General features: G+C 49.6%; 16 protein-coding genes across 18 annotated transcripts; 12 read left to right on the forward strand and 4 right to left on the reverse strand.

Annotated features, from left to right (window-relative positions):
* Positions 1-16,162: 16,162 nt before the first annotated feature.
* On the reverse strand, positions 16,163-20,296 carry LOC136111879 (feather keratin 1-like). Its single transcript, XM_071818105.1, has 3 exons — positions 20,266-20,296; positions 16,871-16,968; positions 16,163-16,492 (listed from the first exon to the last, which is right to left on the reverse strand). Exons 1-3 carry the CDS (start codon positions 20,294-20,296, stop codon positions 16,163-16,165), a joined length of 459 nt encoding a protein of 152 aa, XP_071674206.1.
* A 1,770-nt stretch (positions 20,297-22,066) lies between these two features.
* LOC136111913 (feather beta keratin-like) lies at positions 22,067-22,879 on the forward strand. Its single transcript, XM_065856350.2, has 2 exons — positions 22,067-22,139; positions 22,569-22,879. The coding sequence occupies exon 2, from the start codon at positions 22,571-22,573 to the stop codon at positions 22,877-22,879; it is 309 nt and encodes a 102-aa protein (XP_065712422.2). The 5' UTR covers positions 22,067-22,139; positions 22,569-22,570.
* Positions 22,880-37,654: 14,775 nt separating this feature from the next.
* Positions 37,655-37,973, forward strand: LOC139829623 (feather keratin 1-like). Its single transcript, XM_071818093.1, has one exon. The coding sequence runs from the start codon at positions 37,665-37,667 to the stop codon at positions 37,971-37,973; it is 309 nt and encodes a 102-aa protein (XP_071674194.1). The 5' UTR covers positions 37,655-37,664.
* Positions 37,974-43,241: 5,268 nt separating this feature from the next.
* LOC139829626 (feather keratin 1-like) lies at positions 43,242-45,273 on the forward strand. Its single transcript, XM_071818106.1, has 4 exons — positions 43,242-43,331; positions 44,421-44,524; positions 44,557-44,584; positions 44,944-45,273. Exons 1-4 carry the CDS (start codon positions 43,242-43,244, stop codon positions 45,271-45,273), a joined length of 552 nt encoding a protein of 183 aa, XP_071674207.1.
* Positions 45,274-48,693: 3,420 nt separating this feature from the next.
* On the forward strand, positions 48,694-52,569 carry LOC136111718 (feather keratin 1-like). Its single transcript, XM_065856067.2, has 3 exons — positions 48,694-48,780; positions 51,315-51,467; positions 52,240-52,569. Exons 1-3 carry the CDS (start codon positions 48,694-48,696, stop codon positions 52,567-52,569), a joined length of 570 nt encoding a protein of 189 aa, XP_065712139.2.
* A 6,987-nt stretch (positions 52,570-59,556) lies between these two features.
* Positions 59,557-59,865, forward strand: LOC139829648 (feather keratin 1-like). The gene has a single exon (XM_071818123.1). The coding sequence runs from the start codon at positions 59,557-59,559 to the stop codon at positions 59,863-59,865; it is 309 nt and encodes a 102-aa protein (XP_071674224.1).
* Positions 59,866-61,767: 1,902 nt separating this feature from the next.
* LOC136111681 (feather keratin 1-like) lies at positions 61,768-62,494 on the reverse strand. The gene has a single exon (XM_065856005.2). The coding sequence runs from the start codon at positions 62,475-62,477 to the stop codon at positions 62,169-62,171; it is 309 nt and encodes a 102-aa protein (XP_065712077.2). The 5' UTR covers positions 62,478-62,494; the 3' UTR covers positions 61,768-62,168.
* A 4,321-nt stretch (positions 62,495-66,815) lies between these two features.
* On the forward strand, positions 66,816-67,134 carry LOC139829616 (feather keratin 1-like). The gene has a single exon (XM_071818026.1). The coding sequence runs from the start codon at positions 66,826-66,828 to the stop codon at positions 67,132-67,134; it is 309 nt and encodes a 102-aa protein (XP_071674127.1). The 5' UTR covers positions 66,816-66,825.
* Positions 67,135-74,121: 6,987 nt separating this feature from the next.
* On the forward strand, positions 74,122-74,430 carry LOC136111769 (feather keratin 1-like). The gene has a single exon (XM_065856150.1). The coding sequence runs from the start codon at positions 74,122-74,124 to the stop codon at positions 74,428-74,430; it is 309 nt and encodes a 102-aa protein (XP_065712222.1).
* Positions 74,431-80,715: 6,285 nt separating this feature from the next.
* LOC136111690 (feather keratin 1-like) lies at positions 80,716-81,034 on the forward strand. Its single transcript, XM_065856027.2, has one exon. It carries the CDS (start codon positions 80,726-80,728, stop codon positions 81,032-81,034), a length of 309 nt encoding a protein of 102 aa, XP_065712099.1. The 5' UTR covers positions 80,716-80,725.
* A 7,000-nt stretch (positions 81,035-88,034) lies between these two features.
* Positions 88,035-88,343, forward strand: LOC136111689 (feather keratin Cos1-2-like). Its single transcript, XM_065856026.1, has one exon. It carries the CDS (start codon positions 88,035-88,037, stop codon positions 88,341-88,343), a length of 309 nt encoding a protein of 102 aa, XP_065712098.1.
* A 6,301-nt stretch (positions 88,344-94,644) lies between these two features.
* On the forward strand, positions 94,645-104,695 carry LOC136111691 (feather keratin 1-like). 2 transcript variants are annotated; one of them, XM_065856028.2, is made up of 2 exons: positions 94,645-94,674; positions 104,366-104,695. In XM_065856028.2, the coding sequence occupies exon 2, from the start codon at positions 104,387-104,389 to the stop codon at positions 104,693-104,695; it is 309 nt and encodes a 102-aa protein (XP_065712100.1). In that variant the 5' UTR covers positions 94,645-94,674; positions 104,366-104,386. The 2 variants fall into 2 exon arrangements, with proteins under 2 accessions (XP_065712100.1, XP_071674139.1); XM_071818038.1 differs by lacking the exon at positions 94,645-94,674 and adding an exon at positions 103,283-103,300.
* On the forward strand, positions 95,379-95,687 carry LOC136111688 (feather keratin 1-like). Its single transcript, XM_065856025.2, has one exon. It carries the CDS (start codon positions 95,379-95,381, stop codon positions 95,685-95,687), a length of 309 nt encoding a protein of 102 aa, XP_065712097.1.
* A 5,130-nt stretch (positions 104,696-109,825) lies between the features above and the next one.
* On the reverse strand, positions 109,826-110,119 carry LOC136111722 (feather keratin 1-like). The gene has a single exon (XM_065856070.1). It carries the CDS (start codon positions 110,117-110,119, stop codon positions 109,826-109,828), a length of 294 nt encoding a protein of 97 aa, XP_065712142.1.
* Positions 110,120-114,283: 4,164 nt separating this feature from the next.
* LOC136111827 (feather keratin 1-like) lies at positions 114,284-114,592 on the reverse strand. The gene has a single exon (XM_065856242.1). It carries the CDS (start codon positions 114,590-114,592, stop codon positions 114,284-114,286), a length of 309 nt encoding a protein of 102 aa, XP_065712314.1.
* Positions 114,593-117,287: 2,695 nt separating this feature from the next.
* Positions 117,288-119,009, forward strand: LOC136111803 (feather keratin 1-like). Of its 2 annotated transcripts, none has more exons than XM_065856208.2 (2): positions 117,288-117,305; positions 118,680-119,009. In XM_065856208.2, exon 2 carries the CDS (start codon positions 118,701-118,703, stop codon positions 119,007-119,009), a length of 309 nt encoding a protein of 102 aa, XP_065712280.1. In that variant the 5' UTR covers positions 117,288-117,305; positions 118,680-118,700. The 2 variants fall into 2 exon arrangements, with proteins under 2 accessions (XP_065712280.1, XP_065712278.1); XM_065856206.2 differs by lacking the exon at positions 117,288-117,305 and adding an exon at positions 118,270-118,348 and having other exon boundaries at positions 118,699-119,009.
* The last annotated feature ends 19,172 nt before the right edge of the window (positions 119,010-138,181 follow it).

The following is a 138,181-nucleotide window of genomic DNA, read 5'->3' on the forward strand; positions in this document are numbered from 1 at the left end:
CGGCTGATTGAGCACGGAGCAATGGCTTGGGCCCAGTGACCTCTGGAGGTCCTTTCCAACTTGATGAAGCTCTGATCCTATTGTCCAGGACAGCATTTTTGTGCCTTGGCCCAGTGGGTACAGGGCCAGAAATGAGGAGGAGGAGCTCAGGTTCCCAGGCAAGAAGACAGGCAGTGTGCAGGAGCTGTCCTGAATGCTCTGAGTAAAGTAAAAAAAGGTTGCAGAGGGCATCTCTGCACCAACTAGAAGGTCGTACGATCTGTGCACCCCAGGTCTTGAGATAATAACCTTTGCTGTTGGTCTCCACGCTGCTTTAGAAAGATCCTGGAGAGATCTTTGAGACACTCAACCCACACTTGCTGCTTCTCTTCCTGCCTTTAGTACCTCTTTGTCTCCCGCTCTCCAGAAACTTTCCCAGGAAGCCCTGGGCACAGACAGGGAAGGACCAAGATGAGGAGGATATTCACTGCCTGTTGGTCTGTTTGGTGTGTTGAGCCCAGCCAGTACTTACCAACCACTGGTCCTTCACACTCATTCCACTGTCCGAGTGGGACAGAGCAAGACTTGGAATCCAAAGAGAGCAAAATACCCTTGGGTCAAGAAAAGGACAGTTTAAGAAAGAAAATGCGGCAAGAGAAGCAAGTCATACATAAGTAATCACCAACCACCTTGCACCAGCAGAATGATGCCCACCCATTCTCCAGAAAAACACTACTTTGGAAAGACAGGGCACAGATTTCTTGCTGAGCATGATGTTACATGGCCTAGTGCAGCTCTTCTGTCAATTAGGGTAAACCCTTCTGAGGCCATTTTCTGCTTGAGCCTCCTCCCTCAGCACAGTAGCAGCCAGGGTAAGAATTGCTGCCCTGTCCCTCCTCTCCCATCTCTTCCTCTCCACCCTGGCCATATTGTAGGAACTGGTGGAACTGCTGCTCTCACAGAACCCCCACAGCCTCCTCAAGCACAATCATCAGTGCCCACATGTCCCCTCAGACTGGCTCCATGGGACACCACACACACCCATAGTGCTGGTCTGTGGGGACAAGCAGAGAGAGAGAATTTCTTCACAATTTCAGAGCAGGAAGATGCTCTCTCTGCAGCTGGTGTATCCAAATCTGGGTAATATGTTGTTACCAAGCTCCGAGATTATGACACTAGTGCTCTTTGGAATAGCTTTTTCATACGGCCCGTATACACAGAGCATTCTCCAGACCTTAGCAGACCACGTTGTAATTAAGGTCAACACAGATGTCTTGCGGCACTGCTAATTCTCTCAGGAACTGGATGCCTTCCTAAGCAGAAGTCCACTTTCCTTGCCAAATCATAAGGACTTTCTTGAACAGATATCTTACTCTCACATTTGACAGGACACACCGCCAGAGACTACAATTCATTCTCGTTTGTTCTTCCTGTTTCTTTGCTGAAGGACTGGCTTACATATCAGACTCTTCCTGTTCCTCACACACTTACTTATCAATGACAAGGACCCGTTCACCTCCTTGTCCGTTATTTCTTTTCCACTACTGGAGTGATAACTGTAGGTAGTGTTTGGATCCAGGACAGCCTTTTTGTGCCCTGGACCAGTAGGTACAGGGCCAGCAATGAGGAGGAGGAGCTCAGGTTTCCAGGCAAGGGGACAGGCAGTGTGCAGGAGCTGTCCTGAATGTTCTGTTGAAGGAAAGAAAAGATTGTGGAAAGTATCTCTTGCACTTGTTAGAAGTCCAAAAGATCTGTGGAGCCCATCTTTTGGAACAAGTCTTGCCAAAGATGCTGTGGCAGTATTTTCCTTTCCGTTCTCAAGCCTTTTGTTTCCACATGGTCTTTTCCTGACCCCACAATTCTGCGTCTCAAGGCAGGGGTTAGGACAGGTTATCCTGGGCTTTCTTGGGTAACTACTGGGTAACTATTCATTCCTCCTTCTCCTGATTACTTGCTTCACAATGTTGAGCCTCCCAAGGAAAGAGAAAACTCATATTCAACAAAGTGGTGGTTAGTGACTGAAATACCTAATGTTGTTCTGTCCCAGTATACCACACATGGTCAGAGATGTTTAGAAACAAGAGGCTGCACCTAATTCACGTCTAAGCATAGTCGATACCAAAGTAGTTTACAATCACTGCACAACCTTCCCAAACAACCCCATCCCAGAACCAGGCCTGAGCAACATCTCTCTCCCTGGACATGTTGGGAGAGCATCAGCAGCGGAAAGGACAAGACAAAGGCACGGGCTGGGATGCAGAAGAACTTTAATGAGTCCAAAAGAAAACAAAGTAGTTCTGAGTGGAATCCCCAGCACAGGGACCACAATGGGTAGACAGGAGTGTGTGACCCAAGTCTGTGGAAAGATTCAACCAGGTGTCCATCTGCCTGTCCCAGTGAGGAAGCAGGGCCAGCAGGTCATCCCTAGGCTGGCTTTGTGAGGTTCACAACCCAGGGGATCACAAGAGAACAAGGACAGATGAGGAACAGGAGACACTGGAAGAGGTGAAAGACATCATGGGTCATACTTTCGGAAAGACCAGGCTGGCCCCGTCCTTTTGCAAAAGGTGCTGGAGTTGCTCAACCCATATGAAAGCAATAACCCAGTCATCCATCCCCAGTCCAGTACCATCTTCTGTGTCCCTGGGGGCCCTCCCCAGGGCCATCACCAACAGCTTTAGCAGGGGAAACGCCTCCTCGTGCCACAGATGCCACTGCCCAAGCCAGAGAAACCAAAGTCCCCGGAGTTGATGGGCACTCCCTGAGAGCTGAGGATGCTGCCAACAGCAGCAGAGGTGGAGGATCCCACAGCGGTGTTCTGCGGGAAGGAGCTGAGGATGGGGCCGGGCAGGGTGACCACCACAGCTGGGGCCTCAATGACAATTCTGGAGTCCTGGCACTGCTGGACACAGGGCTCATTGCAGCTGTTGGCCAGCGGGGTCGGGCCAGAGGACTGGCAGGGCAGGCACGGGTTGTAGCAGGACATGTCTTGTGGCTGGAGCTGCACCTGAAAGACAGGACAGGGGGAGGCAGAGCATGAGGGATCGCATAGTATCGGCCTTTCTCCCAAGCAAGAAAGAGCCATGGAACAAACTGGAGATGAGAGTTGGAGGCTGTGTGAGTGACCCATGGTCTGTTCCCTCAGAAGAGACCTGCCAAGAGTGATCAGGTAGATCCCCACCTAGCCCATAGCTCAGGAGACACTTCAGCCAAACCCCAGAGTCTTTCCTTGTCACAAGTTCTGCCGCTTTCCCCTCCCATGGTGAGCAGCCTCAAGACTGTGTATGGGACTTAGGGGCAGGTACGCCCTCAGAAATTGCAGAGGAGAAGGAAGAAGAGGAGGACAATGGGCGTGAGACTCACCTTGTTCCCAAGAAGATGGAGGCAAGAGGATTGTATGAGGGAGTGTGGAGAAAGACCCGCTTTTATAATACTCCTGCACCGCCCCAAGTGCACAGTCACTGCATGCTGGCTCACTTCCAAAGCAAAATATCTTAATTAATGACCTAGTTTGTGTTTTGGTTTCTGTCAATACTCCCATTTTATTTTCTCATTTCTACCATGCCCTCTGGGTTGCTGAGTCTCATTTCAAGTACCATATGAGAAGGTTTCTTCCTCAAAATGAGGGGTGGTTAGGGGCTCAGGACAATGTCTTATTCTTCCCAATCTCCTCACACCACAATCCACAATCTTGAACAGCAAGAGAAACAATGGCCTGGCCACTTTTCCAAACACTCTGACTATCCTGTGAACCCCTTGAGCTGTGGGAGTGCCGGCAAGAATGTCACACTGAGACCGAAGGCCATTAGGGCTTCCAGGAGCTGTGTACACGGGTCCAGCCCAGTGGTCAGAGTTGGTTTTCCTGGGGCTGGGATGGAGCTGCCCTGGCCTCAGGGGAATTTATCCCTATGTGAGATATACAGGACTGCAGACAGCACGCACTCCTGGTTTGGACTCACACCAAAAATCCTGACACACAGCCAATCCAAAGTTAGAGTGTGACTCACCATGGGTAGGGAGAGTCGATCCTACATAGCTTACCTGCTGAAGGCATTCCCTTGACCTCCTGGGATGTGTCTCAGCTGCCTCCATGTCTGCAGGGCAGCGAAGTGGATTGCCTCTTTGAAGTCATCTCAGAACTGTTTTTCTACCCAGGTCCCTTCTGATCCCGTCCCCTCCCTGAGCATCCCCTGGAATGTTGAACTGCAGAGTCCTGGCAGCCCTCGCTCACTGAGGGGATGAGGGAAGCTTCATGCCTCTCCAATGGTATTGAGATGTGTTCTAAGCTGAGAAGGCCTTTGAGGCATAGGAAAGGAGACATGTGGAAGCCCAGGAAAAGATATATAGCATGAGACCCAGGGATGAGTCCCAGCTGGTGGGGACATCTGTTCTGCAACCCTTTCTTTCCCTCCATGGAGCATTCAGGAAAGTCCCCTACCACAACCTGGTCTCTCCGGCCATGAAGATGAGACCTGTGTTTCCATTCCCTTTCACCATTGAGTCTCTCCTTGGTGCCCCAAGGGCACATCTAGCCAGAGGAGGTTTGAGGGCTCTAAGAGCACAGTTGAGTTCCCAGTCCATACTGATGCAAGAGATTCTTCATCTCCAAAAGCAGGACTTGCTTTTTGTCCTGCTTGACTGCCAGGAGCCTCTGGTGGCCCTGTCTCCTAGATGGTCTAGATCAGGGGTATCAACCTCATTTTCACTGGGGGTCACATCAGCCTCATGGTTGTCTTCAAAGGGTCAAATGTAATTTTAGGACTCTATAAACGTAACTATTGTTATCAAGGGCTCTTGACGCCCCTTGCAAGACTCAAAGCACGCTAAACATTGGTTTTTCTAGCAACAGCCCAACATACCTAGGAAATATTTCCACATTCCTCCTTAACAGCTTTTCCCTCCTTCCACCTCTGGAATTTTGCCATTTGATGGTGGTACACCTCCTTGACTCCCCCACTTAGCCAAAGCCAGTCTGCTGAGATGTCTGCTTGTTTTCCCGAGTAATGGGCTGGACACTTCTTGCTCTTGGACCACAAGGTCCCTAAGGTGCCAGCTTTTGTAGACAGAAGTCAATGTGCCTGAAGTTCAGGGGCTCTATTCTTCTACTTACTTTCCTCCCTTCCATCAAGTTGTGAACTCCAGTGTTTCTCAGCTCTGAAAACAAAGGCTTCCCTTGATTCCAATGTTCTGATCGCTTCTTCCCTCTTAGGGGCAGCTGTGCACCACCCATCCTTTCCCCATGACAGAATCAACATGATCCTTGAGATAGGAAATGATCTCAGGAGATCACTTAGTCCTAACAGTGCTGGTCAAAGCAGAATCAGCCTTTGGAAGATGCTCAGAGCCAAGTCCTGCCAAGCTCTGAATATCTACAAGGATACAGAAGCCATAACCTGTCTATGGCAAACCTAGATGGTGCTTGACCACCCTCACACTAACAAAGTATTTTCTGATGTTTCTGTGGAATTTGCAGTATTACAAGAGGTGACCATAACCTATTGTCCATTCACTGAATGGGACTGAGGAATGTCTGTATGTTCTTGAGTCTTGACTCTTGGCGCAGAACCATGATGATGATTAAGGGAATGGAGCATCTCCCTTACAGGGAAAGGCTAAGGAAGCTGGGTCTCTTTAGCGTGGAGGAGACTGAGGGGTGACCTCATTAATGTTTATAAATATGTAACGGGCGAGAGTCAGGATGATGAAGCCATGCTCTTGTCGGTGACAACCAATGATAGGACAAGGGACAATGGATACAAACAGGAACACAGGAGGTTCCACTTAAATACGAGAAAAAACTTCTTCACACTGAGAGTGACAGAACCTGGCCCAGGCTGCCCAGGGAGGTTGTGGAGTCTCCTTCTCTGGAGACATTCAAAATGCGCCTGGTCACATTCCTGTGTAACCTCATCTGGGTCTTTCTGCTCCAGCAGGGGGATTGGACTCGATGAGCTTTTGAGGTCCCTTGCACTCTCTGACATTCTGTGATTCTGTGACTCTGTCCCATCAGGTCTTTTACCCGTTGCTAAGAAGCGTGTCTCGAACACCTCTCCCTTCCAGGGTAAACAATCCCACCTCTCACAGCTCCTCCCGCCTTGGCGGCTCCAGTAACTGTGTGGGCTCCATCCCTGCTTGCTGGACTCTCACCAGTATGGCTGTGTGTGTCTCATACTGGGGACCCATGACCTGGAGGAAATAGGCCTTTTCTTGCAGGATCCATGATGTTCTGTAGCTGCTTTTGTTTTCATTAAGTAGATACAACAGCAGTGGGTGTGTGAAGACTCTCCTCCTTAGACTGGCTGTCTAAGGAACATTCCTTGGGGACTGAGAAACCTCACCAAACTGATAAGCAATCTGGGTGCTCTTGAGACTCTTCACTTTCTAATGGATTGGGAAGAAGCACATTGCGAGTCATCACTCTAGAGTTTTTGGATCTGACATCTTTGAGTTTTAGTCCTCTGTGTAGTAATTAATTCATAACTGGTATCTAAACCTGTGTTTTATGATATTGTGGGAGTGCTGAAAAATTTTGGATAAACCCCATTTGTTCTTGCTTTTTACAAACAGTTCTGGTTAGAATGAAGTCCGTTTGGAGCTTACTTCCTGCCTAAACTGATTTTTGGGGTACCTCTTTGACACAACCCCCCTGCCATGAGCGGGGTCATCTCTCAATACATCATGTTACACAAAGTTCCTTCAAATATAAGCTCCCAGTCTGATTAGCACTCATCAGATGGCATCTACAGAACTGCTGTCATGCAAGAAAGACCTTGACCAAATGGTACAAGTTGGAAGCCAGGATGATGTAAGGGCTGGAGCAATTCTCTGAGGAGGAGAGACTGAGGGTGCAAGGCTCACTGAGTGTAAAGCAGAGAATGCTTTGGTGGGAGATATAAAATCATTCTACAGAAGCACTGGTTATTGGTCTCTGTCATTTAATTCTATCAAGCCCAATATATTCAGCAAAGTTTAGAAAGCAGAAAGTCACCTCAAGTTTGGCTAAGCAGAATCAAAGCAAACCCATATTAAGAGTCACTGCAAAACCATCCCCAACAACCCCTTCCCAGAACCACACCTGAGGACCAGGTCTGATCCTGGGCATCGTGTGAGAGCATCTGCAGGTGAAAGAATGACATACAGGTATGAGATGGGATGCAGCAGAACTTTAATGGGACAAAAGAGGAAAATTAAGTTAATACAAGTGGAGATCCCAGTGCAAGGAGCACCAGGGGCAGAGAGGAACCTGTTCCCATAGCTGTGGTGGACACCCTGCTAGATATCTATTTCTCTGCCCCCCTGAGAGAGCAGGGCCAGCAGGTCATCCCCAGGCTAGCTTTGTGGGGCTCACAGCCCAGGGGAGCACAAGAAAACAAGGACACAAGAGGAACAGGAGACACTGGAAGAGGTGGAAGGAGGCATGGGCCGTGCTTTCTGAGAGCCCAGGCTGGCCCCATCCTTTCACAAGGGGGTACTGGAGTTGCTCAGCCCCTCTGAAAGTGACAACCCGATGGACCATCCCCAGTCCAGCACCATCTTGTGTGTCCCTGGGGGCCTTCCCCAGGGCCATCACCAGCAGCTTTAGCAGGGGAAACGCCTCCTCGTGCCGCAGATGCCGCTGCCCAAGCCAGAGAGACCAAAGCCCCCGGAGTTGATGGGCACTCCCTGAGAGCTGAGGATGCTGCCAACAGCAGCAGAGGTGGAGGATCCCACGGCGGTGTTCTGCGGGAAGGAGCTGAGGATGGGGCCGGGCAGGGTCACCACCACGGGGGAGGGCTGGATGAAGACTCTGGAGTCCTGGCACTGCTGGACACAGGGCTCATTGCAGCTGTTGGCCAGCGGGGTTGGGCCGCAGGGCTGGCAGGGCAGGCACGGGTTGTAGCAGGACATGTCTTGTGGCTGGAGCTGCACCTGGGAGAGAGGGCAGAGGAAAACAAACAGAAGAGGTGGTGAGGAGCAGCTTGTCACCCCAACTTGATGGAACCATAAGCTGGAGAAAAGAGCTGGAGGCTGTGTAGGGAGGTTTACGGACTTCATCTTCTTCTTAGCCCTGAAGAAACCTGTCAACAGGGACTAAGTCCAGGGAGATCCCTTCTTAACCCACAGCTCAGGAGACACCCATCCAAGCCCGACCTCTGTCCTTGCCTGACCTTCTCTTCTCCTCCCTCTCCCATGATGACGGTTCCTAGACACAGGGCAGGCTAAATGGGGCACATAAGCTTGAGATGGGAGGTGGAAGGATCATAGAGGTGAGGCCCACAGTCTTCACCTTGTACTCAACCCAAAAGATCTCTGCTAAGGACAGTCAATCACAGAAAGGTCACCACGTAGATGACAGGTAAGCCCGGCCAAGCCCCATTCTCTTTCTGTGTTCTGCCCCTTTCCCTCTCCTGTGATAAGTAGCCCCATGACGCAGCACAAGACAGAGAGTGTGTATTGAAATCCTGGAGGTAAGATAAGGAGCAGGAGAAAGATCTTCAGACTCACCTTGTTCCCAAGGAGATGGAGGTGAGAGGAGTGAATGAGAGAGTGAGGAGAAGGACCCACTTTTATACTGCTCCTGCACCGCCCCAGGCCTGCAGTCACTGCACATGGCAGTAATTTTCCAGCAGACTCACCTCCAAAGTAAAACATGCTACCTAATTGAACTGGTTGCGTTTGGGTTTTCAACAATTCTGTCATTTAATTTCCTCATTTCTGACATACTTATCCAACCACGCAACCTCCTTTCATGTGGTGGAATTACAGGTCCAAGTATATCCTGGGCAATGCTTTGTCAGTACAGGAGAAGATGCCTCCTAAGTTCTACAGGGGTTCATTGCTGGCAGGGGAAGTTTTCTTGGGGTGGCGAATTGTTTGCAACTCCCTTGGCAGGAAGAGACCTAGCTCTGGCCTGTACTGAACATGTCTATAGAGGAACCAACAACTCCACTTCACTAAGGACATTCCACTCACATCTCTCTCCTTCCTCTCTCTGTGCTTGATCCAATGGTCAGTGGCCATTGCATTTGGTGTGCCAATGATTTCTTCTGTCTTCCCCTTGATGCACTTTGCTCTGGGGACAACATTTTGCAGGTTGTCTGACTATGCAGGATTGGAGTTAGGAAGGGCAAAGCCCACATGGCATTGAACCAAGCAAATCATGTGGAAGGCAACTTCTTCCAGTTATTCAGCAACAAAAGGGAGGCTTGTGCAAAGGCTGAATGGAGCAGCTTCAGTGGGGACAGGGGTTATAGGAAAGGCAGAGGTACTCCAAGGGTTTCTGGAGTTGGTATTTACCTACAGGATTTGCTATCAAAAGGTCCAGCTCTTGAACAAAGAGGCAGACTCTCCTGAGTCCTGTCCAGAGAAGGAAAAAGTGGTAATAGGCACTTGTTGCAGTACAGGAAATTCCATAGAAACATCAGAAGATGCTTTGCTAGCATGAGGGTTGTTATGCACTCTCTGACATTGTCACAAACAGGTTATGGCTTTTCTGTCCTTATAGGTATTTAAAACTTGATAGGACTTGGCCCTGAACATCCTCCAAAGGCTGCCTGTGCTTTGAGCAGGGCTGTTTCGACTTGAAGATCCCCTGAAATGCCTTCCAACCTCATGGATCCCGTGGTTCCATAATGGGCAGAAGATGGATGATGCACAGCTGCCCCTAAAAGGGAAGAATTAATTGGTACACTGAAATCAAGCGAAGTCTTAGCTATCACACCAGAGAAACTGAGTGTTCGAGACCTGGTGACAAGGAGGAAAGTGAATAGCAGAGTTAGTCCCTGGACTTCAGGCATGCTGACTTCAACCTAATGAGACAGCTGGTAGGGAAGATGACATGAAGGGTAGCTCTGAAGTGCAAAAGGGCTCAGAAAACCTGGCCTAATGCCTTCTTCAGTGCATTAGGGCTTAAGTGCCCATCCATTCCCATAGCCCGAAGGCCTCATCAGACTGGAGAATAACCAGCACCATCACAGAGGCACCATCACAGAGGCAAGGAATTACAGGAGAACTGTCAGGATCCTGCAGTGCCATGTCCCTGAGGGGATGTGCTCAGAGGGGCCCAGGATACAAATCCAGCTCTCAGACCACATCAAAGAGGTGATGCACCTCCCTGTCCTGCAGACATGGAGGCAGTTGGGACACATCCCAGGAGACCAAGGGAGTGCCTTCAGCAGGCAAACTTCCTGTGATAGACTCTCCCTACCCATGGCGAGTCACACTCTAATTTTGGATTGGCCATGTGTCAGGCTTTTGGTGTGAGGTCAAGCCAGGAGTGCGTGCTATCTGTACAGCCCATGTCCCACTCAGGGCTGCAGTCCCCTGTGGCCAGGCCAGCTCCCTCCCAACCCCAGGAAAATCATCTGCAAGCACCGGGCTGTACCTCAGTCCACAGCTGCAGGCAGTGCCAATGGCCATCATTCTCAACATGATCTTCTTGCTGTCACTTCCACAGTTCAGAGGGCCCACAGGACAGTGTGCATTGGATAAATTTCTCCTGCTGGTGAGTGTCAAAAGTGTGCAGTCAAAGTGAATCATGGTGTGTAGAGAATGAGAGCAACAGGGCACTCTCCCAGATGCCAAAACACCTCTCATGTTGTGAGGAGGTACCCGACCCCACAGGGACTGTTGAGGAAATGCAATGTATGGGCAGGCAATGTTCTCATTCTATAAACCTTCTTATGACATGGTTGAGAACCCCCAGAGATTGCCATGAAAGGGGACAACTTTGCTGAACAAATTGACACAAAGAGGAGAGGAATTAATTGGTGGCAACTTATGTACACCTTCATGTAAACTAATCAGATTTTCACAGTCCCATGCCCTCTGCCTGCACAGACACTCCAGTACTTGGAGCCTATGTTCTTCCTCCCCTGATTTTTTCCTGTCAGGGAAATCTTCGTGCCTTTAACCTTGATACTTGAAAGGAGCTTCTGAGACCTAGTGGTCATGCCAGAAATGATGAAATGAAATGGCAGCATTGGCAGAAACAAAACTGAATCTGTACCATTACGTAGGATACTTCACTTTGGAGGTGACTCTGTTGTAAAATTACTGCCCACGTGCAGTGACTGTGGGCCTGGGGCAGTGCAGGAGCAGTATAAGAGTGAGTCCTTCTCCTCGCTCTTTCATCCACTCCTCTCATCTCCATCTCCTTGGGAACAAGGTGAGTGTGAAGCTCTTTCTCCTTTCCCTCATCCGCTTCTGCCTCTAGTTTCGTCAGCCCCTTCCTGCTCCTTCGTCTTTTGCTGGTCTAGGGCATTCTTCTTCGGGGTGACAAAAGGGGTCAAACAGTATTGGATTATGAGATGACGGGGGTTTGTTGAAGCTATGCAAGAATTGCCCTGAGGTCTCTTTCTCTTGGCAGGGAGTTCTGGGCTGAAGGGAAGAAGAACCTGTGGGTCTCTGTACACAGCCTCCAGCTCTTACATCCATCTTGGCTTGGCTTAGTTTTTTCCCATGTGGTAGGGTGACAGGCTTGTGCTCTGCAACCCCTCATGCTCTGCTTCCCCCTGCCCTCTCTCCCTCCCAGGTGCAGCTCCAACCAAAAGACATGTCCTGCTACAACCCGTGCCTGCCCTGCCAGCCCTGTGGCCCAACCCCACTGGCCAACAGCTGCAATGAGCCCTGTGTCCAGCAGTGCCAGGACTCCAGAGTTGTCATTGAGGCCCCAGCTGTGGTGGTGACCCTGCCTGGCCCCATCCTCAGCTCCTTCCCGCAGAACACCACCGTGGGATCCTCCACCTCTGCTGCTGTTGGCAGCATCCTCAGCTCTCAGGGAGTGCCCATCAGCTCCGGGGGCTTTGGTCTCTCTGGCTTGGGCAACGGCATCTGTGGCACAAGGAGGCGTTTCCCCTGCTAAAGCTGCTGGTGATGACCCTGGGGAAGGAATTCAGGGACAGAGCATTGGGTTGTTGTTTTTAGAGGGGTTGAGCAACCTCAGCACCCCTTGTAAGAGGATGGTGCCACCCTGGGCTCTCAGAAAGCACAGCCCATGCCAACTTTCCGCTCTTCCAGTGTCTCCTCTCCCTCTTGTGTCCTTGTTTTCTTGTTCTTCCCTGGGCTTTGAGCCCCACAAAGCCACTCCAGGGAGAACTAGGTGTGCCTGTTCCCTCCATGTGATGGGCAAATAGAACCCTGGTGGGATGTTCAACACAGCCATGAGGCACAGACTCTCATCTGACCCTGAATCTCCCTGCACTCAAAGCAACCTTGTTTCCATCTTTTAACTCATTAAAGTTCTTCATCTGAGCCCATGTCTCTGTGTCATTCTTTCCCCTCAAGATGCTCTCCCAAGGCACCTAGGAGACAATGTTGCTCAGGATATGAGAGGGTATTGTTGTGGATGGTTTTGCACTGACTGTTAACACAGGTTTCTTTGGGTATGCTTAGTCATGCTCTAGGTTGTATTCTTCTTTATAAACTTCGCTGCCGATATGAGACTAGATAGAAATATGCAATGCAGTTCAATGACCATAGTTTCTCCAGAGACTCAATGATGTCTACTACAAGAGTCTTTCACAATCCACGCTCAGAAAGCCTCATTTCCTCAGCTTATTCTCCCAAATCACATAAACTAGACCCCTCTCCTTCCTGGCCCCAATCTGTTGAGTTTACTCCCTTGGTCAAGGTCTTTCATTGAGTCACAGAATCACTAGGTTGGAAAAGGCCTTTAAAATAATTGAGTCCAACCATTAGCCTACCTCTAAGTCGCTTTAAACTGTGTCCCTAATCACCACATCTACATGTCTTTTAAATACCTCCAGGAATGGCGACTCCACCACCTCCCTGGGCAGCCTGTTCCACTGCCTGACAACCCTTTCCAGGAAGAATTTTTTCCTAATATCCAATCTAAACCTCACCTGGGGAAACTTGAGGCCATATCTTCTTGTCCTATTACTTGCTGCTTAGGAGAGGAGAGCAACCACCTCCATGCTACAATCTCCTTTCAGGCAGTTCAGAGATCAGAAGGTCTCCCCTCAGCTCCTGTTCTCCAGCTGAACCCCCCAGGTCCCTCAGCTGCTCCCATCACACTTGTGTTCCAGCTTCTTCCCCAGCTCCATTCCCTTCTCTGAACTCAGTTCAGCACCTCAATGCCTTTCTTGGCGTGAAGGCCCCAAACTGACCTGAGGATTTGAAATGTGGCCTCACCAGTGCTGAGTATAGATGAAAGGTCACTGTCATGGTCCTGCTGGCCACACTAATGCTTCTATAAGCCAGGATACTGGTTATCTTCTTGATCACCTGGACACACAGTGGCCAGCTGTTTTCCAACACCCTAAGGTCTTTTTCTGCCAGCCATCTTTCCAGTCACTGTTTCCCAGGACTGTAGCATTGCATGAGGTTGCTGCAGGACCCAGCACTAGGACTTGTTGAACCTTGTATAAATGACCTCAGTCCAGCAATCCAGATGGTCCAGATTCCTCTGTAGAACTTTTCTACCCTCAAGCAGATTAACAGTCCCACCCAACTTGGTGTCATCTGCAAACCTGCTGAGGTTGCACTCAGTCCCCTCATCCCTATAACGGATAAAGGTATTAAACAGAACTAGCCCAAATACAGAGGCCTGGGGAACAACAGTCATGACAGGCCACCAAAACTCTCTTGACCTGGTCAACCAGACAGTTTTTTACTCAGTGAAGACTGCATGTATCCAAGCCATGAGTAGCCCACTTCTCCAGGAAAATGCTGTGGCAAAGAAGTGTCATAGGCTTTACTGAAGCCCAGCTGAACAACATCCACAACCTTCTCCTCTTCTGCTAAGTGGAAGTCGGGTTGTAGAAGGAGATCAGGCTAGTCAGGCATGACCCGCCTTTCATAAACCCATGCTGACTGGGCCTGACCACTCAGTTGTCCTGTACATGCTATGTCATGGAACTCAGGATGATCTACTGCCATCCTTCCCTGCCACTGAGGTCAGACAGACAGGCCTGTTGTTCCATGGATTCTCCTTCTGCCCTTGTTGTAAATGCGTTTTTCTTGCATTAGAGCCCCAAACTCAACACAATGTTCTAGATGTCGCCAGGTGAGTGTCAGCAGAGTGTCATCATCATCCCCACCGATCTCCTGGCTATGGTTCTGCTGATATAGCCCAAGATGTTGATGAGAGTCCTTAGTGTCTGGGAACAGTGCTAGGAGTCTTACCCTCACACTTGACAGGACATACCTCCAGATGCCTGAATTGATTGTGTCTTTTCTCCTGTTAACTTCCCAGTCCCTGAGAAGGGATCTCAGCTGTTGGGTTTCCTTACCTTCCAGTTCCTAACTGTTGGCCTTACTCTTCCTGCAGGCTTCCCAGTTTCCTGATCAGACTCTTCCTCGTTCTCACTCCTTTAGGAATCAATGATAAGGAGCCGTTCACCTCCTTTTCCACTAATTCTTTTTGACTACTGGGGAGATTACTGCAGGTGGTGTTTGGGTCACTGTCTCATCAATGGTGATCTCACATGTGGTTTTGATCTTTGCCTCAACTATCATGTTCTCAGATGTAGTTCAGATGCCTGGCTCAAACATGCATTCTGTGATGACTTTACCATGGTCTTTTGACAGTACTGAATAGTGGCTCAACAGATACAGGTCAAGACCCAGCAGAGTGGAAAAGCTGTCACCCAGGGACTGGCCAACTCAGGACATGTTTCACTGTTGCAACACACAAAAGTTTTCTCCTCTGATGCCAGCATGACACCAGACTCCACAAACCTCACATTAAGCAAATAGTCTTAATTAATAGAAGTAAACATGTCACGTAACGGTGAGCAAGGACCTCGGGGGCCTGCACAACAAAACACGACACACCAGTCCCGCTGGGAAGAAGGAGGTGAATTCCCTCATCCTCTCCACTAGACAGCTCCCCCAGTACTGTAAGGGCCCCAATACCAGGACAAAGCACAGAGTACTTGGTCCTATGAACATGTTCCCAACCTTAGCGAAATGAAAAGATAAGCAGTGCAGCGAGTACACTCCCTACGCTGCACAGAGGCCTGTCAATTAGTAACTGCTACAGCTATAGCCTGCTCAATTCAAAACTGCATTGTCTCAAGCCCCATGTTAAGCACCAAAAAGACTGGGGTGAGTTGACCTTGTCTGGTCACCAGATGTCCACCGAGACGCTCAATCACACCCACCTCCTCAGCAAGACAGGGAGAAAAGAAGGTTACAGAGTTGTAGGTTGAGATATACGCAGTTCAAGCAAGAAATGCAGAGGCCATGTGCAGAGGCAAAACAAAGCAAAAAGATTTCTTCTCTGCTTTCCATCAGGAGGTGATTTTCAGCCAATTCCTGCAAAGCAGAGCCACTGTACTTGTAGTGGATGCTTTGGAAAACGAATGGGTATATATTGAATGGCCCTTCCACATCCTCCTTATTTGTCTTATATTTCTTGCCGAGTACAATGTCGTGTGGTATGGAATGTCCCTTTGGTCACTCTGAGTCAGCTGTACTGCAGATGTCCTAACTATGTCCCCTCCCAGGCTCTTGACTAACCCCACCCTACCAGCCTTTGGGAGTGTGGTTGGAGAGACAGCCTTGCTGCAAAAGCTTTGCTCAGCAAAAGTCAAAACGCAGATGTGCTGTCATCAGAACCGTTCTAGATACAAGTACAAAGCATAGCACTCTGAAGGCTGTTATGGGGAAAGATAATTCCACCCCAGTCAGACCCAACAAAATGTTTTAACAACCACTGCACAACCATCCTGAAGACAACCTTCCCAGAATAGTGTGTGAATGACATCTTTCTCCCTGGGCACCTTGGGAAAGCATCTGGAGGGGAAAGGATGCAACAGAGACATGGTCTGGGATGCAGCAGAACTTTAATGAGGCAGAAGAGGGAAACAGGTTGTTCTCAGTGGAGATCTTGGAGCAGGGAGCACCAACTCAGGAACCTATATGCTATACCTGTAGAAGAGATTCAATGAGATGCCCGTCTTCCTGTCTTACAGTTGCGAGAGGACCATCAGGTCCTCCATAGGCTTTCCTTCTGAGGCTCACAGTCCAGGGGAGCACAAGAGAACAAGGACACAAGAGGAGCAAGAGACAAAGGAGGCATAGCACTGTACTTTCTGAGACCCCAGACTGGCCTCATCCTTTTGCAAGGGGTGCTGAGGTTGCTCAAGCCCTCTGAAAGCAACAACCCGATGCTCTTTCCCCAGTCCAGTACCATCTGGTGGGTTTTTGGGGGCCTTCCCCAGGGCCATCACCAGCAGCTTTAGCAGGGGAAACGCCTCCTCGTGCCGCAGATGCCGCTGCCCAAGCCAGAGAGACCAAAACCCCCGGAGTTGATGGGCACTCCCTGAGAGCTGAGGATGCTGCCAACGGCAGCAGAGGTGGAGGATCCCACGGCGGTGTTCTGCGGGAAGGAGCTGAGGATGGGGCCGGGCAGGGTCACCACCACGGGGGAGGGCTGGATGACAACTCTGGAGTCCTGGCACTGCTGGACACAGGGCTCATTGCAGCTGTTGGCCAGTGGGGTTGGGCCGCAGGGCTGGCAGGGCAGGCACGGGTTGTAGCAGGACATGTCTTGTGGCTGGAGCTGCACCTGGGAGAGAGGGCAGGGGGAAGAGGAGCAGGGGAGATGGGTGAGGAGCAGCCTGTCTCTGCACTACAAGGGAGCCAACCGAAGCCAAGATGGAGGTGAGAACTGGAGGCTGTGTAGGGCAGCCCACAGGTTTCTCCTTCCTTTCAGCCCAGAATTCACCTTCCAGGAGAAATCAGTCCCACGCATATCCCCACATAGCTCATAGCTTAATTCAGCAAAGCCCCAGCCTCTTCATGCAACAGTGTCTGACCCCTTCCCTCTCCAAGATTAGTAGCCCCATGGCCCAGCATAAGACAAAGTGGCCAGAATGCATTGAGAGAACTTGAAGAAGAAGAAGAAGAGGGGGAGGAAGGACAGGAAAAAAGGCCTCAGACTCACCTTGTTCCAAAGGAGATGGAAGCGAGAGTAGTGGATGAGAGAGTGAGGAGACGGACCTGCTTTTATACTGCTCCTGCACTGCCCCAGGCCCACAGTCACTGCATGTGGGCAGTAATTTTCCAACAGAGTCACCTCCAAAGCAAAATATCCTACCTAATTGAACTGGTTGGGTTTTGGTTTTGTCAATGCTGTTGTTTAATTTCCTCATTTCTGGCATTACCATTAGACCTTGGAATCTCCTTTGAGGTATCAAGATGAAAGACGCACTGATTTCCCTGCTATAGACACATCAGGCGAGGCAGAAGATTGCTCCAAGTACTGGAGGGTCTATGCAGGCAGGGGGGCATGGGTCTAGGGAAATCTGATCAGGTTTGTTTCCACACCTTGTGCAGGAAGGTGCTCATATCCTCCCCGCAATGCATTCCTCTCCTGCCTGTGTCAGTGTGTTTGGGAAAGTTGTTCCCTCTCAATGTAACCTCTGGGGTTTCTCAACCAATGGCATCCATAGACTTACAGAAGGAGAATATTGCCCTGTGTTTCCTGAAGAATCCCTGTGGAGTCTGGTTGTTTTTCACTACATGAGGGTGTGTTGGGGCTTGGAAGAGTTCCTAGTTCCTCCTACTATCTTTACACTGTGATGGACTTTGACCATGTTCTTTTGACTCTGACAATCATAGACAATGTTTCAAAACACACTGACTGTCCTGTGAACCCCTGAACTGTGGCAATGCCATGTGGTCATGCTGACGGCACTGGTCATTGGAGCTGCCTGCAGCTGTGCGCTGAGGTACAGGCAAGTGCTTTGAGATTGCTTTCCTGGGACTGGGATGGAGCAGCCCTGGCCTTAGGGGAATTATCCCTGTGTGGGACACAGGCCTGCAGACAGCACGCATTCCTGGCTTGGTCTCACACCAAAAACATGACACACAGTCAAGCCAAAATTAAGAATGTGACTCACCATGGGTAGGGAGAGTCTGTCCCAGAAAGCTTGTCTGATGAAGAAACTCTCTTGGCCTCCTGGGATGTGTCCCAGCTGCCTCCATGTCTACAGGGCAGGGAAGTGCATCACCTCTTTGATGTAGTCTGAAAGGTGGTTTTGTACCCTGGGCCCTTCTGAGCACATAACAGAATCACAAGATCCTTGACGTTGGAAGGGACTTGAGGAGATTGCCTAGTCCAACCAGCCCTGCTCGAAACACAGTCAGCTTTTGAAGGATGCTCAGGGCCAAGTTCTGTCAAGGTCTAAATACCTGCAAAGCTGTAGAAGTCACAACCTCGCTGTGACAACCCCAGATGGTGTTCGACAACACTCACACTAACAAACTATTTTCTGGCTTTTCTGTAGATCTTCCCATGTTTCAGTAGTGCCTATTACTTCTTGTTCCTTCACTGGATATGAACTGGGAGTGTTTGGTTCTATGTTTTTGACTCTGTCCCATCAGCTCTTTTACCCATTGCTAGGAAGTGTGTCCTGGGGACTTACATCTTCCAGGGTGAACAACCCCAGCTCCTGCAGCCCCTCCTGCCTCTGGGGCTCCAGTCACTTCATGGACTCTCCGGCTTCTTGTTGGACTTGCACCAGTATGGCTTTGCATCTGTCGTACTGAGGAGACATGAACAGGACACTCGTCATGGCAGCCATGGTCTCAGCAGTGCTGAAGCATGAAAAACAATCATCTTCGGAAGCTCAACAAATGGGTCAATGTGAAACTCATGAGATTGAATAAGGCCCAGGGCAAGGTTCTGCAAGCAGGGTGGGCCAGCCCCTGGTATCAATGCAGGCTGGGGGACCAAGGGATTCATTGTAGCCCTGTGGAGAAGGAATTGGGGGTATGGGTAGGTGAAAACATGACCCAACAAGTGTGTGCTTGCAACCCCAAAAATCAACCATAACCAGGGCTGAAAAGAAAGAAGTGTGGCCAGAGAAAGGTGATTCTGCCCTTCTAGTCTGCTTTGCTGAGGCCCACCTGCAGTGCTGCATCCAGCTCTAGAATCCACCGTACAAGTAAGACATGGATCTGTTGGAGTAGGTCCAGAAAAGGGCAACAAAAATGATAAGACGGATGAAACATCTCTCCTATGAGGAAATGCTGAGTGTGATGGGGTTGCTCAGACTGGAGAAGAGAAGGCTCTGGAGAGAACTTACTACAACCCGTCAATACTTAAAGGGGGTGTATGGGGATATAGCAGAAGATTTGGCGAGGAGGTTAGTTAAATGTAAATACGCTCAAGTGACTTGCACCTGTCTGTAGAAAAAGCACACACATCACACTAATTGTCTTACTGACCTTGTGTGCTTGATGAGTAGAAGCTCTGTGTTAGATAACACAGGTCTGGGAGAAACTCTGGGCACCTTATCACTGTGTCTGAGATTCCTGCTTTGTTGTGAGAAAGAGCGGGAGGCTGCGCCTGCCTGAAACCTTGAAATACAGGCGAGCTCAGCAGGCCCAGCGATCTTCCAGCAGGGCTGAACTGACCAGCGCCCGCGTCCCCGTTTGTGTCACCTCTGCCTGGGAGCTTAGGTGTGGCTTCGGAGATCCCCCAGTAGAGAGGTAACTAAAATAAAACTTGCTCTTTGCAAATGCATCCGTGGCCTCTGGCTCTTCTTGCGATGTGCCTGCGTATGTGCACACAGGGGGTTTAAAAGAAAGACGGGGACAGACATTTTAGTAGGGTCTGTTGTGACAGGACAGGGGGTGATGGTGTTAAACTAAAAGAGAATAGATTCAGACTAGATATAAGGATGAAACTTTTTTAGATGAGGATGGTCATACACTGGCCCAGGTTGCCCAGAGAGGTGGTAGGTGACCCATCCCTGCAAGGGGGTGTCAGTTTGGATGGGGCTCTCAAAAACCTGATCTAGTTGAAGATGTTCCTGCTCATTGCAGGAGGGGTTGGACTAGATGAGTTTTAAATGTCTCTTCCAATCCAAACTGTTCTATGATTCTATGCTTCTAACTTTCGTGATTGGATAGCAACCTTCTTCCTGGATGCTATTGGACGTGATTTCTGTAAGGGTGCAGGCTGCCTGACAGGGTCCTCTAGGACCTACATCTCCTGCTGCAAAGCTGTTTTGAAGCACACTCACCCCAGCCTTTAGTGGAGCAGGAGGTTTTTAACTCCTCCACTGCAGGACTTTGCATAAAGGCACTAGACACTATTGGTTCCAGTCTGGACATTTGTAATGCACCAGAAGAGAGTGGCCACCAGATGGAATTCATGCCACTCATCGTAATCTTTGGAGACCAGCAGCCATGCCAGATTTCAGTCCCCTGCACTCTCCTCTTCTCCACCCTCTGTTTTGTCAGTTGGTCTGTAAGGATTGTTACAGCAGACAGTGTCAAAAGCCTTGGTTACATGAGATTAACAACATCTGCTGCACTTACCTCACTCACTGGAGCCAGGCACATCATCAAAGAAGGCCATGAGGTTGGTCAGGCCTGCTTTCCCCTCCATAAATCCCTGCTGACCACTCACAAACACCCTGTCCTTTCATCATGGGAAAGGACTTCTAGGATCAACCATCTTTGCAGAGACTGAGGTGTTACTGACCTGTCATTCCCCATCTCCTCCTTTGTGCCCTTCCTGAAGAGAGGAGGCCCATGGACCTTCTCCAGCCCCTCAGATGCATTGCCTGACTGCCAAGACTTCCAAACGGAGTTGAGAGCAGCCTTGCAGTGACATCAGCCAGTAGCCCTGTGTCATAGTTTAACCTGAGCAAGCAATTCAAAACCACGAAAGCCACTTGCTCACTCTCTTATATCTACCCCTAAACAGGGGAAATAAGTGGAAGGGGAGAAACTCATGGACTGAGATAAACACAGTTTAATAAAACAACGAAATAATTCTAATATACCACTACCAGTACTAATATGTATAAAATGGAAAATAGAATATAAAAGATAGACAATGCAATGCCTCATGAACTCTGCATGTGCTGAGCAGCCAGTCCCAGGAAGAGAGAGTGCACCCTGGTCCTGAACAACCTGTAGCTGAGAGAACAGAGAAAAAGGCAGAAAAGCCCAGAGGCCACTGCAAAAATGGCAGGATGGCAAAAGGCTGGACTAAAAGAACTTCCAGACAGAACTACAATGAAATGCAGCAGAAAACAAAACAGGTCTCCATCTCTGTCTCCATCCTCCACCAACCAGAAAAATCCTGACTCACCTTAAATGTGAAGCATGACTCTAATGGAATGGAATATTCTAATTGATCAATCTGGATGTAAGTCAAGGTCTGCCCCTTCTATGTCCCGCTTCCCAACTGCACCACACCTGTGGGCAGAGAGCTCAGAAAAGTCCTTGGCTTCTATACAACAACAACTAAAAAAATCAACTCTGTCCCAGGGTGTTGTCTTCTTGTTATCAATAGATATCCAAACAATGATTGTGCTAACTATGAAAGAAAAGTTTCTAACTGCATGAGGAAAATTAACTTGCTTTCAGTCAAACCATGACACCCTGGGTACACAGCAACAAGTCATGTGCACTCACGTCAGTCCAACCTGTTTGAATGTTCCCACACCTGATCCTCCTCTATTGTGGGGAAGTTGTTCTTGCTCCAGGCTTTCCAAGGACTCTCAGGAGCCTGATCTTTGGACAACAAATCCTACCAGTCAAGACCAAGGCCAAGAACCTTTGGACTACATCTGCCTTTCCTATAACCACTGTCCCAGGTAAAGCTGCTCTATTCAACCTTCGCACAAGCCTCTCTTTTGCCCCTGACCTACCTAGAAGAAGACCTTCTTCTTGCCCTCCACATGATTTGCCTGATTCAATGCCATGTGGGCTTTGGCTTTTCTAACCCCTCAGACAGCCTGGCAAACATTGTCCCCAGAGCAAAGGGCATCTAGAGGAAGACAACAGAAACTTCTTTTTGCAATGGGAGTTGCAAACAATTGCACTCATTGCCCCAAGCCAACATGCCCTGCCTGCATGGGATCACTCCAAGTGTTGTGGCACATCTTCTCTATGCAGAGACATGATCTTCCCAGGGGTATCATTGGGTGTCTCATCCTGGCACATGAAACAAACTTGTACACCAGATCAGGCATTTTAGAAATGAGGAAACAAAATCGGAGGGTTGATGAAAACGCAAATGCAACTGGTGCCATTAGGTAAGATATTTTGCTTTGGAGGTGAGTCTGTTGGAAAATTACTGCCCATGTGCCCTGACTGTGGGCCTCGGGTGGTGCAGGAGCCACATATATGTGGGTCCTCCTCCTCACTCTCTCATCCACTCCTCTCATCTCCAGCTCCTTGGGACTCCAGCTCCTTCAGACTTGGTGAGTCTGAAGACTTTTCTCCTCCTCCTCCTCCTCCTCCTCCTCCTCCTCCTCCTCCTATATCTCCAGAGTATCTTAGCTCATACCTGGCCGTTTGTGCTATGCTGGATTTGGGAACTGCTTGTTGCTGGAGAGGGAAAGGCGCAGACAGCGTGGCATTGACACAGATAGGCTTTGATAGGTGTCTCCTGAGATATGGGCTAGTAAGGGAACTTCCAGGGTTTGATCAGTACTAACATGGTTCTTTCGGGCTAAAAGGAAGGGGAAGCCTGTAGACCTCCCTACACAGCCTCCAGCTCTGTTCTCCAGATTCTAACTTACATCATTCTTCATGGGGTGACATATTGCTCGTTATCCACTGCTTCTGCTCCTCTTCCCCCTGTCCTCTCTCCCAGGTGCAACTCCAGCCACAAGACATGTCCTGCTACAACCCGTGCCTGCCCTGCCAGCCCTGTGGCCCAACCCCACTGGCCAACAGCTGCAATGAGCCCTGTGTCCAGCAGTGTCAGGACTCCAGAGTTGTCCTCGAGCCCCCAGCTGTGGTGGTGACCCTGCCTGGCCCCATCCTCAGCTCCTTCCCGCAGAACACCGCCGTGGGATCCTCCACCTCTGCTGCTGTTGGCAGCATCCTCAGCTCTCAGGGAGTGCCCATCAACTCCGGGGGCTTTGGTCTCTCTGGCTTGGGCAACGGCTACTGTGGCACGAGGAGGCGTTTCCCCTGCTAAAGCTGTTGTAGACGACCCTGAGGAAGGCCCACAGTGATCCACAAGATTGTACTGGACTGGAGAGGGAGCATGGGGTTGTTGCTTTCAGAGGGGCTGTGCAATCTCAGCACCACTTGCAAAAGGACGGGGCCAACCTCTCAGAAAGCATGGCCTATGCCGCCTTTCCCCATTTCCAGTGTCCCCGCTTCCTCTTGTATTCTTTTTCTCTTGTGCTCCCCTGGACTGTGAACCTCAGAAGGAAAGTCTATGGAGGACCTGATGGTTCTCTCACAACTGTAAGACAGGAAGATGGACACCTTGTTGAATCTCTTCTACAGGCATGGGGCATAGGTTCCTGTCTGAGTTGGTGCTCCCTGCTCCAAGATCTCCACTGAGAACAACCTGTTTTCCTCTTCTGCATTAAAGTTGTGCTGCATCCCAGACCATGTCTCTATTGCATCCTTTCCCCTGCAGATGCTTTCCCAAGGTGCCCAGGGAGAAAGATGTCATTCACACACTATTCTGGGAAGTTTGTCTTCAGGATGGTTGTGCAGTGGTTGTTAAAACATTTTGTTGGGTCTGACTGGGGTGGAATTATCTTTCCCCATAAGACCCTTCAGAGTACCATGCTTTGCACTTGTATCTAGAACGGTTCTGATGACAGCACATCTGCGTTTTGGCTTTTGCTGAGCAAAGCTTTTGCAGCAAGGCTGTCTCTCCAACCACACTCCCAAAGGCTGGTAGGGTGGGGTTAGTCAAGAGCCTGGGAGGGGACATAGTTAGGACATCTGCAGTACAGCTGACTCAGAGTGACCAAAGGGACATTCCATACCATATGACATTGTGCCCTGAAAGAAACGTAAGAGAAATAATGAAGAGGCGGAAAGATCATTCAATATTTATCCATTCATTCTCCAAAGCAACCACTACGTGTATTCTGGCTCTGCTTTGCAGGAATTGGCTGAAAATCATCTCCTGATGGAAAGCAGAGAAGAAGTCTTTTTGCTTTGCTTTGTCTCTGCACATGGCCTCTGCATTTCTTGCTTGAACTGCGTATATCTCAACCTACAACTCTAATCTTCTTTTCTCCCTGTCTTGCTGAGGAGGTGGATGTGATAGAGCATCTCAGTGGATATCTGGTGATCAGACAATGTCACCTCACCCCAATCATTTTGGTGCTTAACATGGGGCTTGAGACAATGGCAGTTTTGAATTGAACATGCTATATCTGTACCAGTTACGAATTTACAGGCTCCCGTGCAGCACAGGCAGTTTGCTCATTGAACTGCTTATCTCTTGATTTTGATAATGGTGGGAACATGTTAATAGAACTAAACGCTCTGTGCTTTGTCTTGGGATTGGGGCCCTTACAGTGCTGGGTATCTGTCTGGTGGAGAGGATGAGGGAATTCACCTTCCTCTTCCCAGCCGCACTGATGTGGGAGTGTTTTGTTATGCAGGCCCCTGAGGACCTTGCTCACTCTTAAGTGAGTTAATTACTACTGTTAATTAATACTATTTGTTAATGGGAGGTTTGTGGAGTCTTGGTGTCATGCTGGCGTCAGAGGAGAAAGCTTTAGTGTGAGGCAACAGCGAAACCTGCCCTGAGTTGGCTGGTCCCTGGGTGACTGCACCTTGAAAACCAGCTCCTTTTAGCACTGTACTCTGGTTTGAGCTGTGCCTGTCCAGCCACAATTCAATACTGTCAAATGACCATGGTAAACACAGGAACCCAAATTGCCTCTGAGAATTCCATGTTTGGGCCGGGCATCTAAACTACATCTGAGAACACAGAGGTTGAGGCAGCTGCCAAAACCACATATGAGGAAAGATAAGGACCCAAACACTACCTACAGTTATCACCCCAGTAGTGGAAAAGAAATAATGGACAAGGAGGTGAACGAGTCCTTATCATTGATAAGCAAAGGTGTGAGGAGCAGGGAGAGTCTGATAGGTAAGTCAGCTCCTCAGCAAAGAAATAGGAAGAACAAGTGAGAGATATCACTGAAGAGACAGAGTCTCTGACCTCAAGTGATCTTTGAGATGTGTGTAAAGGTTACAGGTAGATGGCAGGTAGGTGGATTACTGCCTGGCAACACATGTGGGGATAGCAGGGTGAACAGTCAGTAACTGGAAGGCAAAGAAGCCAAACAACCAAGACCCCTTCCTAGGGACCAGGGACTTAACAGCGGAATTGGAAAAGAAGCAATGAATTGTAGTCTCTGGACGTGTGTCCTTTCACACGTCCAGTTCCTGAGAGGCATCCAGTTCCTGAGAGAATTAGCAGTGCCGCAAGACATTTATGTTGACCTCAATTACAACGTGGTCTGCTAAGGTCTGGAGAATGCTCTGTGTATACGGACCGTATGAAAAAGCTATTCCAAAGAGCACTAGTGTCATAATCTAAGAGCTTGGCAACAACATATTGCCCAGATTTGGATACACCAGCTGCAGAGAGAGCATCTTCCTGGTCTGAAATTGTGAAGAAATTATCTCTCTCTGCTTGTCCCCACAGACCAGCACTATGGGTGTGTGTGATGTCCCATGGAGCCAGTCTGAGGGGACATGTGGGTACTGATGATTGTGCTTGAGGAGGCTGTGGAGGCTCTGTGAGAGCAGCAGTTCCACCAGTTCCTACAATATGGCCAGGGTGGAGAGGAAGAGATGGGAGAGGAGGGACAGGGCAGCAATTCTTACCCTGGCTGCTACTGTGCTGAGGGAGGAGGCTCAAGCAGAAAATGGCCTCAGAAGGGTTTACCCTAATTGACAGAAGAGCTGCACTAGGCCATGTAACATCATGCTCAGCAAGAAATCTGTGCCCTGTCTTTCCAAAGTAGTGTTTTTCTAGAGAATGGGTGGGCATCATTCTGCTGGTGCAAGGTGGTTGGTGATTACTTATGTATGACTTGCTTCTCTAGCCGCATTTTCTTTCTTAAACTGTTCTTTTCTTGATCCAAGGGTATTTTGCTCTCTTTGGATTCCAAGTCTTGCTCTGTCCCACTCGGACAGTGGAATGAGTGTGAAGGACCAGTGGTTGGTAAGTACTGGCTGGGGTCAACACACCAAACAGACCAACAGGCAGTGAATATCCTCCTCATCTTGGTCCTTCCCTGTCTGTGTCCAGGGCTTCCTGGGAAAGTTTCTGGAGAGCGGGAGACAGAGATACTAAAGGCAGGAAGAGAAGTAGCAGGCGTGGGTTGAGTGTCTCAAAGATCTCTCCAGGATCTTTCTAAAGCAGCGTGGAGACCAACAGCAAAGGCTATTATCTCAAGACCTGGGGTGCACAGATCGTACGACCTTCTAGTTGGTGCAGAGATGCCCTCTGCAACCTTTTTTTACTTTACTCAGAGCATTCAGGACAGCTCCTGCACACTGCCTGTCTTCTTGCCTGGGAACCTGAGCTCCTCCTCCTCATTGCTGGCCCTGTACCCACTGGGACAAGGCACAAAAATGCTGTCCTGGACAATAGGATCAGAGCTTCATCAAGTTGGAAAGGACCTCCAGAGGTCATTGGGCCCAAGCCATTGCTCCGTGCTCAATCAGCCGTGAGTGTCCAAGAAGGGTGACTGGACAATGTCCCCAGGAAACCTCTTTCATTGCTTGACACTCCTTGCACTCCTACCAGGTACAAACCTCTCATGTTTGAATGTAAGCCCATTGTCTCTAGTCCTCCTACCATGCACTGCCATAGTGTTGAACCTGGATCTGCAGGACCTCAACATAGCTACTACTAAGCGGCTCTCTGTTCTCCCACCAAATATTGTCTTCATGCTCAGCAAGCCTCGTGCCCTCAGCCACGGCTCCCCACACAAGTGCTTCTGTTCCTCACCATCCAGGAACATCTTCTGCTGAACACACTCCACTTGGTCAAGGTGTTTCTTGCATCGCGTCTTTCTTGCATTACATCAGTGTTGTAGGTGCTTCAAGGTGAGTACTCAGAAGAGTGGGATAGTCACTACCCTGTATCTCCCATCTGAGATCCTGGTCACCTTGGCCAGGATGCTGATGAGTGTCCTTGGTGCCCAGGAGCAGTGCTGGAGTCACACCCGTTTTGCTGGTGTTACTGCAAAAGCACCGTTCCCTGGCCCTGCTGTTGGGCTGCTGCTTCTCAGGGCATGAGGGATTCATGGGGAAACAGGGCTGGCTCTATCTGGACATGCATCATCTTGCCCACCTGTGTCCTAGAGCAGCTGAGCAGCTCCTTTCCTCATCTGCAAGCCTCTCTGCAGCCTTTGCTGCTGCTCGCCATGTGGCTTTGGTGACATTCTGGATAGCCTGTAGAGACACTCAGCTTGCACCCACTGCCTCTTCTCCTGCCAGTGCCTCTCCCTGCTCCCTCCCTCCAGAAACATTCCCAGGAAGCTCTGGGCACAGAACGGGAAGAAGCAAGATGAGGATGACATGCACTCCATGTTGGTCTGTGTGGTGTGTGGAACCTGATCAGCACTAAACACCCCCACATTGATCTCTTGATCTACTGTCCCAAAGGTATGGGAGGAGATATGGAACAGCAAGAGAGGAAAATACTCTTGGGTCAAGATCAAGAATCTCTAAAAGGGGAAGGAAAAAATGGGAAAAAATAACAGGAATAACAAGTGATGCAAATGCAACCAGCCACCACCTTGCAGCATCAGATCAATGCCCGACCACCACCTGAAGAACAGTTACTTTGAAAAGACTGATCAACAGTCTACCACGAAATCGTCATGGTTTCAACAACCATTGCTTAACGATCCCGAACAACCCCTTCCCACAATCACCCTGAGGAACACTTCTCTCAGTGGGCATCTTTGGACAGTCTCATTCGTGAAAATGATGATACAGAGACTGGGGTTGGGATGCAAAAGAACATTAATGAGACCAAAAAATTGACTTATCTCCAACATTACACCACACTCCACAAACCCCACATTAACCCAATAGTGTTAGTTAATAACAGTGAACACCTCACGTAAGGGTGAGCAAGGATCTTGGGGGTGTACACAAAAAACCACGCCACATGAGTCCCTCTGGGAAGGGGGAGGTGAATTCCCTCATCCTCTTTACAAGACAGCTCCCCCAGCACTGTAAGGGCCCCAATACCAGGAGAAAGCACAGAGCATTTGGTTCTATTAACATGTTCCCAACCTTAGCAAAATCCAGAGATACACAATGCAGCAGCAAACAGCGTGTGCTACACAGAGGCCTGTCAATTAGCATCTGTTACAGCTAATGCCTACTCAAATCAAAGCTGTTGCTGTCTTGAATGCCACGTGAAGCACCAAAAAGTCTGGGGTTAGGTGACCTTCTCTGTTCACCAGATGTCAACCGAGACGCTCCACCACTTTCACCTCCTCAGCAAGATATGGAGAAAATAAGATTACATCCTCATTTGTCTTACATTTCTTGCTGAGCACAATGTCATGTGGTATGGAATGTCCCTTTGATCACTCTGAGTCAGCTGTACTGCAGATGTCCTGCGTATGTCCCCTCCCAGGCTCTTGACTAACCCCACCCTACCAGCCTTTGGAAGTGTGGTTGGAGAGACAGCCTTGCTGCGAAAGCTTTGCTCAGCAAAAGCCAAAACGCAGATGTGCTGTCATCACAACCGTTCTAGATACAAGTGCAAATCACAGCACTCTGAAGGGTCTTATGGGGAAAGATAATTCCACCTCAGTCAGACCCAACAAAATGTTTTAACAACCATTGCACAACCATCCTGAAGACAACCCTCCCAGAATAGTGCGTGACTGACATCTTTCTCCCTGGGCACCTTGGGAAAGCATCTGCAGGGGAAAGGATGCAACAGAGACATGGGCTGTGATGCAGCGGCAAAACTTTATTGATGAAAGAGAGGGAAACAGGTCACTCTGAGTGGAGAACTTGGAGAAGGAAACAAAAGGGACAGACAGGAGTCTCTGACCCAAGTCTGTGGAAGAGATTCAACCAGGTCTCTGCCTGCTTGCCCCACAGATGGAGTAGAGCCAGAAGGTCCTCCCTAGTCTGGCTCTGTGCGGGTTAAATCTCAGGGGAGCACAAGAGAACAAAGATGTCAGAGGGACAGGAGACACTAGACAAGGGGAAAGGCAGCACGGGCCATGCTTTCTGAGAGACCAGGCTGGCCCCGTCCTTTTGCAAGGGGTGCTGGGATTGCTCAGCTCCTCTGAAACAAACAACCCAATTATCCCTCCCCAGTCCAGTATCATCTTGTGTGTCCCTGGTTTCCTTCCGCAGGGCCATCACCAGCAGCTTTAGCAGGGGAAACACCTCCTTGTGCCACAGATGCCACTGCCCAAGCCAGAGAGACCAAAGCCCCCGGAGTTGATGGGCACTCCCTGAGAGCTGAGGATGCTGCCAACAGCGGCGGAGGTGGAGGATCCCACGGCGGTGTTCTGCGGGAAGGAGCTGAGGATGGGGCCGGGCAGGGTCACCACCACGGGGGAGGGCTGGATGATGACTCTGGAGTCCTGGCACTGCTGGACACAGGGCTCATTGCAGCTGTTGGCCAGCGGGGTTGGGCCACAGGACTGGAAGGGCAGGCACTGGTTGTAGCAGGACATGTCTTGTGGCTGGAGCTGCACCTGGGAGGGAGAGAGGGCAGGGGGAAGCAGATTATGAGGGATGGTTGAACAACAGCTTGTCACTCCAGATGATGGAAATCCTCCCTCTCAGCCCAAAAGAGTCCTACAAACAGTAATCAAGTCCTGGTGATCACGTCCTTGTCCATAGCTGACGAGACAACTCAGTGAAGCCCCAACTTCTCATCAAGGTATACCTCTTACTACTTACTTCTCCCATGACAAGCAGCCCCATGAGCCAGCATAAGAAAAAAGAGCAAGTTTGTTCTGAGAAATTCTGGAGAGGATGAAAGTGCAGGAGGAAGAGCAGGAAGAGGAGAACGAGTTTCAGACTCACCTTGTTCCCAAAGAGGTGGAGGTGAGAGGAGTGGATGAGAGAGTGAGGAGAAGGACCCACTTTTATACTGCTCCTGTACTGCCCCAAGCGACCAGTCACTGCACGTGGGCAGTAATTTTCCAGTAGACTCACCCTCACAGCAAAATATCTTACCCAATTGCACTGGTTGCATTTCCTGACACCCTCTCATTTTATTTCCTCATTTCTAACATACAAGGTCTGACATACAAGCTCCTTTCATGTGCCTGGATGAGACACCCAGTGATATTCCTGGCTGGATCATGTCTGTGCGTGGTGAAGATGTGCCCTCAGGGGCTGAGGGGTCCCGTGCAGCCAAGATGTGTTGGCTTGGAGCAGTTCAATTGTTTGCAATTGCCATTGCAGGAAGAGGTTTCTGTTGTCTTTCTCTTGGTGCCCTTTGCTCTGGGGACAACATTTGTCAGGTTCTCTGAGTATGCAGGGTGGGGTTAGGAAAGGCAAAGCCCACCTGATATTGAACCAGGCAAACCATGTGGGGGGCAAAGAGAAGGTCTTCTTCCGGGTAGGTTAGCAGCAAAAGAGAGGTTTGTGCAAAGGCTGAATGGAGCAGCTTTACCTGGGACAGGGGTTATAGGAAAGGTAGAGGTACTCCAAGGGTTCTTGGCCTTGGTCTTGACTGGCAGGATTTGCTGTCTAAAGATCAGGCTCCTGAGAGTCCTTGGAAAGCCTGGAGCAGGAATAAGTTCCCCACAGTAGTGGAGGATCAGGTGTGGGAACACTTAAACAGATTGGACTGACATGAGTGCACCAGGCTGAGCTGGTTTGACTGAAAGTGATTTGATTTTCTTCATGCAGTTAGGAACCTTTCTTTTCTGTAGATATTGTTTATAGCACACAGCCTTGAAGGCACTGTTTTGTCTGAATAAATCCTTCTATTTTCAGCAAAGTGCAGAACAAGCCCTATCTTGCAGATGTCTGTAATGTCTTTGTGTTAACCTTGAAGGCATCATTTTCTCCTCAGTCAATTCCATTCCTCCAAGCAAAGTGTGAACTAGACCTTATCTGACAAATGTTCAGTGTAGTGTGTAGCTGCTTTTGGTAAACAAGAGCAGAACTTTATATACGCAGTTTACTATGTAACATGAAGCAGACAGTATGTGTACACATACGCAGGCACATCATAAGAAGAGCCAGAGGCACGAATGCATTGCAAAGAGCAAGTTTTATTTTAGTTACGTCTCTACTGGTGGATCCCTGAAGCCGCACCTAAGCTCCCAGGCAGAGGTGACACCAGCGGGGACACAGGCGCTCATCAGTTCAGCCCTGCTGGAAGATCACCGGGACCACTGAGCTCGCCTGTATTTCAAGGCTTCAGGCATGTGCAGCCTTCCACTCTTTCTCACAACAAAGCAGGAATCTCAGACACAGTGATAAGGTGGCTGGAGTTTCTCACAGGCCTATGTTGTCTAACACAGAGGTTCTACTCATCAAGCACACAAGGTCAGTAAAACAATTAGTGTGATGTATGTGCTTTTTCTACAGACAGGTGCAACTCACTTGGGCATATTTACATTTAACTAACCTCCTCGCCAAATCTTCTGCTATATCCCCATACATTCCACCCCCTCGCTCATGTGAATTGCTTCTGCTGGGACCAACAAAGCCAGAGTTGTTAATTTGGGCTTGTGAGGTGTAGCACAGAGCAATTTACAGGGGCACACAATAAACATATGCAGAAAAAGGAAAAAACACATTTCTGCAATAATCAGGTGTCCCATTCATCTTGTCAAGGAGTTAAACGAGTCATTCAGCCGGGCATTAGTTCCAAAGATGCAAGATGTCCTCTTCCATGCCGGTTAGTTCATCCTCTGTGGTGAAGCAACACATGACTTCAAAAGCAAAGCAGCATTTGCAGCTACTACCTACTCAGAGAAACAACAATAAGAAACATTAATGTTAAAACCTTTTAGCATAGCACAATTCTGTAACTCAGCTATGGGGGCTGTCACCTTCCAGTAATACACACGCTGCTGCTCCAGTTCCTTCAGTTGGTATCACTGGGTTTAACAACCTGTTGTGGGCTAATTGCCTACACAGACTGGAAAGTCGTGGCCTGCACTTTTTTAGATTGGACTTCAGTTGGATGTTGAGTCTGTGACACCAATAACGTTGTTCCAGTGCTGCCTCCTCTAGATAGAACACCAGTGTTCACTGAAGATACCTGAAATACAAGAACTCAAGAATCTGATATTAGTAAAGGATGTAACATAAGAGGAGAAGTCAGGGTACAAAACCATACAGCATTCTCTGGAGTCATATGAATTTTTACATCTAGATCAATAGGCTGCAGTCCCACTTCACAAGCCATTGGTATGAATAATTTCATTTCCCCGGTAGTTAGTGCTGACACTGTATCCACAGAAGTGTATACATATTGCCACCCCCTAGATGGGGGTACGGGGCAAATATAATCAACCTGACAGGTACTCAAGGCCCACTGACCCCATTTTACCTTTCCCCATGCTCTTAAATGTAGCTGTATACAAGCAGCACAATGATGTGAGCATGTTTTACAAGTATATAACAGCAAAGGGGTTTGATTGTGACCAATGTCCCATGTGTGTGCAGCATAAGCTGATCCATGTCCACAAGCTATATGCACATTTAGAGCTTGAGCATGCAGCTCGGCAGAGGTCATATTATCTGCTTTCTTACTGTTTTGAGACTCAAATGAATCAACTTTATTGTGCTCTGCTATTAACCCTTCACAAGGGGAATCCTCCTCCACAGAAGATGTAGGGATGGAAATTCTCCAATGCCCTAAAAATCCTGAAAAGTCATGTAATTGTTTTATTGCAGCTGGTACAGAAAACTGCTGGACTGTGTGCTGTACTTTATCTGTGTTTCTCTAAGCTGCCTATGCCAAACTATTTCTAAAAATAGTACAGTAGCACAAGGGCCCTGTGTTTTCATCAGAGTAATTGCCCAGCCTTGGTCCTGCAAATGCACCTTCGAAAATTCAGCAGCTACTTCAGTTTCTTGTTGTGACACTGCCATAATCAACAGATTATCAATATCATGGCAATCAGTAACAGTACCTGACCATAGTGCTCTATCAACTACTATGATTTGGTAGCAAACGGAGGGACTGTGTTTGTATCTCTGAGACAATACTCGGCAAGTATATTGCTTTTGTTGCCAGATAAAGGCAAACTGGTCTCGCACTGAGATGGCAGGTGGGGTGGAGGGTGGGTGCAGTGTTGGCGAGGGGGCTAGGGCTGGTTGTCTTTTCTGCATAAGCATCAGCTTTTGCAAGCAGCAAAAAATTTGTGATGATATGATCCCGCTTGTTTCTGATTGTGGGATACCCGCTTGTACGAAATCATTCCACATTAGTGTTCTCATCACCTGTGCTGTAACTCTTCTCAGTTTTGCCAGATTTCCATTATCCACCACCCAAACAGAGGGTCCTGAAATTACAGCCCCAATTCCCCTCAAGGCATTTGCTAGGGTGCCTGCATTACCTGTAGCACTTGTCACTGCTATCCTGTCCGAATCAGATCCCATAATCAATGCATACACCACCCCCATCTGCTGCACTAAATCAATACTTTCCTCCAATGTGCACCAGTTTCCACGGGACAACACAGATTCAACAGGTTCAGCATATGCTGTTAAAACTGCTGCACACAAACATTGATACAGCATAGGTGCAATAATATTTTGCCTGTCCGGACCTCTGACAGTTTGCAGCTGAGCATATTGTTGTTGTATCTGATCATCATAGGCTATAGGGCTTAAGAAATCTTTTTCATCTGCTAATAAATGAATAGACACAGCTCCACTATCCCAAGCTGGCAAAATCTGTGCCGGAATTCCTTCCCCACTCGTTTGCTGAGAGATCTCTGAAAATGTTGTTAACTCCTTCGGAGAGTGAGTATGTGCTATCTGCCCTGCCTCCTCTGCTTGTTCCTGCTGCAGCATCATTTGTGTGGGGGGTTGTGCTCCCACCACTTCCCTGCCATTTAAGTCAGGATCAAATTCAGACTTAGTATTGGAGTCTGAGGATTCACTCCAAATATTTCCATCCCATTCCTTGGGATTCCAAGAGTGTTTTGTGGAAAGAGTACAAACCTGAGAACACAAAAACTTGCTTTTGGCGTATTTTTTCTTCTGTTCCTTAGCAATACATGCTAGCAGCCAGTCTACATTATCTTGCAGCTCACAGCACCGCTCTGCTTGAACAGTAATTACTTCTTGTGCAATCACCTTTGCATCCTGTAAAATCTCAACCTCCTTTTCCAATTCTCTTATTTTACTCTTCAATGCAACAACATCATGATCAAGAGCTCTAAGACCGGTAACAAATAACCATCCCAATCTCCCCGCTAATTTGCGAGAAGAAGTTGATGCCACTCTCCATGGAAGCTTTAGCATAGCTGCTTGAATTACCTGGGGGGTAACCACCACCCCATCATCAAGCTGAGGTCATGCCTCTGACAGAGCGAATTCAGACAGGAGAGCAGGGATGGGAACCCAGCGCTCGGTACTGGATCATCCTGGAATTTGGGGAGTCACCCTCGAGGCCTCCCCTGTCCCCGTTTTTTTTGCAAAGCACAGCATGGCTGGTTCTAGCGACCGCCAACTAACATCAAATGTGTGCGCATACGCAGGCACATCGCAAGAAGAGCCAGAGGCCATGGATGCATTTGCAAAGAGCAAGTTTTATTTTAGTTACGTCTCTCCTGGAGGATCTCTGAAGCCACACCTAAGCTCCCAGGTAGAGGTGACACCAGCGGGGACACAGGCGCTCATCAGTTCAGCCCTGCTGGAAGATCACCGGGACCACTGAGCTCGCCTGTATTTCAAGGCTTCAGGCAGGCGCAGCCTCCCACTCTTTCTCACAACAAAGCAGGAATCTCAGCCTTAGTGATAAGGTGGCTGGAGTTTCTCACAGGCCTATGTTGTCTAACACAGAGGTTCTGCTCATCAAGCACACAAGGTCAGTAAAACAATTAGTGTGATGTATGTACTTTTTCTACAGAAAGGTGCAAGTCACTTCAGCGTATTTACATTTAACCAACCTCCTCGCCAAATCTTCTGCTATATCCCCATATACAGTATATTTAAAATCACACAACCTTACAATTCCAGGTGATTCATTCTAATCAGTAGGCACTTACTTAAGCTAAGTGATTGCTATGAAACTTGAACTGGGCTCATGCAGTGATCTTTGAGCAGTAAAAGATCACCACCATTCAGCCACACTTGCTGAGCAGAGAGAGCTCACGGTAGCTTACCCAGGCTGTCATATTGACAGAATGAAGTTGTTGGCTCCCAGTCAAATCACACACAGTAAGAAAAGTATGGACAAGACTCTTTGCACTCACAACTTATGGGTGTTCAGTGTGATGTTCGCTTCCTTGTAGGTTTCCTAACATGAGTTCTTGGCCTGACTGCAGCTCAGGCCTTTCCCTCCTTTGGAGTCTGTATGAAACTGTTTCTGGTTTGGCTGGGGGAGTGTGGGGGGATGGTGGAAACATCAGAAAATACTTTGTTAGTGTGGTCAAGCACCATCTGGGATTGTCACAGACGGGCTGTGTCTTCTGCATCCTTGTAGGTATTCAGAGCTTGACAAGACTTGGCCCCGAGCATCCCCTAAAGGCTGACTGTGCTTCAAACAGGGTCACATTGACTAGAAGATCTCCTGAAGTCCCTTCCAACCTCAAGGATTCCGTGATTCTGTCATGGTGAACGGATGGGTGATGCACAGCTGCCTCTAAGAGGGAAGAACTGGTTGGGAACATGGGAATCAAGGACAGCCATAGCTATCACACTGAAGAAACTGAGTGTTCAAGACCTGATGACAGGGAGGAAAGTGAGTAGCAGAGTACAGTCCCTGCATTTCAGGTTCACTACCTAGTAGAGGCAGATGGTAGGTAGAAAGACATGAGAGCAGCTGTGAAGTGCAAATCAGCTCAGAAAAGCCAGCAGTATCTTTGGCATTTCTTGGTCCAAGAGCAAGAAAGATCCAGGCAATACTCAGGAAAGGAAGCAGAAACATTAGGGGTGGAAGGGAATGGACAGACAACCCTCATCTTTCTGACCAAAAAGGATGAGTTGTGATGACGAGGTCTCTGAATTCTCAGTAGAGGGAAAGAAAGGTTTGCAGAAAACATCTCCCTTTTGGCTGGGACTCATCCCTCAGTCCCATGCAGTGCGTCTTCTCCTGGGCATTAGGGCTTAAGCACCCATTCTTTCCCATAGGCCAAAGCCTCCTCAGGCTGGAGAAAAACCCAGCACCATCAAGAATGCAAGGAAACTCCCTTAATATCCCCGGTATATAAGAACTCTCAGGATCCTGCAGTGCCGTGTCCCTGAGGATGCCCAGGGAGGGGATGTGCTGAGAAGGGCCCAGGGTACAAAACCAGGTCTCAGACCACATCAAAGAGGTGATGCACTTCTCTGCCCTGCAGACATGGAGGCGGCTAAAACGCATCCCAGGAGGCCAAGGGAGTGTCTTCAGCAGGCAAGCTTCCTGGAATAGACTCTCCCTACCCTTGGCAAGTCACACTCTTTGGATTGGCCATGCCTTAGGCTTTTGTCGTGAGGATAAGCCACAGGTGTGTGCTGTCTGCAGGTCTGTGTTGCAGGCAGGGCTGAATTCCCCTGTGGCCAGGGCAGCTCCATCCCAACCCCAGGAAAATGGTCTCTTTCTCCAAACCTGCCGATGACATTGGTTGAGAACCCCCAGAGACTGCGTGAGAGGGGACAACTTTCCCAAACAAACTAACACGGGCAGTAGAGGGTGGGAGGACATGTGCAACTTCATGCAAAGGGAGTGGGAAACAACCTCATCAGATTTCCCCAGGCCCAAGTCCCCTGCCTGCACAGGTGTCTCCAGCACTCAGGGGGACATATTCTGCCTTTACTGATGTGTTCCTACCTGGGAAATCCTTGCCCCTTTCATGTCAACACTTCAAAGGTCCTTCTGAGGCCTAATGGTCAGGTCAGAAATGAGGAAATTAAATGGCAGCATTGATGAAACAAAATTTAACCTGTGCCATTAGGTAAGGTGTTTTACTTTGGAGGTGAGTCTGTTGGAAAATTACTGCCCACATGCAGTGACTGTGGGCCTGAGGCAGTGCAGTAGCAGTATAAAAGCAGGTCCTTATCCTCACTTTCTCATTCACTTCTCTCGCCTCCCTCTCCTCAGGAACAAGGTGAGTCTGAAGTCTCCTCTCCTCTCCTCTCCTCTCCTCTCCTCTCCTCTCCTCTCCTCTCCTCTCCTCTCCTCTCCTCTCCTCTCCTCTCCTCTCCTCTCCTCTCCTCTCCTCTCCTCTCCTCTCCTCTCCTCTCCTCTCCTCTCCTCTCCTCTCCTCTCCTCTCCTCTCCTCTCCTCTCCTCTCCTCTCCTCTCCTCTCCTCTCCTCTCCTCTCCTCTCCTCTCCTCTCCTCTCCTCTCCTCTCCTCTCCTCTCCTCTCCTCTCCCCTCCCCTCCCCTCCCCTCCCCTCCCCTCCCCTCCCCTCCCCTCCCCTCCCCTCCCCTCTCCTCCCCTCCCCTCCTCTCCCCTCCCCTCTCCTCCCCTCTAGTTTTCTCACCCTATTCCTGCTCCTTTCTCCAGTAGTGGGACATGGGCTGCTAATCTTGGGAGAGGGAAGGGTTGCAGGGAGAGAGCCTGGTGCTTTGCTGAAGTAAGCAAGGGGGTAGGCAGGAGTATTGCTGAGCTCAGTCACTTTTGATGGGGAATGTTTAAGCTGAAGTGAAGGAGAAATACGTGGACCTCTCTACACAGCCTCCAGTCCTAACCTCCATCTTTCCTTGGCTAGGCTTGGCTCTTTTGTGGTGAGGTGACAGACTGCTTCTGTACAATCGCTCATCTTCTGCTTTCCCCTGCCTTTTCTTTCTCCCAGGTGCAGCTCCAGCCACAAGACATGTCCTGCTACAACCAGTGCCTGCCCTTCCAGTCCTGCGGCCCAACCCCGCTGGCCAACAGCTGCAATGAGCCCTGCGTCCAGCAGTGCCAAGACTCCCATGTTTACATCCAGCCGTCCCCCGTGGTGGTGACCCTGCCCGGCCCCATCCTCAGCTCCTTCCCACAGAACACCGCCGTGGGATCCTCCACCTCCGCTGCTGTTGGCAGCATCCTCAGCTCTCAGGGAGTGCCCATCAACTCTGGGGGCTTTGGTCTCTCTGGCTTGGGCAGTGGCATCTGTGGCATAAGGAGGCGTTTGCCCTGCTAAAGCTGCTGGTGATGGCCCTGGGGAAGTCCCCTGGTGACCCACAAGACGGTACCAGACCCTCTGTGGGGCAGGCAGATGGACTCCTGGCTATATCTGCACCACAGCCACAGGGTGCAGACTCTGGTCTGCCCCTGGTGCTCTCTGTACTGAGGCCTCTATTCAGAGCCACCTTTTTTTCTTTCTGACTCAATAAAGTTCTTTTGCATCCCAGCACATACTTTTTTCTCGTCCTTTCTCCTGCAGATGCTCTCCAAGATGTCCAAGGAGACACATGTTATTCAGGCTTGGTTCCGGGATGGGGTTGTTAACAAGAGAACCGTTACCAACCATAACCTTTAGATACAGAGTTGTGAGTTGAGGAAAAGACCAGATGGAAAATAAAAGCCTGAGAAACGTGAGGGTCCTGCCACAGGACCTTTGGGAAAACTTGTGCCAAGACATGGTGTCCACAGATCTTGTACTTGTCTCCTCAGCCACAAAGCTGAGTTGATCTTCCGTGCTGTCCCTGTAACCAGTAGGTCAGGGCACAAAAAAGCTGTTCTGGACTATAGGATCAGAACATAATCAAGGTGGAATGGACCTCCAGAACTTGTTGGGCCCAAGCCCTTTTTCCACATTGTGAGCCACGAGTGTTCAAGGAGGTTGACTGGACAATGTCTCCAGGAAATCTCTTTTACTGCTTGACGCACCTTTTGCTGAAAACCGTTTTCCTCCTACCAGGTACAAACGTCTCATGTCTGAATGTGAGCCCATTTTCTCTAGTCCTCCAGCCACACAGTACCAGTGTTGAGCCTGGATCTGTCTTCTGCGGGACCTCACCACTGCTACTCCAAAGCTGCCCTTCATTCTCATAACAAATACTGTCTTCATGCTCAACAAGCCCCGTGCCCTCAGCCACTGCTCCCCACACAAGTGCCTCTGCTCCTCACCATCCTGCAATACCTGCTGAACTGTCTTGGCCAAGGTGCTTCTTGCATCACATCTTTCTTACATTACAGCAGTTTTGTAGGTGCTTTCAAGTGAGTGCTGAGCAGAGTGGGATAGTCACAACCCTGTATCTCCTGTATCTGAGGTCCTGCTCACCTTGGCCAGGATGTTGGTGAATGTTCTTGATGCCCAGGAACAGTGCTAGAGTTGCACTTGTTTTGCTGGTGTCACTGCAAAAGCACCTTTCCCTGGCCCTGCTGTTGGGCTGCTGGTTGATTTGGCACAGAATGTGAAGGAGCAAGATGAGGACGACATGCACTGCCAGTTGATCTGTGTGGTGTGTGGAACCCGAGCACAACTAAGCACCTACAATTTCTTCTCTTGATCCAATGTCCCAGTGGTGCGGAAAGATTTGCAACAGCAAAAGAGCAAAATACCCTCGGGTCACGGTCAGGAAGCTCCAAAAGGGTAAGGAAAAAGTGGAAAAAACAGAAATAACAAGTGATGCAAATGAAATCAGCCACCACCTCACAGCAGCAGATGGATGCCTGTCCAGCCTCTGAAGAATGACTACTTTGAAAAGACTGCCCACAGTCCTTCACTTAATTAGCTGTTAACAACCATTGTCCAACCATCCACAACAACTCCTTCCCATAATCACTGTGAGGACCATTTCTCTCCATGGGCATCTTGGGATATTGTTTGCAGGGAAAAGGATTTCACAGAGGCTTGGGCTGGGATACAGCAGAACTTTAATGAGCCAAAGATGGAAACGATGTTGTTATGAGTGTAGATCCTAGTTCAAGGAGCACCAGTGGAGATGAGATTTTGAAATCCACGCCTCTGGTAAACATCCAGGCAGGTGTCCAGCTGCCTACCTTACAGGGGGAGCAGGGCCAGTAGGTCCTCCCTAGACAGGCTTTGTGGGGCTCACAGCCCAGGGGACCACAAGTGAATAAGGACAGAAGAGGGAGAGGGGACACTGAAAGATGAGAAAGGCAGCATTAGCTGTGCTTTCTGAGAGCCCAGGCTGGCCCCATCCTTTTGCAAGGCGTGTTGGGGTTGCTCAGCCCCTCTGAAACCAACAACCTGATGCTCTGTCCCCAGTCCGATACCACCTTGTGTGTCCCTGGGGGACTTCCCCACGGCCATCACCACCAGCTTTAGTAGGGGAAACACCTCCTCATTCTACAAACGCTACTACCCAAGCCAGAGAGACCAAAGACCCTGGAGCTGATGGGCACTCCCTGAGAGCTAAGGATGCTGCCAACAGCAGCAGAGGTGGAGGATCCCACGGCGGTGTTCTGCGGGAAGGAGCTGAGGATGGGGCTGGGCAGGGTCACCACCATGGGCGAGGGCTGGATGAAGACTCTGGAGTCCTAGCACCGCTGGACACAGGGCTCATTGCAGCTGTTGGACAGTGGGGTCGGGCCAGAGGGCTGGCAGGGCAGGCACGGCTTGTAGCAGGACATGTCTTGTGGCTTGAGCTGCACCTGGGAGAGAGGTCAGGGAAAGCAGAACAGGGGAGATGGGTGAGGAGCAGCCTGTCACCTCACAAGTAGGGAGATAAGGCATGTGCTGGAGACAAAATTGGAGACTGTGTAGGGATGCACACATACTTCTCCTTCCCCTCTGGCAAACCCTGCCATGAGTGACCAAGCCCAGACCCACTGCCATTGCATGTGGGCAGTAATCTTCCAACAGATTCACCCCCAAGGCAAAATATTCTACGTAATGGAAAGCTTGTATTTTGATGACCATCAGTGCTGCCATTTCTTTTCCTCATTTCTGACATGCCTGCTCTGCCATGCAGGCTCCTTTCTTCTGCTGGGATTAGAGGCGAAAGGATATCCTCATCAGAATACTGTCATTTTGGGCAGAAGATGAGCCCCAGGTTCTGGGGGGACAGACATCCTCATTGTCGGGACAATAAAGTGTGATTTTTCCAACTCCCAGTGTAAGAATCGGTCTATCTCTGCCCTACTCTGCCCATGTCCTCAGAGCACCCACAGGCTCCTCTTTTTAAAGATGTACCGCGTGCTTCAATGGCGTATAGTCTGGTTGTAGGTCTGTAGTTAGTAGTGTTCCCCAGCAGTCAGTATTAGGTCCAGTCCTGTTCATGAATGACCTGGATGAAGAGACTGAGTGCACCCCTGGCAAGTTTGCTGACGATAGCAAACTGGATGGAAGGGTTGATACACCTGGCTGTGCTGCCATTCAGCAAGACCTGGACAGGTTGGAGGACTGGAAAGAGAAGAACCTGATGAAAATCAACAAAGGCAAGTGTAGGGTCCTGCACCTGATGAGGAATAATCCCAGGCATCAGTACAGGTCAGGGGTGGACCTGCGGGAAAGCAACATTGTGAGAAATACCAGAAAGTTCTGGTCAACAACAGGCTGACTGCGAACTAGCTATGTGTCCTTGTGTCCAAGAGGGCAAATGGTGCCTGGAAGCATGCGGAAGAGTGTGAGTAGCACGTTGACGGAGGTTGTCATCCCCCTCTACTCTGCCTTAGTGAGGCCACATCGGGAGTTTCTGGGTCCAATTCCCAATTTAAGAAGGACAAAGAATTACTGGAGGGAGTGCAGTGACAGGCTACAAAGATGATGAAGGTGAAAGAACGTTTTTCTTATGAGGAAAAATGAAGACATCTGGATTTTGATTGGCTAGATCTTTGGACTGAGACCAATTGTATGAGGTTTAACAAGGCCAAACTCTGGTGATACAGGGAACTAACTAGCTAACACTTCAAAAGCTAACACTGAAAGAGCTAGCCCTTAACCCACATGACAATTGCCTGGCCTTGCTTAGCTTTGTGTAACTTATTGTATGAGAAACAGGAGTTTGCTGACGACTTTGCAGGCCTTGTGAAGATGAAAAACCCTAGCTGCATCCTTGGGTGGACTAGATAACAGAATCTTGGACACATGACAGGAGATATACCAGTTCTAACCAACTCATCAGTTTGAGTCCCAGCTAACTCAGCACACCAGGCCAGAGGTAAAAGTGTACAGCAGAGAAGGCCCTGGCTCACGATCACTGTGCAGGCGAAACCAGGAGGGGTCAGAGGTGGAGGCTGTGGAAATGATTTCCCGGAACTCATTGGAATAAGAACCACCTTCTCAGGGACAGGTTATGAATATATATAGGCGTTTGTAGAATTTTCATGAATATGTAATACTTTACAACATTTAGCCAAGCTCACAGCTACTAGAAATTTACACACGTCTTGGGTAGAGCTAGCGCCCATGTGCACAGTGCTGAATAAACATACCTTCTTTACAATCTCACAGGTTGTAAAGTAATTTCCATGCCTCAGCGAGTCCTGAAGTTGGGTCACAACAACCTCATGAATGCTCCAGGCTCGGGGAAGAGTGGCTGGAAATCTGCCTGGTGGAAAAGGACCTGGGGATGTTGATTGACAGCTGGCTGAATATGAGACAGCATGTGTCCAGGAGGCCAAAAAGGCCAACAGCATCCTGGCTTGTATCAGGAACAGTGTGGTCAGCAGGAGTAAATTGATTGTGTCATTGTACTCAGTGACGGTGAGGCCCCACCTTGAACATTGTGTTCAGCTTTACGCCCCTCATCATAAGAGAGACACCTTGAGATATCAGAGAGAGAGTGCAGAGGAGGGTGATGGAGCTGATGAGGGACCTGAAGCACAAGTGTGATGAAGAGCGGTTGAGGGAACTGGGACTGTTTAGCCTGGAGAACAGGAGGCTGAGGGGAGACCTTATTGCTGTCTACAACTACCTGAAAAGAGGTTGTAGCATGGAGGGTGTTGGTCTGTTCTACCAAGTAGCAAGTGATAGGACAAGAGGAAATACCTCAAGTTGTACCAGGAGTGGTTTAGATTGGATATTAGGAAACATTTATACGTGGAGAGGGTGAAACAGTGGAACAGCCTGTCCAGGGAAGTGGTGGAGTCGTCATTCCTGAAGGTATTCAAAAAGCATATAGACGAGGTTCTTAGGGACATGGTTTAGTGCCAGAGTTAGATTAAGACACAACTTGATGATCAAGTTTCTATTCCAACTGAAATGATTCCATGGTTCTGTGTTCACCTTTGAAAAGAGAAGGCCAAGAGGGGATCTGGGAGCCCTCAAACCTCCTCTGGGTAGATGCGCCTTTGGGGCTTAATCATCCTTGAGGAGAGACTCAGTTGTGGAAGTAAACAGAAATACAGGCTTTGTCACCCTGGCGGAAAAGACCAGGCTGTGGTAGGAGGCTCTCCTGAATACTCCATGATGGAAACGAAAGGGTTGCAAAACACGTCTGCCCATCAGCTGGAACTCATCCCTGGATCTCATGCTATATACCTTCCTATGGACTTCCCCATGTCTTCTTTCCTGCGCCTCAAAGGCCTCCTCAGCTTGGAGCACAACGCAGTACCATTGGAGAGGCACGAAGCTTTCCTCATCTCCTCAGTGAGTGAGGGCTGTCAGGACCCTGCAGTGCAACGTGCCAGGGGATGCACAGGGAGGGGATGGGTTCAGAAGGGCACTGGGTGTAAAAACAGCTCTGAGACAATTTCCAAGAGGCGATGCACTTCCCTGCCCTGCAGACATGGAGGCACCTGGAATGCGTCCAAGGAGGCCAAGGGAATGTCTTTAGTATGCAGCCTTGCTGAGATAGTCTCTGTCAAAGCATGGCGAGTCACATTTTAATTTTGGATTGGCCATGTGTCAGGCTTCTGGCATGAGGCCAAGCCAGGAGTGTGTGTTGTCTGCAGGCCTGTGTCCCATGAGGGGACAGATTCCCCTGTGGCCAGAGCTCTGAGCACTGACCTCTACCTGACTACCAATCTCCAGGCAAACCATTGTGTGTCCTGCAGGTCAGGGTCCAAAACATGTGGCCAAACTGCATGATGGTGTGAGGGCAGTGGGAGGAATAAGGTGCAGTCCTGGTCACACTCCTCATGTAGTGAGGAGGGACCTGACTCCACAGGTCTTCTTGAGGAATCAGGGGGTTTTTGGAGGACCAAGTCCTTCCTTATGACTGCATTGGCTGGAGACTTCCAGAGACTGCCACAAGAGGGGATGTTTTGGCAAAAGAAACCAGCAAATGTATCAAGCAAGAGAAGCTTTCCTTAGTCAAAGGTGTTTTAGACCAACACTGCAACCCATCTGCATGTAGAGGAAATGATCAGTGACTGCTGGAGTGCAGCAGGGAGGCAGAAGGGAGGTGTGCAACGTCCAGTCACAGGAGCCTTTGTACACTAGCGAGAGGACTGCAGTGGTGGGAAGACGTGCACCTTCATTTCCTTGGAGTTGAAAGCAACCTCAGCAGATGTCCCCAGAGCCATATTCTCTGTCTGCACTGACCCCTCCAGCACTCTGGGGCACATCTTCTGTCTGTGCTGACATGATCTTGCTCAGAAAAAGCCTTGGTCTGTCACTGTAAGACTTCAAAAGACCCTCCATGGCATGATGGTCATGTAAGAGATGAGGAAATGAAAGTGATGACGGAAACCAAAGAGCAACCTGTGCAATTATGTAGGGTGTTTTGCTTTGGAGGTGAGTCTACAGAAAAATTACTGCCTGTGTGCAGTGACTGTGAGCCTGGGGCTGTGCAGGAGCAGTATGAAAGTGGGTCCTTCTCCTCACTCACTCACTCACTCACTCACTCACTCACTCACTCACTCATCCACTACTGTTGTCTCCATCTCCTTGGGATCAAGGTGAGTTTGGAGCCATTTCTTGTCTTCACCCTTCTCCTCATCTTCCTTCTTGTCTTCCTGCTCCTTGTCATCTTCTTCTTCTGGGTTTTCTTGGCACTTACCTGCCCCGTTGTCTTCTACTGCATCTTGGAGCTGTTTGACTAGGTGGAGGTAAGGGCACAGAGAGTGTGCCATAGAGAGAGGATGGGGCTTTGTTGCGATATCTCCTGAGCTATGAGCTAGGTAGGAAGCGCCCTCAGCTTGGTGGCACTTGGCAGAGCTCATTTTTGTGGAGGGTTAGGGTCTCCCTCATGGTGGGCTGACAGGCTGTTCTTCAGCAACCCAGGGAGCTTTGTTTTACTCTGACTTCTCTCTCCCAGGTGCAGCTCCAGCCACAAGACATGTCCTGCTACAACCCGTGCCTGCCCTTCCAGTCCTGCGGCCCAACCCCACTGGCCAACAGCTGCAATGAGCCCTGTGTCCAGCAGTGTCAGGACTCCAGAGTCTTCATCCAGCCCTCCCCCGTGGTGGTGACCCTGCCTGGCCCCATCCTCAGCTCCTTCCCGCAGAACACCGCCGTGGGATCCTCCACCTCTGCTGCTGTTGGCAGCATCCTCAGCTCTCAGGGAGTGCCCATCAACTCCAGGGGCTTTGGTCTCTCTGACTTGGGCAGCGGCATCTGCGGCACGAGGAGGCGTTTCCCCTGCTAAATTTTCCCTGCACTTGCATCCACCTTATTTCTTTTTTTTTTTTTATTGACTCATTAAAGTTCTTCTGCATCGTGGACTGCACTTTCGTGTCGTCCTTTCCCCTGCACCTGATCTCCAAGATTCCCAGAGAGACACATGTTTCTCAATGGTGGCTTTTGAAAGCGGGTTGTTGGGGATGATTTTGCAGTGACTGTCTAAATTAAGCAAGTTTCCTTAGTCTTGCACAATTCAGACACATGGTGTGAATTTTGGGGTTATCCTATGCAGGGACAAGAGTTGGACTCGATGATCCTTGTGCTCCCTACCACCTCAGGACACTTGGTGTTTCTAGGATTCTGTGGTAATTTCTATATTTGTCCACCTACAGAATCACCAAACAGAGTCTAGGGGCTGCCATCTGCTTCGCTGTGTATGCCTTTTCTTTTTCCTCGGTAAATCAACTGTGATGCAAGTAGCGAGGAGGGAATGTGGTATTGACAAGACACAGGCAGTGGCTTGCCAGGAGCAGACAGGAGAACCCACTGTAACCATAACATTCTGAAAGGAAGGGACACAGTGCAGCTGGTTGCCTTGATTGTGGTACCAGCGTAGCACAGAACCACAGAAAGACTTTTATATGGACAGGTCTATAAACATCCTCTGGTCCAACCTGTGGCAGTTGCCCATCCCCCTACAAGGTCTTGCTTTCAGTGGAGCAGATGATGGCTCCTTAGCGCCTTTTATGCCCCACTGTGCTTGCCCCTGTCCATGCACCTTGGTCAGTGCCAAGGCGCCGACAGTTACACCCCTCCTTTATGCCTACTCTGGGCATGGTGAGTCCTCACATTCACCTCCCCCCAGCTGGTGGAGCAGAAAAGTTGGGACCCTTGGTCAACAGGCAGGGTCCTCTGGCAAGGAGGTTCCCAGGTCTAGAGAGGCAGAGAAGCTTCTGGACCATGATCATAAAGACCACAGCCACACTCAGCCAGGCTATAAATCACTGGATGCACCCTTTGAGTTGGTCTTCTTTGGACTAGTGGGTATGCAGTCAGAGACTCTGTTCCTTACGCTGGCCATGTAAGGAACATTCCTTGGGGACTGAGACACCTTGCCAAACTGGTAAGCAATCTGGGCACTCTTGAGAGTCATCACTTTCTAACAGAGTGGGAAGGTACACATTTTGAATCATCACTCTAGATTTTTGGGATCTCATACCCTTCAGTTTGTCCCTGCTGTGTAGTAATTAATTTTTAGATGGTATCCGAACCTGTGTTTCATGGTGTTGTCGGAGTGCTGAATAAACCTCATTTGTAGCTGTTTATTTGCAAGCAGTTCCACTTAGATTAATGTTGCTTTGGAGCTAATTTTCCTTCTAAAATGATTTTTGGGGTTCTTCCATGACTCAGCCCTCCTGCTGTGGGCAGGGATGTCTGTCACTACATCAAGTTATTCAAAGATGCTTCAAAAAACCTATGCTTCCAGTCTGCTTAGCACTCATCAGATGGCATCTACGGAACTGCTCTCATGCAAGAAGGTTCTTACCAAGTGGTACAAGCTGGGAAACTAGGATGGTGTAAGGGCTGGAGCAATCCTCTGAGAAGGAGAGGCTGAGGGTACAAGGCTCACTGAACATGGAATAGAGAATGCTTTCATAGGAGGTATAAAATCATTCTAGTGAAGCAATGGTCATTGAACTCTATCATAGAATTCTATCAAACCCCAGATAGGCAGTGAAGTTTAGAAATCAGAGGGTCATCCCAAGTATGGCTAAGCATGCTCAAAGCAAAAATATCCTCAACAATCCCTTCTTAGAACCACACCTAAGGATCAGGTCTGACCCTGAGCATCTTGTGAGAGCATCTGCAGGGGAAAGGAAGACACACAGGCATGAGCTGGGATGCAGCAGAACTTTAATGGGACAAAAGAGGAAAATCAGGTTGATCCAAGTGGAGACCCCATTGCAAGGAGCACCAGGGGTAGACAGGAGTCTGTGACCCATGGCTGTGGTGGAGACCCTGCCAGATACTTATCTGCCTGCCCCACTGAGGGAGCAGGGCCAGCAGGTCCTCCCTAGGCTGGCTTTGTGGGGCTCACAACCCAGGGGAGCACAAGAGAACAAGGACACAAGAGGGAGAGGAGACACTGGAAGAGGGGGAAGGTGGCATTAGCTGTGCTTTCTGAGAGCTCGGGTTGGTCCCATCCTTTTGCAACGGGTGCTGGGATTGCTCAGCCCCTCTGAAAACAACAATCTAATGCTCCATCCCCAGTCCTGTCCCATCCTGTGTGTCCCTGGTTTCCTTCCCCAGGGCCATCATCAGCAGCTTTAGCAGGGGAAACGCCTCCTTATGCCGCAGATGCCGCTGCCCAAGCCAGAGAAACCAAAGCCCCCGGAGTTGATGGGCACTCCCTGAGAGCTGAGGACGCTGCCAACAGCGGCGGAGGTGGAGGATCCCACGGCGGTGTTCTGTGGGAAGGAGCTGAGGATGGGGCCGGGCAGGGTCACCACCACGGGGGATGGCTGGATGTAAACATGGGAGTCCTGGCACTGCTGGACGCAGGGCTCATTGCAGCTGTTGGCCAGCGGGGTTGGGCCGCAGGACTGGAAGGGCAGGCACGGGTTGTAGCAGGACATGTCTTGTGGCTGGAGCTGCACCTGGGAGAGAGACAGGGCAGGGGGAAGCAGATTATGAGGGATGGTTGAACAGCAGCTTGTCACTCCAGATGATGGAAATCCTTCCTCTCAGCCCAAAAGAGTCCTACAAACAGCAAGCAAGTCCTGGGTGATCACTTCCTTGTCCATAACTCAGGAGACAACTCAGTGAAGTCCCAAGTTCTCTCCATGGTATACCTCTTACTTCTCCCACGACAAGCAGCCCAATGACCCAGCAAAAGAAAAAGGGGCAAGTTTGTGCTGAGAAATTCTGGAGAGGATCGAAGTGCAGGAGGAAGAGCAGCAAGAGGAGAACAAGTTTTAGACTCACCTTGTTCCTGAAGAGGTGAAGATGAGAGGAATGGATGAGAGAGTGAGGAGAAGGACACACTTTTATACTGCTCCTGTACTGCCCCAGGCGACCAGTCCCTGCACATGGGCAGTAATTTTCCAGTAGACTCACCCTCACAGCAAAACATCCTACCCAATTGCACTGGTTGCATTTGGGTTTCCTGACACCCTCCCATTTTATTTCCTCATTTCTGACATGCCTGGTCTGACATACAAGCTCCTTTCGTGTCTCTGGATGAGACACCCAGTGATATTCCTGGCTGGATCACGTCTGTGCGTGGTGAAGATGTGCCCTCAGGGGCTGAGGGGTCCTGTGCAGCCAAGATGTGTTGGCTTGGAGCAGTTCAATTGTTTGCAATTGCCATTGCAGGAAGAGGTTTCTGTTGTCCTTCTCTTGGTGCCCTTTGCTCTGGGGACAACATTTGTCAGGTTCTCTGAGTATGCAGGGTGGGGTTAGGAAAGGCAAAGCCCACCTGGTATTGAACCAGGCAAACCATGTGGGGGGCAAAGAGAAGGTCTTCTTCTGGGTAGGTCAGCAGCAAAAGAGAGGCTTGTGCAAAGGCTGAATGGAGCAGCTCTACCTGGGACAGGGGTTATAGGAAAGGTAGAGGTACTCCAAGGGTTCTTGGCCTTGGTCTTGACTGGCAGGATTTGCTGCCTAAAGATCAGGCTCCTGAGAGTCCTTGGAAAGTCTGGAGCAGGAATAAGTTCCCCACAGTAGTGGAGGATCAGGTGTGGGAACACTTAAACAGATTGGACTGACATGAGTGCACCAGGCTGAGCTGGTTTGACTGAAAGTGATTTGATTTTCTTCATGCAGTTAGGAACCTTTCTTTTCTGCAGATATTTACAGCCCACAGCCTCGAAGGCACTGTTTTGTCTGAATAAATCCTTTCATTTTCAGCAAAGTGCAGAACAAGCCCTATCTTACAGATGTCTGTAATGTCTTTGTTTTAGCCTTGAAGGCATTATTTTCTCCTCAATCAGTTGCATTCCTCCAAGCAAAGTGTGAACTAGACCTTATCAGACAAATATTCAGTGTAGTGTGTAGCTGCTTTTGGTAAACAAGAGCAGAACTTTATAGCACACAGTTTACTATGTAACATGAAGCAGACAGTATATTTAAAATCACACAACCTTACAATTCCAGGTGATTCATTCTAATCAGTAGGCACTTACTTAAGTGATTGCTATGAAACTTGAACTGGGTTCATGCAGTGATCTTTGAGCAGTAAAAGATCACCACCATTCAGCCACACTTGCTGAGCAGAGAGAGCTCACGGTAGCTTACCCAGGCTGTCATATTGATAGAATAAAGTTGCTGGCTCCCAGTGAAATCACACACGGTCGGAAAAGTATGGACAAGACTCTTTGCACTCACAACTTACGGGTGTTCAATGTGATGTTCGCTTCCTTGTAGGTTTCCTAACAGGAGTTCTTGGCCTGGCTGCAGCTCAGGCCTTTCCCTCCTTTGGAGTCTGTACGAAACTGTTTCTGGTTTGGCTGGGGGAGTGTGGGGGGATGGTGGAAACATCAGAAAATACTTTGTTAGTGTGGTCAAGCACCATCTGGGATTGTCACAGACGGGCTGTGTCTTCTGCATCCTTGTAGGTATTCAGAGCTTGACAAGACTTGGCCCTGGGAATCCTCTAAAGGCTGACTGTGCTTTGAGCAGGGCCGCTTTGACTAGAAGATCTCTTGAAGTCCTTTCCAACCTCAAGGATTCCGTGATTCTGTCATGGTGAACGGACGGGTGATGCACAGCTGCCTCTAAGAGGGAAGAACTGGTTGGGAACATGGGAATCAAGGACAGCCATAGCTATCACACTGGAGAAACTGAGTGTTCAAGACCTGATGACAGGGAGGAAAGTGAGTAGCAGAGTACAGTCCTGCATTTCAGGTTCGCTATCTAGTGAAGCAGATGGTCGGTAGAATGCCATGAGAGCAACTGCGAAGTGCAAATCAGCTCAGAAAAACCAGCAGCACCTTTGGCATTTCTTGGTCCAAGAGCAAGAATGATCCAGGCAATACTCAGGAAAGCAAGCAGAAACATTAGGGGTGGAAGGGAATGGACAGACAACCCTCATCTTTCTGACCAAAAAGGATGAGTTGTGATGACGAGGTCTCCTGAATTCTCAGTAGAGGGAAAGAAAGGTTTGCAGAAAACATCTCCCTTTTGGCTGGGACTCATCCCTCAGTCCCATGCAGTGCGTCTTCTCCTGGGCATTAGGGCTTAAGCACCCATTCTTTCCCATAGGCCAAAAGCCTCCTCAGGCTGGAGAAAAACCCAGCACCATCAAGAATGCAAGGAAACTCCCTTAATATCCCCGGTATATAAGAACTCTCAGGATCCTGCAGTGCCGTGTCCCTGAGGATGCCCAGGGAGGGGATGTGCTGAGAAGGGCCCAGGGTACAAAACCAGGTCTCAGACCACATCAAAGAGGTGATGCACTTCTCTGCCCTGCAGACATGGAGGCAGCTGGAACGCATCCCAGGAGGCCAAGGGAGTGTCTTCAGCAGGCAAGCTTCCTGGAATAGACTCTCCCTGCCCTTGGCAAGTCACACTCTTTGGACTGGCCATGCGTCAGGCTTTTGTTGTGAGGATAAGCCACAGGTGTGTGCTGTCTGCAGGTCTGTGTTGCAGGCAGGGCTGAATTCCCCTGTGGCCAGGGCAGCTCCATCCCAACCCCAGGAAAATGGTCTCTTTCTCCAAACCTGCCGATGACATTGGTTGAGAACCCCCAGAGACTGCGTGAGAGGGGACAACTTTCCCAAACAAACTAACACGGGCAGTAGAGGGTGGGAGGACATGTGCAACTTCATGCAAAGGGAGTGGGAAACAACCTCATCAGATTTCCCCAGGCCCAAGTCCCCTGCCTGCACAGATGTCTCCAGCACTCAGGGGGACATATTCTGCCTTTACTGATGTGTTCCCACCTGGGAAATCCTTGCCCCTTTCACGTCAATACTTCAAAGGTGCCTCTGAGGCCTAATGGTCAGGTCAGAAATGAGGAAATTAAATGGCAGCATTGATGAAACAAAATTTAACCTGTGCCATTAGGTAAGGTGTTTTACTTTGGAGGTGAGTCTGTTGGAAAATTACTGCCCACATGCAGTGACTGTGGGCCTGAGGCAGTGCAGTAGCAGTATAAAAGCAGGTCCTGATCCTCACTTTCTCATTCACTTCTCTCGCCTCCCTCTCCTCAGGAACAAGGTGAGTCTGAAGTCTCCTCTCCTCTCCTCTCCTCTCCTCTCCTCTCCTCTCCTCTCCTCTCCTCTCCTCTCCTCTCCTCTCCTCTCCTCTCCTCTCCTCTCCTCTCCTCTCCTCTCCTCTCCTCTCCTCTCCTCTCCTCTCCTCTCCTCTCCTCTCCTCTCCTCTCCTCTCCTCTCCTCTCCTCTCCTCTCCTCTCCTCTCCTCTCCTCTCCTCTCCTCTCCTCCCCTCCCCTCCCCTCCCCTCCCCTCCCCTCCCCTCCCCTCCCCTCCCCTCCCCTCCCCTCCCCTCCCCTCCCCGCCTCCCCTCCCCTCACCTCCCCTCCCCTCCCCTCCCCTCTCCTTCCCTCCCCTCCTCTCCCCTCCCCTCCCCTCCCCTCCCCTCCCTTCCCCTCCCCTCCCCTCCCCTCCCCTCCCCTCCTCTCCCCTCTCCTCCCCTCTAGTTTTCTCACCCTATTCCTGCTCCTTTCTCCAGTAGTGGGACATGGGCTGCTAATCTTGGGAGAGGGAAGGGTTCAAACGGTGTTGCAGGGAGAGAGCCTGGTGCTTTGCTGAAGTAAGCAAGGGGGTAGGCAGGGGTATTGCTGAGCTCAGTCACTTTTGATGGGGAATATTTAAGCTGAAGTGAAGGAGAAATACGTGGACCTCTCTACACAGCCTTCAGTCCTAACCTCCATCTTTCCTTGGCTAGGCTTGGCTCTTATGTGGTGAGGTGACAGACTGCTTCTGTACAATCGCTCATCTTCTGCTTTCCCCTGCCTTCTCTTTCTCCCAGGTGCAGCTCCAGCCACAAGACATGTCCTGCTACAACCCGTGCCTGCCCTTCCAGTCCTGCGGCCCAACCCCGCTGGCCAACAGCTGCAATGAGCCCTGCGTCCAGCAGTGCCAAGACTCCCATGTTTACATCCAGCCGTCCCCCGTGGTGGTGACCCTGCCCGGCCCCATCCTCAGCTCCTTCCCGCAGAACACCGCCGTGGGATCCTCCACCTCCGCTGCTGTTGGCAGCATCCTCAGCTCTCAGGGAGTGCCCATCAACTCTGGGGGCTTTGGTCTCTCTGGCTTGGGCAGTGGCATCTGCGGCATAAGGAGGCGTTTGCCCTGCTAAAGCTGCTGATGATGGCCCTGGGGAAGTCCCCTGGTGACCCACAAGACGGTACCAGACCCTCTGTGGGGCAGGCAGATGGACTCCTGGCTATATCTGCACCACAGCCACAGGGTGCAGACTCTGGTCTGCCCCTGGTGCTCTCTGTACTGAGGCCTCTATTCAGAGCCACCTTTTTTTCTTTCTGACTCAATAAAGTTCTTTTGCATCCCAGCACATACTTTTTTCTCGTCCTTTCTCCTGCAGATGCTCTCCAAGATGTCCAAGGAGACACATGTTATTCAGGCTTGGTTCCGGGATGGGGTTGTTAACAAGAGAACCGTTACCAACCATAACCTTTAGATACAGAGTTGTGAGTTGAGGAAAAGACCAGATGGAAAATAAAAGCTTGAGAAACGTGAGGGTCCTGCCACAGGACCTTTGGGAAAACTTGTGCCAAGACATGGTGTCCACAGATCTTGTACTTGTCTCCTCAGCCACAAAGCTGAGTTGATCTTCCGTGCTGTCCCTGTAACCAGTAGGTCAGGGCACAAAAAAGCTGTTCTGGACTATAGGATCAGAACATAATCAAGGTGGAATGGACCTCCAGAACTTGTTGGGCCCAAGCCCTTTTTCCACATTGTGAGCCACGAGTGTTCAAGGAGGTTGACTGGACAACGTCCCCAGGAAATCTCTTTTACTGCTTGACGCACCTTTTGCTGAAAACCGTTTTCCTCCTACCAGGTACAAACGTCTCATGTCTGAATGTGAGCCCATTTTCTCTAGTCCTCCAGCCACACAGTACCAGTGTTGAGCCTGGATCTGTCTTCTGCGGGACCTCACCACTGCTACTCCAAAGCTGCCCTTCATTCTCATAACAAATATTGTCTTCATGCTCAACAAGCCCCGTGCCCTCAGCCACTGCTCCCCACACAAGTGCCTCTGCTCCTCACCATCCTGCAATACCTGCTGAACTGTCTTGGCCAAGGTGCTTCTTGCATCACATCTTTCTTACATTACAGCAGTTTTGTAGGTGCTTTCAAGTGAGTGCTGAGCAGAGTAGGATAGTCACAACCCTGTATCTCCTGTATCTGAGGTCCTGCTCACCTTGGCCAGGATGTTGGTGAATGTTCTTGATGCCCAGGAACAGTGCTAGAGTTGCACTTGTTTTGCTGGTGTCACTGCAAAAGCGCCTTTCCCTGGTCCTGCTGATGGGCTGCTGGTTGATTTGGCACAGAATGGCAAGGAGCAAGATGAGGACGACATGCACTGCCAGTTGATCTGTGTGGTGTGTGGAACCCGAGCAGAACTAAGCACCTACAATTTCTTCTCTTGATCCACTGTCCCAGTGGTGCGGAGAGATTTGCAACAGCAAAAGAGCAAAATACCCTCGGGTCACGGTCAGGCAGCTCCAAAAGGGTAAGGAAAAAGTGGAAAAAACAGAAATAACAAGTGATGCAAATGAAATCAGCCACCACCTCACAGCAGCAGATGGATGCCTGCCCAGCCTCTGAAGAATGACTACTTTGAAAAGACTGCCCACAGTCCTTCACTTAATTAGCTGTTAACAACCATTGTCCAACCATCCACAACAACTCCTTCCCATAATCACTGTGAGGACCATTTCTCTCCATGGGCATCTTGGGATATTGTTTGCAGGGAAAAGGATTTCACAGAGGCTTGGGCTGGGATACAGCAGAACTTTGATGAGCCAAAGATGGAAACGATGTTGTTATGAGCGTAGATCCTAGTTCAAGGAGCACCAGTGGAGATGAGATTTTGAAATGCACACCTCTGGCAAACATCCAGGCAGGTGTCCAGCTGCCTACCTTACAGGGGGAGCAGGGCCAGTAGGTCCTCCCTAGACAGGCTTTGTGGGGCTCACAGCCCAGGGGACCACAAGTGAATAAGGACAGAAGAGGGAGAGGGGACACTGAAAGATGAGAAAGGCAGCATTAGCTGTGCTTTCTGAGAGCCCAGGCTGGCCCCACCCTTTTGCAAGGCGTGTTGGGGTTGCTCAGACCCTCTGAAACCAACAACCTGATGCTCTGTCCCCAGTCCGATACCACCTTGTGTGTCCCTCGGGGACTTCCCCACGGCCATCACCACCAGCTTTAGTAGGGGAAACACCTCCTCATTCTACAAACACTGCTACCCAAGCCAGAGAGACCAAAGACCCTGGAGCTGATGGGCACTCCCTGAGAGCTAAGGATGCTGCCAACAGCAGTGGAAGTGGAGGATCATACGGAGGTGTTCTGCGGGAAGGAGCTGAGGATGGGGCCAGGCAGGGTCACCACCATGAGCGAGGGCTGGATGAAGACTCTGGAATCCTAGCACCGCTGGACACAGGGCTCATTGCAGCTGTTGGCCAGCGGGGTCGGGTCAGAGGGCTGGCAGGGCAGGCACGGCTTGTAGCAGGACATGTCTTGTGCGTTGAGCTGCACCTGGGAGAGAGGTCAGGGAAAGCAGAACAGGGGAGATGGGTGAGGAGCAGCCTGTCACCTCACAAGTAGGGAGATAAGGCATGTGCTGGAGACAAAATTGGAGACTGTGTAGGGATGCACACACACTTCTCCTTCCCCTCTGGCAAACCCTGCCATGAGTGACCAAGCCCAGACCCACTGCCATTGCATGTGGGCAGTAATCTTCCAACAAATTCACCCCCAAGGCAAAATATTCTACGTAATGGAAAGCTTGTATTTTGATGACCATCAGTGCGGCCATTTCTTTTCCTCATTTCTGACATGCCTGCTCTGCCATGCAGGCTCCTTTCTTCTGCTGGGATTAGAGGCGAAAGGATATCCTCATCAGAATACTGTCATTTTGGGCAGAAGATGAGCCCCAGGTTCTGGTGGGACAGACATCCTCATTGTCGGGACAATAAAGTGTGATTTTTCCAACTCCCAGTGTAAGAATTGGCCTATCTCTGCCCTACTCTGCCCATGTCCTCAGAGCACCCACAGGCTCCTCTTTTTAAAGATGTACCACGTGCTTCAATGGCGTATAGTCTGGTTGTAGGTCTGTAGTTAGTAGTGTTCCCCAGCAGTCAGTATTAGGTCCAGTCCTGTTCATGAATGACCTGGATGAAGAGACTGAGTGCACCCCTGGCAAGTTTGCTGACGATAGCAAACTGGATGGAAGGGTTGATACACCTGGCTGTGCTGCCATTCAGCGAGACCTGGACAGGTTGGAGGACTGGAAAGAGAAGAACCTGATGAAAATCAACAAAGGCAAGTGTAGGGTCCTGCACCTGATGAGGAATAATCCCAGGCATCAGTACAGGTCAGGGGTGGACCTGCGGGAAAGCAACATTGTGAGAAATACCAGAAAGTTCTGGTCAACAACAGGCTGACTGCGAACTAGCTATGTGTCCTTGTGTCCAAGAGGGCAAATGGTGCCTGGAAGCATGCGGAAGAGTGTGAGTAGCACGTTGACGGAGGTTGTCATCCCCCTCTACTCTGCCTTAGTGAGGCCACATCGGGAGTTTCTGGGTCCAATTCCCAATTTAAGAAGGACAAAGAATTACTGGAGGGAGTGCAGTGACAGGCTACAAAGATGATGAAGGTGAAAGAACGTTTTTCTTATGAGGAAAAATGAAGACATCTGGATTTTGATTGGCTAGATCTTTGGACTGAGACCAATTGTATGAGGTTTAACAAGGCCAAACTCTGGTGATACAGGGAACTAACTAGCTAACACTTCAAAAGCTAACACTGAAAGAGCTAACCCTTAACCCACATGACAATTGCCTGGCCTTGCTTAGCTTTGTGTAACTTATTGTATGAGAAACAGGAGTTTGCTGACGACTTTGCAGGCCTTGTGAAGATGAAAAACCCTAGCTGCATCCTTGGGTGGACTAGATAACAGAATCTTGGACACATGACAGGAGATATACCAGTTCTAACCAACTCATCAGTTTGAGTCCCAGCTAACTCAGCACACCAGGCCAGAGGTAAAAGTGTACAGCAGAGAAGGCCCTGGCTCACGATCACTGTGCAGGCGAAACCAGGAGGGGTCAGAGGTGGAGGCTGTGGAAATGATTTCCCGGAACTCATTGGAATAAGAACCACCTTCTCAGGGACAGGTTATGAATATATATAGGCGTTTGTAGAATTTTCATGAATATGTAATACTTTACAACATTTAGCCAAGCTCACAGCTACTAGAAATTTACACACGTCTTGGGTGGAGCTAGCGCCCATGTGCACAGTGCTGAATAAACATACCTTCTTTACAATCTCACAGGTTGTAAAGTAATTTCCATGCCTCAGCGAGTCCTGAAGTTGGGTCACAACAACCTCATGAATGCTCCAGGCTCGGGGAAGAGTGGCTGGAAATCTGCCTGGTGGAAAAGGACCTGGGGATGTTGATTGACAGCTGGCTGAATATGAGACAGCATGTGTCCAGGAGGCCAAAAAGGCCAACAGCATCCTGGCTTGTATCAGGAACAGTGTGGTCAGCAGGAGTAAATTGATTGTGTCATTGTACTCAGTGACGGTGAGGCCCCACCTTGAACATTGTGTTCAGCTTTACGGCCCTCATCATAAGAGAGACACCTTGAGATATCAGAGAGAGAGTGCAGAGGAGGGTGATGGAGCTGATGAGGGACCTGAAGCACAAGTGTGATGAAGAGCGGTTGAGGGAACTGGGACTGTTTAGCCTGGAGAACAGGAGGCTGAGGGGAGACCTTATTGCTGTCTACAACTACCTGAAAAGAGGTTGTAGCATGGAGGGTGTTGGTCTGTTCTACCAAGTAGCAAGTGATAGGACAAGAGGAAATACCTCAAGTTGTACCAGGAGTGGTTTAGATTGGATATTAGGAAACATTTATACGTGGAGAGGGTGAAACAGTGGAACAGCCTGTCCAGGGAAGTGGTGGAGTCGTCATTCCTGAAGGTATTCAAAAAGCATATAGACGAGGTTCTTAGGGACATGGTTTAGTGCCAGAGTTAGATTAAGACACAACTTGATGATCAAGTTTCTATTCCAACTGAAATGATTCCATGGTTCTGTGTTCACCTTTGAAAAGAGAAGGCCAAGAGGGGATCTGGGAGCCCTCAAACCTCCTCTGGGTAGATGCGCCTTTGGGGCTTAATCATCCTTGAGGAGAGACTCAGTTGTGGAAGTAAACAGAAATACAGGCTTTGTCACCCTGGCGGAAAAGACCAGGCTGTGGTAGGAGGCTCTCCTGAATACTCCATGATGGAAACGAAAGGGTTGCAAAACACGTCTGCCCATCAGCTGGAACTCATCCCTGGATCTCATGCTATATACCTTCCTATGGACTTCCCCATGTCTTCTTTCCTGCGTCTCAAAGGCCTCCTCAGCTTGGAGCACAACGCAGTACCATTGGAGAGGCATGAAGCTTTCCTCATCTCCTCAGTGAGTGAGGGCTGTCAGGACCCTGCAGTGCAATGTGCCAGGGGATGCACAGGGAGGGGATGGGTTCAGAAGGGCACTGGGTGTAAAAACAGCTCTGAGACAATTTCCAAGAGGCGATGCACTTCCCTGCCCTGCAGACATGGAGGCACCTGGAATGCGTCCAAGGAGGCCAAGGGAATGTCTTTAGTATGCAGCCTTGCTGGGATAGTCTCTGTCAAAGCATGGCGAGTCACATTTTAATTTTGGATTGGCCATGTGTCAGGCTTCTGGCATGAGGCCAAGCCAGGAGTGTGTGTTGTCTGCAGGCCTGTGTCCCATGAGGGGACAGATTCCCCTGTGGCCAGAGCTCTGAGCACTGACCTCTACCTGACTACCAATCTCCAGGCAAACCATTGTGTGTCCTGCAGGTCAGGGTCCAAAACATGTGGCCAAACTGCATGATGGTGTGAGGGCAGTGGGAGGAATAAGGTGCAGTCCTGGTCACACTCCTCATGTAGTGAGGAGGGACCTGACTCCACAGGTCTTCTTGAGGAATCAGGGGGTTTTTGGAGGACCAAGTCCTTCCTTATGACTGCATTGGCTGGAGACTTCCAGAGACTGCCACAAGAGGGGATGTTTTGGCAAAAGAAACCAGCAAATGTATCAAGCAAGAGAAGCTTTCCTTAGTCAAAGGTGTTTTAGACCAACACTGCAACCCATCTGCATGTAGAGGAAATGACCAGTGACTGCTGGAGTGCAGCAGGGAGGCAGAAGGGAGCTGTGCAACGTCCAGTCACAGGAGCCTTTGTACACTAGTGAGAGGACTGCAATGGTGGGAAGACGTGCACCTTCATTTCCTTGGAGTTGAAAGCAATCTCAGCAGATGTCCCCAGAGCCATATTCTCTGTCTGCACTGACCCCTCGAGCACTCTAGGGCACATCTTCTGTCTGTGCTGACATGATCTTGCTCAGAAAAAGCCTTGGTCTGTCACTGTGAAACTTCTAAAGACCCTCCATGGCATAATGGTCATGTAAGAGATGAGGAAATGAAAGTGATGACGGAAACCAAGGAGCAACCTGTGCAATTACGTAGGGTGTTTTGCTTTGGAGGTGAGTCTACAGGAAAATTACTGCCTGCGTGCAGTGATTGTGAGCCTGGGGCTGTGCAGGAGCAGTATGAAAGTGGGTCCTTCTCCTCACTCACTCACTCACTCACTCACTCACTCACTCACTCATCCACTACTGTTGTCTCCATCTCCTTGGGATCTAGGTGAGTTTGGAGCCATTTCTTGTCTTCACCCTTCTCCTCATCTTCCTCCTTGTCTTCCTGCTCCTTGTCATCTTCTTCTTCTGGGTTTTCTTGGCACTTACCTGCCCCGTTGTCTTCTACTGCATCTTGGAGCTGTTTGACTTGGTGGAGATAAGGGCACAGAGAGTGTGCCATAGAGAGAGGATGGGGCTTTGTTGCGATATCTCCTGAGCTATGAGCTAGGTAGGAAGCGCCCTCAGCTTGGTGGCACTTGGCAGAGCTCATTTTTGTGGAGGGTTAGGGTCTCCCTCATGGTGGGCTGACAGGCTGTTCTTCAGCAACCCAGGGAGCTTTGTTTTCCTCTGACTTCTCTCTCCCAGGTGCAGCTCCAGCCACAAGACATGTCCTGCTACAACCCGTGCCTGCCCTTCCAGTCCTGCGGCCCAACCCCACTGGCCAACAGCTGCAATGAGCCCTGTGTCCAGCAGTGTCAGGACTCCAGAGTCTTCATCCAGCCCTCCCCCGTGGTGGTGACCCTGCCTAGCCCCATCCTCAGCTCCTTCCCGCAGAACACCGCCGTGGGATCCTCCACCTCTGCTGCTGTTGGCAGCATCCTCAGCTCTCAGGGAGTGCCCATCAACTCCAGGGGCTTTGGTCTCTCTGACTTGGGCAGCGGCATCTGCGGCACGAGGAGGCGTTTCCCCTGCTAAATTTTCCCTGCACTTGCATCCACCTTATTTCTTTTTTTTTTTTAAATGACTCATTAAAGTTCTTCTGCATCGTGGACTGCACTTTCGTGTCGTCCTTTCCCCTGCACCTGATCTCCAAGATTCCCAGAGAGACACATGTTTCTCAATGGTGGCTTTTGAAAGCGGGTTGTTGGGGATGATTTTGCAGTGACTGTCTAAATTAAGCAGGTTTCCTTAGTCTTGCACAATTCAGACACATGGTGTGAATTTTGGGGTTATCCTATGCAGGGACAAGAGTTGGACTCGATGATCCTTGTGCTCCCTACCACCTCAGGACACTTGGTGTTTCTAGGATTCTGTGGTAATTTCTATATTTGTCCACCTACAGAATCACCAAACAGAGTCTAGGGGCTGCCATCTGCTTCGCTGTGTATGCCTTTTCTTTTTCCTCGGTAAATCAACTGTGATGCAAGTAGCGAGGAGGGAATGTGGTATTGACAAGACACAGGCAGTGGCTTGCCAGGAGCAGACAGGAGAACCCACTGTAACCATAACATTCTGAAAGGAAGGGACACAGTGCAGCTGGTTGTCTTGATTGTGGTACCAGCGTAGCACAGAACCACAGAAAGACTTTTATATGGACAGGTCTATAAACATCCTCTGGTCCAACCTGTGGCAGTTGCCCATCCCCCTACAAGGTCTTGCTTTCAGTGGAGCAGATGATGGCTCCTTAGCGCCTTTTATGCCCCACTGTGCTTGCCCCTGTCCATGCACCTTGGTCAGTGCCAAGGCGCCGACAGTTACACCCCTCCTTTATGCCTACTCTGGGCATGGTGAGTCCTCACATTCACCTCCACCCAGCTGGTGGAGCAGAAAAGTTGGGACCCTTGGTCAACAGGCAGGGTCCTCTGGCAAGGAGGTTCCCAGGTCTAGAGAGGCAGAGAAGCTTCTGGACCATGATCATAAAGACCACAGCCACACTCAGCCAGGCTATAAATCACTGGATGCACCCTTTGAGTTGGTCTTCTTTGGACTAGTGGGTATGCAGTCAGAGACTCTGTTCCTTACGCTGGCCATGTAAGGAACATTCCTTGGGGACTGAGACACCTTTGCCAAACTGGTAAGCAATCTGGGCACTCTTGAGAGTCATCACTTTCTAACAGAGTGGGAAGGTACACATTTTGAATCATCACTCTAGATTTTTGGGATCTCATACCCTTCAGTTTGTCCCTGCTGTGTAGTAATTAATTTTTAGATGGTATCCGAACCTGTGTTTCATGGTGTTGTCGGAGTGCTGAATAAACCTCATTTGTAGCTGTTTATTTGCAAGCAGTTCCACTTAGATTAATGTTGCTTTGGAGCTAATTTTCCTTCTAAAATGATTTTTGGGGTTCTTCCATGACTCAGCCCTCCTGCTGTGGGCAGGGATGTCTGTCACTACATCAAGTTATTCAAAGATGCTTCAAAAAACCTATGCTTCCAGTCTGCTTAGCACTCATCAGATGGCATCTACGGAACTGCTCTCATGCAAGAAGGTTCTTACCAAGTGGTACAAGCTGGGAAACTAGGATGGTGTAAGGGCTGGAGCAATCCTCTGAGAAGGAGAGGCTGAGGGTACAAGGCTCACTGAACATGGAATAGAGAATGCTTTCATAGGAGGTATAAAATCATTCTAGTGAAGCAATGGTCATTGAACTCTATCATAGAATTCTATCAAACCCCAGATAGGCAGTGAAGTTTAGAAATCAGAGGGTCATCCCAAGTATGGCTAAGCATGCTCAAAGCAAAAATATCCTCAACAATCCCTTCTTAGAACCACACCTAAGGATCAGGTCTGACCCTGAGCATCTTGTGAGAGCATCTGCAGGGGAAAGGAAGACACACAGGCATGAGCTGGGATGCAGCAGAACTTTAATGGGACAAAAGAGGAAAATCAGGTTGATCCAAGTGGAGACCCCATTGCAAGGAGCACCAGGGGTAGACAGGAGTCTGTGACCCATGGCTGTGGTGGAGACCCTGCCAGATACTTATCTGCCTGCCCCACTGAGGGAGCAGGGCCAGCAGGTCCTCCCTAGGCTGGCTTTGTGGGGCTCACAACCCAGGGGAGCACAAGAGAACAAGGACACAAGAGGGAGAGGAGACACTGGAAGAGGGGGAAGGTGGCATTAGCTGTGCTTTCTGAGAGCTCGGGTTGGTCCCATCCTTTTGCAACGGGTGCTGGGATTGCTCAGCCCCTCTGAAAACAACAATCTAATGCTCCATCCCCAGTCCTGTCCCATCCTGTGTGTCCCTGGTTTCCTTCCCCAGGGCCATCATCAGCAGCTTTAGCAGGGGAAACGCCTCCTTATGCCGCAGATGCCGCTGCCCAAGCCAGAGAGACCAAAGCCCCCGGAGCTGATGGGCACTCCCTGAGAGCTGAGGACGCTGCCAACAGCGGCGGAGGTGGAGGATCCCACGGCGGTGTTCTGTGGGAAGGAGCTGAGGATGGGGCCGGGCAGGGTCACCACCACGGGGGATGGCTGGATGTAAACATGGGAGTCCTGGCACTGCTGGACGCAGGGCTCATTGCAGCTGTTGGCCAGCGGGGTTGGGCCGCAGGACTGGAAGGGCAGGCACGGGTTGTAGCAGGACATGTCTTGTGGCTGGAGCTGCACCTGGGAGAGAGACAGGGCAGGGGGAAGCAGATTATGAGGGATGGTTGAACAGCAGCTTGTCACTCCAGATGATGGAAATCCTTCCTCTCAGCCCAAAAGAGTCCTACAAACAGCAAGCAAGTCCTGGGTGATCACTTCCTTGTCCATAACTCAGGAGATAACTCAGTGAAGTCCCAAGTTCTCTCCATGGTATACCTCTTACTTCTCCCATGACAAGCAGCCCCATGACCCAGCAAAAGAAAAAGGGGCAAGTTTGTTCTGAGAAATTCTGGAGAGGATTGAAGTGCAGGAGGAAGAGCAGGAAGAGGAGAGCAAGTTTCAGACTCACCTTGTTCCCGAAGAGGTGAAGATGAGAGGAATGGATGAGAGAGTGAGGAGAAGGACACACTTTTATACTGCTCCTGTACTGCCCCAGGCGACTAGTCCCTGCACATGGGCAGTAATTTTCCAGTAGACTCACCCTCACAGCAAAACATCCTACCCAATTGCACTGGTTGCATTTGGGTTTCCTGACACCCTCCCATTTTATTTCCTCATTTCTGACATGCCTGGTCTGACATACAAGCTCCTTTCGTGTCTCTGGATGAGACACCCAGTGATATTCCTGGCTGGATCACGTCTGTGCGTGGTGAAGATGTGCCCTCAGGGGCTGAGGGGTCCTGTGCAGCCAAGATGTGTTGGCTTGGAGCAGTTCAATTGTTTGCAATTGCCATTGCAGGAAGAGGTTTCTGTTGTCTTTCTCTTGGTGCCCTTTGCTCTGGGGACAACATTTGTCAGGTTCTCTGAGTATGCAGGGTGGGGTTAGGAAAGGCAAAGCCCACCTGGTATTGAACCAGGCAAACCATGTGGGGGGCAAAGAGAAGGTCTTCTTCTGGGTCGGTCAGCAGCAAAAGAGAGGCTTGTGCAAAGGCTGAATGGAGCAGCTCTACCTGGGACAGGGGTTATAGGAAAGGTAGAGGTACTCCAAGGGTTCTTGGTCTTGGTCTTGACTGGCAGGATTTGCTGTCTAAAGATCAGGCTCCTGAGAGTCCTTGGAAAGTCTGGAGCAGGAATAAGTTCCCCACAGTAGTGGAGGATCAGGTGTGGGAACACTTAAACAGATTGGACTGACATGAGTGCACCAGGCTGAGCTGGTTTGACTGAAAGTGATTTGATTTTCTTCATGCAGTTAGGAACCTTTCTTTTCTGCAGATATTTACAGCCCACAGCCTCGAAGGCACTGTTTTGTCTGAATAAATCCTTTTATTTTCAGCAAAGTGCAGAACAAGCCCTATCTTGCAGATGTCTGTAATGTCTTTGTGTTAGCCTTGAAGGCATTATTTTCTCCTCAATCAGTTGCATTCCTCCAAGCAAAGTGTGAACTAGACCTTATCAGACAAATATTCAGTGTAGTGTGTAGCTGCTTTCGGTAAACAAGAGCAGAACTTTATAGCACACAGTTTACTATGTAACATGAAGCAGACAGTATATTTAAAATCACACAACCTTACAATTCCAGGTGATTCATTCTAATCAGTAGGCACTTACTTAAGTGATTGCTATGAAACTTGAACTGGGTTCATGCAGTGATCTTTGAGCAGTAAAAGATCACCACCATTCAGCCACACTTGCTGAGCAGAGAGAGCTCACGGTAGCTTACCCAGGCTGTCATATTGATAGAATAAAGTTGCTGGCTCCCAGTCAAATCACACACGGTCGGAAAAGTATGGACAAGACTCTTTGCACTCACAACTTATGGGTGTTCAATGTGATGTTTGCTTCCTTGTAGGTTTCCTAACAGGAGTTCTTGGCCTGGCTGCAGCTCAAGCCTTTCCCTCCTTTGGAGTCTGTACGAAACTGTTTCTGGTTTGGCTGGGGGAGTGTGGGGGGATGGTGGAAACATCAGAAAATACTTTGTTAGTGTGGTCAAGCACCATCTGGGATTGTCACAGACGGGCTGTGTCTTCTGCATCCTTGTAGGTATTCAGAGCTTGACAAGACTTGGCCCTGGGAATCCTCTAAAGGCTGACTGTGCTTTGAGCAGGGCCGCTTTGACTAGAAGATCTCTTGAAGTCCTTTCCAACCTCAAGGATTCCGTGATTCTGTCATGGTGAACGGACGGGTGATGCACAGCTGCCTCTAAGAGGGAAGAACTGGTTGGGAACATGGGAATCAAGGACAGCCATAGCTATCACACTGGAGAAACTGAGTGTTCAAGACCTGATGACAGGGAGGAAAGTGAGTAGCAGAGTACAGTCCTGCATTTCAGGTTCGCTATCTAGTGAAGCAGATGGTCGGTAGAATGCCATGAGAGCAACTGCGAAGTGCAAATCAGCTCAGAAAAACCAGCAGCACCTTTGGCATTTCTTGGTCCAAGAGCAAGAATGATCCAGGCAATACTCAGGAAAGCAAGCAGAAACATTAGGGGTGGAAGGGAATGGACAGACAACCCTCATCTTTCTGACCAAAAAGGATGAGTTGTGATGACGAGGTCTCCTGAATTCTCAGTAGAGGGAAAGAAAGGTTTGCAGAAAACATCTCCCTTTTGGCTGGGACTCATCCCTCAGTCCCATGCAGTGCGTCTTCTCCTGGGCATTAGGGCTTAAGCACCCATTCTTTCCCATAGGCCAAAAGCCTCCTCAGGCTGGAGAGAAACCCAACACCATCAAGAATGCAAGGAAACTCCCTTAATATCCCCGGTATATAAGAACTCTCAGGATCCTGCAGTGCCGTGTCCCTGAGGATGCCCAGGGAGGGGATGTGCTGAGAAGGGCCCAGGGTACAAAACCAGGTCTCAGACCACATCAAAGAGGTGATGCACTTCTCTGCCCTGCAGACATGGAGGCAGCTGGAACGCATCCCAGGAGGCCAAGGGAGTGTCTTCAGCAGGCAAGCTTCCTGGAATAGACTCTCCCTGCCCTTGGCAAGTCACACTCTTTGGACTGGCCATGCGTCAGGCTTTTGTTGTGAGGATAAGCCACAGGTGTGTGCTGTCTGCAGGTCTGTGTTGCAGGCAGGGCTGAATTCCCCTGTGGCCAGGGCAGCTCCATCCCAACCCCAGGAAAATGGTCTCTTTCTCCAAACCTGCCGATGACATTGGTTGAGAACCCCCAGAGACTGCGTGAGAGGGGACAACTTTCCCAAACAAACTAACACGGGCAGTAGAGGGTGGGAGGACATGTGCAACTTCATGCAAAGGGAGTGGGAAACAACCTCATCAGATTTCCCCAGGCCCAAGTCCCCTGCCTGCACAGATGTCTCCAGCACTCAGGGGGACATATTCTGCCTTTACTGATGTGTTCCTACCTGGGAAATCCTTGCCCCTTTCACGTCAATACTTCAAAGGTGGCTCTGAGGCCTAATGGTCAGGTCAGAAATGAGGAAACGAAATGGCAGCATTGATGAAACAAAATTTAACCTGTGCCATTAGGTAAGGTGTTTTACTTTGGAGGTGAGTCTGTTGGAAAATTACTGCCCACATGCAGTGACTGTGGGCCTGAGGCAGTGCAGTAGCAGTATAAAAGCAGGTCCTGATCCTCACTTTCTCATTCACTTCTCTCGCCTCCCTCTCCTCAGGAACAAGGTGAGTATGAAGTCTCCTCTCCTCTCCTCTCCTCTCCTCTCCTCTCCTCTCCTCTCCTCTCCTCTCCTCTCCTCTCCTCTCCTCTCCTCTCCTCTCCTCTCCTCTCCTCTCCTCTCCTCTCCTCTCCTCTCCTCTCCTCTCCTCTCCTCTCCTCTCCTCTCCTCTCCTCTCCTCCCCTCCCCTCCCCTCCCCTCCCCTCCCCTCCCCTCGCCTCCCCTCCCCTCCCCTCCCCTCCCCTCCCCTCCCCTCCCCTCCCCTCCCCTCGCCTCCCCTCGCCTCCCCTCCCCTCCCCTCCCCTCGCCTCCCCTCCCCTCCCCTCCCCTCCTCTCCCCTCCCCTCCCCTCCCCTCCCCTCCCCTCCCCTCCCCTCTCCTCCCCTCCCCTCCTCTCCCCTCCCCTCTCCTCCCCTCTAGTTTTCTCACCCTATTCCTGCTCCTTTCTCCAGTAGTGGGACATGGGCTGCTAATCTTGGGAGAGGGAAGGGTTCAAACGGTGTTGCAGGGAGAGAGTCTGGTGCTTTGCTGAAGTAAGCAAGGGGGTAGGCAGGGGTATTGCTGAGCTCAGTCACTTTTGATGGGGAATATTTAAGCTGAAGTGAAGGAGAAATACGTGGACCTCTCTACACAGCCTCCAGTCCTAACCTCCATCTTTCCTTGGCTAGGCTTGGCTCTTATGTGGTGAGGTGACAGACTGCTTCTGTACAATCGCTCATCTTCTGCTTTCCCCTGCCTTCTCTTTCTCCCAGGTGCAGCTCCAGCCACAAGACATGTCCTGCTACAACCAGTGCCTGCCCTTCCAGTCCTGCGGCCCAACCCCGCTGGCCAACAGCTGCAATGAGCCCTGCGTCCAGCAGTGCCAAGACTCCCATGTTTACATCCAGCCGTCCCCCGTGGTGGTGACCCTGCCCGGCCCCATCCTCAGCTCCTTCCCGCAGAACACCGCCGTGGGATCCTCCACCTCCGCTGCTGTTGGCAGCATCCTCAGCTCTCAGGGAGTGCCCATCAACTCTGGGGGCTTTGGTCTCTCTGGCTTGGGCAGTGGCATCTGCGGCATAAGGAGGCGTTTGCCCTGCTAAAGCTGCTGATGATGGCCCTGGGGAAGTCCCCTGGTGACCCACAAGACGGTACCAGACCCTCTGTGGGGCAGGCAGATGGACTCCTGGCTATATCTGCACCACAGCCACAGGGTGCAGACTCTGGTCTGCCCCTGGTGCTCTCTGTACTGAGGCCTCTATTCAGAGCCACCTTTTTTTCTTTCTGACTCAATAAAGTTCTTTTGCATCCCAGCACATACTTTTTTCTCGTCCTTTCTCCTGCAGATGCTCTCCAAGATGTCCAAGGAGACACATGTTATTCAGGCTTGGTTCCGGGATGGGGTTGTTAACAAGAGAACCGTTACCAACCATAACCTTTAGATACAGAGTTGTGAGTTGAGGAAAAGACCAGATGGAAAATAAAAGCTTGAGAAACGTGAGGGTCCTGCCACAGGACCTTTGGGAAAACTTGTGCCAAGACATGGTGTCCACAGATCTTGTACTTGTCTCCTCAGCCACAAAGCTGAGTTGATCTTCCCTGCTGTCCCTGTAACCAGTAGGTCAGGGCACAAAAAAGCTGTTCTGGACTATAGGATCAGAACATAATCAAGGTGGAATGGACCTCCAGAACTTGTTGGGCCCAAGCCCTTTTTCCACATTGTGAGCCACGAGTGTTCAAGGAGGTTGACTGGACAACGTCCCCAGGAAATCTCTTTTACTGCTTGACGCACCTTTTGCTGAAAACCGTTTTCCTCCTACCAGGTACAAACGTCTCATGTCTGAATGTGAGCCCATTTTCTCTAGTCCTCCAGCCACACAGTACCAGTGTTGAGCCTGGATCTGTCTTCTGCGGGACCTCACCACTGCTACTCCAAAGCTGCCCTTCATTCTCATAACAAATATTGTCTTCATGCCTAACAAGCCCCGTGCCCTCAGCCACTGCTCCCCACACAAGTGCCTCTGCTCCTCACCATCCTGCAATACCTGCTGAACTGTCTTGGCCAAGGTGCTTCTTGCATCACATCTTTCTTACATTACAGCAGTTTTGTAGGTGCTTTCAAGTGAGTGCTGAGCAGAGTGGGATAGTCACAACCCTGTATCTCCTGTATCTGAGGTCCTGCTCACCTTGGCCAGGATGTTGGTGAATGTTCTTGATGCCCAGGAACAGTGCTAGAGTTGCACTTGTTTTGCTGGTGTCACTGCAAAAGCGCCTTTCCCTGGCCCTGCTGTTGGGCTGCTGGTTGATTTGGCACAGAATGGGAAGGAGCAAGATGAGGACGACATGCACTGCCAGTTGATCTGTGTGGTGTGTGGAACCCGAGCACAACTAAGCACCTACAATTTCTTCTCTTGATCCACTGTCCCAGTGGTGCGGAGAGATTTGCAACAGCAAAAGAGCAAAATACCCTCGGGTCACGGTCAGGCAGCTACAAAAGGGTAAGGAAAAAGTGGAAAAAACAGAAATAACAAGTGATGCAAATGAAATCAGCCACCACCTCACAGCAGCAGATGGATGCCTGCCCAGCCTCTGAAGAATGACTACTTTGAAAAGACTGCCCACAGTCCTTCACTTAATTAGCTGTTAACAACCATTGTCCAACCATCCACAACAACTCCTTCCCATAATCACTGTGAGGACCATTTCTCTCCATGGGCATCTTGGGATATTGTTTGCAGGGAAAAGGATTTCACAGAGGCTTGGGCTGGGATACAGCAGAACTTTGATGAGCCAAAGATGGAAATGATGTTGTTATGAGTGTAGATCCTAGTTCAAGGAGCACCAGTGGAGATGAGATTTTGAAATCCACGCCTCTGGCAAACATCCAGGCAGGTGTTCAGCTGCCTACCTTACAGGGGGAGCAGGGCCAGTAGGTCCTCCCTAGACAGGCTTTGTGGGGCTCACAGCCCAGGGGACCACAAGTGAATAAGGACAGAAGAGGGAGAGGGGACACTGAAAGATGAGAAAGGCAGCATTAGCTGTGCTTTCTGAGAGCCCAGGCTGGCCCCATCCTTTTGCAAGGCGTGTTGGGGTTGCTCAGCCCCTCTGAAACCAACAACCTGATGCTCTGTCCCCAGTCCGATACCACCTTGTGTGTCCCTGGGGGACTTCCCCACGGCCATCACCACCAGCTTTAGTAGGGGAAACACCTCCTCATTCTACAAACGCTGCTACCCAAGCCAGAGAGACCAAAGACCCTGGAGCTGATGGGCACTCCCTGAGAGCTAAGGATGCTGCCACCAGCAGCAGAGGTGGAGGATCCCACGGCGGTGTTCTGCGGGAAGGAGCTGAGGATGGGGCTGGGCAGGGTCACCACCATGGGCGAGGGCTGGATGAAGACTCTGGAGTCCTAGCACCGCTGGACACAGGGCTCATTGCAGCTGTTGGCCAGCGGGGTCGGGCCAGAGGGCTGGCAGGGCAGGCACGGCTTGTAGCAGGACATGTCTTGTGGCTTGAGCTGCACCTGGGAGAGAGGTCAGGGAAAGCAGAACAGGGGAGATGGGTGAGGAGCAGCCTGTCACCTCACAAGTAGGGAGATAAGGCATGTGCTGGAGACAAAATTGGAGACTGTGTAGGGATGCACACACACTTCTCCTTCCCCTCTGGCAAACCCTGCCATGAGTGACCAAGCCCAGACCCACTGCCATTGCATGTGGGCAGTAATCTTCCAACAGATTCACCCCCAAGGCAAAATATTCTACGTAATGGAAAGCTTGTATTTTGATGACCATCAGTGCTGCCATTTCTTTTCCTCATTTCTGACATGCCTGCTCTGCCATACAGGCTCCTTTCTTCTGCTGGGATTAGAGGCGAAAGGATATCCTCATCAGAATACTGTCATTTTGGGCAGAAGATGAGCCCCAGGTTCTGGTGGGACAGACATCCTCATTGTCGGGACAATAAAGTGTGATTTTTCCAACTCCCAGTGTAAGAATCGGTCTATCTCTGCCCTACTCTGCCCATGTCCTCAGAGCACCCACAGGCTCCTCTTTTTAAAGATGTACCGCGTGCTTCAATGGCGTATAGTCTGGTTGTAGGTCTGTAGTTAGTAGTGTTCCCCAGCAATCAGTATTAGGTCCAGTCCTGTTCATGAATGACCTGGATGAAGAGACTGAGTGCACCCCTGGCAAGTTTTCTGACGATAGCAAACTGGATGGAAGGGTTGATACACCTGGCTGTGCTGCCATTCAGCGAGACCTGGACAGGTTGGAGGACTGGAAAGAGAAGAACCTGATGAAAATCAACAAAGGCAAGTGTAGGGTCCTGCACCTGATGAGGAATAATCCCAGGCATCAGTACAGGTCAGGGGTGGACCTGCGGGAAAGCAACATTGTGAGAAATACCAGAAAGTTCTGGTCAACAACAGGCTGACTGCGAACTAGCTATGTGTCCTTGTGTCCAAGAGGGCAAATGGTGCCTGGAAGCATGCGGAAGAGTGTGAGTAGCACGTTGACGGAGGTTGTCATCCCCCTCTACTCTGCCTTAGTGAGGCCACATCGGGAGTTTCTGGGTCCAATTCCCAATTTAAGAAGGACAAAGAATTACTGGAGGGAGTGCAGTGACAGGCTACAAAGATGATGAAGGTGAAAGAACGTTTTTCTTATGAGGAAAAATGAAGACATCTGGATTTTGATTGGCTAGATCTTTGGACTGAGACCAATTGTATGAGGTTTAACAAGGCCAAACTCTGGTGATACAGGGAACTAACTAGCTAACACTTCAAAAGCTAACACTGAAAGAGCTAAGCCTTAATCCACATGACAATTGCCTGGCCTTGCTTAGCTTTGTGTAACTTATTGTATGAGAAACAGGAGTTTGCTGACGACTTTGGAGGCCTTGTGAAGATGAAAAACCCTAGCTGCATCCTTGGGTGGACTAGATAACAGAATCTTGGACACATGACAGGAGATATACCAGTTCTAACCAACTCATCAGTTTGAGTCCCAGCTAACTCAGCACACCAGGCCAGAGGTAAAAGTGTACAGCAGAGAAGGCCCTGGCTCACGATCACTGTGCAGGCGAAACCAGGAGGGGTCAGAGGTGGAGGCTGTGGAAATGATTTCCCGGAACTCATTGGAATAAGAACCACCTTCTCAGGGACAGGTTATGAATATATATAGGCGTTTGTAGAATTTTCATGAATATGTAATACTTTACAACATTTAGCCAAGCTCACAGCTACTAGAAATTTACACACATCTTGGGTGGAGCTAGCACCCATGTGCACAGTGCTGAATAAACATACCTTCTTTACAATCTCACAGGTTGTAAAGTAATTTCCATGCCTCAGCGAGTCCTGAAGTTGGGTCACAACAACCTCATGAATGCTCCAGGCTCGGGGAAGAGTGGCTGGAAATCTGCCTGGTGGAAAAGGACCTGGGGATGTTGATTGACAGCTGGCTGAATATGAGACAGCATGTGTCCAGGAGGCCAAAAAGGCCAACAGCATCCTGGCTTGTATCAGGAACAGTGTGGTCAGCAGGAGTAAATTGATTGTGTCATTGTACTCAGTGACGGTGAGGCCCCACCTTGAACATTGTGTTCAGCTTTACGCCCCTCATCATAAGAGAGACACCTTGAGATATCAGAGAGAGAGTGCAGAGGAGGGTGATGGAGCTGATGAGGGACCTGAAGCACAAGTGTGATGAAGAGCAGTTGAGGGAACTGGGACTGTTTAGCCTGGAGAACAGGAGGCTGAGGGGAGACCTTATTGCTGTCTACAACTACCTGAAAAGAGGTTGTAGCATGGAGGGTGTTGGTCTGTTCTACCAAGTAGCAAGTGATAGGACAAGAGGAAATACCTCAAGTTGTACCAGGAGTGGTTTAGATTGGATATTAGGAAACATTTATACGTGGAGAGGGTGAAACAGTGGAACAGCCTGTCCAGGGAAGTGGTGGAGTCGTCATTCCTGAAGGTATTCAAAAAGCATATAGACGAGGTTCTTAGGGACATGGTTTAGTGCCAGAGTTAGATTAAGACACAACTTGATGATCAAGTTTCTATTCCAACTGAAATGATTCCATGGTTCTGTGTTCACCTTTGAAAAGAGAAGGCCAAGAGGGGATCTGGGAGCCCTCAAACCTCCTCTGGGTAGATGCGCCTTTGGGGCTTAATCATCCTTGAGGAGAGACTCAGTTGTGGAAGTAAACAGAAATACAGGCTTTGTCACCCTGGCGGAAAAGACCAGGCTGTGGTAGGAGGCTCTCCTGAATACTCCATGATGGAAACGAAAGGGTTGCAAAACACGTCTGCCCATCAGCTGGAACTCATCCCTGGATCTCATGCTATATACCTTCCTATGGACTTCCCCATGTCTTCTTTCCTGCGCCTCAAAGGCCTCCTCAGCTTGGAGCACAACGCGGTACCATTGGAGAGGCACGAAGCTTTCCTCATCTCCTCAGTGAGTGAGGGCTGTCAGGACCCTGCAGTGCAACGTGCCAGGGGATGCACAGGGAGGGGATGGGTTCAGAAGGGCAGTGGGTGTAAAAACAGCTCTGAGACAATTTCCAAGAGGCGATGCACTTCCCTGCCCTGCAGACATGGAGGCACCTGGAATGCATCCAAGGAGGCCAAGGGAATGTCTTTAGTATGCAGCCTTGCTGGGATAGTCTCTGTCAAAGCATGGCGAGTCACATTTTAATTTTGGATTGGCCATGTGTCAGGCTTCTGGCATGAGGCCAAGCCAGGAGTGTGTGTTGTCTGCAGGCCTGTGTCCCATGAGGGGACAGATTCCCCTGTGGCCAGAGCTCTGAGCACTGACCTCTACCTGACTACCAATCTCCAGGCAAACCATTGTGTGTCCTGCAGGTCAGGGTCCAAAACATGTGGCCAAACTGCATGATGGTGTGAGGGCAGTGGGAGGAATAAGGTGCAGTCCTGGTCACACTCCTCATGTAGTGAGGAGGGACCTGACTCCACAGGTCTTGTTGAGGAATCAGGGGGTTTTTGGAGGACCAAGTCCTTCCTTATGACTGCATTGGCTGGAGACTTCCAGAGACTGCCACAAGAGGGGATGTTTTGGCAAAAGAAACCAGCAAATGTATCAAGCAAGAGAAGCTTTCCTTAGTCAAAGGTGTTTTAGACCAACACTGCAACCCATCTGCATGTAGAGGAAATGACCAGTGACTGCTGGAGTGCAGCAGGGAGGCAGAAGGGAGAAGTGCAACATCCAGTCACAGGAGCCTTTGTACACTAGCGAGAGGACTGCAATGGTGGGAAGACATGCACCTTCATTTCCTTGGAGTTGAAAGCAACCTCAGCAGATGTCCCCAGAGCCATATTCTCTGTCTGCACTGACCCCTCGAGCACTCTGGGGCACATCTTCTGTCTGTGCTGACATGATCTTGCTCAGAAAAAGCCTTGGTCTGTCACTGTGAAACTTCTAAAGACCCTCCATGGCATGATGGTCATGTAAGAGATGAGGAAATGAAAGTGATGACGGAAACCAAAGAGCAACCTGTGCAATTATGTAGGGTGTTTTGCTTTGGAGGTGAGTCTACAGAAAAATTACTGCCTGTGTACAGTGACTGTGAGCCTGGGGCTGTACAGGAGCAGTATGAAAGTGGGTCCTTCTCCTCACTCACTCACTCACTCACTCACTCACTCACTCACTCATCCACTACTGTTGTCTCCATCTCCTTGGGATCTAGGTGAGTTTGGAGCCATTTCTTGTCTTCACCCTTCTCCTCATCTTCCTCCTTGTCTTCCTGCTCCTTGTCATCTTCTTCTTCTGGGTTTTCTTGGCACTTACCTGCCCCGTTGTCTTCTACTGCATCTTGGAGCTGTTTGACTTGGTGGAGATAAGGGCACAGAGAGTGTGCCATAGAGAGAGGATGGGGCTTTGTTGCGATATCTCCTGAGCTATGAGCTAGGTAGGAAGCGCCCTCAGCTTGGTGGCACTTGGCAGAGCTCATTTTTGTGGAGGGTTAGGGTCTCCCTCATGGTGGGCTGACAGGCTGTTCTTCAGCAACCCAGGGAGCTTTGTTTTCCTCTGACTTCTCTCTCCCAGGTGCAGCTCCAGCCACAAGACATGTCCTGCTACAACCCGTGCCTGCCCTTCCAGTCCTGCGGCCCAACCCCGCTGGCCAACAGCTGCAATGAGCCCTGTGTCCAGCAGTGTCAGGACTCCAGAGTCTTCATCCAGCCCTCCCCCGTGGTGGTGACCCTGCCTGGCCCCATCCTCAGCTCCTTCCCGCAGAACACCGCCGTGGGATCCTCCACCTCTGCTGCTGTTGGCAGCATCCTCAGCTCTCAGGGAGTGCCCATCAACTCCAGGGGCTTTGGTCTCTCTGACTTGGGCAGCGGCATCTGCGGCACGAGGAGGCGTTTCCCCTGCTAAATTTTCCCTGCACTTGCATCCACCTTATTTCTTTTTTTTTTTTTATTGACTCATTAAAGTTCTTCTGCATCGTGGACTGCACTTTCGTGTCGTCCTTTCCCCTGCACCTGATCTCCAAGATTCCCAGAGAGACACATGTTTCTGAATGGTGGCTTTTGAAAGCGGGTTGTTGGGGATGATTTTGCAGTGACTGTCTAAATTAAGCAAGTTTCCTTAGTCTTGCACAATTCAGACACATGGTGTGAATTTTGGGGTTATCCTATGCAGGGACAAGAGTTGGACTCGATGATCCTTGTGCTCCCTACCACCTCAGGACACTTGGTGTTTCTAGGATTCTGTGGTAATTTCTATATTTGTCCACCTACAGAATCACCAAACAGAGTCTAGGGGCTGCCATCTGCTTCGCTGTGTATGCCTTTTCTTTTTCCTCGGTAAATCAACTGTGATGCAAGTAGCGAGGAGGGAATGTGGTATTGACAAGACACAGGCAGTGGCTTGCCAGGAGCAGACAGGAGAACCCACTGTAACCATAACATTCTGAAAGGAAGGGACACAGTGCAGCTGGTTGCCTTGATTGTGGTACCAGCGTAGCACAGAACCACAGAAAGACTTTTATATGGACAGGTCTATAAACATCCTCTGGTCCAACCTGTGGCAGTTGCCCATCCCCCTACAAGGTCTTGCTTTCAGTGGAGCAGATGATGGCTCCTTAGCGCCTTTTATGCCCCACTGTGCTTGCCCCTGTCCATGCACCTTGGTCAGTGCCAAGGCGCCGACAGTTACACCCCTCCTTTATGCCTACTCTGGGCATGGTGAGTCCTCACATTCACCTCCCCCCAGCTGGTGGAGCAGAAAAGTTGGGACCCTTGGTCAACAGGCAGGGTCCTCTGGCAAGGAGGTTCCCAGGTCTAGAGAGGCAGAGAAGCTTCTGGACCATGATCATAAAGACCACAGCCACACTCAGCCAGGCTATAAATCACTGGATGCACCCTTTGAGTTGGTCTTCTTTGGACTAGTGGGTATGCAGTCAGAGACTCTGTTCCTTACGCTGGCCATGTAAGGAACATTCCTTGGGGACTGAGACACCTTTGCCAAACTGGTAAGCAATCTGGGCACTCTTGAGAGTCATCACTTTCTAACAGAGTGGGAAGGTACACATTTTGAATCATCACTCTAGATTTTTGGGATCTCATACCCTTCAGTTTGTCCCTGCTGTGTAGTAATTAATTTTTAGATGGTATCCGAACCTGTGTTTCATGGTGTTGCCGGAGTGCTGAATAAACCTCATTTGTAGCTGTTTATTTGCAAGCAGTTCCACTTAGATTAATGTTGCTTTGGAGCTAATTTTCCTTCTAAAATGATTTTTGGGGTTCTTCCATGACTCAGCCCTCCTGCTGTGGGCAGGGATGTCTGTCACTACATCAAGTTATTCAAAGATGCTTCAAAAAACCTATGCTTCCAGTCTGCTTAGCACTCATCAGATGGCATCTACGGAACTGCTCTCATGCAAGAAGGTTCTTACCAAGTGGTACAAGCTGGGAAACTAGGATGGTGTAAGGGCTGGAGCAATCCTCTGAGAAGGAGAGGCTGAGGGTACAAGGCTCACTGAACATGGAATAGAGAATGCTTTCATAGGAGGTATAAAATTATTCTAGTGAAGCAATGGTCATTGAACTCTATCATAGAATTCTATCAAACCCCAGATAGGCAGTGAAGTTTAGAAATCAGAGGGTCATCCCAAGTATGGCTAAGCATGCTCAAAGCAAAAATATCCTCAACAATCCCTTCTTAGAACCACACCTAAGGACCAGGTCTGACCCTGAGCATCTTGTGAGAGCATCTGCAGGGGAAAGGAAGACACACAGGCATGAGCTGGGATGCAGCAGAACTTTAATGGGACAAAAGAGGAAAATCAGGTTGATCCAAGTGGAGACCCCATTGCAAGGAGCACCAGGGGTAGACAGGAGTCTGTGACCCATGGCTGTGGTGGAGACCCTGCCAGATACTTATCTGCCTGCCCCACTGAGGGAGCAGGGCCAGCAGGTCCTCCCTAGGCTGGCTTTGTGGGGCTCACAACCCAGGGGAGCACAAGAGAACAAGGACACAAGAGGGAGAGGAGACACTGGAAGAGGGGGAAGGTGGCATTAGCTGTGCTTTCTGAGAGCTCGGGTTGGTCCCATCCTTTTGCAACGGGTGCTGGGATTGCTCAGCCCCTCTGAAAACAACAATCTAATGCTCCATCCCCAGTCCTGTCCCATCCTGTGTGTCCCTGGTTTCCTTCCCCAGGGCCATCATCAGCAGCTTTAGCAGGGGAAACGCCTCCTTATGCCGCAGATGCCACTGCCCAAGCCAGAGAAACCAAAGCCCCCGGAGTTGATGGGCACTCCCTGAGAGCTGAGGACGCTGCCAACAGCGGCGGAGGTGGAGGATCCCACGGCGGTGTTCTGCGGGAAGGAGCTGAGGATGGGGCCGGGCAGGGACACCACCACGGGGGATGGCTGGATGTAAACATGGGAGTCCTGGCACTGCTGGACGCAGGGCTCATTGCAGCTGTTGGCCAGCGGGGTTGGGCCGCAGGACTGGAAGGGCAGGCACGGGTTGTAGCAGGACATGTCTTGTGGCTGGAGCTGCACCTGGGAGAGAGACAGGGCAGGGGGAAGCAGATTATGAGGGATGGTTGAACAGCAGCTTGTCACTCCAGATGATGGAAATCCTTCCTCTCAGCCCAAAAGAGTCCTACAAACAGCAATCAAGTCCTGGGTGATCACTTCCTTGTCCATAACTCAGGAGATAACTCAGTGAAGTCCCAAGTTCTCTCCATGGTATACCTCTTACTTCTCCCACGACAAGCAGCCCAATGACCCAGCAAAAGAAAAAGGGGCAAGTTTGTGCTGAGAAATTCTGGAGAGGATCGAAGTGCAGGAGGAAGAGCAGCAAGAGGAGAACAAGTTTCAGACTCACCTTGTTCCTGAAGAGGTGAAGATGAGAGGAATGGATGAGAGAGTGAGGAGAAGGACACACTTTTATACTGCTCCTGTACTGCCCCAGGCGACCAGTCCCTGCACATGGGCAGTAATTTTCCAGTAGACTCACCCTCACAGCAAAACATCCTACCCAATTGCACTGGTTGCATTTGGGTTTCCTGACACCCTCCCATTTTATTTCCTCATTTCTGACATGCCTGGTCTGACATACAAGCTCCTTTCGTGTCTCTGGATGAGACACCCAGTGATATTCCTGGCTGGATCACGTCTGTGCGTGGTGAAGATGTGCCCTCAGGGGCTGAGGGGTCCTGTGCAGCCAAGATGTGTTGGCTTGGAGCAGTTCAATTGTTTGCAATTGCCATTGCAGGAAGAGGTTTCTGTTGTCCTTCTCTTGGTGCCCTTTGCTCTGGGGACAACATTTGTCAGGTTCTCTGAGTATGCAGGGTGGGGTTAGGAAAGGCAAAGCCCACCTGGTATTGAACCAGGCAAACCATGTGGGGGGCAAAGAGAAGGTCTTCTTCTGGGTAGGTCAGCAGCAAAAGAGAGGCTTGTGCAAAGGCTGAATGGAGCAGCTCTACCTGGGACAGGGGTTATAGGAAAGGACCTTAGACCTTATCAGACAAATATTCAGTGTAGTGTGTAGCTGCTTTTGGTAAACAAGAGCAGAACTTTATAGCACACAGTTTACTATGTAACATGAAGCAGACAGTATATTAAAAATCACACAACCTTACAATTCCAGGTGATTCATTCTAATCAGTAGGCACTTACTTAAGTGATTGCTATGAAACTTGAACTGGGTTCATGCAGTGATCTTTGAGCAGTAAAAGATCACCACCATTCAGCCACACTTGCTGAGCAGAGAGAGCTCACGGTAGCTTACCCAGGCTGTCATATTGATAGAATAAAGTTGCTGGCTCCCAGTCAAATCACACACGGTCGGAAAAGTATGGACAAGACTCTTTGCACTCACAACTTATGGGTGTTCAATGTGATGTTTGCTTCCTTGTAGGTTTCCTAACAGGAGTTCTTGGCCTGGCTGCAGCTCAAGCCTTTCCCTCCTTTGGAGTCTGTACGAAACTGTTTCTGGTTTGGCTGGGGGAGTGTGGGGGGATGGTGGAAACATCAGAAAATACTTTGTTAGTGTGGTCAAGCACCATCTGGGATTGTCACAGACGGGCTGTGTCTTCTGCATCCTTGTAGGTATTCAGAGCTTGACAAGACTTGCCCCTGGGAATCCTCTAAAGGCTGACTGTGCTTTGAGCAGGGCCGCTTTGACTAGAAGATCTCTTGAAGTCCTTTCCAACCTCAAGGATTCCGTGATTCTGTCATGGTGAACGGACGGGTGATGCACAGCTGCCTCTAAGAGGGAAGAACTGGTTGGGAACATGGGAATCAAGGACAGCCATAGCTATCACACTGGAGAAACTGAGTGTTCAAGACCTGATGACAGGGAGGAAAGTGAGTAGCAGAGTACAGTCCCTGCATTTCAGGTTCACTACCTAGTGAAGCAGATGGTCGGAAGAATGCCATGAGAGCAACTGCGAAGTGCAAATGAGCTCAGAAAAACCAGCAGCACCTTTGGCATTTCTTGGTCCAAGAGCAAGAAAGATCCAGGCAATACTCAGGAAAGGAAGCCAAAACATTAGGGGTGGAAGGGAATGGACAGACAACCCTCATCCTTCTGACCAAAAAGGATGAGTTGTGATGACGAGGTCTCCTGAATTCTCAGCAGAGGGAAAGAAAGGTTTGCAGAAAACATCTCCCTTCTGGCTGGGACTCATCCCTCAGTCCCATGCAGTGAGTCTTCTCCTGGGCATTAGGGCTTAAGCACCCATTCTTTCCCATAGGCCAAAAGCCTCCTCAGGCTGGAGAAAAACCTAGCACCATCAAGAATGCAAGGAAACTCCCTTAATATCCCCGGTATATAAGAACTCTCAGGATCCTGCAGTGCCATGTCCCTGAGGATGCCCAGGGAGGGGATGTGCTGAGAAGGGCCCAGGGTACAAAACCAGGTCTCAGACCACATCAAAGAGGTGATGCACTTCTCTGCCCTGCAGACATGGAGGCAGCTGGAACGCATCCCAGGAGGCCAAGGGAGTGTCTTCAGCAGGCAAGCTTCCTGGAATAGACTCTCCCTACCCTTGCCAAGTCACACTCTTTGGACTGGCCATGCGTCAGGCTTTTGTCGTGAGGATAAGCCACAGGTGTGTGCTGTCTGCAGGTCTGTGCTGCAGGCAGGGCTGAATTCCCCTGTGGCCAGGGCAGCTCCATCCCAACCCCAGGAAAATGGTCTCTTTCTCCAAACCTGCCGATGACATTGGTTGAGAGCCCCCAGAGACTGCGTGAGAGGGGACAACTTTCCCAAACAAACTAACACGGGCAGTAGAGGGTGGGAGGACATGTGCAACTTCATGCAAAGGGAGTGGGAAACAACCTCATCAGATTTCCCCAGGCCCAAGTCCCCTGCCTGCACAGATGTCTCCAGCACTCAGGGGGACATATTCTGCCTTTACTGATGTGTTCCTACCTGGGAAATCCTTGCCCCTTTCACGTCAATACTTCAAAGGTGCCTCTGCGGCCTAATGGTCAGGTCAGAAATGAGGAAATTAAATGGCAGCATTGATGAAACAAAATTTAACCTGTGCCATTAGGTAAGGTGTTTTACTTTGGAGGTGAGTCTGTTGGAAAATTACTGCCCACATGCAGTGACTGTGGGCCTGAGGCAGTGCAGTAGCAGTATAAAAGCAGGTCCTTATCCTCACTTTCTCATTCACTTCTCTCGCCTCCCTCTCCTCAGGAACAAGGTGAGTCTGAAGTCTCCTCTCCTCTCCTCTCCTCTCCTCTCCTCTCCTCTCCTCTCCTCTCCTCTCCTCTCCTCTCCTCTCCTCTCCTCTCCTCTCCTCTCCTCTCCTCTCCTCTCCTCTCCTCCCCTTCCCTCCACTCCTCTCCCCTCCCCTCTCCTCCCCTCTAGTTTTCTCACCCTATTCCTGCTCCTTTCTCCAGTAGTGGGACATGGGCTGCTAATCTTGGGAGAGGGAAGGGTTCAAACGGTGTTGCAGGGAGAGAGCCTGGTGCTTTGCTGAAGTAAGCAAGGGGGTAGGCAGGGGTATTTCTGAGCTCAGTCACTTTTGATGGGGAACGTTTAAGGTGAAGTGAAGGAGAAACACAGCCTCCAGTCCTAACCTCCATCTTTCCTTGGCTAGGCTTGGCTCTTTTGTGGTGAGGTGACAGACTGCTTCTGTACAATCGCTCATCTTCTGCTTTCCCCTGCTTTCTCTTTCTCCCAGGTGCAGCTCCAGCCACAAGACATGTCCTGCTACAACCAGTGCCTGCCCTTCCAGTCCTGCGGCCCAACCCCGCTGGCCAACAGCTGCAATGAGCCCTGCGTCCAGCAGTGCCAAGACTCCCATGTTTACATCCAGCCGTCCCCCGTGGTGGTGACCCTGCCCGGCCCCATCCTCAGCTCCTTCCCGCAGAACACCGCCGTGGGATCCTCCACCTCCGCTGCTGTTGGCAGCATCCTCAGCTCTCAGGGAGTGCCCATCAACTCCGGGGGCTTTGGTCTCTCTGGCTTGGGCAGTGGCATCTGCGGCATAAGGAGTCATTTCCCCTGCTAAAGCTGCTGGTGATGGCCCTGGGGAAGTCCCCTGGTGACCCACAAGACGGTACCAGACCCTCTGTGGGGCAGGCAGATGGACTCCTGGCTATATCTGCACCACAGCCATAGGGTGCAGACTCTGGTCTGCCCCTGGTGCTCTCCGTACTGAGGCCTCTATTCAGAGCCACCTTTTTTTCTTTCTGACTCAATAAAGTTCTTTTGCATCCCAGCACATACTTTTTTCTCGTCCTTTCTTCTGCAGATGTTCTCCAAGATGTCCAAGGAGACACATGTTATTCAGGCTTGGTTCCAGGATGGGGTTGTTAACAAGAGAACCGTTACCAACCATAACCTTTAGATACAGAGTTGTGAGTTGAGGAAAAGACCAGATGGAAAATAAAAAGCTTGAGAAACGTGAGGGTCCTGCCACAGGACCTTTGGGAAAACTTGTGCCAAGACATGGTGTCCACAGATCTTGTACTTGTCTCCTCAGCCACAAAGCTGAGTTGATCTTCCCTGCTGTCCCTGTAACCAGTAGGTCAGGGCACAAAAAAGCTGTTCTGGACTATAGGATCAGAACATAATCAAGGTGGAATGGACCTCCAGAACTTGTTGGGCCCAAGCCCTTTTTCCACATTGTGAGCCACGAGTGTTCAAGGAGGTTGACTGGACAATGTCCCCAGGAAATCTCTTTTACTGCTTGACGCACCTTTTGCTGAAAACCGTTTTCCTCCTACCAGGTACAAACGTCTCATGTCTGAATGTGAGCCCATTTTCTCTAGTCCTCCAGCCACACAGTACCAGTGTTGAGCCTGGATCTGTCTTCTGCGGGACCTCACCACTGCTACTCCAAAGCTGCCCTTCATTCTCATAACAAATACTGTCTTCATGCTCAACAAGCCCCGTTCCCTCAGCCACTGCTCCCCACACAAGTGCCTCTGCTCCTCACCATCCTGCAATACCTGCTGAACTGTCTTGGCCAAGGTGCTTCTTGCATCACATCTTTCTTACATTACAGCAGTTTTGTAGGTGCTTTCAAGTGAGTGCTGAGCAGAGTGGGATAGTCACAACCCTGTATCTCCTGTATCTGAGGTCCTGCTCACCTTGGCCAGGATGTTGGTGAATGTTCTTGATGCCCAGGAACAGTGCTAGAGTTGCACTTGTTTTGCTGGTGTCACTGCAAAAGCGCCTTTCCCTGGCCCTGCTGTTGGGCTGCTGGTTGATTTGGCACAGAATGGGAAGGAGCAAGATGAGGACGACATGCACTGCCAGTTGATCTGTGTGGTGTGTGGAACCCGAGCACAACTAAGCACCTACAATTTCTTCTCTTGATCCACTGTCCCAGTGGTGCGGAGAGATTTGCAACAGCAAAAGAGCAAAATACCCTCGGGTCACGGTCAGGAAGCTCCAAAAGGGTAAGGAAAAAGTGGAAAAAACAGAAATAACAAGTGATGCAAATGAAATCAGCCACCACCTCACAGCAGCAGATTGATGCCTGCCCAGCCTCTGAAGAATGACTACTTTGAAAAGACTGCCCACAGTCCTTCACTTAATTAGCTGTTAACAACCATTGTCCAACCATCCACAACAACTCCTTCCCATAATCACTGTGAGGACCATTTCTCTCCATGGGCATCTTGGGATATTGTTTGCAGGGAAAAGGATTTCACAGAGGCTTGGGCTGGGATACAGCAGAACTTTAATGAGCCAAAGATGGAAATGATGTTGTTATGAGTGTAGATCCTAGTTCAAGGAGCACCAGTGGAGATGAGATTTTGAAATCCACGCCTCTGGCAAACATCCAGGCAGGTGTCCAGCTGCCTACCTTACAGGGGGAGCAGGGCCAGTAGGTCCTCCCTAGACAGGCTTTGTGGGGCTCACAGCCCAGGGGACCACAAGTGAATAAGGACAGAAGAGGGAGAGGGGACACTGAAAGATGAGAAAGGCAGCATTAGCTGTGCTTTCTGAGAGCCCAGGCTGGCCCCATCCTTTTGCAAGGCGTGTTGGGGTTGCTCAGCCCCTCTGAAACCAACAACCTGATGCTCTGTCCCCAGTCCGATACCACCTTGTGTGTCCCTGGGGGACTTCCCCACGGCCATCACCACCAGCTTTAGTAGGGGAAACACCTCCTCATTCTACAAACGCTGCTACCCAAGCCAGAGAGACCAAAGACCCTGGAGCTGATGGGCACTCCCTGAGAGCTAAGGATGCTGCCAACAGCAGCAGAGGTGGAGGATCCCACGGCGGTGTTCTGCGGGAAGGAGCTGAGGATGGGGCTGGGCAGGGTCACCACCATGGGCGAGGGCTGGATGAAGACTCTGGAGTCCTAGCACCGCTGGACACAGGGCTCATTGCAGCTGTTGGCCAGCAGGGTCGGGTCAGAGGGCTGGCAGGGCAGGCACGGCTTGTAGCAGGACATGTCTTGTGCGTTGAGCTGCACCTGGGAGAGAGGTCAGGGAAAGCAGAACAGGGGAGATGGGTGAGGAGCAGCCTGTCACCTCACAAGTAGGGAGATAAGGCATGTGCTGGAGACAAAATTGGAGACTGTGTAGGGATGCACACACACTTCTCCTTCCCCTCTGGCAAACCCTGCCATGAGTGACCAAGCCCAGACCCACTGCCATTGCATGTGGGCAGTAATCTTCCAACAGATTCACCCCCAAGGCAAAATATTCTACGTAATGGAAAGCTTGTATTTTGATGACCATCAGTGCTGCCATTTCTTTTCCTCATTTCTGACATGCCTGCTCTGCCATGCAGGCTCCTTTCTTCTGCTGGGATTAGAGGCGAAAGGATATCCTCATCAGAATACTGTCATTTTGGGCAGAAGATGAGCCCCAGGTTCTGGGGGGACAGACATCCTCATTGTCGGGACAATAAAGTGTGATTTTTCCAACTCCCAGTGTAAGAATCGGTCTATCTCTGCCCTACTCTGCCCATGTCCTCAGAGCACCCACAGGCTCCTCTTTTTAAAGATGTACCGCGTGCTTCAATGGCGTATAGTCTGGTTGTAGGTCTGTAGTTAGTAGTGTTCCCCAGCAGTCAGTATTAGGTCCAGTCCTGTTCATGAATGACCTGGATGAAGAGACTGAGTGCACCCCTGGCAAGTTTGCTGACGATAGCAAACTGGATGGAAGGGTTGATACACCTGGCTGTGCTGCCATTCAGCGAGACCTGGACAGGTTGGAGGACTGGAAAGAGAAGAACCTGATGAAAATCAACAAAGGCAAGTGTAGGGTCCTGCACCTGATGAGGAATAATCCCAGGCATCAGTACAGGTCAGGGGTGGACCTGCGGGAAAGCAACATTGTGAGAAATACCAGAAAGTTCTGGTCAACAACAGGCTGACTGCGAACTAGCTATGTGTCCTTGTGTCCAAGAGGGCAAATGGTGCCTGGAAGCATGCGGAAGAGTGTGAGTAGCACGTTGACGGAGGTTGTCATCCCCCTCTACTCTGCCTTAGTGAGGCCACATCGGGAGTTTCTGGGTCCAATTCCCAATTTAAGAAGGACAAAGAATTACTGGAGGGAGTGCAGTGACAGGCTACAAAGATGATGAAGGTGAAAGAACGTTTTTCTTATGAGGAAAAATGAAGACATCTGGATTTTGATTGGCTAGATCTTTGGACTGAGACCAATTGTATGAGGTTTAACAAGGCCAAACTCTGGTGATACAGGGAACTAACTAGCTAACACTTCAAAAGCTAACACTGAAAGAGCTAACCCTTAACCCACATGACAATTGCCTGGCCTTGCTTAGCTTTGTGTAACTTATTGTATGAGAAACAGGAGTTTGCTGACGACTTTGGAGGCCTTGTGAAGATGAAAAACCCTAGCTGCATCCTTGGGTGGACTAGATAACAGAATCTTGGACACATGACAGGAGATATACCAGTTCTAACCAACTCATCAGTTTGAGTCCCAGCTAACTCAGCACACCAGGCCAGAGGTAAAAGTGTACAGCAGAGAAGGCCCTGGCTCACGATCACTGTGCAGGCGAAACCAGGAGGGGTCAGAGGTGGAAGCTGTGGAAATGATTTCCCGGAACTCATTGTAATAAGAACCACCTTCTCAGGGACAGGTTATGAATATATATAGGCGTTTGTAGAATTTTCATAAATATGTAATACTTTACAACATTTAGCCAAGCTCACAGCTACTAGAAATTTACACACGTCTTGGGTGGAGCTAGCACCCATGTGCACAGTGCTGAATAAACATACCTTCTTTACAATCTCACAGGTTGTAAAGTAATTTCCATGCCTCAGCGAGTCCTGAAGTTGGGTCACAACAACCTCATGAATGCTCCAGGCTCGGGGAAGAGTGGCTGGAAATCTGCCTGGTGGAAAAGGACCTGGGGATGTTGATTGACAGCTGGCTGAATATGAGACAGCATGTGTCCAGGAGGCCAAAGAGGCCAACAGCATCCTGGCTTGTATCAGGAACAGTGTGGTCAGCAGGAGTAAATTGATTGTGTCATTGTACTCAGTGACGGTGAGGCCCCACCTTGAACATTGTGTTCAGTTTTACGCCCCTCATCATAAGAGAGACACCTTGAGATATCAGAGAGAGAGTGCAGAGGAGGGTGATGGAGCTGATGAGGGACCTGAAGCACAAGTGTGATGAAGAGCGGTTGAGGGAACTGGGACTGTTTAGCCTGGAGAACAGGAGGCTGAGGGGAGACCTTATTGCTGTCTACAACTACCTGAAAAGAGGTTGTAGCATGGAGGGTGTTGGTCTGTTCTACCAAGTAGCAAGTGATAGGACAAGAGGAAATACCTCAAGTTGTACCAGGAGTGGTTTAGATTGGATATTAGGAAACATTTATACGTGGAGAGGGTGAAACAGTGGAACAGCCTGTCCAGGGAAGTGGTGGAGTCATCATTCCTGAAGGTATTCAAAAAGCATATAGACGAGGTTCTTAGGGACATGGTTTAGTGCCAGAGTTAGATTAAGACACAACTTGATGATCAAGTTTCTATTCCAACTGAAATGATTCCATGGTTCTGTGTTCACCTTTGAAAAGAGAAGGCCGAGAGGGGATCTGGGAGCCCTCAAACCTCCTCTGGGTAGATGCGCCTTTGGGGCTTAATCATCCTTGAGGAGAGACTCAGTTGTGGAAGTAAACAGAAATACAGGCTTTGTCACCCTGGCGGAAAAGACCAGGCTGTGGTAGGAGGCTCTCCTGAATACTCCATGATGGAAACGAAAGGGTTGCAAAACACGTCTGCCCATCAGCTGGAACTCATCCCTGGATCTCATGCTATATACCTTCCTACGGACTTCCCCATGTCTTCTTTCCTGCGCCTCAAAGGCCTCCTCAGCTTGGAGCACAACGCAGTACCATTGGAGAGGCACGAAGCTTTCCTCATCTCCTCAGTGAGTGAGGGCTGTCAGGACCCTGCAGTGCAACGTGCCAGGGGATGCACAGGGAGGGGATGGGTTCAGAAGGGCAGTGGGTGTAAAAACAGCTCTGAGACAATTTCAAAGAGGCGATGCACTTCCCTGCCCTGCAGACATGGAGGCACCTGGAATGCATCCAAGGAGGCCAAGGGAATGTCTTTAGTATGCAGCCTTGCTGGGATAGTCTCTGTCAAAGCATGGCGAGTCACATTTTAATTTTGGATTGGCCATGTGTCAGGCTTCTGGCGTGAGGCCAAGCCAGGAGTGTGTGTTGTCTACAGGCCTGTGTCCCATGAGGGGACAGATTCCCCTGTGGCCAGAGCTCTGAGCACTGACCTCTACCTGACTACCAATCTCCAGGCAAACCATTGTGTGTCCTGCAGGTCAGGGTCCAAAACATGTGGCCAAACTGCATGATGGTGTGAGGGCAGTGGGAGGAATAAGGTGCAGTCCTGGTCACACTTCTCATGTAGTGAGGAGGGACCTGACTCCACAGGTCTTCTTGAGGAATCAGGGGGTTTTTGGAGGACCAAGTCCTTCCTTATGACTGCATTGGCTGGAGACTTCCAGAGACTGCCACAAGAGGGGATGTTTTGGCAAAAGAAACCAGCAAATGTATCAAGCAAGAGAAGCTTTCCTTAGTCAAAGGTGTTTTAGACCAACACTGCAACCCATCTGCATGTAGAGGAAATGACCAGTGACTGCTGGAGTGCAGCAGGGAGGCAGAAGGGAGCTGTGCAACGTCCAGTCACAGGAGCCTTTGTACACTAGTGAGAGGACTGCAATGGTGGGAAGACTTGCACCTTCATTTCCTTGGAGTTGAAAGCAATCTCAGCAGATGTCCCCAGAGCCATATTCTCTGTCTGCACTGACCCCTCCAGCACTCTGGGGCACATCTTCTGTCTGTGCTGACATGATCTTGCTCAGAAAAAGTCTTTGTCTGTCACTGTGAAACTTCAAAAGACCCTCCATGGCATAATGGTCATCTAAGAGATGAGGAAATGAAAGTGATGACGGAAACCAAAGAGCAACCTGTGCAATTATGTAGGGTGTTTTGCTTTGGAGGTGAGTCTACAGAAAAATTACTGCCTGCATGCAGTGATTGTGAGCCTGGGGCTGTGCAGGAGCAGTATGAAAGTGGGTCCTTCTCCTCACTCACTCACTCACTCACTCACTCACTCACTCACTCACTCACTCATTCATCCACTACTGTTGTCTCCATCTCCTTGGGATCTAGGTGAGTTTGGAGCCATTTCTTGTCTTCACCCTTCTCCTCATCTTCCTCCTTGTCTTCCTGCTCCTTGTCATCTTCTTCTTCTGGGTTTTCTTGGCACTTACCTGCTCCGTTGTCTTCTACTGCATCTTGGAGCTGTTTGACTTGGTGGAGATAAGGGCACAGAGAGTGTGCCATAGAGAGAGGCTGGGGCTTTGTTGCGATATCTCCTGAGCTATGACCTAGGTAGGAAGCGCCCTCAGCTTGGTGGCACTTGGCAGAGCTCATTTTTGTGGAGGGTTAGGGTCTCCCTCATGGTGGGCTGACAGGCTGTTCTTCAGAAACCCAGGGAGCTTTGTTTTCCTCTGACTTCTCTCTCCCAGGTGCAGCTCCAGCCACAAGACATGTCCTGCTACAACCCGTGCCTACCCTTCCAGTCCTGCGGCCCAACCCCGCTGGCCAACAGCTGCAATGAACCCTGTGTCCAGCAGTGTCAGGACTCCAGAGTCTTCGTCCAGCCCTCCCCTGTGGTGGTGACCCTGCCTGGCCCCATCCTCAGCTCCTTCCCGCAGAACACCGCCGTGGGATCCTCCACCTCTGCTGCTGTTGGCAGCGTCCTCAGCTCTCAGGGAGTGCCCATCAGCTCCAGGGGCTTTGGTCTCTCTGACTTGGGCAGCGGCATCTGCGGCATGGGGAGGCGTTTCCCCTGCTAAATTTTCCCTGCACTTGCATCCACCTTATTTCTTTTTTTTTTTTTATTGACTCATTAAAGTTCTTCTGCATCGTGGACTGCACTTTCATGTCGTCCTTTCCCCTGCACCTGATCTCCAAGATTCCCAGAGAGACACATGTTTCTGAATGGTGGCTTTTGAAAGCGGGTTGTTGGGGATGATTTTTCAGTGATGTCTAAATTAAGCAGGTTTCCTTAGTCTTGCACAATTCAGACACATGGTGTGAATTTTGGGGTTATCCTATGCAGGGACAAGAGTTGGACTCGATGATCCTTGTGGTCCCTACCACCTCAGGGCACTCGGTGATTCTAGGATTCTGTGGTAATTTCTATATTTGTCCACATAGAGAATCACCAAACAGATTCTAGGGGGCTGCCATCTGCAGATGGGCATCCTGGGAGAGCATCTGCAGATGAAAGGACAAGGAAAAAGTATGTGCTGGGGTGCAAAAGAAATTTATTGAGTCAAAAAGAAAACAAGGTGGCTCTGAATAGAGGCCCCAGTACAGAGAGCACCAGGGGCAGACCAGAGAGACTTTCATATGGACAGGTCTTTAAACATCCTCTGGTCCAAAGTGTGGCAGTTGCCCATCCCCCTATAAGGTCTTGCTTTCAGTGGAGCAGATGATGGCTCCTTAGCGCTTTTATGCCCCACTGTGCTTGCCCCTGTCCATGCACCTTGGTTGGTGCCAAGGCGCCGACAGTTACTCCCCTCCTTTATGCCTACTCTGGGCATGGTGAGTCCTCACATTCACCTCCCCCCAGCTGGTGGAGCGGAAAAGTTGGGACCCTTGGTCAACAGGCAGGGTCCTCTGGCAAGGAGGTTCCCAGGTCTAGAGAGGCAGAGAAGCTTCTGGACCATGATCATAAAGACCACAGCCACACTCAGCCAGGCTATAAATCACTGGATGCACCCTTTGCGTTGCTCTTCTTTGGACTAGTGGGTATGCAGTCAGAGGCTCTGTTCCTTACGCTGGCCATGTAAGAAACATTCCTTGGCGACTGAGACACCTTGCCAAACTGGTAAGCAATCTGGGCACTCTTGAGAGTCATCACTTTCTAACAGAGTGGGAAGGTACACATTTTGAATCATCACTCTAGATTTTTGGGATCTCATACCCTTCAGTTTGTCCCTGCTGTGTAGTAATTAATTTTTGGATGGTATCCGAACCTGTGTTTCATGGTGTTGCCGGAGTGCTGAATAAACCTCATTTGTAGCTGTTTATTTGCAAACAGTTCCACTTCGATTAATGTTGCTTTGGAGCTTATTTTCCTTCTAAAATGATTTTTGGGGTTCTTCCATGACTCAGCCCTCCTGCTGTGGGCAGGGATGTCTGTCACTACATCAAGTTATTCAAAGATGCTTCAAAAAACCTATGCTTCCAGTCTGCTTAGCACTCATCAGATGGCATCTACGGAACTGCTCTCATGCAAGAAGGTTCTTACCAAGTGGTACAAGCTGGGAAACTAGGATGGTGTAAGGGCTGGAGCAATCCTCTGAGAAGGAGAGGCTGAGGGTACAAGGCTCACTGAACATGGAATAGAGAATGCTTTCATAGGAGGTATAAAATCATTCTAGTGAAGCAATGGTCATTGAACTCTATCATAGAATTCTATCAAACCCCAGATAGGCAGTGAAGTTTAGAAATCAGAGGGTCATCCCAAGTATGGCTAAGCATGCTCAAAGCAAAAATATCCTCAACAATCCCTTCTTAGAACCACACCTAAGGATCAGGTCTGACCCTGAGCATCTTGTGAGAGCATCTGCAGGGGAAAGGAAGACACACAGGCATGAGCTGGGATGCAGCAGAACTTTAATGGGACAAAAGAGGAAAATCAAGTTGATCCAAGTGGAGACCCCATTGCAAGGAGCACCAGGGGTAGACAGGAGTCTGTGACCCATGGCTGTGGTGGAGACCCTGCCAGATACTTATCTGCCTGCCCCACTGAGGGAGCAGGGCCAGCAGGTCCTCCCTAGGCTGGCTTTGTGGGGCTCACAACCCAGGGGAGCACAAGAGAACAAGGACACAAGAGGGAGAGGAGACACTGGAAGAGGGGGAAGGTGGCATTAGCTGTGCTTTCTGAGAGCTCGGGTTGGTCCCATCCTTTTGCAACGGGTGCTGGGATTGCTCAGCCCCTCTGAAAACAACAATCTAATGCTCCATCCCCAGTCCTGTCCCATCCTGTGTGTCCCTGGTTTCCTTCCCCAGGGCCATCATCAGCAGCTTTAGCAGGGGAAACGCCTCCTTATGCCGCAGATGCCGCTGCCCAAGCCAGAGAAACCAAAGCCCCCGGAGTTGATGGGCACTCCCTGAGAGCTGAGGACGCTGCCAACAGCGGCGGAGGTGGAGGATCCCACGGCGGTGTTCTGCGGGAAGGAGCTGAGGATGGGGCCGGGCAGGGTCACCACCACGGGGGATGGCTGGATGTAAACATGGGAGTCCTGGCACTGCTGGACGCAGGGCTCATTGCAGCTGTTGGCCAGCGGGGTTGGGCCGCAGGACTGGAAGGGCAGGCACGGGTTGTAGCAGGACATGTCTTGTGGCTGGAGCTGCACCTGGGAGAGAGACAGGGCAGGGGGAAGCAGATTATGAGGGATGGTTGAACAGCAGCTTGTCACTCCAGATGATGGAAATCCTTCCTCTCAGCCCAAAAGAGTCCTACAAACAGCAAGCAAGTCCTGGGTGATCACTTCCTTGTCCATAACTCAGGAGACAACTCAGTGAAGTCCCAAGTTCTCTCCATGGTATACCTCTTACTTCTCCCACGACAAGCAGCCCAATGACCCAGCAAAAGAAAAAGGGGCAAGTTTGTGCTGAGAAATTCTGGAGAGGATCGAAGTGCAGGAGGAAGAGCAGGAAGAGGAGAGCAAGTTTCAGACTCACCTTGTTCCCGAAGAGGTGAAGATGAGAGGAATGGATGAGAGAGTGAGGAGAAGGACACACTTTTATACTGCTCCTGTACTGCCCCAGGCGACCAGTCCCTGCACATGGGCAATAATTTTCCAGTAGACTCACCCTCACAGCAAAACATCCTACCCAATTGCACTGGTTGCATTTGGGTTTCCTGACACCCTCCCATTTTATTTCCTCATTTCTGACATGCCTGGTCTGACATACAAGCTCCTTTCGTGTCTCTGGATGAGACACCCAGTGATATTCCTGGCTGGATCACGTCTGTGCGTGGTGAAGATATGCCCTCAGGGGCTGAGGGGTCCTGTGCAGCCAAGATGTGTTGGCTTGGAGCAGTTCAATTGTTTGCAATTGCCATTGCAGGAAGAGGTTTCTGTTGTCTTTCTCTTGGTGCCCTTTGCTCTGGGGACAACATTTGTCAGGTTCTCTGAGTATGCAGGGTGGGGTTAGGAAAGGCAAAGCCCACCTGGTATTGAACCAGGCAAACCATGTGGGGGGCAAAGAGAAGGTCTTCTTCTGGGTAGGTCAGCAGCAAAAGAGAGGCTTGTGCAAAGGCTGAATGGAGCAGCTCTACCTGGGACAGGGGTTATAGGAAAGGTAGAGGTACTCCAAGGGTTCTTGGCCTTGGTCTTGACTGGCAGGATTTGCTGTCTAAAGATCAGGCTCCTGAGAGTCCTTGGAAAGTCTGGAGCAGGAATAAGTTCCCCACAGTAGTGGAGGATCAGGTGTGGGAACACTTAAACAGATTGGACTGACATGAGTGCACCAGGCTGAGCTGGTTTGACTGAAAGTGATTTGATTTTCTTCATGCAGTTAGGAACCTTTCTTTTCTGCAGATATTTACAGCCCACAGCCTCGAAGGCACTGTTTTGTCTGAATAAATCCTTTTATTTTCAGCAAAGTGCAGAACAAGCCCTATCTTGCAGATGTCTGTAATGTCTTTGTGTTAGCCTTGAAGGCATTATTTTCTCCTCAGTCAGTTCCATTCCTCCAAGCAAAGTGTGAACTAGACCTTATCTGACAAATGTTCAGTGTAGCGTGTAGCTGCTTTTGGTAAATAAGAGCAGAATTTTATAGCACACAGTTTACTATGTAACATGAAGCAGACAGTATATTTAAAATCACACAACCTTACAATTCTAGGTGATTCATTCTAATCAGTAGGCACTTACTTAAGCTAAGTGATTGCTATGAAACTTGAACTGGGCTCATGCAGTGATCTTTGAGCAGTAAAAGATCATCACCATTCAGCCACACTTGCTGAGCAGAGAGAGCTCACGGTAGCTTACCCAGGCTGTCATATTGATAGAATAAAGTTGCTGGCTCCCAGTCAAATCACACACGGTCGGAAAAGTATGGACAAGACTCCTTGCACTCACAACTTATGGGTGTTCAATGTGATGTTCGCTTCCTTGTAGGTTTCCTAACAGGAGTTCTTGGCCTGGCTGCAGCTCAGGCCTTTCCCTCCTTTGGAGTCTGTACGAAACTGTTTCTGGTTTGGCTGGGGGAGTGTGGGGGGATGGTGGAAACATCAGAAAATACTTTGTTAGTGTGGTCAAGCACCATCTGGGATTGTCACAGACGGGCTGTGTCTTCTGCATCCTTGTAGGTATTCAGAGCTTGACAAGACTTGGCCCTGGGAATCCTCTAAAGGCTGACTGTGCTTTGAGCAGGGCCGCTTTGACTAAAAGATCTCCTGAAGTCCCTTCCAACCTCAAGGATTCCGTGATTCTGTCATGGTGAACGGACGGGTGATGCACAGCTGCCTCTAAGAGGGAAGAACTGGTTGGGAACATGGGAATCAAGGACAGCCATAGCTATCACACTGGAGAAACTGAGTGTTCAAGACCTGATGACAGGGAGGAAAGTGAGTAGCAGAGTACAGTCCCTGCATTTCAGGTTCGCTACCTAGTGAAGCAGATGGTAGGTAGAATGCCATGAGAGCAGCTGTGAAGACAAACCTCATCTTTCTGACCAAAAAGGATGAGTTGTGATGACGAGGTCTCCTGAATTCTCAGTAGAGGGAAAGAAAGGTTTGCAGAAAACATCTCCATTCTGGTTGGGACTCATCCCTCGGTCCCATGCAGTGCATCTTCTCCTGGGCAATAGGGCTTAAGCACCCATTCTTTCCCATAGGCCAAAAGCCTCCTCAGGCTGGAGGAAAACCCAACACCATCAGGAACGCAAGGAAACTCCCTTTATATCCCTGGTATATAAGAACTCTCAGGATCCTGCAGTGCCATGTCCCTGAGGATGCCCAGGGAGGGGATGTGCTGAGAAGGGCCCAGGGTACAAAACCAAGTCTCAGACCACATCAAAGAGGTGATGCACTTCCCTGCCCTGCAGGCATGGAGGCAGCTGGAACGCATCCCAGGAGGCCAAGGGAGTGTCTTCAGCAGGCAAGCTTCCTGGAATAGACTCTCCCTACCCTTGGCAAGTCACACTCTTTGGATTGGCCATGCGTCAGGCTTTTGTTGTGAGGATAAGCCACAAGTGTGTGCTGTCTGCAGGTCTGTGTTGCAGGCAGGGCTGAATTCCCCTGTGGCCAGGGCAGCTCCATCCCAACCCCGGGAAAATGGTCTCCGAGCACTGGATTCTACCTGAGTACACAGCTGCAGGCGACGCCAACAGCCATTGTCCTCAGCATGACCTACTTGCCAGCACTGCCAGAGTTCAAGGGACTCACACCACAGTCACTGTGCTTTGGAAAGGATTCTCCTGCTGGTTAGTGTTCAAAGCGTATGGCCAAAGTGCGTGGTGGTGTGACGGGAGTGGAAAGAACACGATGCTGTCCTGAGCAGCAGCACAACCCTGGTGTAGTGAGGAGGTACCCAACTCCACAGGGTTCGTTGAGAAATCACGGGGATTGTGAGAGCAATGTTCTCTTTCCCCAAACCTGCCGATGACATTGGTTGAGAACCCCCAGTGACTGCATGAGAGGGGACAACTTTCCCAAACAAACTAACAGAGGCAGGAGAGGAATACATTGGTGGGAGGACATGTGCACCTTCATGCAAAGGGAGTGGGAAACGAGCTCATCAGATTTCCCCAGGCCCAAATCTCCTGTCTGCACAGATGTCTCCAGCACTCAGGGGAACATATTCTGCCTTTACTGATGTGTTCCTACCTGGGAAATCCTTGCCCTTTCATGTCAACACTTCAAAGGTGCCTCTGAGGCCTAATGGTCAGGTCAGAAATGAGGAAACGAAATGGCAGCATTGATGAAACAAATTTAACCTGTGCCATTAGGTAAGGTGTTTTACTTTGGAGGTGAGTCTGTTGGAAAATTACTGCCCACACGCAGTGACTGTGGGCCTGAGGTAGTGCAGTAGCAGTATAAAAGCAGGTCCTTATTCTCACTTTCTCATTCACTTCTCTCGCCTCCTTCTCCTCAGGAACGAGGTGAGTCTGAAGTCTCTCCTTCTCTCCTCTCCTCTCCTCTCCTCTCCTCTCCTCTCCTCTCCTCTCCTCTCCTCTCCTCTCCTCTCCTCTCCTCTCCTCTCCTCGCCTCGCCTCGCCTCGCCTCGCCTCGCCTCGCCTCGCCTCGCCTCGCCTCGGCTCTCCTCTCCTCTCCTCTCCTCTCCTCTCCTCTCCTCTCCTCTCCTCTCCTCTCCTCTCCTCTCCTCTCCTCGCCTCGCCTCGCCTCGCCTCGCCTCGCCTCGCCTCGCCTCTCCTCGCCTTGCCTCGCCTCCCCTCCCCTCCCCTCCCCTCCCCTCTCCTCCCCTCCCCTTCTCTCTCCTCTACCTATTCCCCTCTCCTCAAGCTATTCCTGCTCTTTTCTCAGGTAGTGGGACATGGGCTGTTAATCTTGGGAGAGGGAAGGGTTCAAACAGTGTTGCAGGGAGAGAACCTGGTGCTTTGTTGAAGTAAGCGAAGGAGTAGACAGGGTTATTCCTGAGTTCAGTCAATTTTGATGGGGAACGTTTAAGCTGAAGCAAAGGAGAAACACATGAACCTCTCTACACAGCCTCCAGTTCTAACCTCCATCTTTCCTTGTCTAGGCTTGTCTCTTTCGTGGTGAGGTGACAGACTGCTTCTTTACAATCACTCATCTTCTGCTTACCCCTGCCTTCTCTCCCTCCCAGGTGCAGCTCCAGCCACAAGACATGTCATGCTACAACCAGTGCCTACCCTTCCAGTCCTGTGGCCCAACCCCACTGGCCAACAGCTGCAATGAGCCCTGTGTCCAGCAGTGCCAAGACTCCCATGTTTACATCCAGCCCTCCCCCGTGGTGGTGACCCTGCCTGGCCCCATCCTCAGCTCCTTCCCGCAGAACACCGCCGTGGGATCCTCCACCTCTGCTGCTGTTGGCAGCATCCTCAGCTCTCAGGGAGTGCCCATCAACTCCGGGGGCTTTGGTCTCTCTGGCTTGGGCAGCGGAATCTGTGGCACGAGGAGGCGTTTCCCCTGCTAAAGCTGCTGATGATGGCCCTGGGGAAGGCCCCTGGGGAACCACAAGATAGTACCAGACTGGGGATTGACCATCAGGTTGTTACTTTCAGAGCGGCAGATCAACCCTAGCACCCCTTCCAAAAGGACGGGGCTAGCCTGGGCTCTCAGAAAGCACTGTTCATGCCACCTTTCCCCTGTTTCAATGTCCCATGTCCCTCTGTGCCCTTGTTCTCTTGTGCTCCCCTGGACTGTGAGGACCTTCTGCCCCTGTTCCCTCTGTGGGGCAGGCAGATGGACTCCTGGCTATATCTCCACCACAGCCACGGGGTGCAGACTCTGGTCTGCCCCTGGTGCTCTCTGTACTGGGGCCTCTATTCAGAGCCACCTTGTATTCTTTTTGACTCAATAAAGTTCTTTTGCATCCCAGCACATACTTTTTCCTCATCCTTTCACCTGCAGATGCTCTCCCAGGATGCCCAAGGAGACACATATTATTCAGGGCTGGTTCCAGGATGGGCTTGTTAACAGGAGAACCGGTACTAACCATAACCTTGAGATGCAGAATTGTGAGTTGAGGAAAAGACCAGATGGAAAATAAAAGCTTGAGAAACGCAAGTGAAAATCCCCATGACCTTAGCCACTGCTCCCCACACAAGTGCTTCTGCTCCTCACCATCCCACAATTCATGCTGAACTGTTTTGGCCAAGGTGCTTCTTGCATCACATCTTTCTTACATTACAGCAGTTTTGTAGGTGCTTTCAAGTGAGTGCTGAGCAGAGTGGGATAGTCACTACCTTGTATCTCTGATGTGAGGTCCTACTCGCCTTGGCCAGGATGTTGGTGAATGATCTTGGTGCCCAGGAACAGTGCTAGAGTTGCACTTGTTTTGCTGGTGTCACTGCAAAAGCACCTTTCCCTGGCCCTGCTGTTGGGCTGCTGGAAGATTTGGCACAGAATGGGAAGGAGTAAGATGAGGACGACATGCGCTACCGGTTGATCTGTGTGGTGTGTGGAACCTGAGCAGAACTAAGCACCTACAATTTGTTCTCTCGATCCACTGTCCCAGTGGTATGGAGAGATTTGGAACAGCAAAAGAGCAAAATACCCTTGAGTTATGTTCAGGAAACTATAAAAGGGGAAGGAAAAGGTGGAAAAAAAACCAGAAATAACAAGTGATGCAAATGAAATCAGCCACCACCTCACAGCAGCAGATTGATGCTTGCCCAGCCTCTGAAGAATGACTACTTTGAAAAGACTGCCCACAGTCCTTCACTTAATTATCTATTAACAACCATTGTCCAACCATCCACAACAACTCCTTCCCACAATCACTGTGAGGACCATTTCTCTCCATGGGCATCTTGGGATAGTGTCTGCAGGGAAAAGGATTTCACAGAGGCTTGGGCTTTGATACAGCAGAACTTTAATGAGTCAAAGATGGAAACGATGTTGTTATGAGTGTAGATCTTAGTTCAAGGAGCACCAGTGGAGATGAGATTTTGAAACCCATGCGTCTGGCAAACATCCAGGCAGGTGTCCAGCTGCCTCCCTTACAGGGTGAGCAGGGCCAGCAGATCCTCCCTTGCTGGCTAGACACTGCCATGGGATCCTCCGCTTCTGTTGCCATTGGTAGCATCCTCAGCTCTCAGGGAGTGCCCATCAACTCCAGGGGCTTCGGTCTCTCTGGCTTGGGCAGCTGCTATTGCGGCATGAGAAGGTGTTTCCCCTGCTAAATCTTCTCCCTGCACTTGCATCCATCTGATTTGTTGGGGTTTTTTTTAACTCATTAAAGTTCTTCTGCATCCTGAACTGCACTTCTGTGTCATCCTTTCCCCTGCACATGATCTCCCAAGATGCCCATGGAGACACGTGTGTCTCAGAGGTGGCTTTTGAAAGGGGGTTGTCTGGGATGATTTTGCAGTGACTATCAACACAGCCTTGCATTGAGTCTGCTTAATCTTGCACAATTCAGACACATGGTGTGAATTTTGGGATTATCCTATGCAGGGACAAGAGTTGGACTCGATGATCCTTGTGGTCCCTACCAACTCAGGACACTCAGTGATTCTAGGATTCTGTGGTAATTTCTATATTTGTCCACCTAGAGAATCACCAAACAGAATCTAGTTGGTGCTACCTGCTTCGTTGTGTATGTCTTTTTTTCCTCGGTAAATCAACTGTGATGCAAATAGTCAGGAAGGAATGTGGTATTGACAAGACACAGGCAGTGGCTTGCCAGGAGCAGACAGGAGAACCCACTGTAACCATAACATTCTGAAAGGAAGGGACACAGTGCAGCTGGTTGCCTGGATTGTGGTACCAGCATAGCGCAGAACCACAGAAAGACTTCTATATATGGACAGGTCTTTAAACATCCTCTGGTCCAACCTGTGGCAGTTGCCCATCCCCCTACAAGGTCTTGCTTTCAGTGGAGCAGTTGATGGCTTCTTAGAGCCTTTTGTGCCCCACTGTGATTGCCCTTGTCCATGCACCTTGGTCAGTGTCAAGGTGCCAACAGCTACACCCCTCCTTGATGACTCTCGACTCCTCACATTCAGCTCTCCCCAGCTGGTGGAGCAGAAGAGTTGGGACACTCGGTCAACAGACAGGGTCCTCAGGCAAAGAGGTTCCCAGGTCCAGAGAAGCAGAGAAGCTTCTGGGCCATGTTCATTATGACCACAGCCAGATCCAACCAGGTTATAAATCACTGGACGCACCCTTTGAGTTGGTCTTCTTTGGGCTAGCAGATATGCAGTCAGAGGCTCTGTTCCCTAAAGTGGCCATGTCAGGAACATTCCTTGCGGACTGAGACACCTTGCCAAATTGGTAAGCAATCTGGGTGCTCTTGAGAGTCATCACTTTCTAACAGAGTGGGAAGGTACACATTTTGAATCATCACTCTAGATTTTTGGGATCTGATATCCTTCAGTTTGTCTGTGCTGCAGAGTAATTAATTTCTAGATGATATCCAAACCTGTGTTTCATGGTGTTGTTGGAGTGCTGAATAAACCCCATTTGCAGCTGTTTGTGAACAGTTCCACTTAGATTAATGTTGCTTAGTTCCCATGACACAACCTTCCTGACGTGGGCAGGGATATCGGTCACTACACCAAGTTACTCTAAGCTCCTTCCAAAAACCTAAGGTCCCAGCCTTCTTAGCACTCATTAGATGCTATCTACAGAACTACTCTCATGCAACAAAGACCTTGACTGAGTGGTATGAGCTGGGAAGCCAGGATGGTGTGAAGCCTGGAGCAATTCTCTGAGGAGGACATGATGAGGGCACAAGGCTCACTGAGCTTGGAGTAGAGACTGCTTTGGTGGGTGTTATCAAATTATTCTAGAGAAACAATGGACACTGAACTATGTCATACAATTCTATCAAACCCCAGATGGGCAGTAAAGTTTAGAAATCAGAGGGTCATCTTAAGTATGGCTAAACACACTCAATGTAAGTCTGTGTTAACAGTCACTGCAAAAGCATCCCCAACAACCCCTTCCCAGAACCACACATGAGGACCCCATCTCTTCCTGGGCATCTTGAGAGATCATCTACAGGTAAAAGAATGGCACAAGAAATAGGAGCTGAGATGCAGCAGAACTTTAATGAGGCAGAACAGAAAAACAAGTTTGTGACCCTTGGTTGCGGTGAAGATCGAGTCAGATATTTATTTGTCTGTCCCACAGAAGTTAGCAGGGTCATCAGGTCCTCCCTAGGCTGGCTTTGTGGGGCTCAAAGCCCAGGGGAGCTCAAGGGAACAAGGACATAATAGGAAGAGGAGACATGGGAAGAGAGGAAAAGCCCAGGGCATGGGCATGGGCCATGCTTTCTGAGAGCTCAGGCTGGCCCCATCCTTTTGCAAGGGATACTGGGGTTGTTCAGCCCCTCTGGAAGCAACAAGCCTATGCTCTGTCCCCTGTCCTGTCCCATCTGATGTGTCCCTGGGGGCCTTCCCCAGGGTCATCACCAACAGCTTTAGCAGGGGAAACACCTCCTTGTGCCACAGATGCCGCTGCCCAAGCCAGAGAAACCAAAGCCCCCGGAGTTGATGGGCACTCCCTGAGAGCTGAGGATGCTGCCAACAGCAGCAGAGGTGGAGGATCCCACGGCGGTGTTCTGTGGGAAGGAGCTGAGGACGGGGCCGGGCAGGGTCACCACCACAGGGGAGGGCTGGATGTAAACATGGGAGTCCTGGCACTGCTGGACACAGGGCTCATTGCAGCTGTTGGCCAGCGGGGTTGGGCCACAGGGCTGGCAGGGGAGGCACTGGTTGTAGCAGGACATGTCTTGTGGTTGGAGCTGCACCTGGGAGAGATGGCAGGAGAAAAAAAGTTCTATGGGAGCCAAGGCAAGAGCTGAAGACAAGAGCTGGAGACTGTGTAGGGGGAACAAACACTTCTCATTCCCCTGAGGCAAGCCCTGCCATGAGTGTCCCAGCCCACGGGGATCTCTGCCAGGCCCATAGCTCAGGAGACACCTCAACCAAGATCCAGCCATGTCACACCTTCTGTCTTATTCTGCATAACATGACAAACAGCTTCAAGACCCTGCATGGGACTAAGGTGCAGGAATGTACTGAAAAATCTTAAAGAAGAAGGAGGAGAAGGAGGTGGAGAACGGGATTCATACTCACCTGGATTCCAAGGAGATGGAGGCGAGAGGAGTGGATGAGAGAGTGAGGAGTAGGACCCGCTTTTATATTGCTCCCACACTGCCCCGGGTCCACGGTCACTGCACGTGGGCAGTAATTTTCCAACAGACTCACCTCCAAAGCAAATTGTAATGGCAAGGTTGTAATTTGATGTCCATCAATGCTGACATTTAATTTCCTCATTTCTGACATGCCTGCTCTGCCATGCAGGCTTCTTTCTTTTGCTGGGATGAGAGACCAAAGCATATGCCATCAGAATTGTGTCATTTTGGATAGAAGATGAGCCCCAAGTTCTGGTAGGACGAACATTCCTGTGCTTGGTGCAGTGAAGTGTGGTTTTTTGCAACTCCCAGTGCAAGAACAGGCTCTGCTTTCCCCCATGCTGCACATCTCCACAGAGCACCCACAGGCTCCTGGTTTTAAATGTGTGCCACGTGCTTCTCTCACTTCTCTCTCTCACTTGCTTCAGTGTTCACTTGTCATTGCATCCCTGGGCAGTCAGGCGTGTACTTAGCACTCATCAGATGGTATCTACCATCTGTACCCATGTCTTCAGCTGTCTTCTTCCTGATGACCTTTGCTGTAAGGAGAACTTTTGCAGGCTGAAAGTGCAGGGTGGGGGTCAGGAAAGCCACAGATCACCTGATGTTGAATCACGTAAAGCACACAGAGGTCAAGAAGAAGTTCTTTTTCCAGGTAGGTTGACAGCAAAAGCAAGGCTTGGTTAAAAGCCACCCCAGTGTTAACAGGGCAGCTTCTTGAGAACAGGGCTTACAGGAAAAGTAGAGATACTACAAAGTTTCTTGGCCTTTGACTTTACTGGAAGGATTTTTTGTCAAGAATTGGAGTTCCTGATGTTCCTTGGAACGTTTGGAGCAAGGAAGACTTACCATAGAGAAGGATCAAGTGTGGGCACTGTTAAACAGATTGGACTGACATGGTGTCACTACAAGACCACTCTCTATAATGTATGAAAGTTCCAGTGGTCAGAGAATGCATGTGAGCAGTGGAAGAAAGCCAATGGGTGTCCCCAGGAAGGGCATGAAGGAGGAGTTGGGGAATGACAGGCCAGTCAGCCTCACCTCAAACACTGCAAAGATGGTGGAGCATATAATCCTGGAAGCCCTTTCCCAAGATGAGAGGACATGACGGTGAGGAAAGATTTAGGGAAGTAAAAAAAAAAACTGATGAACCTCATGGCCTTCTTTGATCACGTCTGGCTCTGTTGGGTGACAGAGCTGCAGCAAATGTTCCAAATCTCATCTAACCAAGGCTTTTGATGCTGTCTGCTGTAAGAGTCCTTACAGACCACTTGATGAAATTCAGGCTGGGGAAGAGGGCAGTGCAGGGCATGGAAATCCAGCATGGCTGCTGGTCTGCAAGAGCTGTGATGAATGACACAAAGTCCAGGTGGAGGTCAGTCACTCAGTCCTGGTGCACTGGAGGGGTCCAGACTAGGGTCATTATTGTTTGACCTTTTTTATAATTACTTGCAAGGTTGGAAGGATCAAACTCTCAGCAAGTCTGCAGATGCCACAACAGCTGGGGGAGGTTGGCACTGCTACAGCAGACAGTTGTGTTGCAGTTCAGAGGGATGTTGAAAGGATGGAGACATTGGGAGATATAAATATCATAAGGTTCAGTCAAGGGAAATGCAAAAACCTCACTATGCAAAGTGCTGAAGTGTGGGAGAAATAACCTCGTGCATCACCACAGGCTGAAGCCAATGGACTGCAAAACAGTTTTGCAGTGGAGGATGTAGGTCCTACTGGACACTATGAGGCAGCCCTACGCTCTTGCATCAACAGTATCCAACATCATCCTGGGCTGCATTAGGAAGAGGGTTGCTATCAAATTGCAGAAGGGTGAACCCTCTCCTCTGCTTAGCACTGCTGAGGACACAGCTGTCATGAGAAGCTTGCGGCTCTTTAGTATGAGAGAGACACTGCCATACACGAGTCCAGCAAAGGGTCACACAGATGAGTAAAGAATATTAAAGCGAAGCTCAGCTGACTTTGAGGCTTGCGAAGGGCAGCAACAGCAACTGGCAAGAGGCATCAAGAGCAACACAAGCCCATACAGGAGCAGTCTAAGAACAGGCTGATGGAGGAAAACATGGGCTTGCTGCAGACTGGGGCAGCTGATTTCCTGAGGAGTGGATAGAGAGCAAGGTTGTGGGGGAGTTAATACCTTCTCTCTCAATATTCACCTACAAGGACTCCCAGGCTGCTGCACCCACTTAAAGAGTTGAATGAGGGAGGGGAAACCTTCCCAGTAGTGGCTGGACATCAAATCAAGGGCTGCATGAGAAAAGTCAATCCCTAAAAGGCAACTAATGTGCTCCAGGGCAGGGCTGCATACAAGTAGATCTAGGCCGGCTTGAGGAAGGACCTTCAGGAGTCTCATGGCATTCAAGAAGGGCAAATGGCAAGCTCTTCACTTTGAGAGGAAGAACCTCTTGCATCAGTAATGAGTGGGGACTGATACATGCTGTGATCAAAGAGCCCTCAAACCTTCTCTGGGTAGATGTGCCCTAGGGGCTTGATCATCCCTGAGCAGGGACGGGATGATGGAAGTGAACAGAAACACGAGCCACATATTCATGGCTAAAGAAACCAGGCTGTTGTAGGGTTCTCTCCTGAATGCTCTGTGGAGATAAAGAAAGGATTGCAGAATGGACTTGTCCCTGGGTCTCACACTATATATCCTCTCCTGGGCTTCTGTGTGGTCTCCTTCCCTATGCCTCAAAGGCCTCCTCAGCTTGGAGCACAACACGGTATCACTGGAGAAGCATGAAAGCTTCCTCCAGCTACCCAGCGAGCAAGGACTCTCAGGACCCTGCAGTGCAATGTGCTGAGGGATGCTCAGGGAGTGGATGGGATCAGAAGGACCCTGGATATAAAAACAGTTCTGAGAAGATGTCAAGAGGTGATGCACTTCCCTGCCCTGCAGGCATGGAGTCAGCTGGGATGCATCCCAGCAGGCCAAGGGAGTGTCTTCAGCAGGCAAGCTTCCTGGGATAGACTCTCCCTACCCATGGTGAGTCACACTCTAATTTTGGATTGGCCATGTGTCAGGATTTCTGTGTGAGTCCAAGCCAGGAGTGCGTGTTGTCTGCAGACCCATGTCCCACAGAGGGATAATTCCCCTGAGGTCAGGGCAGCTCCATCCCAGCCCCAGGAAAACCAGCTCTGACCATTGGGCTGGACCCGAGTACACGGCTCCTGGAAACCCTAATAGCCTTTGGTCTCATCATGACCTTCTTGTTGGCACTCCCTCAGCTCAAGGAGCTCACAGTATGATCCTTGTGTTTGGAAATGTGCCCAAGTTGCCGTGTCTATTGCTGGACAGGCTCCAAAGTGTGTGAAGTCCACGGTGGTGTGAGGAGAGAGGGAGCAATAAAACATTATCCTGAGCCCCAGCACACCCCTTATACTGAAGAAGAAATCTGTCTCATGGGACTCCAATTAAGGCAGGTTTTCAGTCTGCACCAGTGTGTTCCAGCATGGAAAACACTTGTGCTTCTCATACTGGAATTGAAATGAGCCTCCATGGCCTAGAGGGCATGTCAGAAATGAAGAAATGAAATGTCAGCATTGTCAGAAATCAAAATACAACCTATGCTATTAATTAGGATGTTTTACTTTGGAGGTAAGTTTCTTGGAAAATTACTGTCCATGTGAAGTGACTGCGGGCCTGGGGTGGTGCAGGAGCAGTATAAAAGTGGGTTCTTCTCTTCACTCCCTCATCCACTCCTCTTGACTCCATCTCCCTGAGAAAGAGGTGAGTCAGACACCTGTTCTCCTCCCTCTCCACCTCTGGGATTTCTCAGTGCCTTCCTTGCCCCTTTGTCACCTTGAGTTGAGGGATCTCCCTGGGCTTCATTGCTCTTTACTGGGTTCTTCTGAAGGAAAGGAGAAGACTGTGGGCCCCTGACACAGCCTCTAAATCTCATCTCCAGTTTGTACCTTGGCTCCCTCATGGTGCAGTAGACAGACTGCTCCTCTGCAAGCCCTCATATTCTGCTTCCCCCTGCACTGTCTCCCAGGTGCAGCTCCAGCCACAAGACATGTCCTGCTACAACCCGTGCCTGCCCTGCCAGCCCTGTGGCCCAACCCCGCTGGCCAACAGCTGCAATGAGCCCTGTGTCCAGCAGTGCCAGGACTCCAGAGTCTTCATCCAGCCGTCCCCTGTGGTGGTGACCCTGCCTGGCCCCATCCTCAGCTCCTTCCCGCAGAACACCGCCGTGGGATCCTCCACCTCTGCTGCTGTTGGCAGCATTCTCAGTTCTCAGGGAGTGCCCATCAACTCCGGGGGCTTTGGTCTCTCTGGCTTGGGCAGCGGCATCTGCGGCGCGAGGAGGTGTTTCCCCTGCTAAAGCTGTTGGTGATGGTCCTGGGGAAGGCCCCCAGGGACCCACCAGATGGGACCGGACTGGGGACAGAATCAGGTTGTTGCTTTCAGAGGGGCTGAGCAACCTCAGTACCCCTTGCAAAAGGACGGGGCCAGCCTGGGCTCTGAGAAGGCACAGCCCATGCCGCTTTTCCCTCTTTCAGTGTTTCCTTTTCCTCTTGTGTTCTTGTTCTCTTGTGGTCCCCTGGGCTGTGAGCCTCATAACACCAGCCTAGGGAGGACTTACTGACCCTGCTTCCTCTGTGAGGAAGGCAGATGGACACCTGGCTGGATCTGCACCACAGCCACAGGGAGCAGACTCCTGTCTGCCCATGGAACTCCCTGCACTGGGCAGATACTCCCTGCACACCGCTCATAACAACCTCATTTCCCTCTTTTCATCCATTAAAGTTCTCCTGCATCCCAGTCCTTGATCTGTGTCATCCTTTCCCCTGCACACACTCTCTCAAGATGCCCAAGGAGAGAAATGTTTCTGATGGCTGTTTGTTGGAAGGTGCTGTTGGGGATTGTGCAGTGATTGGTAACAGAATTGTATGGGGATCTTCCTGGGCTGTTGTTAAGTTTCATCACATTAGCCCTCCTATTAGTTCTTCATAGTTGTTGCAAGAATGGTATTGATAGTACATAAACATTTTCTTTTTATTAGCAGTGCTTGCCCAACAGAGAGATCATCTCTTCAGCTCCCTCTCCAAGAGGCCAGTAGGCTGGCGGTAGTCAGAGGCTTTGAGAAGACATAGTCAGGATAGATGACCCAGAATGTCAAAACTAATATTTCATATCATATGACATCACAGTCAGCAATAAATGCTGAAAAAAAGAGAAGTAGGGTGGGGATGCATTCAGTATTAAGGCATTTGTCTTCTGAAGCAACTACAGTGGAAACCTTTGCCTTGTTTCCTGGGAGTCTTTGGACATTGCCTCTTGAGGGGAAGTAGAGAATAAATCTTTTTGTTTTGCTTTGTTTGCATACAGTTTTCTTTGTTTTTCTTCACAGAGCTGTATTTAACATGAGCTGAGAGTTTTTAATCTTATTTTGTCCCCAGTTCTCACTCAGAAGGATGAGTGATGGAGCATCTTGGTGCACACCTGACAACCAAACAAAATCACCACTCTCCAGTCTTTTTGATGCTTAATATGGGGCTTGAGACAACAGCAGTTTCAAATTGAACATATCATAGCTGTAGCAGTTACTGATTTACACGCCTCTGTGCAGTGCACCGAGTTTGCTTGGTACACTGCTTATCTCTTGATTTTGATAAGGTTGGCAACATGTTAACCAAACCAAATGCTCTGTGCTTTGTCCTGGCATTGGGGCCCTTACAGTGCTGGGGGAGCTGTCTAGTGGAGAGGATGAGAGAATTCACCTTCCTCTTCCCAGCAGGACTGGTGGGGCATGTTTTGTTGAGCAGGCTCCTGAGGTCCTTGTTCATCCTCACATGAAGTTTATAATAGTACTAATAAACACTGTTGGGTCTTTTGTGGGTTTTTTTGAATCTGGTGTCATGCTGGCATAAGAAGAGGCAACTTTTGGATGCGGCAACAGTGAAACATGCCCTGAAGTTGCCGGTCCCTGTTTGGCAGCTGCTTGAATACCAGCTGCTTTTACCACTGTACTGGGCCTTGACCTGTGCTTGTTGAGCCACAGTTCAGAAGACAATCATTAAAACTGGAACCCAGATCACCCCTGAGAATGCCATTTTTGAGCCAGACATCCAAACTACATCTAAGAACAGAGTAATTTTTCCCATTTACCTAGACCACATGTAGTTGACATAGGGACACTAACAGCACCCACAGTAGTCATCACTGTAGTGGAAAAGAAATAGTGGATAAGGAAGTGAACAGGTCTTCATCATTGATTATTAAGGGAGTGAAGAGGAGGAAGAGTCTTGTCGGGAAGCCACATCTTCAGTAAAGAAATGGGAGGAAGAAGTGTGAGGAATCACTCAAGAGATGGGAAGTACAGTCTCAGTCCTCAAGAGATCTTTGAGATGTGTGTAAAGACTAAAGGCACTGGCCAGGTAAGCAGATCACTGCCTGGCAACACTGATGCTGGGACGGTGTGGCCAACAGTCAGGAACTGGAAGTTAAGGAAACCCAACACCTGAGATCTCTCATGAGGAACCTGCACAGGCAATACTTTTCTTGGGAGTAAAATGGCAGGGTGGATGTTGTCACCTACCTATGTATGTGATCAATAAGATAAGAACAACACTTTTACCACCTGGTAGCCAGACAAGGTTAAGTCACCATTAAGAAACCAGTTGTTTACTGGCTTTTCTGCAGACACATCAGCACCAGCAGTGAGGAGAGCATTGCCCTGGGGAAGTGAGGAGTGAGGGCGGCACATGAGGAGCCTTCGGCATTCACATAAGGATGGGAGGGTGGGACACAGTGCAGTGGGACCCCTTTATGTACTATCACTTGCAGGCTTGGAGGGCATCTGTGACTCCTTCAGAATCTCTGGCCATCAGACCCAGCTTTGCTGAGTCTCTTACCAGACATTCCCTCTTGGCCTCAGTCCACAAGCTATGGCAGGGACAAGTGGCCACTGCTGATGGTTGTGGAGAAGCCTAGGCTGTGGGAGGCTCTGAGAGGGCAGCAGCCTCACCAGTTCCTACAATATGGCCAAGAGGGGAGAGGAAGAGATGTGAGAGGAGGGGCAGGGCAGCAATTTCTCTTGCCCTGGCTGCCACTGTGCTGGGGGAGGAGGCTCAAGAAGGAAATGACCTCAGAAGGGTTTACAAAAGAGCTGCACTAGGCTGTGTAGCATCATGCTCGACAAGAAAACTGTGCCCAGTCTCTCTAAAGTAGCTTATTTTTGGAAGAATGGTTGGGCATGAGTCTGCTGGTACAAGGTGGTTGGGGACTGCTTTTGTAAGACTTGATTTTCTTCACTTTTGGCCCTTTCCTTCTTTAACTGTCCTTATCTTGACCCAAGGGCATTTTGCTCTCTTCAGATTTCAAGTCTTGTTCAATCCTACTGGGAAAGTGGAGTGAGTGTGAAGGGCCAGTGGATGCTTAGTGTTGGCTGGAGCAACACACCACACAGACCAACGGGCAGTGCATGTCCTCCTCATCTTGGTCCTTCCCTGTCTGTGCCCAGGGCTTCCTGGGAAAGTTTCTGGAGAGAGAGAGAGACAAGGAGATATTCAAGGCAAGAACAGAGGCAGCGGGTGTGGGCTAAAGTGTCTCAAAGGGCTGTCCAGGAGCTCTCCAAAGCAGCGTGGTGAGCAGCAGCAAATGCTGTAGAGAGGTTTTCAGCTGGGGAAGGGGAATAGCTGAACTGCTGTAAGACACAGGTGTAGCAGCCAGCCATCCTTCAGACCCTGAAAATGGGTAGCTGAAAATCAGGGCCCAAAAAAGTCACTTAAGCAGTAACTCCATCAAAACAGATGCAACTCCCAGCATTGCTCCTGGTCGTCAAGGACTGTCACTAACATCCTGGGCTATATGAGCAGGTCTATAGCCAGGACACTGATGGGAGTGAGGATCCCACTCTGCTCATGCCCACCTTGCAATATCTAGATCACTGTGCTGAGTTTGGGACACTGATGCAAGAAAGTTGCATCTACCAGAAGGGCCCGGATGAGAATCCCTGGAACCAGAGCCCAGTCAGTCTGACCTCAGTGCTGGGGAATGTTATGAAGCAGATCATCTTGAGTATCATCACGCAACATATACAGGACAACCAAATGATCAGGCCCAGTCAGAATGGGTTTATGAAAGACAGGGTCTGCATAATTTACCTGATCTTCTCCTATGACAAGATGAATCACTTAATGGATGAGGGAAAGACTGTGGATGTTGTTTAGCTGGACGTTAGTGAAGCCTTTGACACTGTTTCCCACAGCATTCTCCTGGAGAAAGTGACTGCTCAAGGCTTGAATAAGCTCACTCTTCATTGGGTAAAAAACTGGTTGGATCGCCAGGCCCAAAGAATTGTGGTGAATGGAGTCAAATCCAGTTGGCGGTTGGTCACAAGTGCTGTTCCCTAAGGCTCAATATAAGGGCCAGTTCTGTTAAGTCTCTTTATCAGTGATCTGGATGAGGGGGCCAAGTGCACCTTCAGTAAGTTTGCAAATGACACCAAGCTGGGTGGGACTGTTGATCTGCTTGAGGGTAGGAAGGATATACAAAGGGATCTGGACTGTCTGGATTGATGGGACAAGGCCAGTGGTATGAGGTTCAACAAGCCAAATGATGGGTCATGCAATTGGGTGACAACAATCACATGGAATGCTACAGGCTTAGGGAAGAGCTGACGGAAAGATGTCTGATAAAAAAGGACCTGTCGTTATTGGTCAAAAACTGCAGTGTGGTCACAAACGCCAACAATGTCCCAGCTGCAGAACTTAGTTGGGGAGGAGATACTGAAGGAGGGAGACTTGCTGAGCATGGAGTAGAGAAAGATTTGGTGGGAGACTTAAAATCATTCCTGGAATAGCTATGGTGATTGAACTGTGTTGGATAGGTCTACCAAGACCCAGATAGGCAGGCAAGTTTAGAAAGTAGAGGATGACCCTAACCATGCCTAAGCATGCCAAAAGCAAGTCTGTGTTAATAGTTACTACAAAGTCATCCCCCACAACCCGTGTCCCAAAATCCTAGCAACATATGTCTACCTGAAATGGTGGGAGAGCATTTGCAGGGGAAAGGATGACACAGAGGCATGGGCTTCTTTGCAGCAGAATTTTAATAAGTCAAAAGCTGGAAATTAGGTTTCTTTGAGCACAGGGAGCATCAGGGGAAAATGAGAGCTTGTGCCTCATGATTGTGGCAAAGATCCAGCCAGGTGCCATTTGCCAGACCCACAGAAGGAGCAGGGTCAATAAGTTCTCCCTAGTCTGGCTTTATGGGCTTCACAGCTCAAGGGAGCACAAGAGAACAAAGACGCAAGAAGAACAGAAGACACTGGAAGAGGGGAAAGTCAGAATGGGCAGTGCTTTCTGAGAGCCCAGACTGGCCCTGTCCTTTCGCAAGGGGTGCTGGGGTTGCTCAGCCCCTCTGAAAACAACAACCCAATGCTCCGTCCCCAGTCTGGTACCACCTTGTAGGTCCCTGGGGACCCTCCCCATGGCCATCGCCAGCAGCTTTAGCAGGGGAAACACCTCCACGTGTCGCAGAAGCCACTGCCCAAACCAGAGAGACCAAAGCCCCCGGAGCTGATGGGCAAACCCTGAGAACCGAGGATGCTTCCAATGACAGCGGAGGTGGAGTATCCCATGGCAGTGTTCTGCGGAAAGGAGCTCAGGGTCACCACCACAGGGGATGGCTGGATGAAGACTCTGGAGTCCTGGCACTGTTGGACACAGGGCTCATTGCAGCTGTTGACCAGCAGGGTTGGGCCACAGGGCTGGCAGGGCAGGCACAGGTTGTAGCAGGACATGCATATTCCATGCCGTATAACATCATGCTCAGCAATAAAGCTCTAAATAGTCTTTCCAAAGTAGGTATTCTTCAGAGACCATTTGGGCATCAGTCTGCTGGTGCTGTTTGGCAGCTGGCTTGGTAGCAACCAGCCCTATCTCCCCACACATCCTTCAGCTCCTGTCAAGAAGCTACCCAAGGAGAGGGCCAATGAAAGTTCCTTTTTCAGTAATCCCATCAAAAACTGTGTGACTCCCCACACTTTTCCTGAACACCAAGGACTGCCATCAACAACCAGGTCTATATGAGCAGGAACGTAGCCAAGAGATCAAGGGGATCGATGATTCCACTCTGGCCAGCACTCAACTGGTGGCATCCAGAACATTGTGTCAAGCTTTGGGCTGTAATGCAAGAAAGACCTTGACCAAGTGGAGAGAGTTCACCAGAGGGTGGACAGGATAAGGAGAGTCAAGCAGTGAAGGAGGTTGCATGGGGATGTTTTCCAGTCACCCTCCTTGGACACTCATGGCTGACTGAACATGTAGCAAGAGCTTGGGCCCAATGACCTCTGGAGGTCCTTTCCACCTTGATTATGCTCTGATCCTATGGTCCAGGACAGCCTACTTGTGCCTTGTTCCACTGGATACAGGGCCAACAATGAGGAGGAGGAGCTCAGGTCCTCAGGCAAGGAGACAGGCAGTGTGCAGAAGCTGTCCTGAATCCTCTATGGAAGGAAACAAAAGATTGCAAAAAACATCTCTTCATCAACTAGAAGACAGCAAGATCTCTGGGGCCCATCTGTCGGGACAAGTTTTCCCAAAGATGCTGTGGCAGTATTTTCCCTTCCTGTTCTCAAACTTTTCTTTTCCACCTGGTCTTCTCACTCCACAACTCAATCTCAATGCTGTGATTAGGACAGGTTGTCCTGGGCATTCTCGGAAACTATTGCCTCTGCCTTGTCAATACTATACCACATTCATCCTTCTCCCTCCTGACTACTTGCTTCATGGTGTTGAGATTATCATGGAAAGGGAAAAGGGGTGCACAATTTAGTTTTATGTAGCAAGGTTTTGGTAGTGGGGTGGTGCTGCAGAGGTGGCTTCTTTGAGAAGACACTGAAGCTATCCTGTGTTAGACACAGGTAGTTTCAGCTGCCTCCAAGATGGATCTGCCACTGGCTAAAGCTGAACCAATCAGTGAAATTGGCAGCTTCTCTGTGATAATACCTGTAAGGAACAGTAAAAAAAAAAAAAAAAAAAAAAAAAGCTGTGTAGTAGCTGTAAGAGAGGAGTGAGAGAATAATGTGAGAGAAACAACTATGCAGAAATGTAGGTCATAAAAGAAGAAGGGGAAGTGCTCCAGGTGCTGGGGAACTGATTTTCCCACAACCCACGGTGAAGACCATGGTGAAGCAGGTTGCACCTCTGCAGAACATAGAGAACCATGGTGTCACAGTCCATTAGGTGATGGACTCGTGATGGTTCTTTTACCTTGATCTCGAAATGCAAAATTTAGGCAACCTAAATGCCAAGGGGTTATAATTCAATCAAGCAGTGTTACTTTATTAATTTGCCTGTAAAACAGCATGTGATAGAGAGAGAGAGTAAGAAAAAGAAAATGGAAAAGAAACCGGGAAAAGTAAAAGTAAAGAAATGAGGTTGCGTTTGTCACCAGTCAAGTTCCAGAAGCGTCTCTCTGGTCCCGTGGAGTCCTGTTGGTCCTCCGTTGTGGTTCAGGATCCTCTGGCAGGAAGATCTTCAACGGTGTCCATTCGAGAGTCATCTTTTATGCTTCTTCACCCCCCTTGCTCCCATTGTTTGAGGCCAGTCTCCACCTTGATTTCGCAACCCAGGCTTGTACTGCACAGGCTCGAAAGATTCATGTTTTCTTTTACCACCGCTTACATGTCCAGCATTGAGGGGTCTTTCTCTGGTCCATTGGGTGATCTCAGGTCCCTTGGCAAGCTTCTGGGCATGCTCCTTTTCGTTGGCCATTGTTTGACGGAGCAGGTGAGGGACACGTGTAACTGAGGCTGCAGGTGAGAACACATCTTCTGGACAGCAGCTATTGTCCCTGGGTTGAAGAGATTGTCGTAACAATCCTTTTCAGGAGGCAGGGGGTGGTTTGTCTGAAGCAGCAGACAAAGTCCATACAGCAGATGTTGTAAGCAGCACCTCGCTGTATTGGAGAAACCAGTGCAACACAATGTTTCTCCTCGGGCCTCTCTCCAAGTCATTGTCCATATGTTCTTTCTGTCAGGACCTCAGTTCTTTTGATAGCGATGGTCAGGCAAATACTGCTCTATCTTCGAACCGACTCTCATACATGGTCAAGTGGATATCCACACTACAGACTGTGGAGGATCCATGCTGAAGCAGGTGTATATGCCCTGAAGGAAGCCACAGCCCCTGGAGAGCCTATGCAGGAGAAGATTTTTTAGCAGGACCTGTGAGGGACCCATAATGAGGCAGGTCTTGAAGAACTAGGGTCTGTGGAAAGGACTTATGTTGAAGTATGTGAGGGACTGTATACCATGGGAGGGACTCAATGCTGAAGTAGGGGAAGAGTGTGAGGAGGAATGAGTGGCAGAGACAAAGTGTTATGAACTGAGAGCAACACCAGTTCCCATCCTCCTTGCACTGCTTGCAGGGAGGAGGTGGGAGAGTCAGGAGTGACACTGAGTCTAGGAAGAAGGAAGGAGTTGTGGAAAGGTGTTTTTTAGATTTGTTCTTATTTCTCACAATCTTTTTCTATTGAAATTAACTGATTATAAATTAAATTAATTCCCCCAAGCTGAGTTTGTTTAAATTGTGACATAAATTACTAAGTGATGACCTTGTCTCAATCTTATCCTTGATATGCCTTGAGACAGCATCAAGTATAAGTTGTTCAGTCACCTTCCCTGGGATGGAGGTGAGGCTGACCGGTTTACAGTTACCTGGGTCCTCCTTCTTGCCCTTTTTGAAGACTGGAGCGACATTTGCTTTCCTCCAGTCCTCAGGCACCTCTCCCATTTCCCAAGACTTGGCAAAGATGATGGAGAGTGGCCTAGCAATGACTTCAGCCAGCTCCCTCAGCATCCCATCAGGATCCACAGATTCATGGATGTCCAGATTACTTAATTGGTCCTTAACACAGTCCTCATCAATGAAGGCAAACTCCTCCATTGTTCTGACTTCCTCTGGGGCCCCAGGGATACGGGGCTCCTCAGGACCGCCTCCAGCAGAGTAGACAGAGACAAAGAAGGCATTCAGTAGCTCTGCCTTCTCTGTCTCTTCTCTCACCAGGGCACTCACCTCATTCATCAGTGGGCCTACATTGCCTGTAGTCTTAGTTTTATCTGACATGTATTTGAAGAAGCTCTTTCTGTTGTCCTTGACCCCTCTTGCAAGGTTTCAATCTAAGGAGGTCTTAGCTTTCCAAGTTGCCTCCCTACATTCTCTGACAACAACCTTATATTCTTCCCAAGTGACCAGCCCCTCCTTCTATTATCTGTAGACTCTCCTCTTCCACTTGAGTTTGCCTAGTAGTTCCCTGTTTAACCAAGCAGGACTCATGGTTCCCTTCCTCATCATTGAACTCCTTCAAGGAAATCTACACAGGTATGAACAGGCAGAGAAGAGCATACTCAATGCAAGTCTGTGTTAAAAATCACTACACAACCGTGCCCAAACATCTCCTCTCAGAACCAACCTTGAGCAATATCACTTTCTCCTTGGGCATCCTGGGAGAGAATCTGCAGGTGAAAGGATGACACAGAGGAGTGGTCTGGGATGCAGCAGAACTTTAATGAGTCAAAAGAAGGAAACAAGCTCTGCCTGAGAACAGAGACCACCAGGTGCCAGCAGAAGTCTGTGCCCGATGGCTATGGAGGAGATCCAGCCAGGTGTTCATCTGCCTGCCCAACAGAGGGAGCAGGGCCAGCAGGGCATAGGTTGGCTTTGTGGGGCTCACAGCCCAGGGGAGCACAAGAGAACAAGGACACAAGAGGGAGAGGAGACACTGGAAGAAGGGAAAGGTGGCATGGGTTGTGCTTTCTGAGAGCTCAGGCGGGCCCCATCCTTTCAAAAGGTGTGCTGGGGTTGCTCAGCCCCTCTGAAACCAACAACCCAATGCTCCGTCCCCAGTCCAGTACCACCTTGTTTGTCCCTGGGGGCCTTCCCCAGGGCCATCACCAACAGCTTTAGCAGGGCAAACACCTCCTCGCGCCGCAGATGCCGCTGCCCAAGCCAGAGAGACCAAAGCCCCCGGAGTTGATGGGCACTCCCTGAGAGCTGAGGATGCTGCCAACAGCAGCAGAGGTGGAGGATCCCACGGCGGTGTTCTGCGGGAAGGAGCTGAGGATGGGGCCGGGCAGGGTCACCACCACGGGGGACGGCTGGATGTAAACATGGGAGTCCTGGCACTGCTGGACACAGGGCTCATTGCAGCTGTTGGCCAGCGGGGTCGGGCCAGAGGACTGGCAGGGCAGGCACGGGTTGTAGCAGGACATGTCTTGTGGCTGGAGCTGCACCTGGGAGAGAGGGCAGGGGGAAGGAGAATATGAGGAGTGGGTAAGGAAGCAGCCTGTTACCTCACCACAAGAAAATAACCATGTGGTGGAGCGAGCTGGAGGCTGTGTAGGGAGGTCTACAGGTTTATCCTTCCTCTCAGCCCAAAGGAGCCCTGCAAAGAACAACGAAGCCCAGGGTGACCCCCATGTGGCCCATAGCTCAGGAGATGCCTCAGTGAAAGCCTGGCCTCTCTTCTTGTCACTGATTCTGCATCCTTCCTTCTCACAATACAAGCAGCCCTTAAACCAAGCAGAGGACCAAGTAGAAGATCTGTGCTGACAAATCCTAGAGAAAGAAAAGTAGGAGTAAATGAGGAGGAAGATAAAGGGCTTCCAACTCACCTTGTTTCCAAGGAGATGCAGGCAAGAGGAGTGGATGAGAGAGTGAGGAGAAGAACCCACTTTTATACTGTTCCTGTACCGCCCCAGGCCCCACAGTCACTGCACGTGGGCAGTAATTTTCCAGCAGACTCACTTCCAAAGCAAAATATCCTACGTAATGGCACAGGTTGTGTTTTGGTTTCCCTCAACATTGCCATTTCATTTCCTCATTTCTGACATGCTTGGGCTGCCATCCAGGCTCCTTTCCTGTGGTGGGATGAGAGACCCAAGGAATTCCCAGTTAGAATTGTGTCACTACCAGCAGAAGATACTTCGTAGGTGGCGTAGGGGTCCCATATAGGCAGGGGATTTTGGCTTCTGGAAGTGAAGTGCAATTTTTTGCAACAGCCTTTGCAGGAGGAGGCCCATGTGAGTGCATGTGACCTGATGCCGTGTACCCAAGGGGGTTGGTTGGTGTCACTACGGAACTGCTCTCATTCTCTGTGCATGTTCCATCAGTCACAGAATCCATCTGAGGACCGGAAGAAAGCAAATGAGCCTCGTGTCTTCAAGAAGAACATGGAGCTGGAACCAGGGAATGGCCAACCTGTCAGCCTCACCTTGATCCCTGCAAAGCTGATGGAGCAAACCATCTTGGAAACCGTCTCCCAAGATGAAAGGACAAGATATTGATTGTGAATGGTCAGCAAGGATTTACAGAGGGGCAAGCAGGCCTGAGCATCCTCACAGCCTTCTTTGATGACACACCTGGCTCTGGATGGTGAAGGAATTGCAGAAAATGTTGCTAATCTCACTTAATAAAGGCTTTTGATGCCACCTCCTATAACAATCCTTACAGACTAAATGACAAAATGCAGGCTCGGAAGGAGAAGGTGAAGGTTATTGAAATCTGGAATGGCTGCTGGTCTTGAAGGATTATGAGTGGCACAAAGTGCATCTGGTGGCCACTCTCTCCTTGGTTACAATATGTTTAGACTGAACTCAACAGTGATTAACTGCTGTATATTTGGCCTGCATTTTGGGAGGGATTGCACCATCAATAAACCTGCAGAAAACACATAATTGCAGGGGCAGTAGGGCCTTGATACAGCCAATAGCTTTGCTGCTGTTCAGAGGGACGTTGAAAGGAGACATGGACAGACAGCAACACTATGAGGTTCTACCAGTGGAAGTACACTGGCTCAGGAAGGACCTTATGCACCACTAAAAATTGGGACTGATGAGCTGTAAAGCAGTTTTGCAGCAGAAGACATGCATCCTGGTGGTCACCATGAGACAGGCTGTGGCCTTGTGGCAAGGCGCTGGACAGCACACTGGGCAGCATTATGAAGAGGTTTGCAAGAGGAACAAAGAACAACAGGCAAGAGCCATCACGAGCAACATTCACCCCTACAACAGCAGCCAAGGATTGATGGAGAAAATGTGGGCCCACTGCTGAGTGGGTTGTCTGATTTCCTGAAGAGTGGACAGAGAGCAGCCTGGGGGGAGCCAATACCTTCTCTCTCAATACTCACCTGCAGGTCTCCCAGGCCTCTGTGTCCCCTGAAAGAGTTAAACGAAGGAGAGGGAGCCCTCCCAGCAGTGGGTGGGCATCAAATCAAGGACTGCCTGAAAAATGTTGACTTGTACAGGCTAGCTGATGTGCTTTGGGGTAGGGCTGCAGCAAAGGCACACCTAGACTTGCTTTAGGATTGGGGCCCCAGGAGCTTTGTGGCATTCAAGAGAGAAAAATGGCAAGTCGTGTACCCAGAAAAGATAAACCTCTTGCACCAGTATAGACTGGGGACTAAACTATTCTACGATCTTAGAGCCCTTGAGCTGGTTCTGGGTGTATCTGCCCATGAGGGTAGAGTCAGCCTTGAGGAAAAACTTGGAGGGTGGAAGCGAATTGAAACACAAGCCTGATCTTTCTGGTCAAAGAGACAAAGCTGTTGTAGGTTGCTCTCCTCAGTGTTCCATGAAGAGAAAGAAAGTTTTGCAGAAAGCATCTCCCCATCAGCTGGAACTCATCCCTGGGTCACGTCATGACTTCTCCTGGCATTATGGCTTCAGCATGTCTCATTTCCCATGTCCCAAAGCAATAGTCAGCGTGGGGGTCAACCCAGAATGACTGGGGAAGCAAGAAAGCTTCCTCCACTACCCAGTGAGCAAGGACTGTCAGGACCCTGCAGTGTCACATGCCTGGGGATGCTCAGGGAGGGGATGAGATCAGAAGGGCCTTGGCTTTAAAAACAACTCTCAGTCCACATCAAAGAGGTGATGCACCTCCCTGCCCTGCAGACATGGAGTCAGCTGGGATGCATCCCAGAAGGTCAAGGGAGTGCCTCCAGCAGGCAAGCTTTCTGGGATAGACTCTCCCTACCCATGGTGAGTCACACGCTAATTTTGGATTAGCCATATGTCAGGATTTCTGTGTGAGTCCAAGCCAGGAGTGCGTGCTGTCTTCAGGCCCACAACCCACGTAGGGTTGAATTCCCCTATGGCCAGGGCATCTCCACCTCTGCCATAGGAAAACCATCTCCGAGCACTGGACTGTACTCATGTCCACAGTAGCAGGCAGTCCTAACAGCCGTTGTTGTCATCATGACCTTCTTATCAGCACTCCCATGGTTTGGGTTGCTTGCAGGACCGTCATCATGCTTCAGAAAAGCGGCCAGGTCTTTTGGTGTGCTGCTGGTCAGTGTCCAAAGCATGCAGCTGAAGTGCATGGAAGCGTGAAGAGAGGGACAAGGCACTGTACCAAGCCTCAATGGACCCCTCTGGTAGTGAGGAGGGACTCAAATCTGCAGGGCTTGCTGAGGAATCATGGGATATGGGAGGACAATGTTCTCCTTTCTCAAGCCAGCTGATGGTATCGGTTGGAAACCCTCAGAGTTGTCCTTGAGAGGGCAGGACTTGGCCAAACAAACTGACACAGGCAGGAGAGGACAGTATTGGTGGGAGGTTATGTGCACCTTCCTAAACAGGGGGTTGTAAACGGCCTTACTGTTTTTCCCCAGAACCATGTCTGTTGTCTGCACAGGACACCTCCAGCACTTTGGGGCACATGTTTTACCTTTGTTGATGTGTTCCTGTCTGGGCAATGCCTGGACCTTTCATCATGGTACTTGAAAGCAGCTGCTGTGGTCTAGTGGGCAGGTCAGAAATGAGGAAATGAAATGGTAGTGTTGACAGAAAGCAAAACTCAATCTACACCATTAGGTAGGATATTTTGCTTCAGGGGTGACTCTGCTGGAAAATTACTGCCTGCGTGCAGTGACTGTGAGCCTGGGGCGATGCAGGAACAGCATAAAAGTGGGTTCTTCTCATCACTCTCTCATCCACTCCTCTTGCCTGCATCTCCTTGGGAACAAGGTGAGTTGGAAGCCCTTTGTTCTCCTCCTCATTTCCTCCTCCTTTTCCTCCTCTGAGATTTCCAAGCACAGATCTGCCCCTTTCTCTTATGATGGGACTTGAAGCTGCTTTCCATGGGAGAGGGAATGGAGCAGAAGTTATGGCATGGATAGAGGTTGGAACTTGTCTGAGGTGTCTCCTGAGCTTTGGGTACAGAGGCTGGGATCTCCCTGGACATGGTACCAACTAGTGGGGCCTTTTTGGGCTGAGGGAAAGGATTTCCATCATGGTAGGGAGACAATCTGCTCTTCACCATCCCTTGTGCTTTAATTTCTCCTGCCCTCTCTCCCAGGTGCAGCTCCAACCACAAGACATGTCCTGCTACAACCAGTGCCTCCCCTGCCAGCCCTGTGGCCCGACCCCACTGGCCAACAGCTGCAATGAGCCCTGTGTCCAGCAGTGCCAGGACTCCCATGTTTACATCCAGCCGTCCCCCGTGGTGGTGACCCTGCCCGGCCCCATCCTCAGCTCCTTCCCGCAGAACACCGCCGTGGGATCCTCCACCTCTGCTGCTGTTGGCAGCATCCTCAGCTCTCAGGGAGTGCCCATCAACTCCGGGGGCTTTGGTCTCTCTGGCTTGGGCAGCAGCATCTGCGGAACAAGGAGGCGTTTCCCCTGCTAAAGCTGCTGATGATGGCCCTGGGGAAGGCCCCCAGGGACCCACAAGATGGTACTGGACTGGGGATGGAGCATTGGGTTGTTGGTTTCAGAGGGACTGAGCAACCCCAGCACCGCTTTTGAAAGGACGGGGCCAGTCTGGACTCTCAGAAAGCACTGCCCATGCTGCCTTTCCCTTCTTCCAGTGTCTCCTCTTCCTCTTTCCTTGTTCTCTTGTGATCCCCTGGGCTGTGAGCCCCACAAAGCCAGCCTAGGGAGGACCTGCTGGCCCTGTTCCCTCTGTTGGGCAGGCAGATGGACACCTCATTGAATCTCCTCCATAGCCATAGGTTGCAGACTCCTGTCTACTCCTGGTGATCTCTGTACTCAGAGTGAGCTTGTTTCCCTCTTTTGACTCATTAAAGTTCTTCTGCATCCCAGTTCATGCCTCTGTGTCATCCTTTTACCTGCAGATTCTCTCCCAGGGTGTCCAAGGTGTGAGATATTGCTCAAGGTTGGTTCTGAGAGGAGGTGTTTGGGGATGACTGTGTAGCGATTGTTAACATAGGCTTGAATAGAGTGTGCTTAGTTATGCATTGGGTTACTCAATAGTTTCTAAACTTTTCTGCCCTTTCTAAAACCAGGAGGCCGATAATATTCCAGCTGCAAAATGGATTTTACTTTGAATGACACACACGGCCAAACTTCAACTCTGTGGAATGAAAGTGTTCACAGAGTGCCATTGTGTTTCTCTAGTGTACCAGGATAGCTTGGTCCACATCTAGCAATCCTTCCCATGACATGACATTTTCTCTGTCTTGTGGGTTAGAGGTCTTATTCCCATGGAAGCTGCATGCCAAAATCTCTTGTTCTGCATAAACGCTCCATCTGGGAACAATCCTTCCTTTCCACATTTTAGGAACAAGTCCTCTGCAGAGACCAAAAACGTTTTTGCCATTGTACTGCTGAACATGAAGGAACGCTTATCAGTTTCTCTCAGCCCTTCAAAACATGCAGTGAGACCAGTCAAAATAGTCCTGTGTTGCTTACCCTGAGTGTGGTTCTGACCTAGGACATGGAGTGAAAAAATTTCCACTGCAGAGGCTTTCTCACCACTTTGTCCATTCTCTGAAGAGTGACCACTTTCAGAAAGAGATTTGTTGACTGGTAATGCCTGGCTGTGGAAGTGAAATAGCACAGCCAGGGAAGAACTGTCCCCAGAGCTCAGTCTTGCACAGAAGCATCCCCTTCCTTTCCCAGGTTTTTGCCCAGCCAAGGAAACTCCCTGCACCAGGGTGTCATGGACAGCACAGAGGCAGAAACTGGCATCAAAGGCCTCAAATTCTTCCAGTTGAAGAAGTTTGTATTTCCCCATGGTGTTCAGGCATGGGGTGAGCTGGCTGCTGTGCTTGGGACAGGATGCTGTGTGACATGAGAACAGGTGCATGGTTTGGTCTCCCGTCTGCTGTTACCAGTGCATGGCACTAAAGTGGAATATCTGATAAAAAGAGCTGGTCTGGAAGGTGTCTCCTCCACCATGACAGTGGTCTATCCCATGGACTCTGGAAAATTCTTGTGAACCTGGAGAAGGCAACATGTTCCTGGTTCTGCATCAAGAACTCAAAGATTGAAGACAGCAAGATGGACAGCAGTCTGGGGTAGGAGCTCAGAGTTCTCAGCGCAGTACAATGATGCCCATCGCCTTTTCCAGGATGACCTGGTAGGGGAACTGTGCTGTGCCCCCACTCCAGGTTGCTGATCTGCTGCTGCTTCCCAAAGTCCCAGGGAACATCCTGTGGTGCCTGACCCTTGCATGCTGGGACCAGGACATGTCCAGGAGGGTGAGAGATTCAGGAGCTGCTGTGAAAGTTACATCCCAATTCTTATTCCCCGTCATCTTGGGTTTCTCATGGGGCCATGAGTACTCACAAAGTGAAGCTGGAAGGAATGGAATGGAGAGCCCTAGAGGTGCTGACAGGCAGGAAGAAAGTGGTAGCCACAGCATGCTGACTTGCATGGACAAGCCATGAGAAAGACTGGGATATCCTGATATTGTTAACAAGAAAAGCACTTTCAATTTCCTGCTATTCCTGCAGAAGATTGATGTAAAAGGAAAAATCCACATCTGTAGGACAAGAGACAGCTTCCACAGTGATACACATCCGTAGTGGGTTAACCTTGGCTGGCTGCCAGGTGCTGACCAAGCTGCTCCATCACTCTCCCTATTCAATAGGGCAGAGCAAGAAAATATGATGAGAAAGCTTGTGGACTGAGATAAGGCCAGGGAGATCACTTACCAATTACCAGCATCACCAAAATGAACTTGTCTTGGGGACAGTAATTTAATTTAATGCCAATAAATAAGTGTAGAATAGTGAGAAATAAAACAAATCTAACCCCACTTTCCCCCTACTCCTCTTCTTCTCAGGTTCAACTTCATTCATGACTCTTACCTTCGTCTTCACTGCCCTGAGCTGCACAAACGGGTGGGGAATGGTTGTGGTCAGGTCATAATGCTGTGTCTCTGCTTCTCCTTCCTCCTCATGCTGCTTCCTCCAGCATGGGAGACAGTCCTCCACAAACTTACCTAATGTAGGTCCTTCCCACAGGCTTCAGTTCTTCATGAATGGCTCCAGCATGGGCCCTTTCCAATGGCTGCCTGGAGCACCCCACCCCACTCCCCCTCCTTCCCCGCTGATCTCTGTGTTGGTAGGGTTGTTTCTCTCACATTTTTTCAATTATTTTTCTCAGTTGTTGCACAATGTTTTTCACCCATTCTTAAATATGTTACTGTAGAGGTGCTACAATGTCACTGATTGACATAGATGGGCCAGTCACAGGTCTATCTTGGAGCTGGCTGAAACCAGTTCTATCGAGTATGGGGGCAGCTTCTGGTGTCTTCTCACAGAAGCTCACCTCCTCCCACTCACTTCCTTTCCTGTTCACTACCAAAACCTTTCCAATTAAACCCAACAGCATCCGTAAACATTGGTCCCAGGTCTATCAGAAGAGACAGCAGGAGAGAGGATGAATGGAGAAAGGAAAAAGGAAGAAGGTTGGTTTTGGGATCAGGCAGGAAACACCTTTTTCTCTCTGTCTTCTCTTTTTCAACAGTAACAGCACCTTGAGGAAACAGACAGAAACCCACACATGATTCAATGTTTCACAACATTTTCCCATTGTCCAATAGCAACTCCTTGCAGACACCTGTAGCAAGTGTGTGCACATTTGTAAGAGAACCTGCCACAAAGTGTTTGCCTGTGTGTAGAGGAATTTGGATGCCTTTGTGGTGGCTTCTCTGTTTCAGCTGCACAGCTGGGAGTCAAAAGCAACAAAATAAATATGCTCTCACTGGTGGTTGTGCTGACACAGCAATTGATACATGTGGAAGCAGAGAACAAAATAGTCCACCTAGGACAGAAGGTGGAGTAAAGAAAAGAAACCATCCAGTTTTTTACTATGCTACTTTGTCTTGGTATTTCTGTCTTAAATACTAGGGAATAAAACACTGGAGAAGATGGACAGAATAAAGGTAAATTTTGTCCGCAATAATTCACAGGTGCCACATCCACAAGTTCCTATTAAAGTCCTGTTGTATGAGTGAAATCCCATCCTCTGGGTCAATGCATCTTCCTCTTGCCTCAGAAGTCTCACCCCTCTGTTGGACACAAGGTGTATTTATGATGGCTTTTTTTGCCCCTTAGTTGGAGAGGTCACCATTCTGTAAAACATCGTAGTGTACATGTTCACAAGCTGCACAGAGCCCAGTCTGGAAGCTGTGCTACCCCAGGGAGAAGCTTCCCCTTGGAAAGGTTTTGGGCAGCCTGTAGCTTGGTCCTGGGCTCCTTTTCTCTGGAACTTTGCCTTGGAGTGGGATAGAGGGTGCCACAGCTGAGAATCAGGACAGAAGTTGTGTTATGCAAGCTTCCCATAGAACAGGTGTCTTTTCTTATCCCAGGATGTTCCTGGAGAGAGTAGGTTTGAACATTGCTGGACAATGGTTTTTACCTCTTCTTAAATATGTTATCACAGAGACACTACCAATGTTGCTGATTGGCTCGGCTTTGGCCAGCGGTGGGTCCATCTTGGATCCACCTGGAACTGGCTCAGTCTCACATGAGGACAGCTTCTGGTGTCTTCTCACAGAAGTCAGTTATTTCTGTGACTACAGCAATGAATAGAGAGTGCTGTCTCTCTCCTTCTCTTTTGTGGACAGCTCACATTAGTTGAAGTTAATACCACTTTATCTATCTGGAAAAATTAATTTCTGTTGTTGAAGCATAGAAGATGTGTCTTTAACACCAAGCCCTCCCTCCAATAACTCATTTTGTCTCTGGTTCAGACAGTCGAAGAAAGTGAAAATAGAATCAAAACAACACAGAAAGGTACTTACATCAGTTTAGTGAGTGGAGAGGGACTGGATTTGCTCTCATAGCTCCCCGGACAGACATAAAGAGGTTGGATGATCCAGAGAGATAGTAACTCATTTTGTCTTAGCCACCTATCTAACTGCAGTCATTCTTGTAATTTGGCCCCCATTCATTCCTCAATAAGGTCTGCAAAACTGGTGAGAGTAAACAGGATGGTCTGTTTATTTGGGAGGGAAAAGCAGTGATAAAGAGGAAGAACCAAGTAGAAGAAGCAGAAAATGGGGATATAAGGCAAAGCAGATGATGTGATCAAGACTGTTCAGAAGATCTGTTGAGCAGAACTGTGTCTGATCACCACAGTTTGTCTTGCTTCCAGACAGAAAAGACCTGGTGTGCCTTTCCTGGTATTGGTGAGGGACTCTGGGAGCACTCTTCCCAGCATCAATGGGGAACATCTGGAGTGTATTGCCTAATACATAGTCCCTCTTCAGGTCCTTAGCAGAAAATTTTGCATAAAGCTTTTATTTTCCTAGGGCCCTAGGACATGGTCCAGTCATTTGCAGGTACACCCTCCAGCACATGGTGGTCAAACTGTGTATAGGGTTGCAGATAGCTCAGTAGCAATCACAGGTGGTTGTGTTGTCATCACATACAGAACAAATCTTGCTGCAACTGCTAACCTAAAGATATGTAAATCCTTTCAGGTTTAGGTCAGTCTGCTCATATAACAAAGAATGACTTGCAAAACACCTAATCAAGAATTACAGACATGACTGACCTTGCAGCTTTAGACAATTTGAAACCCGCACAATTAGTTGAATCTTGCTTTAACACATATCTCAAAACTGTTGGATAAAGTGTCCTTTAGCTGAATGTTGTTCTTTATACATTAAAAGGATTATTTAATGCAACATGCAAATGTATAACCAATTGGCTCTTTGGGGTGTGAACACAGTGATAACATTTTGTATGTAATGCTTTTTACTTTTCTTGCTGGCATGCTGGCTTTATTCCAGCATCCAGACTTACGCAACTCTGTAATAAATGATATCTTGTCTCTGTGTGCCAAATTTTGCTCATTTGTATGCACACTGGATAAAGAACTGTCACGGTCCACTCAGTGATGGACTTGTGATGGTTCGTTTACCTTGATCTCAGAGTGCAAAATTAAGGCAAGCAAAAAGACAAGGGGTTATGATTCAATCAAACAGTGTTACTTTATTAATTTGCCCATAAAGCAGTATGTGATAGAGAGAGTAAGAAAAAGGAAAAGGGAAAAGAAATGGGGAAAGAAAAGGAAAATAAAGTGGGAATGAGGATGTGTTTACCACCAGTTGAGCTTCAGAGGCGTCCCTCAGGTCTCTGGTCCCGTAAAGTCCTGCTGGTCCTCTGTTGTGGTTCGGGATCCTCTTGTGGGAAGACCTTGACAGTGTCCATTCAGGAGTCATCTCTTATGGTTCTTCACCCCACCTCGCTCTCATTGTTTGAGGTCAGTCTCCACCTTAATTTCGCAACCCAGGCTTAAACTGCGCAGGCTCAAAAGATCCACACTTTCTTTTGGCAGCACTTATGTGGCCAACATTCAGGGGTCTTTCTCTCGTCCATTGGGTGACCTCAGGACCCTTGGTGAGCTCTGGGCATGCTCTTTTTCCTTGGCCATTGCTTGAGGGAGCAGGTGGGGGACAGGTGTGACTGAGGCTGCAGGTGAGAACACATCTTCTGGACAGCAGCTATTGTCCCCGGGTCGAAGAGACCCTCATAACAATCCCTTTCAGGAGGCGGAGGGTGGTTTGTCTGAGGCAGTAGGTGACGTCCACACAGCAGCCATTGTAAGCAGCAGTCCACCCAAATTGAAGAAACCAGTGCAACACAATGCTTCTCCTTGGGCCTCTTTCCAAATCATCGTCCATGAGTTCTTTCTGTCAGGGTCTCAGTTCTCTCAGTTCCTGATGGCGATGGTCAGGTCAATCTTCAGACTAACTCTTACAAGAACCCTGTTTTTGGGACAACAGTTGTGATGATCAGATCTCTCTCTGTGAGCAAAGACGTGAAGGAAATTATCTAAGACATGAAACCTTCAAAAGTAATGGCCTTCTTCACAGAGAAGATGTCAGCCAGAGTGTTGGGCACTGTGACTGAGGAATCACAGATGCTGGTAAAAGAGATGTTGTTGAAGAAATGCGTGGATGTGTGGAGGTATTTGTCATGGGCAATAGACACCACTGTAAAGAAGTTGCAATGAGGGTGCAAAGGCAGAGGTACAGGAACACCACAAGGAGGAACATTGGTCTGTGGGATTGAGAAACATCCCAGAAGGATGAACTCTTTGACTGTGACCTGAATCAATGTCTTTTTCTTCCTGAAAGGGAAGGGGAAATTGCGCCTAGAAAGTTATTATATTTTTGGTCATTTTTTTAGAAATTTTTGTGTTCATCTTCTATCTGATGACAACAGAAACAAGCAAAGCAGTAGAATACAGAGCATTCATTTTCCCCATTCAGATCTTACTCTTGACTCACTGACTGTAAAACCACAGACATCTGATGTAAAAACATCAGATGATATGAAAATAAATATACCATACTGGGGATGTGGAGAATTTGCATTTATTTTTAAAGTTGAGCCTTTCAATTCTCCTTCACCCTAGAGATCATCAAGTCTGTCTGGTAACCCCACTACGTTTTTGGTCTTATTGCTGTCAGATATAATTAAATTCCATTGCTCTACAGGAAAAAAAAAATCTTTTGGATTGATATATTCTTTTTTATTCTGTCCTACTAAAAATATCCCTTTTCATCCCTGCACATGAAAGCACAGAACATATATAACCAAGAGTTAAATATCTTACGAAGTGCCTCCTTCTAATGAGACTTCCTTGTTAGTAAAAATTAAGAAAATCAGTCTATAGCATTCTCCATGAAAAAGTATAGGGATGGTTTGTTCAAAATCTCTGAAGTCTGTCCAGGTATAGAAGAAGGCCTTTAGATGGAGCAGAAGTACCCCACATTGTGTGTGAGTGAGGGCTACATACAAAGCCTGTAATTTCAACAGGAAACTTAATAGTTGGAGAATTTACCAATGGCAATGAAGGATACACCGTCCTTGCCAAATGACCATCTTCCCCACTCCAAAAAGACCCTAACAAACTGCGAAGTTTTGTGTTTACTTTGGAGGACTTTCTTAGATTGCAGTGGGAATGAAGCTTCTGGTTCTTGTGTTATTTAGGATGCCTAACTAGGTAATTTATTTGTCATGAAAGCAGCTGGGAGTCTGGATTCTATTGTTAAAGTAATCTATTAATAAAAAGTTGGGTGAAGATAGACCAATTATGTGAGGTAGTAAAATGGAAGATACAACAAAGGAAATCCATACTATTATGCATTGTAACATACTCCACTGAAATGGTACCCAAGGAATGTAATTGTATTGAGCCAAAAATACAGAAATTCATGTTGCAGTTAGATATTACTGCACATGGATTTTCTCTGCTAAGAGACTCACCTACCTTGATCTGCTGGTGATGTTCTTCCTAATGAAGCTTGGGATGCTATTGGCATTCTTCATTATGAGACTGCATTTCTGGCTCATGTCCAATTTGGTGTCCACCACCAGGACCCTCAAGTCCTTTTCTTCGAATTGCATCTCAGGTTGTCAGCCCTAGCCTGTACCAGTGAACGGGATTATTCCTCTCCTGGTGCAAATGCAGGATTTTGCATTTTCCTTTGTTCGACTGCATGACATCTGTCTGTTCATTTCTCCTGCTTGTCAAGATCCCTCTGAATGGTAGCACAATAGTACTGCCCCTCCCGGTTTTGTGTAATCTACAAAGCTACTGTTCGTGCACTTATCCCATTGCCCAGGTCACTAATGAAGACATTAAATACTAGAGAGTAGAAAATATGACTAGAATTGTTTTCTTCCAAGAAAATTCTAAAAGAGCTCCAAGGACAAAAATAACACCAATAACAGCAAAGCAAACCCCACAGCTTTCTATGCCATGCCCCAATTGGACGTCTGTTCGATGTTACACAACTTGAGGTACCCATCATCTGAAAAGATCTAAGATTGTCAATCATGCTTTTCTTTCTTGTGATAGCTCCAATAAATTGCATTTTAACCAACACCTTGTGGACTCTGAGTGCTTCTCTTACCAGCATCATAACAAAGAGTAGCCCTGGTGCCTTACATCAGTACGCTGCAGTCACAAGGAGATCTGTCTGGAACAGCTTTGAGAGAGTTTTGCTGCACCCTATGGGCTGAGATTCCTAGATGCATCATTTCTGAATTGTCTACTTAGCTACCTCCTCGTAAGGAAAACTATGCCCAAGTCTCATTGGTAAAAGATTGCAATGAATGCTCATGCTGCCTTTTAGCTGTGACCCAAATTACTGGGTGGATAATTCAGGGTTTGCTTTTGGAAAGAGTAGAAAATTCTGGATGAGAGCTGCTGATGTCCATGCAGACAGAAGCCAAACTCTGATGAGACAGAGACCTTCTTAGGTGAGCCTCCCTCAGGAGCAATTATGATCTGTTCGTCAAAGACCAAATAACATCCCTTTGTCATTTCCAATAAGAAGGGATCTAAAGTTATCACTCTGACTTCAGTAGAACCAGACTGACAAGGACTAGATGACAATTTGTCCCTCCTGTTCATGCTGAATTACTCCAAAGTATTCATCCTTGTCACTTTAAGGCTTCACAACACGCCTCCAAAATTCTCCTGCTCACTCTTAGGCCCCACTATTTCCACAGTCCTTCCTCACAGGGTATTCACGGTTTTTGAGAGTTGTGGCACTGCCAATCACAGATGAGTTGCTGTGTCTCACAGCAATTGTAGCGTGAGGAGGTGCTGGGGAAGTTCCCTCAGATGTGTCCCTTGTTTTTTGGAACTGAATGTCTGTCTGACAGTCAGGGTGTGTGGACAACTTCTCCCCTTCAAATTCACACACACACTCCCTCTTTTCTCACAGCTCTTATCCCACTCCTTTGTTTGGCACATTCGCCTTCCTGTCCATCTCAGGAGACTGTGGGAGGACAGGCTGCAACCAGCTCCAGAGTGGTCTCTAAGGGGAGAAGTTCCTTGGCTGACCAAGGCTTAATCAGCCTTGGGACTTTTCTCATGTTCAGGGACACTCTTTGAATGATGAAGTGGTGCAAAACTTTTGTAGGGTGCAGATATCTAGGAGATCCTGAAGGCTTAATGCCCCCAACCTTACTATCGGGAGAGGGGAGAAAGATTTTGGTTATGATTTTTTGGAGTTTTTGTGGAGAAAACTTGAATTTAGAATGAACTGAAATGATCAGAACTTATCATTGTAGTGGCTGGTGCATGTGATCATCCTGGATGTGGTCCTAGAAGTGTGATGATTCCCCAATTCCCCATCAACCTGTCCCTTCACATTCCCTTCCTGCTCAAGGGCACAGGGCTGTGCAATCCACATCACTCAGTGTAGCAAACTGATGGGTACCCCACGTGGTCCCTGTTGTGTGGGACGTATCCCCCATTCTTCTTCTGCCAACCCCTCATCTTTAACCTATAGAATAAGATGACCTTGTCACCTCTGGGTTTGTGGCAATCCTAAAGACCCTACTGGAGATTTCTTCCTTGCTGCTGTTGGTTGTCTTACCAGAACAGGACATAGACATTCTCCATGGGATGGTGCAGAACAGTATTTATAGATGTCACTGTAAAAGGGAAAATGCCAGAAATAGTGAGGACCTCTATTCCCAGAAAAAAACAGTACTATCTCCAGAAAACTGGGAACCCCGGGGGAAGGTGTGAAAGTCCAGTGAGGCAAAACTAATGAAATCCCCAATGGCCAAGCAGGCATATGTAGAAGAACAGCCATTTTTAGCTAATCAGGTGAGGACTCCACTGCGAGAACATGCCAAGAATAGCCCTTTCGTTCAATGTGGATTCTGCAGAGATGCCCCTGCCATCCTCCTCTCCTCTCCTCTCCCCTCCCCATCCCCCCCACCCTGTCCCTTCTTGGCCTTTTTCAAGATTCCACTTACTTTCCTCCAGTCCTCAAGTATCTCTCCCAGTCACTATGATCATTCAAAGACTATTGTGAGTGACCTCACAATGACATCAAAAGCTCCTTCACTAGTCAGGTGTGTCCCATCAGGGCCCACAGACTTATGTATGTCCAGTTTCTCTAGGTATTGTCTAACCTGATCCTCTTTTACCAAGGATATGTCTTCATGGCTCTAGACTTTTTCCCTTGTCTGTGGGACCTGGTATTCCTGAAAGTCAGTCTTGCAAGTAAAGACCAATGTAAAGAAGACCTTCATGTCCTGTGTCACCAGGGCTTCTGCCCCATTCAGCAGTGGGCCCACATTTTCCCTAGTCTTTCTTTTGCCACTAATGTACTTGGGACGGACTGCCTTTGACCTTGGAGGAGGTGATCCTTGAATATTAACCAGATTTTCTGTCACCCTCTTCCCTCCAGGGACTTATTTCATGTGACTTTTCTGAGCAGATGTCTGAAATTATGAAATCATCTCTCCTGAAGTCCAGAGCTTACTCCTTTCTTTTTGTCTTGCTCCCTCCTTGTAGGATCCTGCATGCCACCATTTCAAGGTCACTGCATCCAAGGCTAATTTTGGCTTTCATGTCCCTAACAAGTCCCTCCATATTAGTGAGTGTGAGGTACGGCAAAGCACCTCTCATCATTGACTGGTCTATCACTTGGGTCAGGAAGTTGCCATTGGTGCCCTCCAAGAACCTCCTGGATGGCTTGTGTCCTGTTGTATTGCTCCTTTAGCAAATAATGGAGTAGTTCAGTCACACGAGGCCCAGGGCTCGTGAACGTGAAGTTACTTCTAACTGTCTCTAGAGGCCATCATCTATTTGTTCTTGATGTTCAGGTGGCCTATAGCAGGCACACACTACAATGTCACCAGTGCTGGTCTGCTCTTTAATCCCTACCCATAAACACTCAGTTGATTCCTCATCCATCCCCAGGCAAAGTTCTGTGCACTCCAGCTCACTCATAGGAAGAGCAACTCCACCTCCTTGTCTTCCTGGCCTGTAGCGCCTGGTGCAACATTATAGACAAACAAACCATCCCATTGATTCTCTATGATCCCAACAAGTTGCCCAGCAACAGCACACAGATCTCTAGGTTTCCCAGTGTATTTGAAAACCCCTTTGACAATCTGCCTATAACTGAAGAAAAGAGCAGTTGAGAGTTTCAGAAAACAGCAGGAGTGTCCTGCACTGGTGTGTCTCCGTGGCAGAACCAGTGCCTGAGGCCAGGAGCTACCTTAGTGCCTTGCTTACATATATAATATCTTCTTATATTAATCCTGTTTCCAGGGAAGTGTGACAGGCAGTGGTGATACAGAATACTAAACTGGTGATTATTAATCACTGTCTTTCAGATCAATAATCCACTGGAACTTTTCCTTTCCCCTCTCCTATTTTTTTGTCATTTTAAGTTAAAGAGAAGTATTTACGTGTGTACTGCTGGCATTGTGTTTGCGTGTTTAATAACACAGATTTCCTTCCATTCAGCATCAGCCAGGTGTCTGCAGCTTTTGCAGCACCTTCTTGCTGTTCAGGGAGCGATTGCCCAAGGTGTTCATCCCACCCCAGGCTTTCAGGGGCATCCTGAGATGTTTAATTGTGGATGCAAGACGGTAGATAATACAACCTGTGTGTCCAGGAGAGAGTGGGGAATCCTGGGGAATATGGGCAAGGTGAGCAGTTGGAACTGCATGGGCACTGGTGACTCACCAGGAGCTGGTGTTGCAAGTCTTGGTTGGAAGAAGGTGAAGTCTGGGTTTCTGGGCATGAGAATATGGTACCCAGTACCTGCAGTGATGAAGAGGGATGATGGCTCACATGGTGTGAATTTTGTAGTTGTCATATGCAGGAACAGGAGTTGGACTTGATGATCCTTGTGGGTCACTTCCAACTCATGACATTCTATGATTCTATGGCTCTCTCCCAGACCATGGATGGAGGAGCATAAAGGGAACCTTGTCTGGTTTGAGGGACTGTGTGTGCTTGAACCCCTGTTTTGAGATCAGTGGTGCCTTCAGGAATTCCTGCTTTGCACTCAGGTGATCGTGGATGATTAAAGGGTACCAATGGTTTAATTACAACCTTGGGTTGAGGGAGAAAGCTGGATCTTCTTTTTCAAGTTTTAGAACAAAAAATATGTAAATTCTGTCAATAATAGGGAAGCCAAGTCACCTTAACAGAGTCTCAGTGAAAATGAATAGTAGAAATGAGCTAAGTGTAGTTGTAAACTGGTTTGAACCTGCTGTGTGATCTGTGGGGATGCGGAGGTTCATGGGACCATGGCTAGCACAACTTGCTGTGGGGATCTCTGTTTCCCACTGCTATCAGCCTGGCACCAATAATCTAGAAAGTGTGAAGTGATGGTCCAAATGACCACACTCCTGCACCTATTGCCAGTGAGCTGATCTTTTGGGATTACAAAGGATTGCAAAGAACAGCTCGTATGGTCACTGACAGACCATCTAGGGTGACAGCACTATGAAGCTGTGGGTTTGGTTTGTGTGTATTGAATTATTGATGGAGTCACAGAGACGAATCTGAATAAGCAAGTTCAAATTCAGAGAAGTAATATCTAATGTTGTCTATGGTGTTTCCCATTAATTACCTGATTCTAAACAGTTTAGGTAACACTACAAGTCAAACTGTCAAACTTGAAGAACTCTGTGGCTTTTTGACTGTGTCTGAGGTTCTGTTCACCATACTGCATGCAAAACCTGTGATATTTGGAATGATTTTCCTCTACTTCCTTCTGAAGATTCACCTTCCCTGTGTTTTTTTCCAGTGGGACCAGGCTCCAAGGTGTGAGTGGGGAGCTCAACCAAGCAACATACCATCAGGAATGTGTGAGTAGCTGGCCAGAAGAAGGACCTTTCTATCACAGTAAGTGTAGACTTTCCTTATGCTATGAGGTCCAGGATGGGCTGAACATATACATTTCCTTGCTGAACTTAGTAAACACCCCAAAATCCACTGGGAAAAAGTGTTTTCCACAGCTGCAGATATGGTCAGCTGTATCCTCCATCTCAGGTTTCACCTTGAAAGGACCCTGAAATTCTGGGGTGTGTGAGGCTCAGGCCCAGGCAGAAAAGCACCCTGAAGAAACAGCCAACCCACCAGAGAAGGCTCTGCTGGATGCAGAACCAGCTCCCAGTGCCACCACCACCCACCATTGCAAATGGGGAGATGAACTCCTCATTCAAACAGTACGTGGGCTCCGCACCGTCTGCAAAAAATCTGAACTGCTGAGGTAGCAATTTGCATGCAGGCATCCAGAGAGGCAGACCCTGAGGACTGCTGGTTCTGCAGGAGCCAGGGACGTGTTCCTGAGCTGCAAGGAACAGTGTCTTGAAAGAAGCCAACTGTATGTGTCTTACCCTCTCCTTCCTCCCAGAAAGCTGACAGCTTTCCTTTATACCTGCAAGATCTCCCCAGAGCAAAATCTCTCACTCTGGTAGAGTCTGCCATCCGGACTGAGAAGGACAACACAGAGGCCCAGGCTGGAATGCAACAGAATTTTAATGAGTGGAAAAAGCAAAGGACATACCCTGAGTGGGGGCCACGATGCAGGGTACACCAAGAGTAGCTTGGGCCTTGCCCCTTGTCCAAGGTGCACATTGCATAAGGCATCTGCCTGCCTGTCCCCAAGAAGGGAAGGGACAGCAGGCCCTTCCTCAGATGAGACTTAGCAGGTGCTCACAGCCCAGAGAAACAGAAGACAAGAGAGAGAGGAAAGAGAGATACAAGAGAGTGACAAACAAGCAACTTAGAAGAGGGCCATGTTTTCAGAGAACTCAGGTACGCCTCTTCCTGCCTTTCTTTGCAGGTGGAGCTGAGGATGTTCAGTCCCTCTGAACACGATGGCCAGGATCTCCATGCTCAGTCCATTACCATCTTCTGGGTTCCTGGGGGTCCTTCCATGGGCCTGTCACCAGCAGCTTTAGCAAGGCAGGCACGTTGTACCACAGTAGCGGTTGCTGAAGCAGGAGAGGTCACAGCACCCAGAATTGATGGGCACTCCATTACAGCTGAGGATTCTGCCAGCAGCAGCGGAGGTGGAGGAGCCCACAATGGTGTTCTGTGAGAAGGAGCTGAGGATGGGGCCGGGCAGGGTCACCACCACAGGGGAGGGCTCAATGACAATGGTGGAGCTCGGGCACTGCCTGCAACAGGGTTCATTGCAGCTGTTGGCCAGTGGAGTTGGGCCACAGGGCTGGCAGGGCAGGCAGGGGTTGCAGCAGGACATGTCTTGTGGTTGAAGGTGCACCTGAGAGAGAGGGAATGGAGAAACATTGGGGTACATGAGGAGCAAGCTGTCAACCCACAACAACACATCTACGGCACGGGTTAGATGGGAAGGTGAGAAGACTACAGTGAGGTCTATGCACCTCTTCCCCTTTCCGCCCAAGCTCCATGCAAAGAAAGCCAGGAATAGAAAAGCTCTCTCTTAGTCAAGAACCCAGATGACCCCACAGCCCACACTCAGCCCCTGTCCACACCAGACCTTCTCCCTGCTACCCTCCAGGAAAGGCAGCCCCAGGACCCAGTACAGAACAGAGCTTCCAACTCACTTGCTTCCAAAGGAGAAGAAGGAGACAGAACCAGATGAGGGAGTGAAGAGCTGCGATGGCTTTTATACTGGTCCGGCTTTGCCTTAGGCCCAGAGGAATCCTCTGTGGAACTCATAATTTTCTGAAAAGCTCATGTCAAATGCAAAACATCTTAGCTAATGATACAGGATGTGTTTTGGTTTCCTGAACAGCTCTCTTTTAATTTCCTTGTTTGGCCATACCCTCTGCCCCTTGAGGGCTCCTTTTCAGAGCTGGAGTGGGACACCCAAGGATTCCTGGGACAGGAGCACATCAGTGCCTGTGGAAGATGAGTCCCAAGTGCCTGAGGGCTCATGTGCAGGCTGGAGACATACGGCTGGGTCACTCATGTAGTCTTGCTTGCAGCCCCATTGACAGGAAGGACCCTGCTGATCCCAACCCTGTCATCCTCAACTGAATGTCGAAGGGCCCCCGAGTGGGACAGTGTGCCCTGTCCCCTTTCTCCCACCCTCCAAGGTCTCCCTGATGCTCACTGGACACTGCCTCTGCAAGGTGTATAGTCAGCACTGCTGCTTTTGATTCTCTTTGTCATCATACTGCTCTGGGCAGGCTCTCATGATCCCCCTGATTGGCCTCCTGCACTTTCTGGTCTCTCTCTGAAGGTCCACTACCAATGCCGACACCATCAGTGTGTCTGGGGCTTTGCCCTTGTGTGCTTATTGGAGCAGTGTGTTAGGAAATTCCACTTGGTCATGAAACAAAACTCTTTCACTCTGGTGGTGGTCAAGCTCAGGAGAAAATCTACAGGCAGTGTGTGGAATCCTGACTTTACTCTTGCTCATTCTGGAAAACCCAACTCTTCCTCAAGTGTGTAATCCTTTTCTTTAACTGCTGGCTTTTTGGGCTGTAGAACAGTATGTTGAGAAGAGCCAGTACCAGCATTGCCAGTGGTGGAAAACACATTAAACAGAATTTTTGTGATTGGAAAGCATGTCTGGAGATAGTTGGGTTCAACCTTCCTGCTCAAGGACTGTGTCAAGAAAATCCATGAAAGACAAAAGTTTAAAGAGACCTATACTGTGCATTACCCTGCATTGCCTCACTTCACCTTAGCCTGCATTACCTTATGTGTCTCAAGAAAGATGCCAATCCAAAGACATCTACACTCTGCATTGCCTTGCTTTCCCTTGCTCCCCTTTGCCTTGTTTCTTCCCTTCCCTTCCCTTCCCTTCCCTTCCCTTCCCTTCCCTTCCCTTCCCTTCCCTTCCCTTCCCTTCCCTTCCCTTCCCTTCCCTTCCCTTCCCTTCCCTTCCCTTCCCTTCCCTTCCCTTCCCTTCCCTTCCCTTCCCTTCCCTTCCCTTCCCTTCCCTTCCCTTCCCTTCCCTTCCCTTCCCTTCCCTTCCCTTTTCCTCCTCTTTCTCCTTTACTTGTTTCCCACCCAGTCTACGGATCCTTCTCCATGCTCAGTGCAACCTCTCCTCCTCCATCCCAACTCTCCTGCTCAGAGAGGAACTTGCCACAAGTGGGTGCTCTCAGTACTTCCAACAAATTGTGCATCCTGGCAAAGAACACTCTGATTCCCTCTTTCCTATCACTTCCCTCACCACCTTTTTTTTTTTTGGGGGGGGGGGGGGGGAGCTCTAGATCAGCGTATTGAGAAGAGGCAGCACCAGCACTGTTGAATACAACACTCCTGTTTCCTGGGAAAAGGGTGGTAGGAAGGTGGATGGAGATCATGGACCATGCACGGTCTTAGGAAAAGCACTACCACAGTTAAGAGGCAAGTCACTTGTGTCTGTATTATCATATCCACTGCCCTGGTGAAGAGCTGAATGACCCCACAGGAGCCCAGCAAGGTCTGGAAGAACACCAGGCAATTGGTGCCTCCATTAGTGACAAGGAGCACACCAGTCCAGCAGCCCTCAGCACAGGCCAGCAAAGGACATACCTCACAGATCAAGCAGGTAATGATATTGGTGCTGTAGTTGGGCAAACAGAGGGTGCGTACCACTGGTGCCAACAAGGGGAGAGTAGTCCCAGCCCTCATACCTGCCAGTCCAATGGCACAGACCTTCCCTTGCATGACACTGGGGACCTCTGGGACTCGCACATGGCCATAGACTTGCCATAAGACTTGACTGTGAGCAGGAAGAGTTGGGACACACTTCTGCCAAAGAAGCCTGTTCTCTCCACAGATAGGAAATCCATCAGAATCTAGAACATGGTGACTTACCACCTAGGCCCAGAATCCCAAAATTGCTTAGGTTGGAAGGTGCCTCTGGAGTCACTAAGGTCCAACACTCCTGCTCAGAGTGGGATCAATGAGAGCAGGTTGATCAGGACAAAGACGCGTGTGGTCCTGAATATCTCCAAGAATGGAGAATCCACAAGCTGCCTGGACAATGTCTCCTGGGTTTTGCCACTGCTAAAATTAGGGCTTTTCCTCATGCCTAGTTGAAATTTCCCTACACACTGCTACAATATGCAGACAAGTACAGGGAAGCAAACACCCCTGCCTACACATGAGCAACAGTGAAGTTGCCAAAGGACACATTGGGAAGCCCAATGAGAGGGCAGGGGTGGCATGTCCTCTGGCAGGACAAGGCCCTAGAAACACTAATGGTGTTGACATTGGTAGGGGACTGCTAGAGAGCCTGGAGAGTAGAGGAGGTCCACCAGAGGAACACGAGGGCCTCTCCAGAGCAATATGAGGAGGAAGAGAATAAAAAGCATCACCACTGACCACTTGGCTTGCAGAGGCAATGGTCAGAGAACATCAGAGAGACCTTGGAGGGTAGAAAAAAGTGGACAGGACACATTGTTCCACTTGGGAGCCTTTTGGCATCCAGGCGAAGATGACAGGTCTGGGAGAAGCAGGGTTGTTCCTGCCAAATCGGGCTGCAAACAAGACTATGTGAGTGCCCCAGCCCTATGTCCCCAGCCTGCACATGAGCCCTCAGGCACTTGAAACTCATCTTCCGCAAGCTTATTTCCTAGGAATCCTTGGGTCTCCCACTCCAGCTCTGAAAAGGAGCCCTCAAGGGGCAGAGAATATGGCGAAACAAGGAAATGAAAAGACAGCTGTGCAGGAAACCAAAACACAGCCTGTACCATTAGCTGAGATGTTTTTCACTTGGGATGAGCTTCTCAAAAAATTATGAGTTCCACAGAGGATTTCTCTGGGCCTAAGGCAAAGCCGGACCAGTATAAAAGCCATCGCAGCTCTTCACTCCCTCATCTGGTTCTGTCTCCTTCTTCTCCTTTGGAAGCAAGTGAGTTGGAAGCTCTGTCCTGCACTGGGGCTTGGGGCTGCCACTCCTGGGATGGGAGGAGGGCGAAGGCCTGGTGTGGAGAGGGGCTGAGTCTGGGCTGTGTAGATTTGTGAGCTATGGGTTAGGGAGGAGGTTTTCTGGGCCTGGTTCTCTTTGCATGGTGCTTGGGGAGACAGTGCAGGAGATGGACTGAGTCTGATTTGTGAGGTCTCTTGGACTCCTTGCTAGGAGAGAACTTTTCTGGGCATTGCTCTCTTTGACCGGTGCTTGGAGGGACAGTGAAAGAGGAACACCGGTATCTGTGTAATGCCCTCAGTTTCCCGTCTAGCCCACGCATTGGTCCATCGTGGCTGGTAGACAGGTTGCTCCTCAGGCACCCGAATGTTTCTCCATTCCCTCTCTCTTAGGTGCACCTCCAACCACAAGACATGTCCTGCTGCAACCCCTGCCTGCCCTGCCAGCCCTGTGGCCCAACTCCACTGGCCAACAGCTGCAATGAACCCTGTTGCAGGCAGTGCCCGAGCTCCACCATTGTCATTGAGCCCTCCCCTGTGGTGGTGACCCTGCCCGGCCCCATCCTCAGCTCCTTCTCACAGAACACCATTGTGGGCTCCTCCACCTCCGCTGCTGCTGGCAGAATCCTCAGCTGTAATGGAGTGCCCATCAATTCTGGGTGCTGTGACCTCTCCTGCTTCAGCAACCGCTACTGTGGTACAACGTGCCTGCCTTGCTAAAGCTGCTGGTGACAGGCCCATGGAAGGACCCCCAGGAACCCAGAAGATGGTAAAGGACTGAGCATGGAGATCCTGGCCATCGTGTTCAGAGGGACTGAACATCCTCAGCTCCACCTGCAAAGAAAGGCAGGAAGAGGCGTGCCTGAGTTCTCTGAAAACATGGCCCTTGCCTAACTTGTCTTTTTCTCACTCTCTTATTTCTCTCTCTTCTCTCTTGTCTTTTGCTCTCCTCGACTGTGAGCA

The sequence above is a fragment of the Patagioenas fasciata genome, chromosome 22, assembly GCF_037038585.1.
Source record: "Patagioenas fasciata isolate bPatFas1 chromosome 22, bPatFas1.hap1, whole genome shotgun sequence".
Taxonomy (NCBI): domain Eukaryota; kingdom Metazoa; phylum Chordata; class Aves; order Columbiformes; family Columbidae; genus Patagioenas; species Patagioenas fasciata.

Bases quoted from the DNA above. Each gene is read 5' to 3' on its own strand.
- LOC139829648 (XM_071818123.1), top strand. From the start codon at position 59,557: ATGTCCTGCTACAACCCGTGCCTGCCCTTCCAGTCCTGCGGCCCAACC.
- LOC136111913 (XM_065856350.2), top strand. From the start codon at position 22,571: ATGTCCTGCTACAACCCGTGCCTGCCCTGCCAGCCCTGTGGCCCAACC.
- LOC139829623 (XM_071818093.1), top strand. From the start codon at position 37,665: ATGTCCTGCTACAACCAGTGCCTGCCCTTCCAGTCCTGCGGCCCAACC.
- LOC136111718 (XM_065856067.2), top strand. From the start codon at position 48,694: ATGCAGGGTGGGGTTAGGAAAGGCAAAGCCCACCTGGTATTGAACCAG. The intron at 48,781-51,314 runs GTAGGTCAGCAG...CTGTGCCATTAG, and splicing joins AAGAGAAGGTCTTCTTCTGG to GTAAGGTGTTTTACTTTGGA. The intron at 51,468-52,239 runs GTGAGTCTGAAG...TCTTTCTCCCAG, and splicing joins TCCCTCTCCTCAGGAACAAG to GTGCAGCTCCAGCCACAAGA.
- LOC136111827 (XM_065856242.1), bottom strand. From the start codon at position 114,592: ATGTCCTGCTACAACCCGTGCCTGCCCTGCCAGTCCTCTGGCCCGACC.
- LOC136111690 (XM_065856027.2), top strand. From the start codon at position 80,726: ATGTCCTGCTACAACCAGTGCCTGCCCTTCCAGTCCTGCGGCCCAACC.
- LOC136111803 (XM_065856206.2), top strand. From the start codon at position 118,270: ATGCAGGAACAGCATAAAAGTGGGTTCTTCTCATCACTCTCTCATCCA. The intron at 118,349-118,698 runs GTGAGTTGGAAG...TCCAACCACAAG, and splicing joins TGCATCTCCTTGGGAACAAG to ACATGTCCTGCTACAACCAG.
- LOC136111722 (XM_065856070.1), bottom strand. From the start codon at position 110,119: ATGTCCTGCTACAACCTGTGCCTGCCCTGCCAGCCCTGTGGCCCAACC.
- LOC139829616 (XM_071818026.1), top strand. From the start codon at position 66,826: ATGTCCTGCTACAACCAGTGCCTGCCCTTCCAGTCCTGCGGCCCAACC.
- LOC136111681 (XM_065856005.2), bottom strand. From the start codon at position 62,477: ATGTCCTGCTACAACCCGTGCCTGCCCTTCCAGTCCTGCGGCCCAACC.
- LOC136111769 (XM_065856150.1), top strand. From the start codon at position 74,122: ATGTCCTGCTACAACCCGTGCCTGCCCTTCCAGTCCTGCGGCCCAACC.
- LOC136111879 (XM_071818105.1), bottom strand. From the start codon at position 20,296: ATGGCCTTCTTTGATGATGTGCCTGGCTCCA. The intron at 16,969-20,265 runs GTGAGTGAGGTA...GCCCACATGCAG, and splicing joins TGATGATGTGCCTGGCTCCA to TGACTGTGGGCCTGGGGCAG. The intron at 16,493-16,870 runs GTGAGTCTGAGG...CCTCTCTCCCAG, and splicing joins TCCATCTCCTTTGGAACAAG to GTGCAGCTCCAGCCACAAGA.
- LOC136111691 (XM_065856028.2), top strand. From the start codon at position 104,387: ATGTCCTGCTACAACCCGTGCCTGCCCTGCCAGCCCTGTGGCCCAACC.
- LOC139829626 (XM_071818106.1), top strand. From the start codon at position 43,242: ATGTCTTCTTTCCTGCGCCTCAAAGGCCTCCTCAGCTTGGAGCACAAC. The intron at 44,525-44,556 runs ACTCACTCACTC...ACTCATCCACTA, and splicing joins CCTCACTCACTCACTCACTC to CTGTTGTCTCCATCTCCTTG. The intron at 44,585-44,943 runs GTGAGTTTGGAG...TCTCTCTCCCAG, and splicing joins TCCATCTCCTTGGGATCAAG to GTGCAGCTCCAGCCACAAGA.
- LOC136111689 (XM_065856026.1), top strand. From the start codon at position 88,035: ATGTCCTGCTACAACCCGTGCCTACCCTTCCAGTCCTGCGGCCCAACC.
- LOC136111688 (XM_065856025.2), top strand. From the start codon at position 95,379: ATGTCATGCTACAACCAGTGCCTACCCTTCCAGTCCTGTGGCCCAACC.